At 42.5% G+C, this 130,771-nt stretch overlaps 3 protein-coding genes across 3 annotated transcripts; 1 reads left to right on the top strand and 2 right to left on the bottom strand.

The window, feature by feature from the left end:
• Positions 1–58,034: 58,034 nt before the first annotated feature.
• Positions 58,035–62,919, bottom strand: LOC311147426 (glucose-induced degradation protein 4 homolog). The gene is made up of 6 exons (XM_084184129.1): positions 62,544–62,919; positions 61,874–61,933; positions 60,266–60,373; positions 59,980–60,081; positions 59,509–59,639; positions 58,035–59,131 (listed from the first exon to the last, which is right to left on the bottom strand). Exons 1-6 carry the CDS (start codon positions 62,772–62,774, stop codon positions 59,068–59,070), a joined length of 696 nt encoding a protein of 231 aa, XP_084040255.1. The 5' UTR covers positions 62,775–62,919; the 3' UTR covers positions 58,035–59,067.
• Positions 62,920–63,596: 677 nt separating this feature from the next.
• LOC311150516 (dynein regulatory complex subunit 3-like) lies at positions 63,597–80,963 on the bottom strand (the record flags this gene model as incomplete). Its single annotated transcript, XM_084188003.1, has 12 exons — positions 63,597–63,704; positions 63,923–64,054; positions 69,003–69,116; positions 70,997–71,086; positions 74,534–74,665; positions 75,918–76,079; positions 76,290–76,430; positions 76,581–76,700; positions 77,923–78,069; positions 79,786–79,952; positions 80,203–80,319; positions 80,804–80,963. 12 exons carry the CDS (start codon positions 80,961–80,963, stop codon positions 63,597–63,599), a joined length of 1,590 nt encoding a protein of 529 aa, XP_084044129.1.
• A 1,291-nt stretch (positions 80,964–82,254) lies between these two features.
• LOC311103344 (TOM1-like protein 2) lies at positions 82,255–124,896 on the top strand. The gene is made up of 14 exons (XM_084144902.1): positions 82,255–82,325; positions 95,600–95,684; positions 100,996–101,074; positions 102,565–102,714; positions 103,162–103,296; positions 103,700–103,903; positions 104,174–104,290; positions 107,959–108,092; positions 108,464–108,506; positions 115,143–115,365; positions 116,678–116,795; positions 117,193–117,271; positions 123,201–123,243; positions 123,756–124,896. The coding sequence occupies exons 1-14, from the start codon at positions 82,274–82,276 to the stop codon at positions 123,899–123,901; spliced, it is 1,608 nt and encodes a 535-aa protein (XP_084001028.1). The 5' UTR covers positions 82,255–82,273; the 3' UTR covers positions 123,902–124,896.
• Positions 124,897–130,771: the final 5,875 nt, after the last annotated feature.

Genomic DNA, 130,771 nt, shown 5'->3' with positions numbered 1-130,771 from the left:
CCTGACGCCTGCACCGCTCCTACCACTGACCTCCTGAGACAGGGGACGATGCAAGCAGCACAACACATTAACAGCAAAAACACAATTACTAGGGTCAGAAATCCAGTAACCACCATAGAAGAGTACTCACCAAACCAGTCACTCAGCCAGGAAATAAGACAACATCCACAAAGAACAAGTATACCCATAGAAGCTATAACTTCACCCAGAATAGTCACAACAATAGTTTTCCATTTACCAAATATGTTATCAAACCAACCGTTTATGGAGCTATCAATACCAGAGTTCTCAACCAGTTCGTTCGCCAGCGTGGTGATGGTCACTCAAGCGCTTTGGTCACGGGCCCGTCCGGTGCTATATTGTTGGAGATGAAAGTACAGCACATATATCCAAACAGAACACAAACCCCGTCCCGCTCAGCCAAAAGCATATCTAAAGCTGTTCTATTCTGCCATGTCATTAAGCTAGTTACCGCTGTCTGCTCAGCTAATCCCTTTATTGCATCACGAGTGTGGTTTATAAATACTTTGCTGGTTATATTAAATATAATTTATCCAATCTACATTTTTATTAATTGTTGACCACCAGAAAATACTTGATTCAAACCCAGCTGCGATCTGATTGTGGATCCCATCAATATATATATATCCTTTCATCAAAGGCTCCCGGGAGGAGGTCCTACTTTCTATGTGACAACTCACCAGTCTCTGACACGTTTGATTGTTTGCGTATGTAGGTGAGTTCACAATCAGTTATCACCACACATCCATCAGATGTCAGCACGGGCCTGGTTTTGGCTCCTATAATCCTCTTGCTGCAACAAAGAGGAGAGATTAGACTCGAAAAACAATTTAGAATCCCCTGTGACTTCAAATTGAGGCAACCCAGGTCGGGACGACCCCGTTATCGGGCTTGCATGGAGGATAAACCTGACAGAGAGTCAAAGCCTGTCAAGGGGAACGGAGTAGTTGTCAACCCTGGTTTGGCTGTCCCACAGGCAAAACAGTCCTCTTTAGACATAGTTTTTTGCCGTATACTGAATCCATTCCAACCACAGGTTAAGATTTCTATACCCCGTTTCCACCTGTACTACTTCCTCCAGGTCTATAGTTTTGCACTATCTTTACCACAGCCCCGGTCTCACTACCTCCCTCAGAGAGGTTTACTCTAGAATTTCCCCTTTCCCTACGTCTAGCTGTCTCCTATGCCTTTTCAACTTGTGTTAGGTTAACTACTACTTCTGGCTGAAACAGGAGGGTCCGTGTGTGTTAGGAATATGGCCCCCACAATCAGACAGCTACCTACCGTCGGGAGACCTGTGAATCCCCACCCTTGCCCTGAGAACATGTCAGATGCCAGAGGCCAACCCATTGCTTTACCTTCTATCGAACTCACACAGGGATGATCAGACAGGGTAAGGGAATCTTCGTTAAGGAGGCAACCCCCGGACCATAGTGGTGATCGGATCTTTCTCCTAACTCTGTGTTTGTTCGTCAGGTGTAGCTGGTTTTGTACAGTGTGTGACATGCACCCAGATGGATCTCTCAGCTTTTCTGCTGGCAAAGGCAGTGCTTGGTAGGGCCCTTCCCGCCAGGCCTGATTCAGTCTCCTGGTTAGATAGAGTGGGTCACCTTCTCCTTTAGTTCACCTGTGGGGCACAAAACCTCTGACATACAGGTGTGGTTAATAAACTATCATACATGTTTTTTTTTTTTAAAGTATTTTGTCCTCTCCTTCGTATATATTTAATAAAGTATTTTGTCCTCTCCTTCGTATATATTTAATATTTAATCCAACCATCCCCCTCTTTGACACATGATTTGGCCATGTGTCAATATTACCACCTACCTAAACAATCACTTTAGTTAATATCGGTATTTCATTATCCAATTGCCATTCCTCCACTCTCTCTTCTGTTATTTATGGTTCAAATCAAATATATTATTACCAAATTATAATCTCCTTCACAATTTTCACAGTACTATAAATTACCCTCAACTTAGTAAAATAAACTATGCTAAAATCTTCCTCTCATGCCTTTAGAATGTACTAGTGTGGATGATTAATTAACACCAGAATGTTAAAACAGAGTTCAGAGGCCATTGAAATCATTTAACGAACTGTTTAATCCCATAGTATACTAAACAATTACCATTATTCTAAATATTTCATAAATGTTAGTTATCCCAAGTGTTCATTAAGTCCTCATGACATTCATTCTCATAAGAAATCATATATACCCCAAACTCAGCCAAAACTTTAAAAAATCCATAAAATTCACTGTGTGCACCTTTAAGACCTATAACCCTTGACCTGCTGAAAACCCTCCAAAATTGAAACAACAAGACTTTATTAACATCATACTAGGTGTGTTGTTTTCTATTTGAAAACCCCAATTAAAAAACAACAACCAAACAGCCAGGTCATGAGGACTCCTGATTTCCACTCCTAGGTGTTGACTAATAGTCTCACTGTCTCTAATTCAACACAAAACCCCATCATCCAATTAATTTTCATACCCATTACTGTCAATGCCAAATTAGGTTTCTCTGTTCCTGTTGAAGTGCTAAGTCAATAGTAGCCAATTCAAACACCTCACAATTTGGATCAAAGGGTTCCTTAGTCTTCCCCCCACTAGAGTCTACTATTTCTCCCTCAAGGACTAGTCACGCCTTATCTTCCTCTTTCTCACACTCAAAGCTGGGGGATGGACTCCTCTCTCCTGTCTGACTTTCTCTCATGATGGATTGCATGTCTCTCTGAGGCTATTACACAATTCAGTTATTTTCCCAACATACTCTCCGTAATCGGCCCATTGCAAAAGTGTCCTATGGACATCCCCTGAAACCCACTGCCCTCTAACGGCAGCCCAAACCTTACTATACCTGTTTTGGGGTGGGTCATTCTTTCTACCGCTCTGGCCACGTCCTGATGAGTTCATGGCCTGTCTGCTAAATGGCATATTATTATTATTACTGTATACATCTAAGGTTGCTTGGGCCCCTTTCATTCCCCTCCAATAGATTAGGTAAGGCTGTCAGTGGGTACTGGCCCCCTCAACTCTCTCTCTCTCTCTCTCTCTCACTGCTTATTTCTCCTTTACACACCTTATGTATCTGTTTAAGCATGGATTCGAGTTTATCTCCGTCCAGACGTCCCTCAAAACCATACCTCTCCCTCCACCTGGTTATATAATGGAGATTTGAAGCTATCCCTGGACTCCATTTTAATTACATCAAGCATTTCTCGTCCCCAGTAAATTCTGGGACCTCTTGTGAGGATTTGCCCCCCCCCATGGTTGGTACTGTTAAAAATCCCTTAGCCACCTCTTCTATATTATAAGTCAATTTAACAAGTAATTCTAAATAGCTTCACACAACACGGGGCGGCAGGTAGCTTAGTGGTCAAGAGCATTGTGCCAGTAACCGAAAGGTCGCCGGTTCTAATCCCCGAGCTGACCAGGTGAAAAATCTGCCGATGTGCCCTTGAGCAAGGCACTCAACCCCAATCGCTCCTACAAGTCGCTCTGGACAAGAGCGTCTGCCAAATCACCAAAAATGCAAATGTAAATATTCTCTACTTTCTCACCCATCTCATCCCTCGTCAGAAACCCACAGGCACCTCTCAAATAATCACCCCGTGGTGTTCCCAGCCAACTCCCAGTCTTTCCTCGCTCCAAAAGCCACAGTTTCGCTCTCTCCAGCCCCTCCCCTCGCAACTCTCTCTTCAGCTTTTGAGGAGAGCGGGCTTTTTGAAGAGCTGTTTTTCGTTTTAGTGTTCCAAATATTCTGCCGTTTTTTAAAGTATTTTAGTCTATTTATTTAAAACAAATCATTCTCACCTAATTAGTTAAAGTTGGTGCATATTTATATTTAAATAATAAACCAAATTGTTTCAACACAACTATTCAAAACCAGTTCAGTCACACAATTAATCACTTTAGCTTTATGTTCCCAATTGTTTTAACGGGTTATATGGTTTAAGCAACCACAAACCCAACAGTTATCCCCAAATTATACAGTTTGGACAGGCACAGACGTCTTTGAGCCCCAATTAGTTTTCTATCAAGGGATACTGGTTTATCATTCACACTCTCATTCATACGACCACACTCTCACTGTCTAACCTTTTATCATGCTTCCTATGATTTTTAAGTCATAAACCGTACTGTCACACCACTTGTGTAGAATAACTTCTATGGGAGTCAGACCCTCTAACCATAGGTCACACTGTTTATTTAAAATACATCCTATGGGAGTCACACCCTCTAACCATAGGTCACACTGTTTATTTAAAATACATCCTATGGGAGTCACACCCTCTAACCATAGGTCACACTGTTTATTTAAAATACATCCTATGGGAGTCACACCCTCTAACCATAGGTCACACTGTTTATTTAAAATACATCCTATGGGAGTCACACCCTCTAACCATAGGTCACACTGTTTAATTAAAATACATCCTATGGGAGTCACACCCTCTAACCATAGGTCACACTGTTTAATTAAAATACATCCTATGGGAGTCACACCCTCTAACCATAGGTCACAATGTTTATTTAAAATACATCCTATGGGAGTCACACCCTCTAACCATAGGTCACACTGTTTATTCGCTTTAAAGTGCCACCTATGAACTTCTAGTCATAGTTTGCACTCCCATGGGTTTAACCATCACAATTATCAAACATTTGCATAGTACATTATGAAATCGAAGTAGTATACTGTAATTGTTATTTATAGTAGAATAGGGTTCACTTACATCAAACAGGTGCTTCACAAAATTAATTTGGATAAAGCCAATGTGCAAAACTTCAGTTATATTACAATAGGTGTTTTGCTTACCTTTATAGAAGCCCGGGCAATTTGTGAAACACGGTTCGATGACAGTGATGTCCAATAGGCTGGGTGAATTCCAGCGAAGTGAAGTTCCGCTACCAGATCACGTCGGGGTCACCAATTGTTAATAATTGCGTAATTCAAATCTGGTATTGGAATAAGAATCAAGAGATCTTCAATCCAAGCTTAATTTATTATATGCAAAATGTATGTATGATAAGTATGAAGGTTCGTATACGGGCTCACTGACAAACCACGCAGGGCCGACAGAGAACTAGAATTATTGTTTACAGATTCTTTCTCAAATACTCTGACAGAAAGCCTTCACTTCTTCTGTTGGCCAACCAGAGCAAAGGACTGAGTGTGGTTCAGCCAATCCGTTGGCGCAGGGGTGGGCCCAACTCCTCGGCACTCCATTTGTTACTAGACATGGTTGCTATGATAACCTGCGAAAGTCAGCACCCAGAAATACATCATCCCACTGTACTCAATGTTCAAGGACAGTTTCACAGAATACAAAGAGAGAGTGTTCGCAACACAAGTCTTATCTGTCCTACCCCCAATGTTCCCCACCCTGTTATGTGAAACAATCCATATCAGTATATTGCTCCTCATTAGTGCATTCCTTCCAAGCTATCCATCACATACAGATCCAATTATGAGAAAAATAAAACCCAACACTATGTTGACTTATGACAACTTCATGGACTAGGGCCCTTTAAAATAGGCGTTGCGGACGGAATCCAGACATTAAACCGAAATTCAACAATATTCAAAAATGTATTGAACTTAGTAAGAAATCAACTAAATCTATTCAACTTGTTAGAAAATGCATTCATTTGCCTAAGTGAATCATAAGACATGAACAAAATGCATCAGGTGATTCGTATTTCCATAAAACTTTCTGAAACGGCACAGGAATGCCCCTGTCTGTGTGCCGTGCGCGCGTATGTCTACACTTTGTGTAGCCGTTAGCGATGATGCTAATGATAACCTTCTTCTGGTAGGGAAGGTATGGCTTTCCCCAAAACCTTCTCAAGTAAATGTGAACTTCAAAGTAGCCTATGCCTGCCTGGCAGAATTATACCGTGATAATTTGCATCAATCCAGTGGCTATTTGTTTGACAAACTCTACAATCACATGAGCGCTACAGCAACACCGCTTAACCAAACAAAAATATCTTCTTCTTCTTCTTCTTCTTCTTCAATGAGGTTTAACTAAGGTTGGCATCCAATGTGTTGCATTACCGCCACCTACTAGACTGGAGCACAACTCCCTTATCTTTTTCTTGAAAAATAAAATAACCTACCATCTAACACTACACTCACGAATTCAGAAATATTACTAATAATTAACCCCACCCTTCTCCACTATTTAAATATATTTACTATTACCTCATGCCCTCAACCTGAAATGATGGGACATCGCCACTTAACACTCCCTGTAACTCTTCTGATGTCAAGTCTCGCACACCCAAATACCTCTCTGCAGCTGCCACCACAACCTCAATTTTTCTTCGACTTGGGTTCCATCCCTGCAGTATAATTAATAACCATTGCTATAAACGCTAAAAATCCAATCTTACTGAAACATATATCACTTTTTTGCCTATCCCTCTGTACTGGTACATATCTCCTACTCTCACCACTCCCCCCCTTGACCCCTCTTCCTCTACTTTCTTCACTGCCTCCGCATATTAAAGGTCTCTTCCTGGTGCACGCTTGCATTTAAAGGTAACTACACCCCAAAATCTAAATGTCTTCAATTTTTCCAAGACCTCAAAAATGGTCTCCTGATAGAGTTGAAACATTGTTGTGGACATAGAACATCCAACTGTGCTGTTTTTTCTATTAAAAAGGTGTACTTTTGAGAGCGAAAACCTGCAAAAACAGGGACAAACGGTCAACAGGGAAATCTAAAAGAAGAAAAGGGATCTTGGGAAAAAACGGAATGAGGCAAAACATCCAAGGGATTTTATAGTGCCCTAATGGACTACAGACATTGACAGTCTCCTAGACTAAAAACAAAGGCTGAATGTACTGCCTACATTTTGAGGGAAACGCACTGTCCATTATTTAATTTGATCAGGGCAGGGCAGGCAGTGCAGCACATACAAACTGCATTTAGTCCAATAGAAATACATGATATGATTAGGGTGATAAATAAAAGGCAATTGCTCCATGACACAAGAGTACACCCTACTGGAACAAAATGCTTACAGCACCTGGTATTCCCAGGCGGTCTCCATCCAAGTACTAACCAGGCCCGACCCTGCTTAGCTTCCGAGATCGGACGAGATCGGGCGTATTCAGGCTGGTATGGCCGTAAGCGAGGAAACAATTCTTGGTACACTATATAAAGTCAATGTGTCACTCACTCTGAAAGGGACACGGACAAATATCCACTTGTGCTTACATTTCCAGGCTATGTTTATGAGTCATGTATGGGGTGGTAGGGGGGGGTTGGGAAAGAGGCCATATCCTATGTTGACTTATGACAACTTCATGGACTAGGGCCCTTTAAAATAGGCGTTGCGGACGGAATCCAGACATTAAACCGAAATTCAACAATATTCAAAAATGTATTGAACTTAGTAAGAAATCAACTAAATCTATTCAACTTGTTAGAAAATGCATTCATTTGCCTAAGTGAATCATAAGACATGAACAAAATGCATCAGGTGATTCGTATTTCCATAAAACTTTCTGAAACGGCACAGGAATGCCCCTGTCTGTGTGCCGTGCGCGCGTATGTCTACACTTTGTGTAGCCGTTAGCGATGATGCTAATGATAACCTTCTTCTGGTAGGGAAGGTATGGCTTTCCCCAAAACCTTCTCAAGTAAATGTGAACTTCAAAGTAGCCTATGCCTGCCTGGCAGAATTATACCGTGATAATTTGCATCAATCCAGTGGCTATTTGTTTGACAAACTCTACAATCACATGAGCGCTACAGCAACACCGCTTAACCAAACAAAAATATCTTCTTCTTCTTCTTCTTCTTCTTCTTCAATGAGGTTTAACTAAGGTTGGCATCCAATGTGTTGCATTACCGCCACCTACTAGACTGGAGCACAACTCCCTTATCTTTTTCTTGAAAAATAAAATAACCTACCATCTAACACTACACTCACGAATTCAGAAATATTACTAATAATTAACCCCACCCTTCTCCACTATTTAAATATATTTACTATTACCTCATGCCCTCAACCTGAAATGATGGGACATCGCCACTTAACACTCCCTGTAACTCTTCTGATGTCAAGTCTCGCACACCCAAATACCTCTCTGCAGCTGCCACCACAACCTCAATTTTTCTTCGACTTGGGTTCCATCCCTGCAGTATAATTAATAACCATTGCTATAAACGCTAAAAATCCAATCTTACTGAAACATATATCACTTTTTTGCCTATCCCTCTGTACTGGTACATATCTCCTACTCTCACCACTCCCCCCCTTGACCCCTCTTCCTCTACTTTCTTCACTGCCTCCGCATATTAAAGGTCTCTTCCTGGTGCACGCTTGCATTTAAAGGTAACTACACCCCAAAATCTAAATGTCTTCAATTTTTCCAAGACCTCAAAAATGGTCTCCTGATAGAGTTGAAACATTGTTGTGGACATAGAACATCCAACTGTGCTGTTTTTTCTATTAAAAAGGTGTACTTTTGAGAGCGAAAACCTGCAAAAACAGGGACAAACGGTCAACAGGGAAATCTAAAAGAAGAAAAGGGATCTTGGGAAAAAACGGAATGAGGCAAAACATCCAAGGGATTTTATAGTGCCCTAATGGACTACAGACATTGACAGTCTCCTAGACTAAAAACAAAGGCTGAATGTACTGCCTACATTTTGAGGGAAACGCACTGTCCATTATTTAATTTGATCAGGGCAGGGCAGGCAGTGCAGCACATACAAACTGCATTTAGTCCAATAGAAATACATGATATGATTAGGGTGATAAATAAAAGGCAATTGCTCCATGACACAAGAGTACACCCTACTGGAACAAAATGCTTACAGCACCTGGTATTCCCAGGCGGTCTCCCATCCAAGTACTAACCAGGCCCGACCCTGCTTAGCTTCCGAGATCGGACGAGATCGGGCGTATTCAGGCTGGTATGGCCGTAAGCGAGGAAACAATTCTTGGTACACTATATAAAGTCAATGTGTCACTCACTCTGAAAGGGACACGGACAAATATCCACTTGTGCTTACATTTCCAGGCTATGTTTATGAGTCATGTATGGGGTGGTAGGGGGGGGGTTGGGAAAGAGGCCATATCCTATGTTGACTTATGACAACTTCATGGACTAGGGCCCTTTAAAATAGGCGTTGCGGACGGAATCCAGACATTAAACCGAAATTCAACAATATTCAAAAATGTATTGAACTTAGTAAGAAATCAACTAAATCTATTCAACTTGTTAGAAAATGCATTCATTTGCCTAAGTGAATCATAAGACATGAACAAAATGCATCAGGTGATTCGTATTTCCATAAAACTTTCTGAAACGGCACAGGAATGCCCCTGTCTGTGTGCCGTGCGCGCGTATGTCTACACTTTGTGTAGCCGTTAGCGATGATGCTAATGATAACCTTCTTCTGGTAGGGAAGGTATGGCTTTCCCCAAAACCTTCTCAAGTAAATGTGAACTTCAAAGTAGCCTATGCCTGCCTGGCAGAATTATACCGTGATAATTTGCATCAATCCAGTGGCTATTTGTTTGACAAACTCTACAATCACATGAGCGCTACAGCAACACCGCTTAACCAAACAAAAATATCTTCTTCTTCTTCTTCTTCTTCTTCAATGAGGTTTAACTAAGGTTGGCATCCAATGTGTTGCATTACCGCCACCTACTAGACTGGAGCACAACTCCCTTATCTTTTTCTTGAAAAATAAAATAACCTACCATCTAACACTACACTCACGAATTCAGAAATATTACTAATAATTAACCCCACCCTTCTCCAATATTTAAATATATTTACTATTACCTCATGCCCTCAACCTGAAATGATGGGACATCGCCACTTAACACTCCCTGTAACTCTTCTGATGTCAAGTCTCGCACACCCAAATACCTCTCTGCAGCTGCCACCACAACCTCAATTTTTCTTCGACTTGGGTTCCATCCCTGCAGTATAATTAATAACCATTGCTATAAACGCTAAAAATCCAATCTTACTGAAACATATATCACTTTTTTGCCTATCCCTCTGTACTGGTACATATCTCCTACTCTCACCACTCCCCCCCTTGACCCCTCTTCCTCTACTTTCTTCACTGCCTCCGCATATTAAAGGTCTCTTCCTGGTGCACGCTTGCATTTAAAGGTAACTACACCCCAAAATCTAAATGTCTTCAATTTTTCCAAGACCTCAAAAATGGTCTCCTGATAGAGTTGAAACATTGTTGTGGACATAGAACATCCAACTGTGCTGTTTTTTCTATTAAAAAGGTGTACTTTTGAGAGCGAAAACCTGCAAAAACAGGGACAAACGGTCAACAGGGAAATCTAAAAGAAGAAAAGGGATCTTGGGAAAAAACGGAATGAGGCAAAACATCCAAGGGATTTTATAGTGCCCTAATGGACTACAGACATTGACAGTCTCCTAGACTAAAAACAAAGGCTGAATGTACTGCCTACATTTTGAGGGAAACGCACTGTCCATTATTTAATTTGATCAGGGCAGGGCAGGCAGTGCAGCACATACAAACTGCATTTAGTCCAATAGAAATACATGATATGATTAGGGTGATAAATAAAAGGCAATTGCTCCATGACACAAGAGTACACCCTACTGGAACAAAATGCTTACAGCACCTGGTATTCCCAGGCGGTCTCCCATCCAAGTACTAACCAGGCCCGACCCTGCTTAGCTTCCGAGATCGGACGAGATCGGGCGTATTCAGGCTGGTATGGCCGTAAGCGAGGAAACAATTCTTGGTACACTATATAAAGTCAATGTGTCACTCACTCTGAAAGGGACACGGACAAATATCCACTTGTGCTTACATTTCCAGGCTATGTTTATGAGTCATGTATGGGGTGGTAGGGGGGGGGGTTGGGAAATAGGCCATATCCTATGTTGACTTATGACAACTTCATGGACTAGGGCCCTTTAAAATAGGCGTTGCGGACGGAATCCAGACATTAAACCGAAATTCAACAATATTCAAAAATGTATTGAACTTAGTAAGAAATCAACTAAATCTATTCAACTTGTTAGAAAATGCATTCATTTGCCTAAGTGAATCATAAGACATGAACAAAATGCATCAGGTGATTCGTATTTCCATAAAACTTTCTGAAACGGCACAGGAATGCCCCTGTCTGTGTGCCGTGCGCGCGTATGTCTACACTTTGTGTAGCCGTTAGCGATGATGCTAATGATAACCTTCTTCTGGTAGGGAAGGTATGGCTTTCCCCAAAACCTTCTCAAGTAAATGTGAACTTCAAAGTAGCCTATGCCTGCCTGGCAGAATTATACCGTGATAATTTGCATCAATCCAGTGGCTATTTGTTTGACAAACTCTACAATCACATGAGCGCTACAGCAACACCGCTTAACCAAACAAAAATATCTTCTTCTCTTCTTCTTCTTCAATGAGGTTTAACTAAGGTTGGCATCCAATGTGTTGCATTACCGCCACCTACTAGACTGGAGCACAACTCCCTTATCTTTTTCTTGAAAAATAAAATAACCTACCATCTAACACTACACTCACGAATTCAGAAATATTACTAATAATTAACCCCACCCTTCTCCACTATTTAAATATATTTACTATTACCTCATGCCCTCAACCTGAAATGATGGGACATCGCCACTTAACACTCCCTGTAACTCTTCTGATGTCAAGTCTCGCACACCCAAATACCTCTCTGCAGCTGCCACCACAACCTCAATTTTTCTTCGACTTGGGTTCCATCCCTGCAGTATAATTAATAACCATTGCTATAAACGCTAAAAATCCAATCTTACTGAAACATATATCACTTTTTTGCCTATCCCTCTGTACTGGTACATATCTCCTACTCTCACCACTCCCCCCCTTGACCCCTCTTCCTCTACTTTCTTCACTGCCTCCGCATATTGAAGGTCTCTTCCTGGTGCACGCTTGCATTTAAAGGTAACTACACCCCAAAATCTAAATGTCTTCAATTTTTCCAAGACCTCAAAAATGGTCTCCTGATAGAGTTGAAACATTGTTGTGGACATAGAACATCCAACTGTGCTGTTTTTTCTATTAAAAAGGTGTACTTTTGAGAGCGAAAACCTGCAAAAACAGGGACAAACGGTCAACAGGGAAATCTAAAAGAAGAAAAGGGATCTTGGGAAAAAACGGAATGAGGCAAAACATCCAAGGGATTTTATAGTGCCCTAATGGACTACAGACATTGACAGTCTCCTAGACTAAAAACAAAGGCTGAATGTACTGCCTACATTTTGAGGGAAACGCACTGTCCATTATTTAATTTGATCAGGGCAGGGCAGGCAGTGCAGCACATACAAACTGCATTTAGTCCAATAGAAATACATGATATGATTAGGGTGATAAATAAAAGGCAATTGCTCCATGACACAAGAGTACACCCTACTGGAACAAAATGCTTACAGCACCTGGTATTCCCAGGCGGTCTCCCATCCAAGTACTAAGCAGGCCCGACCCTGCTTAGCTTCCGAGATCGGACGAGATCGGGCGTATTCAGGCTGGTATGGCCGTAAGCGAGGAAACAATTCTTGGTACACTATATAAAGTCAATGTGTCACTCACTCTGAAAGGGACACGGACAAATATCCACTTGTGCTTACATTTCCAGGCTATGTTTATGAGTCATGTATGGGGTGGTAGGGGGGGGGTTGGGAAAGAGGCCATATCCTATGTTGACTTATGACAACTTCATGGACTAGGGCCCTTTAAAATAGGCGTTGCGGACGGAATCCAGACATTAAACCGAAATTCAACAATATTCAAAAATGTATTGAACTTAGTAAGAAATCAACTAAATCTATTCAACTTGTTAGAAAATGCATTCATTTGCCTAAGTGAATCATAAGACATGAACAAAATGCATCAGGTGATTCGTATTTCCATAAAACTTTCTGAAACGGCACAGGAATGCCCCTGTCTGTGTGCCGTGCGCGCGTATGTCTACACTTTGTGTAGCCGTTAGCGATGATGCTAATGATAACCTTCTTCTGGTAGGGAAGGTATGGCTTACCCCAAAACCTTCTCAAGTAAATGTGAACTTCAAAGTAGGCTATGCCTGCCTGGCAGAATTATACCGTGATAATTTGCATCAATCCAGTGGCTATTTGTTTGACAAACTCTACAATCACATAAGCGCTACAGCAACACCGCTTAACCAAACAAAAATATCTTCTTCTTCTTCTTCTTCTTCAATGAGGTTTAACTAAGGTTGGCATCCAATGTGTTGCATTACCGCCACCTACTAGACTGGAGCACAACTCCCTTATCTTTTTCTTGAAAAATAAAATAACCTACCATCTAACACTACACTCACGAATTCAGAAATATTACTAATAATTAACCCCACCCTTCTCCACTATTTAAATATATTTACTATTACCTCATGCCCTCAACCTGAAATGATGGGACATCGCCACTTAACACTCCCTGTAACTCTTCTGATGTCAAGTCTCGCACACCCAAATACCTCTCTGCAGCTGCCACCACAACCTCAATTTTTCTTCGACTTGGGTTCCATCCCTGCAGTATAATTAATAACCATTGCTATAAACGCTAAAAATCCAATCTTACTGAAACATATATCACTTTTTTGCCTATCCCTCTGTACTGGTACATATCTCCTACTCTCACCACTCCCCCCCTTGACCCCTCTTCCTCTACTTTCTTCACTGCCTCCGCATATTAAAGGTCTCTTCCTGGTGCACGCTTGCATTTAAAGGTAACTACACCCCAAAATCTAAATGTCTTCAATTTTTCCAAGACCTCAAAAATGGTCTCCTGATAGAGTTGAAACATTGTTGTGGACATAGAACATCCAACTGTGCTGTTTTTTCTATTAAAAAGGTGTACTTTTGAGAGCGAAAACCTGCAAAAACAGGGACAAACGGTCAACAGGGAAATCTAAAAGAAGAAAAGGGATCTTGGGAAAAAACGGAATGAGGCAAAACATCCAAGGGATTTTATAGTGCCCTAATGGACTACAGACATTGACAGTCTCCTAGACTAAAAACAAAGGCTGAATGTACTGCCTACATTTTGAGGGAAACGCACTGTCCATTATTTAATTTGATCAGGGCAGGGCAGGCAGTGCAGCACATACAAACTGCATTTAGTCCAATAGAAATACATGATATGATTAGGGTGATAAATAAAAGGCAATTGCTCCATGACACAAGAGTACACCCTACTGGAACAAAATGCTTACAGCACCTGGTATTCCCAGGCGGTCTCCCATCCAAGTACTAACCAGGCCCGACCCTGCTTAGCTTCCGAGATCGGACGAGATCGGGCGTATTCAGGCTGGTATGGCCGTAAGCGAGGAAACAATTCTTGGTACACTATATAAAGTCAATGTGTCACTCACTCTGAAAGGGACACGGACAAATATCCACTTGTGCTTACATTTCCAGGCTATGTTTATGAGTCATGTATGGGGTGGTAGGGGGGGGTTGGGAAAGAGGCCATATCCTATGTTGACTTATGACAACTTCATGGACTAGGGCCCTTTAAAATAGGCGTTGCGGACGGAATCCAGACATTAAACCGAAATTCAACAATATTCAAAAATGTATTGAACTTAGTAAGAAATCAACTAAATCTATTCAACTTGTTAGAAAATGCATTCATTTGCCTAAGTGAATCATAAGACATGAACAAAATGCATCAGGTGATTCGTATTTCCATAAAACTTTCTGAAACGGCACAGGAATGCCCCTGTCTGTGTGCCGTGCGCGCGTATGTCTACACTTTGTGTAGCCGTTAGCGATGATGCTAATGATAACCTTCTTCTGGTAGGGAAGGTATGGCTTTCCCCAAAACCTTCTCAAGTAAATGTGAACTTCAAAGTAGCCTATGCCTGCCTGGCAGAATTATACCGTGATAATTTGCATCAATCCAGTGGCTATTTGTTTGACAAACTCTACAATCACATGAGCGCTACAGCAACACCGCTTAACCAAACAAAAATATCTTCTTCTTCTTCTTCTTCTTCTTCAATGAGGTTTAACTAAGGTTGGCATCCAATGTGTTGCATTACCGCCACCTACTAGACTGGAGCACAACTCCCTTATCTTTTTCTTGAAAAATAAAATAACCTACCATCTAACACTACACTCACGAATTCAGAAATATTACTAATAATTAACCCCACCCTTCTCCACTATTTAAATATATTTACTATTACCTCATGCCCTCAACCTGAAATGATGGGACATCGCCACTTAACACTCCCTGTAACTCTTCTGATGTCAAGTCTCGCACACCCAAATACCTCTCTGCAGCTGCCACCACAACCTCAATTTTTCTTCGACTTGGGTTCCATCCCTGCAGTATAATTAATAACCATTGCTATAAACGCTAAAAATCCAATCTTACTGAAACATATATCACTTTTTTGCCTATCCCTCTGTACTGGTACATATCTCCTACTCTCACCACTCCCCCCCTTGACCCCTCTTCCTCTACTTTCTTCACTGCCTCCGCATATTAAAGGTCTCTTCCTGGTGCACGCTTGCATTTAAAGGTAACTACACCCCAAAATCTAAATGTCTTCAATTTTTCCAAGACCTCAAAAATGGTCTCCTGATAGAGTTGAAACATTGTTGTGGACATAGAACATCCAACTGTGCTGTTTTTTCTATTAAAAAGGTGTACTTTTGAGAGCGAAAACCTGCAAAAACAGGGACAAACGGTCAACAGGGAAATCTAAAAGAAGAAAAGGGATCTTGGGAAAAAACGGAATGAGGCAAAACATCCAAGGGATTTTATAGTGCCCTAATGGACTACAGACATTGACAGTCTCCTAGACTAAAAACAAAGGCTGAATGTACTGCCTACATTTTGAGGGAAACGCACTGTCCATTATTTAATTTGATCAGGGCAGGGCAGGCAGTGCAGCACATACAAACTGCATTTAGTCCAATAGAAATACATGATATGATTAGGGTGATAAATAAAAGGCAATTGCTCCATGACACAAGAGTACACCCTACTGGAACAAAATGCTTACAGCACCTGGTATTCCCAGGCGGTCTCCCATCCAAGTACTAACCAGGCCCGACCCTGCTTAGCTTCCGAGATCGGACGAGATCGGGCGTATTCAGGCTGGTATGGCCGTAAGCGAGGAAACAATTCTTGGTACACTATATAAAGTCAATGTGTCACTCACTCTGAAAGGGACACGGACAAATATCCACTTGTGCTTACATTTCCAGGCTATGTTTATGAGTCATGTATGGGGTGGTAGGGGGGGGGTTGGGAAAGAGGCCATATCCTATGTTGACTTATGACAACTTCATGGACTAGGGCCCTTTAAAATAGGCGTTGCGGACGGAATCCAGACATTAAACCGAAATTCAACAATATTCAAAAATGTATTGAACTTAGTAAGAAATCAACTAAATCTATTCAACTTGTTAGAAAATGCATTCATTTGCCTAAGTGAATCATAAGACATGAACAAAATGCATCAGGTGATTCGTATTTCCATAAAACTTTCTGAAACGGCACAGGAATGCCCCTGTCTGTGTGCCGTGCGCGCGTATGTCTACACTTTGTGTAGCCGTTAGCGATGATGCTAATGATAACCTTCTTCTGGTAGGGAAGGTATGGCTTTCCCCAAAACCTTCTCAAGTAAATGTGAACTTCAAAGTAGCCTATGCCTGCCTGGCAGAATTATACCGTGATAATTTGCATCAATCCAGTGGCTATTTGTTTGACAAACTCTACAATCACATGAGCGCTACAGCAACACCGCTTAACCAAACAAAAATATCTTCTTCTTCTTCTTCTTCTTCTTCTTCAATGAGGTTTAACTAAGGTTGGCATCCAATGTGTTGCATTACCGCCACCTACTAGACTGGAGCACAACTCCCTTATCTTTTTCTTGAAAAATAAAATAACCTACCATCTAACACTACACTCACGAATTCAGAAATATTACTAATAATTAACCCCACCCTTCTCCACTATTTAAATATATTTACTATTACCTCATGCCCTCAACCTGAAATGATGGGACATCGCCACTTAACACTCCCTGTAACTCTTCTGATGTCAAGTCTCGCACACCCAAATACCTCTCTGCAGCTGCCACCACAACCTCAATTTTTCTTCGACTTGGGTTCCATCCCTGCAGTATAATTAATAACCATTGCTATAAACGCTAAAAATCCAATCTTACTGAAACATATATCACTTTTTTGCCTATCCCTCTGTACTGGTACATATCTCCTACTCTCACCACTCCCCCCCTTGACCCCTCTTCCTCTACTTTCTTCACTGCCTCCGCATATTAAAGGTCTCTTCCTGGTGCACGCTTGCATTTAAAGGTAACTACACCCCAAAATCTAAATGTCTTCAATTTTTCCAAGACCTCAAAAATGGTCTCCTGATAGAGTTGAAACATTGTTGTGGACATAGAACATCCAACTGTGCTGTTTTTTCTATTAAAAAGGTGTACTTTTGAGAGCGAAAACCTGCAAAAACAGGGACAAACGGTCAACAGGGAAATCTAAAAGAAGAAAAGGGATCTTGGGAAAAAACGGAATGAGGCAAAACATCCAAGGGATTTTATAGTGCCCTAATGGACTACAGACATTGACAGTCTCCTAGACTAAAAACAAAGGCTGAATGTACTGCCTACATTTTGAGGGAAACGCACTGTCCATTATTTAATTTGATCAGGGCAGGGCAGGCAGTGCAGCACATACAAACTGCATTTAGTCCAATAGAAATACATGATATGATTAGGGTGATAAATAAAAGGCAATTGCTCCATGACACAAGAGTACACCCTACTGGAACAAAATGCTTACAGCACCTGGTATTCCCAGGCGGTCTCCCATCCAAGTACTAACCAGGCCCGACCCTGCTTAGCTTCCGAGATCGGACGAGATCGGGCGTATTCAGGCTGGTATGGCCGTAAGCGAGGAAACAATTCTTGGTACACTATATAAAGTCAATGTGTCACTCACTCTGAAAGGGACACGGACAAATATCCACTTGTGCTTACATTTCCAGGCTATGTTTATGAGTCATGTATGGGGTGGTAGGGGGGGGGTTGGGAAAGAGGCCATATCCTATGTTGACTTATGACAACTTCATGGACTAGGGCCCTTTAAAATAGGCGTTGCGGACGGAATCCAGACATTAAACCGAAATTCAACAATATTCAAAAATGTATTGAACTTAGTAAGAAATCAACTAAATCTATTCAACTTGTTAGAAAATGCATTCATTTGCCTAAGTGAATCATAAGACATGAACAAAATGCATCAGGTGATTCGTATTTCCATAAAACTTTCTGAAACGGCACAGGAATGCCCCTGTCTGTGTGCCGTGCGCGCGTATGTCTACACTTTGTGTAGCCGTTAGCGATGATGCTAATGATAACCTTCTTCTGGTAGGGAAGGTATGGCTTTCCCCAAAACCTTCTCAAGTAAATGTGAACTTCAAAGTAGCCTATGCCTGCCTGGCAGAATTATACCGTGATAATTTGCATCAATCCAGTGGCTATTTGTTTGACAAACTCTACAATCACATGAGCGCTACAGCAACACCGCTTAACCAAACAAAAATATCTTCTTCTTCTTCTTCTTCTTCTTCAATGAGGTTTAACTAAGGTTGGCATCCAATGTGTTGCATTACCGCCACCTACTAGACTGGAGCACAACTCCCTTATCTTTTTCTTGAAAAATAAAATAACCTACCATCTAACACTACACTCACGAATTCAGAAATATTACTAATAATTAACCCCACCCTTCTCCACTATTTAAATATATTTACTATTACCTCATGCCCTCAACCTGAAATGATGGGACATCGCCACTTAACACTCCCTGTAACTCTTCTGATGTCAAGTCTCGCACACCCAAATACCTCTCTGCAGCTGCCACCACAACCTCAATTTTTCTTCGACTTGGGTTCCATCCCTGCAGTATAATTAATAACCATTGCTATAAACGCTAAAAATCCAATCTTACTGAAACATATATCACTTTTTTGCCTATCCCTCTGTACTGGTACATATCTCCTACTCTCACCACTCCCCCCCTTGACCCCTCTTCCTCTACTTTCTTCACTGCCTCCGCATATTAAAGGTCTCTTCCTGGTGCACGCTTGCATTTAAAGGTAACTACACCCCAAAATCTAAATGTCTTCAATTTTTCCAAGACCTCAAAAATGGTCTCCTGATAGAGTTGAAACATTGTTGTGGACATAGAACATCCAACTGTGCTGTTTTTTCTATTAAAAAGGTGTACTTTTGAGAGCGAAAACCTGCAAAAACAGGGACAAACGGTCAACAGGGAAATCTAAAAGAAGAAAAGGGATCTTGGGAAAAAACGGAATGAGGCAAAACATCCAAGGGATTTTATAGTGCCCTAATGGACTACAGACATTGACAGTCTCCTAGACTAAAAACAAAGGCTGAATGTACTGCCTACATTTTGAGGGAAACGCACTGTCCATTATTTAATTTGATCAGGGCAGGGCAGGCAGTGCAGCACATACAAACTGCATTTAGTCCAATAGAAATACATGATATGATTAGGGTGATAAATAAAAGGCAATTGCTCCATGACACAAGAGTACACCCTACTGGAACAAAATGCTTACAGCACCTGGTATTCCCAGGCGGTCTCCCATCCAAGTACTAACCAGGCCCGACCCTGCTTAGCTTCCGAGATCGGACGAGATCGGGCGTATTCAGGCTGGTATGGCCGTAAGCGAGGAAACAATTCTTGGTACACTATATAAAGTCAATGTGTCACTCACTCTGAAAGGGACACGGACAAATATCCACTTGTGCTTACATTTCCAGGCTATGTTTATGAGTCATGTATGGGGTGGTAGGGGGGGGGTTGGGAAAGAGGCCATATCCTATGTTGACTTATGACAACTTCATGGACTAGGGCCCTTTAAAATAGGCGTTGCGGACGGAATCCAGACATTAAACCGAAATTCAACAATATTCAAAAATGTATTGAACTTAGTAAGAAATCAACTAAATCTATTCAACTTGTTAGAAAATGCATTCATTTGCCTAAGTGAATCATAAGACATGAACAAAATGCATCAGGTGATTCGTATTTCCATAAAACTTTCTGAAACGGCACAGGAATGCCCCTGTCTGTGTGCCGTGCGCGCGTATGTCTACACTTTGTGTAGCCGTTAGCGATGATGCTAATGATAACCTTCTTCTGGTAGGGAAGGTATGGCTTTCCCCAAAACCTTCTCAAGTAAATGTGAACTTCAAAGTAGCCTATGCCTGCCTGGCAGAATTATACCGTGATAATTTGCATCAATCCAGTGGCTATTTGTTTGACAAACTCTACAATCACATGAGCGCTACAGCAACACCGCTTAACCAAACAAAAATATCTTCTTCTTCTTCTTCTTCTTCTTCAATGAGGTTTAACTAAGGTTGGCATCCAATGTGTTGCATTACCGCCACCTACTAGACTGGAGCACAACTCCCTTATCTTTTTCTTGAAAAATAAAATAACCTACCATCTAACACTACACTCACGAATTCAGAAATATTACTAATAATTAACCCCACCCTTCTCCACTATTTAAATATATTTACTATTACCTCATGCCCTCAACCTGAAATGATGGGACATCGCCACTTAACACTCCCTGTAACTCTTCTGATGTCAAGTCTCGCACACCCAAATACCTCTCTGCAGCTGCCACCACAACCTCAATTTTTCTTCGACTTGGGTTCCATCCCTGCAGTATAATTAATAACCATTGCTATAAACGCTAAAAATCCAATCTTACTGAAACATATATCACTTTTTTGCCTATCCCTCTGTACTGGTACATATCTCCTACTCTCACCACTCCCCCCCTTGACCCCTCTTCCTCTACTTTCTTCACTGCCTCCGCATATTAAAGGTCTCTTCCTGGTGCACGCTTGCATTTAAAGGTAACTACACCCCAAAATCTAAATGTCTTCAATTTTTCCAAGACCTCAAAAATGGTCTCCTGATAGAGTTGAAACATTGTTGTGGACATAGAACATCCAACTGTGCTGTTTTTTCTATTAAAAAGGTGTACTTTTGAGAGCGAAAACCTGCAAAAACAGGGACAAACGGTCAACAGGGAAATCTAAAAGAAGAAAAGGGATCTTGGGAAAAAACGGAATGAGGCAAAACATCCAAGGGATTTTATAGTGCCCTAATGGACTACAGACATTGACAGTCTCCTAGACTAAAAACAAAGGCTGAATGTACTGCCTACATTTTGAGGGAAACGCACTGTCCATTATTTAATTTGATCAGGGCAGGGCAGGCAGTGCAGCACATACAAACTGCATTTAGTCCAATAGAAATACATGATATGATTAGGGTGATAAATAAAAGGCAATTGCTCCATGACACAAGAGTACACCCTACTGGAACAAAATGCTTACAGCACCTGGTATTCCCAGGCGGTCTCCCATCCAAGTACTAACCAGGCCCGACCCTGCTTAGCTTCCGAGATCGGACGAGATCAGGCGTATTCAGGCTGGTATGGCCGTAAGCGAGGAAACAATTCTTGGTACACTATATAAAGTCAATGTGTCACTCACTCTGAAAGGGACACGGACAAATATCCACTTGTGCTTACATTTCCAGGCTATGTTTATGAGTCATGTATGGGGTGGTAGGGGGGGGGTTGGGAAAGAGGCCATATCCTATGTTGACTTATGACAACTTCATGGACTAGGGCCCTTTAAAATAGGCGTTGCGGACGGAATCCAGACATTAAACCGAAATTCAACAATATTCAAAAATGTATTGAACTTAGTAAGAAATCAACTAAATCTATTCAACTTGTTAGAAAATGCATTCATTTGCCTAAGTGAATCATAAGACATGAACAAAATGCATCAGGTGATTCGTATTTCCATAAAACTTTCTGAAACGGCACAGGAATGCCCCTGTCTGTGTGCCGTGCGCGCGTATGTCTACACTTTGTGTAGCCGTTAGCGATGATGCTAATGATAACCTTCTTCTGGTAGGGAAGGTATGGCTTTCCCCAAAACCTTCTCAAGTAAATGTGAACTTCAAAGTAGCCTATGCCTGCCTGGCAGAATTATACCGTGATAATTTGCATCAATCCAGTGGCTATTTGTTTGACAAACTCTACAATCACATGAGCGCTACAGCAACACCGCTTAACCAAACAAAAATATCTTCTTCTTCTTCTTCTTCTTCTTCAATGAGGTTTAACTAAGGTTGGCATCCAATGTGTTGCATTACCGCCACCTACTCACCTACTAGACTGGAGCACAACTCCCTTATCTTTTTCTTGAAAAATAAAATAACCTACCATCTAACACTACACTCACGAATTCAGAAATATTACTAATAATTAACCCCACCCTTCTCCACTATTTAAATATATTTACTATTACCTCATGCCCTCAACCTGAAATGATGGGACATCGCCACTTAACACTCCCTGTAACTCTTCTGATGTCAAGTCTCGCACACCCAAATACCTCTCTGCAGCTGCCACCACAACCTCAATTTTTCTTCGACTTGGGTTCCATCCCTGCAGTATAATTAATAACCATTGCTATAAACGCTAAAAATCCAATCTTACTGAAACATATATCACTTTTTTGCCTATCCCTCTGTACTGGTACATATCTCCTACTCTCACCACTCCCCCCCTTGACCCCTCTTCCTCTACTTTCTTCACTGCCTCCGCATATTAAAGGTCTCTTCCTGGTGCACGCTTGCATTTAAAGGTAACTACACCCCAAAATCTAAATGTCTTCAATTTTTCCAAGACCTCAAAAATGGTCTCCTGATAGAGTTGAAACATTGTTGTGGACATAGAACATCCAACTGTGCTGTTTTTTCTATTAAAAAGGTGTACTTTTGAGAGCGAAAACCTGCAAAAACAGGGACAAACGGTCAACAGGGAAATCTAAAAGAAGAAAAGGGATCTTGGGAAAAAACGGAATGAGGCAAAACATCCAAGGGATTTTATAGTGCCCTAATGGACTACAGACATTGACAGTCTCCTAGACTAAAAACAAAGGCTGAATGTACTGCCTACATTTTGAGGGAAACGCACTGTCCATTATTTAATTTGATCAGGGCAGGGCAGGCAGTGCAGCACATACAAACTGCATTTAGTCCAATAGAAATACATGATATGATTAGGGTGATAAATAAAAGGCAATTGCTCCATGACACAAGAGTACACCCTACTGGAACAAAATGCTTACAGCACCTGGTATTCCCAGGCGGTCTCCCATCCAAGTACTAACCAGGCCCGACCCTGCTTAGCTTCCGAGATCGGACGAGATCGGGCTTATTCAGGCTGGTATGGCCATAAGCGAGGAAACAATTCTTGGTACACTATATAAAGTCAATGTGTCACTCACTCTGAAAGGGACACGGACAAATATCCACTTGTGCTTACATTTCCAGGCTATGTTTATGAGTCATGTATGGGGTGGTAGGGGGGGGGGTTGGGAAAGAGGCCATATCCTATGTTGACTTATGACAACTTCATGGACTAGGGCCCTTTAAAATAGGCGTTGCGGACGGAATCCAGACATTAAACCGAAATTCAACAATATTCAAAAATGTATTGAACTTAGTAAGAAATCAACTAAATCTATTCAACTTGTTAGAAAATGCATTCATTTGCCTAAGTGAATCATAAGACATGAACAAAATGCATCAGGTGATTCGTATTTCCATAAAACTTTCTGAAACGGCACAGGAATGCCCCTGTCTGTGTGCCGTGCGCGCGTATGTCTACACTTTGTGTAGCCGTTAGCGATGATGCTAATGATAACCTTCTTCTGGTAGGGAAGGTATGGCTTTCCCCAAAACCTTCTCAAGTAAATGTGAACTTCAAAGTAGCCTATGCCTGCCTGGCAGAATTATACCGTGATAATTTGCATCAATCCAGTGGCTATTTGTTTGACAAACTCTACAATCACATGAGCGCTACAGCAACACCGCTTAACCAAACAAAAATATCTTCTTCTCTTCTTCTTCTTCAATGAGGTTTAACTAAGGTTGGCATCCAATGTGTTGCATTACCGCCACCTACTAGACTGGAGCACAACTCCCTTATCTTTTTCTTGAAAAATAAAATAACCTACCATCTAACACTACACTCACGAATTCAGAAATATTACTAATAATTAACCCCACCCTTCTCCACTATTTAAATATATTTACTATTACCTCATGCCCTCAACCTGAAATGATGGGACATCGCCACTTAACACTCCCTGTAACTCTTCTGATGTCAAGTCTCGCACACCCAAATACCTCTCTGCAGCTGCCACCACAACCTCAATTTTTCTTCGACTTGGGTTCCATCCCTGCAGTATAATTAATAACCATTGCTATAAACGCTAAAAATCCAATCTTACTGAAACATATATCACTTTTTTGCCTATCCCTCTGTACTGGTACATATCTCCTACTCTCACCACTCCCCCCCTTGACCCCTCTTCCTCTACTTTCTTCACTGCCTCCGCATATTAAAGGTCTCTTCCTGGTGCACGCTTGCATTTAAAGGTAACTACACCCCAAAATCTAAATGTCTTCAATTTTTCCAAGACCTCAAAAATGGTCTCCTGATAGAGTTGAAACATTGTTGTGGACATAGAACATCCAACTGTGCTGTTTTTTCTATTAAAAAGGTGTACTTTTGAGAGCGAAAACCTGCAAAAACAGGGACAAACGGTCAACAGGGAAATCTAAAAGAAGAAAAGGGATCTTGGGAAAAAACGGAATGAGGCAAAACATCCAAGGGATTTTATAGTGCCCTAATGGACTACAGACATTGACAGTCTCCTAGACTAAAAACAAAGGCTGAATGTACTGCCTACATTTTGAGGGAAACGCACTGTCCATTATTTAATTTGATCAGGGCAGGGCAGGCAGTGCAGCACATACAAACTGCATTTAGTCCAATAGAAATACATGATATGATTAGGGTGATAAATAAAAGGCAATTGCTCCATGACACAAGAGTACACCCTACTGGAACAAAATGCTTACAGCACCTGGTATTCCCAGGCGGTCTCCCATCCAAGTACTAACCAGGCCCGACCCTGCTTAGCTTCCGAGATCGGACGAGATCGGGCGTATTCAGGCTGGTATGGCCGTAAGCGAGGAAACAACTCTTGGTACACTATATAAAGTCAATGTGTCACTCACTCTGAAAGGGACACGGACAAATATCCACTTGTGCTTACATTTCCAGGCTATGTTTATGAGTCTTGTATGGGGTGGTAGGGGGGGGGTTGGGAAAGAGGCCATATCCTATGTTGACTTATGACAACTTCATGGACTAGGGCCCTTTAAAATAGGCGTTGCGGACGGAATCCAGACATTAAACCGAAATTCAACAATATTCAAAAATGTATTGAACTTAGTAAGAAATCAACTAAATCTATTCAACTTGTTAGAAAATGCATTCATTTGCCTAAGTGAATCATAAGACATGAACAAAATGCATCAGGTGATTCGTATTTCCATAAAACTTTCTGAAACGGCACAGGAATGCCCCTGTCTGTGTGCCGTGCGCGCGTATGTCTACACTTTGTGTAGCCGTTAGCGATGATGCTAATGATAACCTTCTTCTGGTAGGGAAGGTATGGCTTTCCCCAAAACCTTCTCAAGTAAATGTGAACTTCAAAGTAGCCTATGCCTGCCTGGCAGAATTATACCGTGATAATTTGCATCAATCCAGTGGCTATTTGTTTGACAAACTCTACAATCACATGAGCGCTACAGCAACACCGCTTAACCAAACAAAAATATCTTCTTCTTCTTCTTCTTCTTCAATGAGGTTTAACTAAGGTTGGCATCCAATGTGTTGCATTACCGCCACCTACTAGACTGGAGCACAACTCCCTTATCTTTTTCTTGAAAAATAAAATAACCTACCATCTAACACTACACTCACGAATTCAGAAATATTACTAATAATTAACCCCACCCTTCTCCACTATTTAAATATATTTACTATTACCTCATGCCCTCAACCTGAAATGATGGGACATCGCCACTTAACACTCCCTGTAACTCTTCTGATGTCAAGTCTCGCACACCCAAATACCTCTCTGCAGCTGCCACCACAACCTCAATTTTTCTTCGACTTGGGTTCCATCCCTGCAGTATAATTAACAGAGGTGTGGACTCGAGTCATGTGACTTGGACTCGAGTCAGACTCGAGTCATGAATTTGATGACTTCAGACTCGACTCGACAAAATGTACAAAGACTTGCAACTCGACTTGGACTTTAACATCAATGACTCGTGACTTCACTTGGACTTGCGCCTTATGACTCGAGAAGACTTGCTACTTCCCATGAAAACTGGGGAAAAATTTTTTCACACGGCCGCGCCGCTCTCCGTTTATCTGCATCTGTGAAAAAAATGTGCACCATCCACCTGTATGCATACAGAGAGCGCGCGCTGCCTGCACGTTATCCAATCACTGTAGTCCCACGTTGTTTTGATTCGACAGCATCTAAGCAGGCACATTGCAAGACAACCAATGAAGCACATCAAGCAACAACGCGCCAGTTGTCAAAATGATACCGAAGATAGTTTGGTTTGGCTATAAAAATTACGAGGTAGTCGACAAAAAACGAGTTGCAATCTGCAAAACATGCGGATCGAAGATTACAGACGGAGCTGCCACAACGTCCAACTTTGTTCGACACCTGAAGTTGCACAAAGAAAGGTAAGTTTTGAACGAATGCTACGCACCTTATCGGATGTACCGTAACTTACTAGCTAGCTGCTGCATATTTACTGTATCAACGAGACAAACGCACGTCTCCCTTGCTGGTTCATGCTTACAAAAATATGGATTTTTGAACTGCTATTATATGGACATTCTAAAACGCTTTCGTGAAAAACGTTTAACGTTCTTTAATGTACTAAGACAGTGTTATTAAAAGACCAAACTCTGTAAATATCATATTAATAAAGTATACTATGTACAAAACATCAGATGAGCCCAGAATATGAACGCAAACACGTTTAATAACACGTTGCGTTTTCCTCCCATAGAAAACTATTATAAGAAAAGGCTTAACGTGTCTTAATATACTGAGACAGTAATATTAAAAGACCAAACTATAAATATCATATTAATAAAGTATACTAAATGTACAAAACATCAGATGAGGCCAGAATATGAACGCAAACACGTTTAACAACACGTTAAGTGTTTTCCTCCCATAGAAAACCATTATAAGAAAAGGCTTAACATGTCTTATGTAGGCTACTATGTATTCTGGGCTCATCTGATGTTTTGTACATAGTATGCTTTATTAATATGATATTTGCAGAGTTTGGTCTTATAATATTACTGTCTTAGTATATTAAGCATTAAGCAACGTTAAGCGTTTTTCACGTTAAGCGTTTTAGAATTCAGTTTCAGAGTTGCTGGTGTGCTGCCTCATTGAGGTCGTTTATGTAATTTTGGTTAATCACAACTAAGCTGAACTGTCGCTGAAGACAAAATATCACAATTAAACAATGAATGCACCCCCTTTCACAACTCGGATGTAGTTGGTGCATCCCTAAACCCATCCAAGTACAACAGGAAACATAGTAAGACGTATACATTGTAAAGAGGAAAATGATAACACAGTCACAGTAGATCCACCATTAGCCTTCCCTTTTCATATCATGCCCAAACAGCAGACAGCGCATGGACAGAGTGCTACCGTAGTCTACAGTAGGTCTGTGAGGCAGCGCACCACTGGGATATATACAGTATATAATAAAATAATAACGATTATAGTAGTAATGTTCAGAGATGCAATAGATTATTATAGTGCAGTTCTTAACTAATGGGAATATTGTTTAGCTTATTTTTGGTTTAATTTGGTTTACTTTAGTTATTTAATTTATTCAATTATTTTGTTTTTCTATACTTTTCATGCCAACTTGCCATGGCCCCCCTAGAACCCCCTCGCGGCACCCAAGGGTCCCCGTCCCCACTTTGAAAACCACTGCTATAAAGCATATGACTTCAGTTTCTTGAGGGAAAGGGCTTTCTTATGAATTTTGAAGCAGTGAAAATATTCTTAATATTGCATACACTGACACTGAAATGTATTATCGTAAACCGTAGTGTACAATAGGCAATGAATATTAACACAACAACATTGATATGAGTAAAGAGTAGTTTCAAATACAACATGTGTGGCTGTAAAGGATTTTCTGACATCTGTTTCATATTCTTCTCTGTTACAGGTATGAAGAATACCAGATGAACAAAATCATCGTAGATGAACCACAACAGCCTTCAATCTCACAATTCCTTGACACTCGTGTAGGGCGTTACAGCCTGACCCACCCACAGCAGAAGGCCATCTCCAATGCGATACTGTCTGACTTGATTATTGATTGCAATTTCCCTCTGTCTATTGTGGAAAATAAGAGCTTTCGTCACTTTCTGGCTGTGCTGGACAGCAAGTATACCCCAGTATGTCGCCGAACGCTGACCACAAAAACAGAGAGCCTTGCTGAGGAGAGACGGTCAAAGTTAAAAACTCAATTGAGCAACACTGACCATGTTTCAGTCACTGTGGACATTTGGTCTGATCGAAAGATGAGGGGATTCCTTGGTGTCACTGTGCACTGGATGGAGCGAGATGCAGAGAGGGTACAGCTAAAGACTAATCTCTTGGCCTGCAACCGCTTCAAAGGCTCTCACACAGCAGAGCGAATCTGTGACCAATTTGAGGCAATATGTGATGAATACAACATCAAAGCTAAATTGGACTATATAATTAGTGACAATGCTGCTAACATGCGCAAGGCATTTACAGTCTGCTTCCCCAGCGAACAGGAGGAAGATGAAGATGCTGGAGATAATCTTGATGATCCTGAGCTATGGCATGACTTAACCCAAGAAGACCAGCAAACCGTCGATGCTGCTATGGCAAAGAAACAGCGCCTGCAGTGTTTTGCACACACATTGCAGCTGGTTGTGGGAGACGGTTTGAAAGAAACAAAAGCGGCATGTCCTTCTCTCTCCAAGTTATCAAAACTTAGCTCCCTGCTCCACACAAGCACAACGTTTAAAGACATCTTCGATGGTGAATTTGGGGAGCACAGAGGCATCCCTGCTGCAGTGAGCACGAGGTGGAATTCCACACTGCGGCAGGTAAAAGCAGTCCTTCATTGTGATCAGCAAAAGCTCTGCGCAGTTCTTGAGAAGGCCGGGCATAAAGAACTGTCATTCACACCACGAGAGTGGAATCTGCTGAAGGAGTTGGTGGACATCTTAAAACCGTTCGGAGAAGCAACTGATTTGACACAGGGGGAGAAAGTCATTACAATCAGTGCAGTTGTTCCATCCATCTTGTCCCTCAATCACCATCTTGAGAAGCTGAAGCCTCAAGTTCGTTTCCTGAGTGGCCTGGTCAGAGGTCTGCAGGCATCCCTGAAAAAAAGATTTCTTGGGATCTTCATTAATGTAAAAATGGCCCAGTCTCAAGAAGGGATCACTGCCCCCTTTTCAGACACAGTCTACCTGAAAGCAGCTGCCTTGGATCCAGCCTTTTGTCTGCTGTGGATTGAGCCCCATGTGCTGGTCAACCGTGACATCAAGGCAGAGGTGGCACAACGAGTTAAAGGTAAATATTATTGACTTGCAATGCAACTTAAATGCAACGTACAATAATTTGATCTTAATCTGATATAGGATCTAATGTGATATTAATCTGACTTTAACAATAATAAAACATTTCAGTCTTGAACAGTATCATCAACATCAGAAATAAGGGCTCTTTTGTTTCTGCTGTTGTGACACGTTTTTATTTTTATTTTTAGAATTGATCCTGCAAGATGCTGCAGAGACAGAGCAGCCTGTGCCGGTGCCTGCTGAAGAAGAACTAGAGGACATGGAAGGAGAAGGGCTGTTTGCTGCATACCATAAGAGGCAGAAAAGGGATGTTGGGACCCCACCAGCAGTACAGCTAAGTCACTACATTGACATGGCAGAAGGACAGAATGCCCTTTTGTTCTGGGCACTGAACAGTAAGACTCTTCCTTCACTCTTTCAAGTAGCCATCCGAGTCTTGGCAGTGCCTGCTTCTAGTGCTCCAGTGGAGCGAGTTTTCAGCCATGGTGGCATCATTCTGCGTCCCCATCGTGCACAAATGACTGACAGACTTTTGGCCAATTTGATCTTTTGCAAATGCAATGCAGTATAGGGGCCTCCCTCCACCTGTCCACAGCACGCATGCGCGCACACACACTCACTCTCTGCTCATCACCTGTCCACACAGCTCTCTCTCTCCTGTGGTAGGAGTTTCACATGGAGTAAGATCTGTTCATTTGCAGTGCAGGTTCCCACACTGTTTTTACTTCCAGAGCTTTGGTGTTTGTCCTTCCCCGTAAACCATTTTCTCTCTCTCTCTCTCTCTCTCTCTCTCTCTCTCTCTCTCTCTCTCTCTCTCTCTCTCTCTCTCTCTCTCTCTCTCTCTCTCTCTCTCTCTCTCTCTCTCTCTCTCTCTCTCTCTCTCTCTCTCTCTCTCTCTCTCTCTCTCTCTCTCTCTCTCTCTCTCTCTCTCTCTCTCTCTCTCTCTCTCTCTCTGCATTGTTCTAGTGCAATATGCTGTTCAAATACAAGCATTTTTTTTGTGAAAATTAAATGTTATGTTTTTTGCTGTATTTGATTAATGTTATTGTATAAAAAGGTTTAAATAAATACAAATCTTACAGACATACATGATTTGTATACATTTTATTTCTGTGGTAAGAGGACTTGAAATGACTCGAAACTAAAATGGTAGGACTTTGGACTCGACTTGAGACTTGATGGCTTTGACTTTTGACTCGACTTGGGACTTGCCTCATCTTTGACTCGACTTGACTCGGGACTCGAGGGCAAAGACTTGAGACTTACTTGTGACTTGCATAACAATGACTTTGTCCCACCTCTGATAATTAATAACCATTGCTATAAACGCTAAAAATCCAATCTTACTGAAACATATATCACTTTTTTGCCTATCCCTCTGTACTGCTACATATCTCCTACTCTCACCACTCCCCCCCTTGACCCCTCTTCCTCTACTTTCTTCACTGCCTCCGCATATTAAAGGTCTCTTCCTGGTGCACGCTTGCATTTAAAGGTAACTACACCCCAAAATCTAAATGTCTTCAATTTTTCCAAGACCTCAAAAATGGTCTCCTGATAGAGTTGAAACATTGTTGTGGACATAGAACATCCAACTGTGCTGTTTTTTCTATTAAAAAGGTGTACTTTTGAGAGCGAAAACCTGCAAAAACAGGGACAAACGGTCAACAGGGAAATCTAAAAGAAGAAAAGGGATCTTGGGAAAAAACGGAATGAGGCAAAACATCCAAGGGATTTTATAGTGCCCTAATGGACTACAGACATTGACAGTCTCCTAGACTAAAAACAAAGGCTGAATGTACTGCCTACATTTTGAGGGAAACGCACTGTCCATTATTTAATTTGATCAGGGCAGGGCAGGCAGTGCAGCACATACAAACTGCATTTAGTCCAATAGAAATACATGATATGATTAGGGTGATAAATAAAAGGCAATTGCTCCATGACACAAGAGTACACCCTACTGGAACAAAATGCTTACAGCACCTGGTATTCCCAGGCGGTCTCCCATCCAAGTACTAACCAGGCCCGACCCTGCTTAGCTTCCGAGATCGGACGAGATCGGGCGTATTCAGGCTGGTATGGCCGTAAGCGAGGAAACAATTCTTGGTACACTATATAAAGTCAATGTGTCACTCACTCTGAAAGGGACACGGACAAATATCCACTTGTGCTTACATTTCCAGGCTATGTTTATGAGTCTTGTATGGGGTGGTAGGGGGGGGGGTTGGGAAAGAGGCCATATCCTATGTTGACTTATGACAACTTCATGGACTAGGGCCCTTTAAAATAGGCGTTGCGGACGGAATCCAGACATTAAACCGAAATTCAACAATATTCAAAAATGTATTGAACTTAGTAAGAAATCAACTAAATCTATTAAACTTGTTAGAAAATGCATTCATTTGCCTAAGTGAATCATAAGACATGAACAAAATGCATCAGGTGATTCGTATTTCCATAAAACTTTCTGAAACGGCACAGGAATGCCCCTGTCTGTGTGCCGTGCGCGCGTATGTCTACACTTTGTGTAGCCGTTAGCGATGATGCTAATGATAACCTTCTTCTGGTAGGGAAGGTATGGCTTTCCCCAAAACCTTCTCAAGTAAATGTGAACTTCAAAGTAGCCTATGCCTGCCTGGCAGAATTATACCGTGATAATTTGCATCAATCCAGTGGCTATTTGTTTGACAAACTCTACAATCACATGAGCGCTACAGCAACACCGCTTAACCAAACAAAAATATCTTCTTCTTCTTCTTCTTCTTCAATGAGGTTTAACTAAGGTTGGCATCCAATGTGTTGCATTACCGCCACCTACTAGACTGGAGCACAACTCCCTTATCTTTTTCTTGAAAAATAAAATAACCTACCATCTAACACTACACTCACGAATTCAGAAATATTACTAATAATTAACCCCACCCTTCTCCACTATTTAAATATATTTACTATTACCTCATGCCCTCAACCTGAAATGATGGGACATCGCCACTTAACACTCCCTGTAACTCTTCTGATGTCAAGTCTCGCACACCCAAATACCTCTCTGCAGCTGCCACCACAACCTCAATTTTTCTTCGACTTGGGTTCCATCCCTGCAGTATAATTAATAACCATTGCTATAAACGCTAAAAATCCAATCTTACTGAAACATATATCACTTTTTTGCCTATCCCTCTGTACTGGTACATATCTCCTACTCTCACCACTCCCCCCCTTGACCCCTCTTCCTCTACTTTCTTCACTGCCTCCGCATATTAAAGGTCTCTTCCTGGTGCACGCTTGCATTTAAACGTAACTACACCCCAAAATCTAAATGTCTTCAATTTTTCCAAGACCTCAAAAATGGTCACCTGATAGAGTTGAAACATTGTTGTGGACATAGAACATCCAACTGTGCTGTTTTTTCTATTAAAAAGGTGTACTTTTGAGAGCGAAAACCTGCAAAAACAGGGACAAACGGTCAACAGGGAAATCTAAAAGAAGAAAAGGGATCTTGGGAAAAAACGGAATGAGGCAAAACATCCAAGGGATTTTATAGTGCCCTAATGGACTACAGACATTGACAGTCTTCTAGACTAAAAACAAAGGCTGAATGTACTGCCTACATTTTGAGGGAAACACACTGTCCATTATTTAATTTGATCAGGGCAGGGCAGGCAGTGCAGCACATACAAACTGCATTTAGTCCAATAGAAATACATGATATTATTAGGGTGATAAATAAAAGGCAGTTGCTCCATGACACCAGAGTACACCCTACTGGAAGAAAATGCTTACAGCACCTGGTATTCCCAGGCGGTCTCCCATCCAAGTACTAACCAGGCCCGACCCTGCTTAGCTTCCGAGATCGGACGAGATCGGGCGTATTCAGGCTGGTATGGCAGTAAGCGAGGAAACAACTCTTGGTACACTATATAAAGGCAATGTGTCACTCACTCTGAAAGGGACACGGACAAATATCCACTTGTGCTTACATTTCCAGGCTATGTTTATGAGTCTTGTATGGGGGGTTGGGAAAGAGGCCATATCCTATGTTGACTTATGACAACTTCATGGACTAGGGACCTTTAAAATAGGCGTTGCGGACGGAATTCAGACATTAAACCGAAATTCAACAATATTCAAAAATGTATTGAACTTAGTAAGAAATCAACTAAATCTATTCAACTTGTTAGAAAATGCATTCATTTGCCTAAGTGAATCATAAGACATGAACAAAATGCATCAGTGATTCGCAGAGCTGCCAACTCTCACGCTTTCGCCGTGTGACACACGTTTTGGCCTGTTTTCACACGTACTCACGCCACACATCAAATTTCTCACGCAAAAAAAATCTGCCGAGACTCGTTCGTTCCTTTTTTCAAACTCCCCGATGGTAGATGGCGCTGATGAGCGCCACTGAACCATATGCGCTGCACCCCGAAGTTAGCGACAGAAGAAGAGATACTATTGCCGCGAAAGACAACAGGAGAAGAAATGGTCACTACCTCAAGAAGTCTGATAAGAAGCTGAGCTGAGACTAGGTATGTAACAATGAAATGTCGTCCAATTGAGTACTCACTCTCTTAAACTTTAAATCTTGAAATAAATTATTTGTTTGTGCGTGCGTGTGAACATGATTTAGTGTGGTGAATGTATTCCAAAGAATTTAACATAAATACAGGAAATGTGTGCAATAGAAGTGTACCTGCTGTTCTTCTAAGCCACCGTACCAACTTTCACTTCTTTCAACTTGCTGCTTCAGAGAGAGCAGTCATCAATATTTTTGTTACATGATGAGGTGGGATTGGATTTTGCAGTTTTTTTTCCATTCTGTGTTTCTTGCTGATATCTGCAGGGATCCTCTAAAACAGGTTTCACCTACTATTTTTGTAAATGTCTGTTATAGATGGTGAAATTCGAACGCAAGCTATGTTCCAAGTTTATGGTTCCAGCAGCTCTGCAGTGCCATGAGGAGCCTTGTGAAATTGCCTTTAAAGAAAAGGCAAACCATTTACCAGGTTAGTATTTGACTATTATTATGATCAAACACTGTGATATGTGATATTTAGCCTTGTACCTTATACCGATATGCTGTATCTGTGACAGGAAGAAAGTTGAACATTGGGTTCACAACCAGGGCTAAACTTAACAGATTACTCGACGAGGGTGACATCACACCACAGCAGGTGGATTCATTCCATGAAGCTGTGTTGTGTTTCCTGACAAGTGCTGTGGACTATGCACTTAAGAAGCTGCCACTGGAAGAGCCACTGATCAAGCACGCACAATTTGTAGATGTACGGCAGAGGGCTGAAAGTGACATCGAAGATGTCCTGTACTTTGTTGAAAGGTTAGTTTTTTTTCTCTAATTATTGTCTATCATCTTAGCTAAAATACCCTGTGTTTTATGATGAGGTGTGTTCACTCCTAAACTGCACATGAGATATTCTTATGTGGCTTCTCCTCAAAGATGTGTATGAACTGCTGCTGGTTGATGACTATATACCTAAAACGTAACAACTTGTAACTCTACTTTCATAAATAGGTTTCCCCATCTCCTCCCATACCATGGGCCAGAGGAGCATGACCTTCTGGGTGAGGAGTTTCTAAATTATCAGACCATGCCAATGATATCCCTGCAGGACCAAACTGAAATGGAAAGCTTCTGGGCTGAAATGGCAACCCGGAAGTATAAGGTAAACATTTTTTCATTTGTTGTCTTTCCTTTTGGCAGGTGTGGCTTGGCTACATCTGTTGCTTAAAATTGTTGCATGCATATGTGTCATGCATGTTGCAAATTATGCATGTTTTTATCTGAACTTTGTTAATGGATCAACCTACAGTATACTTACAGTATTAATCAATCAAAAATCAAGGTATGTTTTTCCATTGTGTTTTGGTGCATTTTCCATAGGTGACAGGAGCCAAAGAATTCAAGAGGCTTGCTGCCGTCGCCAAGCTTGTCCTGCTGTTGCCCCATGCAAATGCAGATGCTGAGAGGGTGTTTTCAGTTGTGGGACTGAACAAAACCAAGAGAAGAAACAGCCTAGCATTGGATGGCACCCTGTCCTCAATAATGACCATAAAGATGGCCAATCTGGAGCCCTGCTTCAAATGGGAGCCCCCCTCCGATATCATCAAGGCCTCCAAGAAGGCCACAGGCCAGTATAACCATGCCGACAGATCATAGACAAGAGGCTCATTTGAGATGAGCCCGGTCTGCGCAGAATCGATCACCGGCGATCACCGCCCAATGCATGCTGGTTAGATTTGTGTCCGACTTGATCCCGACTTTCTCTGACGTCATGCACACGTGGGCAACGATAACCTCATGAGATCAAGGCGGCCGCAGTTCTGAGACGCAGGCAGTGCAATTGCTTTTCACCGACTGCAGGACCCAGGCGGACCCAGGACAAAATCTCACTACAAGGTTTTTTGAAAAGTTGGCAGGTATGGATTCGTATTTCCATAAAACTTTCTGAAACGGCACAGGAATGCCCCTGTCTGTGTGCCGTGCGCGCGTATGTCTACACTTTGTGTAGCCGTTAGCGATGTTGCTAATGATAACCTTCTTCTGGTAGGGAAGGTATGGCTTTCCCCAAAACCTTCTCAAGTAAATGTGAACTTCAAAGTAGCCTATGCCTGCCTGGCAGAATTATACCGTGATAATTTGCATCAATCCAGTGGCTATTTGTTTGACAAACTCTACAATCACATGAGCGCTATAGCAACACCGCTTAACCAAACAAAAATATCTTATTCTTCAATGAGGTTTAACTGCGGTTGGCATCCAATGTGTTGCATTACCGCCACCTACTAGACTGGAGCACAACTCCCTTATCTTTTTCTTGAAAAATAAAATAACCTACCATCTAACACTACACTCACGAATTCAGAAATATTACTAATAATTAACCCCACACTTCTCCACTATTTAAATATATTTACTATTACCTCATGCCCTCAACCTGAAATGATGGGACATCGCCACTTAACACTCCCTGTAACTCTTCTGATGTCAAGTCTCGCACACCCAAATACCTCTCTGCAGCTGCCACCACAACCTCAATTTTTCTTCGACTTGGGTTCCATCCCTGCAGTATAATTAATAACCATTGCTATAAACGCTAAAAATCCAATCTTACTGAAACATATATCACTTTTTTGCCTATCCCTCTGTACTGGTACATATCTCCTACTCTCACCACTCCCCCCCTTGACCCCTCTTCCTCTACTTTCTTCACTGCCTCCGCATATTAAAGGTCTCTTCCTGGTGCACGCTTGCATTTAAAGGTAACTACACCCCAAAATCTAAATGTCTTCAATTTTTCCAAGACCTCAAAAATGGTCTCCTGATAGAGTTGAAACATTGTTGTGGACATATAACATCCAATTGTGCTGTTTTTTCTATTAAAAAGGTGTACTTTTGAGAGCGAAAACCTGCAAAAACAGGGACAAACGGTCAACAGGGAAATCTAAAAGGAGAAAAGGGAACTTGGGAAAAAACGGAATGAGGCAAAACATCCAAGGGATTTTATAGTGCCCTAATGGACTACAGACATTGACAGTCTCCTAGACTAAAAACAAAGGCTGAATGTACTGCGTACATTTTGAGGGAAACGCACTGTCCATTATTTAATTTGATCAGGGCAGGGCAGGCAGTGCAGCACATACAAACTGCATTTAGTCCAATATAAATACATGATATTATTAGGGTGATAAATAAAAGGCAGTTGCTCCATGACACAAGAGTACACCCTACTGGAACAAAATGCTTACAGCACCTGGTATTCCCAGGCGGTCTCCCATCCAAGTACTAACCAGGCCCGACCCTGCTTAGCTTCCGAGATTGGGCGTATTTTTTTAAAAATATTTTATTATGAAAACCAGACAATTTTACATCATTTCAATCATCATTAAAGGGTGAACAATTCACCCTTTTACAAAATCAGAAAGAAAATACAATAAATTAACAATTAAAACACTCACCTAATCCAATTAATAATTAAACACACATTTTCCATTTGATGAAATTCTAATAAATGTACTCCCCCACACAAATTCTTTTTCAAAGTTGCCCCCACCATATCTCTGCATTATCTCTATATTTTTCTCCAACATACTCTTAAAAAGTACCTCCACACTCACACATTTCCCTTCATAATGCCCCAAGTTCCTTCTTAGTCTTACAGCATATCGAGCATGATTTAAAACATAATTAACCAAATTAAAATTCAAAACTTTACTTTTCCCATTAATACCAAAAAGAAAAAATCTCCTCCATTCCACCCCATTAAAAATCTCCTCCCCCCCAATGTTTTCCTAAAAGCTCCTTTAAAAACATGAAAACCTCTTATTCTACTGCATTCAATGAAAAAGTGCATAAAGTTTTCCACCTCTATATGACAAATGTCACATTCTCTATTAATATTTCTGTTGATTTGATGTAAAACCACATTAGTAAAAATCCTATTATGTTTTATTTTAAAATCATTGTCTTCACATTCTATGGAATTCCCCTTTACATTAACATTCCTCCATATTGACTTCACATCCAAATCTACAAAAACCTCCGACCACACTTTCTCCGAAGCAGGCACTCTTATCTCTTTTAAAATACATTTACTATAGACTGTTTTAACTTTCAAGCCTGACAAATCACGTTTCACTCCACCACTTTCAGAAAATAAAACCGGTAAACCCTGGCTCTCTTAACCGCCCCTGTATTTATTAAAACACCCCACTCCTCCGGAATGCACCCTAAAATTCTCTTATACATATTTTCTACTGTAGTTTTGCTTATTTCATCATCGACCTCAACAACATTGTCATAAATAGCTTGTACCGGTAGAAACCCCGGCCTGACCTCATATAGAATATCACCAATCTGTCTCATCCCAGCTCTCATAAAATATTTACAATACAACATTGTATTGTTATATTTGATCTTTGGATTCAAAAAGATTGGCTGATTTACAATATTTTCCAAAATGTTACATTCATAAGAAATGTGTGGTAAAACCTGCCCCCAAGCCTCGAAAACTTCCTTATAAAACAAAGGTATATTTCCCAACATTTCTTGTTTTACACTCATTAATAAACCATTATCCCCTATCCTCCCAACCTCCTGCAAATACTCTGCAAAAAACTTTTTCCACCCGTAATCTAATTCCCCATATAAATACTTCCGAACCATTTTCACTCTTATTGCTATTTTCCTCACCCTTAGATCCACTAACTTCAAGCCCCCCTCCTCATAACCCGCAATCAATGTTTTAAAAGCGATTTTCGCCCCCTTCCCATCCCATAAAAATTCAACTAAAATCTTATTCATTTCAGTTAAAACCCATTCTGGCACATCTAAGACATTCATGACGTGAATAAAAATTGACATCAGTAAAGAATTTATAACAATAACCTTCCCCTTTTAATTTTAACAACCTCCCCTTCCACATATTTACAACCTTTCTGACTTTATTTATCACCCCACTCCATGCCAAATCCCTAGCTTCTTTTTCTTTTACACCTAAAAAAACTCCTAACACCTTAAAATATTATTTGACCTCATTAAAAGGTAAATTCCCCTCATTTACCTTCCCAATATACATTACAACAGACTTTTCCATATTAACTTTAGCTCCTGATGCTCTTCCATATACTTTAAAACCTTCTATTACCCTTTTTACACTGTCCTCATCTCTAACTGTTATAGTTGTGTCATCTGCATATTGGTGAATCAAACTAAATCCCCCCTGTGGAGTCTGTACACAATTAATAAAATTATCCTTCTTAAGAAAAGCCGCTAAAGGTTCAGCTGATAAAACATACAATAAAGCAGTTAAAGGACATCCCTGTCTCACAGATCTCTCCAGAGTAAAAGAATCAGTTAAAACCCCATTGCATTTCACCCTACTTTTTGCATTTCTATATAATAATTTAATCCACCCTATTATTTTATTACCAAAGCCAAATCTTTCCAAGACCCTAAACATAAAATCATGTTCTACTCTATCAAAAGCCTTATTTAAATCTATGCTTAAAACAATACCTCCTATCTTATCCCCATTCATTTTGTGTAACACGTCTCTAATCCATATTAATTGTGTCAGCTATATCTCTCCCAGGAACACTATAATTCTGTGTTGGTGCTATAATATCATGTAAAACTCTCTTCATCCTATTCGCTAAAATCTTGTAATCCACATTTAATAAACTAATTGGCCTATAATTTTCCAATTTCACCTTACTCCCTTTGTTTTTATATAAAATAGTTATCATTCCTGTCACCATAGATTCTGATACACAATCATTCTCCTCCATATAGTGATAAACCTCCAATAAAATAGGTGCTAAAAGACTTTCATACATTTTATAAAACTCTGCAATGATACCATCTACACCAGGGCTCTTATTCACCTGTAAACCCTTTATCGCATCCATAACTTCATTTACTGTAATCTTCCCATCACACATTAACTTATCTTCTCCATTAATTTTCACCTCCACACTACCTAAAATCTCCTGTACACACCCCTCATCCACCTCCCCTTTTTTAAATAAGTCCTAATAAAAAATCTGCACTGTCTCTAAAATCTCTAGATAATCATCTACCACTTCCCCCTTTACATTTTCAATCTGTCTAAGATATGTTCTTCTTTGAGTACTCTTCTCTAATCCAAGAAAAAAAGAAGTGCATTTCTCCCCCTCCAAAAAATAGTTTGCTTTGCTTCTTATAATGGCCCCCATACAATTATCCATGTCATATTTACTCAATTTTGCTTTCAACTCTAAAAACTTTTCTATATTATAATTAGGTTCACTGTCACACTTCCCCATTTCCTCATCCAATTTGGCTCTCAACTCATTTTCTTTTCATCCTGCCTCTCTTTTTCCTTGCATATCTTATACTAAAAACTTTAATTTTTTCCTTAACCTTGTCCCACCATAAACACTTATCCTCCCCTTTCAGCTTATCCTCCATTTCACATGTTATCAAAGATTTAAGTTGTTTACAATAATCCTCATCCCCCAAATAACTCGCATTCATACACCATGTACCACCTCCTATTCTTTCCTTGTCTAAACCCACCGAGAAATGTAAACATGCATGATCACTGACTGTTGTAAAAACATACTTAACATCTTTCATACAATCCCTTAAATCTTCTTTAACTAAAATCAAATCTATTCTGGGTTGTTTTAATTCCCCTAAAACCACCTGCCTTCTAGAAAATTCTCGTTTATCGGGATTGTCATCTCTCCATATGTCAATAAGTTTTTTCTCAACCATCATTTTCTTTAAAACCCCTCTAGATGCATCATTTCTAAAAGCAGCTCCCCTTGTCATATCTAATCTGTCCAATTTCACATTAAAATCCCCCACCACGATGCAATTTCCCACACTCCATCGTCCCACTTCAACATATAAAACCTTGCGCTCTATTTCGTTATTTGGCGCATAAACATTTATAATTCTAAACTTCATATCCATATACTCAAAATCTAAAATCCTCCCATTATTATCATCATGTACATGTACCACTTTATCCACCACATCCTTTCTCACTAGAATAGCAACCCCACTAGAATTCCCTCTACCATTATTAACAAAAATAAAATCCCTCCATATTTGTTTTACTTTCAATACACAATCATTGTCCCAATGCGTCTCTTGTAGACATAAGATATCCACATCCTTCATTTGAACTATATTTTGAAATGTATCCATTGTCCTTAAACCATTTACATTTAGGGACACAAACTTAACCATTTCAAAAAATAATAAAATGAAAAGAAATACCTTCATTGTCCTCTACTTTTTGTCCTGTTTCTTTCCTCTTCTATCCTTCTTCTCCCCCCCCCCCCCCCCCCCGTTGCTTTCCTCTTCCTTTAGCTTTCCCTTAGTTTTTCTACCTTTACCCCTTCGTCCGTATCAGATATCTCCTCCAAGTCCATTTCGTCCAACCAACTAAAATTCTTTACTCCCACATCCGTTGTGCTCCCCGTATCTCTCTCCGTCTCTGGTATTGTCGTCAAAATCAAACTCCCTTCCATATCTTCACGCCCTGAGGTACTCGCAGGGCCTGAGCTTTCCCCCAAAATCTGCGCGTCCCCAGTGCCTCCACCCAGCCCGATCCCCCCCCTCCTCCTGTAAACTCCCTCTTCTCATCTCTGAGTCCAAGCTGCTCCCTATTTCGTCTGCCTTTTGCTCTATCTTCTCCCCTCTTTCTTTCTCCATCTCTCCACCTTCCTCTTTCCCATCCTCTTCTTCTCCTCCCGGTGATACATCAGCTTCCATTAAGAGGTCCTGGCTCTCCTCCTCACTTACGACCTCTCCACAAATGCACTCATCGGTTCTCTTCCGACATCCTGCGCAAACTGCCCTATCCCTCGCTCCAGCACATTCCCTCGCATAGTGTCCCTGGTTTCCGCACTTAAAACACCTAAAGTCAGGGCAGTCCTTTAAAATATGTCCAGGTTGAATACACAGGCGGCATACCCTAACCTGCTTGTCATGAATCACCCTGAAATATTCACCACCCTCCATTGTCTCGAACTTAGTGGAATACGGCAAGGACTGCACGGTGTCCGTGAACTTTACCTTACAGTATCTCGTCCCATCCACGATTTCCGTCCCCGGCCAGACTCTCCTTCTGATTTCTGAGACGGCAGCTACACCCCAGCTCCACAGTTTTTCCAGTATAGCTCCGTCCTCGATATAAAATGGCAAATTCATAAACGAGACTATGAGTTCGTTTGCCATCATGTCTCTCGCCATTACCTTCGTGTTCTTAATCATGACCCATCCATTAAACACTCTTTTCCATTTTCATCCCCCATCGTGACTTCATATTTCCTTTCTCCTTTTATTCTGCACCCCACCACCTGTCCGCACACATCTTTAATTGATCTTAGTAATTCCATCGTCGTTATCTTGTCTTCTCCCATCAATTCCACTGCCACTGTTCGTTCCTTGACGTATTTTGAGCCACCTTCAGGTCCATGTTTTGTCCGTTGTGCATTGCCTTTGTCTTTATCCGTGGGGAAGAGGCCATATCCTATGTTGACTTATGACAACTTCATGGACTAGGGCCCTTTAAAATAGGCGTTGCGGACGGAATCCAGACATTAAACCGAAATTCAACAATATTCAAAAATGTATTGAACTTAGTAGGAAATCAACTAAATCTATTCAACTTGTTAGAAAACGCATTCATTTGCCTAAGTGAATCATAAGACATGAACAAAATGCATCAGTGATTTGTATTTCCATAAAACTTTCTGAAACGGCACAGGAATGCCCCTGTCTGTGTGCCTTGCGCGCGTATGTATACACTTTGTGTAGCCGTTAGCGATGATGCTAATGATAACCTTCTTCTGGTAGGGAAGGTATGGCTTTCCCCAAAACCTTCTCAAGTAAATGTGAACTTCAAAGTAGCCTATGCCTGCCTGGCAGAATTATACCGTGATAATTTGCATCAATCCAGTGGCCATTTGTTTGGCAAACTCTGCAATCACATGAGGGCTACAGCAACACCGCTTAACCAAACAAAGGTCTCTTCCTGGTACACGTTTGAATTTAAGGGTAACTACACCCCAGACCTGAAAAATGATCTCCCGATAGGGTTTAACATTGTTGTGGACATAGAACATCCAATTGTGCTGTTTTTCTATGAAAAGGAAACAAACAACAGCCAACAAAGTGTGAAATATATGTTTTTTTCACAGTAAAGACACCTCAAAGAATATATCATATATTTTCATATATTTTATTGGATTTTTTTTTTTTTCAGTGCAAGACAGAACAGAACATGCCACCTGTTGGCAGACAAGTGTTGGGATCTATTTTCTTATAATTAGATGTGATGCCTAGCTTAAAAATAATTAATTAATGATTAAACATAATAGGTTTGTGCTGTACTGATATAGATTGTTTAACATAACAAGCTGTGACTAATGTGAGGAACCGTTAGGGGGGAGGCTGAGATAGACTTGTGACACACACATACACACTGCCTCTTTGTTAAACCGCTCAAGGACATGTGTACTGCAACAATGAAGAAGAGGAAACTATGTCTGAGGTTGCTGACTCTCGAGACAAGTTGCAAAAACAACTAATGCCCGGCAACAGTGAAGCGCCAAGGGGCTGGGACCAGCCTGTGCGCCAACGATAGGCTGAGTAAGTTTAAACCACGCTCAGCCTCTACTCTGACAGGCCCGCTTTGAACGGGAACTATCTCTGTCAGAGTATTAAAATAATAACTTTGGGTTGGGACAGTTCGTTCTCTGTTTTGCCCTGCGAGGTGTTACAGTGAACCCGTATATACGAAAATTGCATTTACCATTTATTCGCTTGACTAATTATATTAATAAAAAAGCTGAGAATATATTCAGTGACTTAGTGTTAAATTCTGTTCTGATACCAGATTCGAATTACGCAACTTATCAATTATTTTAATACTCTGACAGAGATAGTTCCCGTTCAAAGCGGGCTTGTCGGAGTAGAGGCTGAGTGTGGTTTAAACTTACTCAGTTTTTTTTCCCAGGATTGAGGGAAATCCCCTACAGTATCAGGAAGATAGGAGCAATAAAGAAGCAAGGGACAGTCTCAAACATAAATAAGGGATGGCAATTGGATGATAAATTACCAATATTACCTAAGTGATTTTTTATTTTTTTCCCCCAGGATTGAGGGAAATCCCCTACAGTATCAGGAAGATAGGAGCAATAAAGAAGCAAGGGACAGTCTCAAACATAAATAAGGGATGGCAATTGGATGATACATTTCCAATATTACCTAAGTGATTGTTTAGGTAGGTGGTAATATTGACACATGGGCAAAACATGTGTCAAGAGGGGGATGATAGTAGATTAGGGTTAGGGACATAGCCAACGGGTGGGGTACATGTCAATAAGAAAATTGGGATTATAAAATCCCATTATATTCGTGTTCGGCCCCCACGGTGGATTGTTCCTAGACTCAAGTGTTTAAACACACTTGGGGACGGGGATATGAGACCGGGCAGGACTGAACATCCAGATGGGGGGTAAAGAGAAACAAAGACATCACCAATTATCAATTGGAGATAGTAGTAATGTGACAGACTTAAGTTCGGAAGCACAGGAGAGAATTCTAAACCTTACAGCCCCTGTAACCGATGTGTGGTGGGCGTGTGCCAGTAAAGACAGTATAAGGCAGAGAATTCCAAAAGGGTGGCTAGATACCTGCGCCCTGGTTCTACTGGTTCAGCTAGTTAGAATTAGTCATCAGGAACCAAGGATTAAACAGATGTAGGAGGAGTTTTAACAAGAAGGAGAATAGCCCTATTTAGATGGATGCGATTGGGATACCAAGGGGGGTATCGGATGGATACCGAGCTATGAAACAATTAGGGGAAGGGTTTACTACCACGTTCTTTTGGTGGGTGACAAACAAAATAGTGGATTGGATTAATTATATCTATGACGACCAACAACGATTTATTGGCTAGACTAGGGATGCAGCAAAAGGGATCTCTGAACAATTATCCGCCATCTCACATGACTTAGTAAAAGAGGTTGGCTCTAGATCAGGCAGAAAGGGGCGGTGTCTATAGAATGGTAAGCCATTGTTGCACATTTATCCCTAACAATACCAGTCCTGACGGGAGTATCTCTAAAGCCCTAGTTGGTTTAGATAAACTATCAGCTGAAATGAAGAGCATGGCTGGAGTGGAGGAAACTGGACTGTTTTCTTGGTTGGGTGAGTGGTTTGGTAAGTATGCTGCACTGGTAATTACTGGATTTCCGATCCTAATCGTTATGTTTTTAATTTTGATGTGCTGTGCTGCCTGTATTATCCCTTGTCTGAGAAAGTCTGTTACAGATGTCGTGCATACGGCTGGTATGATGCCTTTGCTGGAGGCTCAAGAAGGAGATGCAGACACTGAGTCTAGCTTTCGGAGGAAAATGTGGTTGACAAAGGATGACCCTTGTTTGTGTTTTTATGTTTTATAAATTCATTTTAACTATTGTGAATGTTTGTCTTTCCTTATGTGAAGGTTTGAAGTTCCTGGGTGGCTGGTAGCCAACCTAGTACAAGTTAGGTGTAGATGGAAGGACTGAAGGCCTTTTTATTATCATTATTGCCTATTAATAAAAGTGTGATTCTTTTTGTTTGTATTGTATTTTAATGAGTGACACCCTAGTGGGTGTCAAAAGGGGGAATCCTAAATTTCCCTGAAATGTCTTATTTTGGGTTCACACCCAGCGGGTGTGAAAAGGGGGTTTGTTGGGATCTATTTTCTTATAACTAGATGTGATGCCTAGCTTAAAAATAATACATTAATGATTAAACATAATAGGTTTGTGCTGTACTGATATAGATTGTTTAACATAACAAGCTGTGACTAATGTGAGGAACCGTTAGGGGGGAGACTGAGATAGACTTGTGACACACACATACACACTGCCTCTTTGTTAAACCGCTCAAGGACATGTGTACTGCAACAATGAAGAAGAGGAAACTATGTCTGAGGTTGCTGACTCTCGAGTCAAGTTGCAAAAACAACTAATGCCCGGCAACAGTGAAGCGCCAAGGGGCTGGGACCAGCCTGTGCGCCAACGATAGGCTGAGTAAGTTTAAACCACGCTCAGCCTCTACTCTGACAGGCCCGCTTTGAACGGGAATACACGATCTAGAAAATAACACATAGAAAACAAAACATAGACACTAACACCCTGGCTCAACATATAAGAGTCCCCAGAGCCAGGGTGTGACAGTACCCCCCCCCCCCCCCCCCAAAGGCGCGGACTGCGACCGCACCAACTAAACCCAACAGGGAGCAGGAACGGGCCGGACCGGGCTGACGACGCGCACCACTGGCTTGGTGCGGGGAGCAGGAACGGGCCGGACCGGGCTGGCGACGCGCACCACTGGCTTGGTGCGGGGAGCAGGAACAGGCCGGACCGGGCTGGTGACGTGCACCACTGGCTTGGTGCGAGGGGCAGGAACAGGCCGGGCCGGGCTGGCGACGCGCACCACAGGCCTGGTGCGAGGGACAGGAACAGGCCGGACCGGGCTGGCGACGCGCACCACTGGCTTGGTGCGAGGGGCAGGAACAGGCCGGGCCGGGCTGGCGACGCGCACCACTGGCTTGGTGCGAGGGGCAGGAACAGGCCGGGCCAGGCTGGCGACGCGCACCACAGGCTTGGTGCGAGGGGCAGGAACAGGCCGGGACGGACTGGGAACACGCACCACTAACTTAGTGCGGGGAGCAGGAACGGGTTGGGCCGTACTGGGAACACGCACCACTAACCTAGTGCGGGGAGCAGGAACGGGTTGGGCCGTACTGGGAACACGCATCACTAACTTAGTGCGGGGAGCAGGAACGGGTCGGGCCGGACTGGGAACACGCACCACTACCTTAGTGCGGGGAGCGTGAACGGGTCGGCCGGACTGGGAACACGCACCACTAACTTAGTGCGGGGAGCAGGAACGGGTTGGGCCGTACTGGGAACATGCACCACTAACTTAGTGCGGGGAGCAGGAATGAGCCTGACCGTACTGGGAACACACACCACTGGCCTTGTGCGGGAATCAGGAACGGGCCGGACCGGACTGGTGACACACACCACTTGCTTGGTGCAAGGAGCGGGACTGGGTTTCCTCATAAACCTCCGCTCCCTCTGCTGCCCACTCAGTTCCTCTCGGCGTGCCTCCGCACTCTCCCTCTCCCTCCTGACCATTGGCCCCCGTAACCTGGCGGCCTCCTCTCCTAGTCCACAAACTCGCCCTGTAGCTGCCTCCAGCAGCCCCGTCGTCCATGCCATGTGCCCCCCCAAAAAATGTATTGGGGTTGCCTCTCGCCTGTCCGACGACGACACTGTTGGCGCCGTACCTCCTCTCTCGCCAGGGCTTTAACTTTAGCCCATGGCCCTTTGCCCGCGAACATTTCCTCCCAGGACCACCATTGGCCCAACTGGGCCATCGCCAACCTCTCCAGCTCCTTACCCGGCGTTTGCTCCTGCACACGCTGCTTGGTCCTTGTATGGTGGGATCTTCTGTCACGATCGTCGTAAAAAGTGGACCAAGGCGCAGCGTGAAATGCGTACATCTTTTATTGAGTACTATTAACAATAACAAAACGAAACGTGAAGTCCTCGGTCATAAACACAAACCTACACGGAACAAGATCCCACAAATGACAAGTGCACAACAGGCTGCCTAAGTATGGTTCCCAATCAGAGACAACAAGACACAGCTGCCTCCGATTGGGACCACCCCGGCCAACACAGAAATACACAATCTAGAAAAGAACACATAGAAAACAAAACATAGACACTACACATATAAACTAACACCCTGGCTCAACATATAAGAGTCCCCAGAGCCAGGGCGTGACAATTGTTTAACGTCGATTAAGGTAGCTCCCCGCACCTCTCTGATTCAGAGTGGTTGGGTTAATTGAGGAAGACACATTTCGGTTGAATGCATTAGTTATAAATATCTTTGATTCAGTTGTGCAACTGATTAGATATCCTCTTTCCCTCTGACTCTGAACTCTGCACTTGGTTTATTTCTTCGCTCAGGGACCTCCCTGGTCGTCACTAGTTACCACAGCCACAACGTCATAATTATGGCTAAACCTATTTCTACAATTGCTCTTCTTAAAATCTGACCCTAACCACACTGCTAACCTAATTCCTAACCTTAAATGAAGACAAAAAAAGCACATTTTTGTTATTATGAATTTTTACGATAGCCAGTTTGTACTTTGTGACTGTGGTAACTAGTTACAACCCTCATCTCCTGATTGCCTGCCTCATGAGAGAGCAAACACATTTTCATGGAAAACAAGGTATGTGTTCATGAAATCAGTTTAGTTGTCCTCTAAAACTAGCTAGAATGATCCAATCTATAGCTAGCTAACAAAACTACTAACGTTAGCTGTAGTAGCCTAGCTAGCTAACGTTAATAATTTAGACTCACTGAATAAATATGTTTGGCACAGGATAAAGATTAAACGATCTGTTGAGGCTACGGGAGGCCAAGTAATGTTGGCATATTATTTTAATCCACTGCTGGTGATTATTCACAAATGTTTGTGGAGCAAATGTCATGGTCTCAAAGGCCCAGTGCAATCAAACTTGATTTATGTGTTTTATATATACAGTATTTACACTACCAGTCAAAAGTTTGGACACACCTACTCATCCAAGGGTTTTTCTTTATTTTTTAAAATTTTGAGATTCTTCAAATAGCCACCCTTTGCCTCACCTGGAATGCATTTCCGCCGTGTCTTTGCAGCGATACGCCATCCTATCTTAGTGGGACTATCATTTGTTTTTCAACAGGACAATGACCCAACACACCTCCAGGCTGTGTAAGAGCTATTTTACCAAGAAGGAGAGTGATGGTGTGCTGCATCAGATGACCTGGCCTCCACAATACCCCGACCTCAACCCAATTGAGATGGTTTGGGATGAGTCGGACGGCAGAGTGAAGGAAAAGCAGCCAACAAGTGCTCAGCATATGTGGGAACTCCTTCAAGACTGTTGGAAAAGCATTCCAGGTGAAGCTGGTTGAGAGAATGCCAAGAGTGTGCAAAGCTGTCATCAAGGCAAAGGGTGGCTATTTGAAGAATCTCAAATCTCAAATATATTTAGATATGTTTAACACTTTTTTGGTTACTACATGATTCCATATGTGTTATTTCATAGTTTTGATGTCTTCACTATTATTCTACAATGTAAAAATAAAGAATAACCCTTGAATAAGTAGGTGTGTCCAAACTTGTGACTGGTAGTGTATATTTCCACACTATGAGTTTGGAATAATATTGTGAAAATTATGATAATGCCCTTTTAGTGTAAGAGCTGTTTGAAAAGGCCTGAAATTTCAGCCTTTTCTTCTTCTTCTTCTGTCTCTCTCGCTGTCTCTCTCTCTGGGTTGGCGGATCGCATCCAACCTTTAGGTGCATACACCGCCACCTACTGTACTGGTGTGTGAGGCCATTCACGGCCTACCTACATTACATAATTTGATACGATACCAGTCTAAATTCTAACGTAACCTCTTCCCACATCTCAAGTCTAAACTCTAACATAATCTCTACCCACATCAGTTACCTGCTTCTCGTTAATCTAATTGATCAGCTCAAACAGCACCATTAGCCTTGTGATCACCTTCCTTTCACCAATCGTGTGAGGTCATTCATGGCATACCTACATTACATACTTTGATAGTCTAAATTCCAACATTACCTCTACCCATATCTCAACATTCTAAACTCTAATGCAGGGCTGCCCAACCCTCTTCCTGGAGATCTACCGTCCTGTGGGTTTTCAGTCCAACCCTAATTTAACACACCTGATTCTACATATTAGCTGCTCAACAAGACCTTAACTAGCTGAATCAGATATGCTAAATCTGTCAAACAAACAACAGCCAACAAAGTGTGAAATATATGTTTTTCTCACAGTAAAGACACCTCAAATAATATATCAGCTAACAGTAATCATGTTTTCATATATTTTATTGGAGTTTTTTCTTTTTCAGTGCAAGACAGAACAAAACATGACATCTGGTGGCATACAAGCCACACAACATTCATAAACAACAAATTCATACACTTAAGAGAATGAACAACACTTACAAAACAAAGACCAATAATAGTGCTACAGTTAGTCAGGGTCTTTTACCACACCAGCTAGGTTGTGATCGGGAGCATGGAAAACTAAATTAAAGGGGTGCATCGTTCCGGACCTATACAGGTTGTCAGAGATACACCCAGAAAAACAAAATATAAAAATAATAATTCACCCACTCACACCTAAGTGGCCCTGTTTGAATATCTGATTTTGTGATGGAATATGCCGAATATGACCATTTCCATAGAATACATTTCCTTGCCAACCAAAGCCATTTTTACAGTGTTTCCAGTTGTTGTTCATTCCTATCCAACACGGATGGATCACGCTGTAATTTGAGTAAAAATAATCCTGCCTCTTTGAGAATTCTTGAATTGAACATAGTGCTTCATTCAATACCATGTGTACCATGTGGAGTCACAACGGTCAACACAGATTTTGTTCACTTGACCCCTGGTGGCCATTTCCTGGTCGTCTTGCTACACATTGGCTCTTGGTCAAATGGGATAGTTATGACCACTCTAAGAATACAGACCCTTGCACAGTATATTGTGAAGATAGCAATGTGTTTTAAAATATATATACAGTATATTTAAGGGATTTCAGATTTTATTGAACAGATAATGAGAGAATATGACAGCAGTGAAATATAGAAAGATTTTGTGTCAAAGGGGAATTTGCCAGAATCGAACCTATGCCACTGTTGATGTGAGTGCCGAAGGCTGCACCATTACCGTTAGACCAACCAGGCCACATGTTCATAGTGTTTGTGACTGATCCCTTATAATGAAAGCTAACAACTAATACAATTCTAAATCAGCACTTCTACTCTGAGATGCTTTATGTTTACGGGCCCTGGTCTGACCTTTATAAACTGTGTTCTGGACATGTCCTTTGATTATGAGTCAAGATCATTTGTCAATGGAAATGATGGTGGGCAAAAACTGGTTGAATCAACGTTGTTTCCATGTAATTTCAATCAAAAAAATCTATGCGATATTGTCGAATCAACGTGGAAAACTGATTGGATTTGCAAAAAGTCATCAACATAAGGGAATTTAGTATTTTCTTCACCCAACTTTTAACCTAAATCCAATGACGTGGTGACATTTTTTGTTGATTTCACGTTTGTTGATAACTCAACCAAATGTAAATCACAGCTAGACGTTGAAGGAGGACTGCTTTCAGCTGTCCACCCCTTAGGATCAGAGTGTGAATTAATCATAAATTGGTGGGTGCTTGTATTTGTCCTGTTTCAAGTGTGCATTATACGCATGTGTGAATTGGAAATGTGTTTCTTTGCATATTCCAACTCCCCCTGAGAGTGGGGTCATGGACAGAATCAGCCATTATCGACGGTGACCCTGGATCAATTAGGGTTAAGTGCCTTAATCAAGGGCACATTGGCAGACTTTTCACCTTTTCGGGATTCAAACTAGCAACCTTTCGATTACTGGCCCAATGCTCTAACTGCTAGACTTTCTGCAGCCCGGAAAGGAGTCAAAGGGACCACAGTTAAAAATGAGCTGCAGTGCATTCGGAAAGCATTCAGACCCCTTGACTTTTTCCACATTTTGTTACGTTAAAGCCTTATTCGAAAATGCATTACATTATTTTTTCCCCTCATCATTCTACACACAATACCACATAATGACAAAGTGAAAACAGGTTTTTAGACATTTTTGCAAATGTATTACAAATAAAAAACGGAAATACCTTATTTACATAAGTATTCAGACACTTTGCTATGAGACTCGAAATTGAGCTCAGGTGCATCCTGTTTCCATTGATCATCCTTGAGATGTTTCTACAACTTGATTGGAGTCCACCTGTGGTAAATTCAATTGATTGGACATGATTTGGAAAGGCACACACCTGTCTATATAAGGTCCCATAGTTGACAATGCATGTCAGAGCAAAAAACCAAGCCATGAGGTCGAAGGAATTGTCCGTAGAGCTCAGAGACAGGATTGTGTCGAGGCACAGATCTGGGGAAGGGTACCAAAACATTTCTGCAGCATTGAAGGTCCCCAAGAACACAGTGGTCTCAATCATTCTTAAATGGAAGAAGTTTGGAACCACCAAGACTCTTCCTAGAGCTGGCCACCCAGACAAACTGAGCAATCGGGGGAGAAGGGCCTTGGTCAGGGAGATGACCAAGAACCCGATGGTCACTCTGACAGAGCTCCAGAGTTCCTCTGGGGAGATGGGAGAACCTTCCAGAAGGACAACCATCTCTGCAGCACTCCACCAATCAGGCCTTTATGGTAGAGTGGCCAGACAGAAGCCACTCCTCAGTAAAAGGCACGACAGCCCGCTTGGAGTTTGCCAAAAGGCACCTAAATACTCTCAGACCATGAGAAACAAGATTCTATGGTCTGATGAAACCAATATTGAGCTCTTTGGCCTGAATGCCAAGCGTCACGTCAGGAGGAAACCTGGCACCATTCCTACAGTGAAGCATGGTGGTGGCAGCATCATGCTGTGGGGATGTTTTTCAGTGGCAGGGACTGGGAGACTAGTCAGGATCGAGGGAAAGATGAACGGAGCAAAGTACAGAGAGATCCTTGATGATCTGCAGAGCTTGAGTGGATCTGCAGAGAAGAATGGGAGAAACTCCCCAAATACAGATGTGCCAAGCTTGTAGCGTCATACCCAAGAAGACTCAAGGCTGTAATCGCTGCCAAAGGTGCTTCAACAAAGTACTGGGTAAAGGGTCGGAATACTTATGTAAATGTAATATGTCTGTTTATTTTATTTTTTTCAAAACTGTTTTTGTTTTGTCATTATGGGGTAGTTTTTGTTTTGTCATTATGGGGTATTATGTGTAAAAAACCTAATCAATTTTAGAATAAGTTAGTAACGTAACAAAATGTGGAAAAAGTCCAGGGGTCTGAAAACTTTCCGAATGTACACGTTTTCAGACCCCTTGACTCTTCCCACATTTTGTTACATTTACATCATTTAGCAGACGCTCTTATCCAGAGCGACTTACAGTTAGTGTTACGTTACAAGCTTATTCTAAAATTGATTACGTTTTTTCCCTCATCAATCTGGTGCAGTATTTGTTGCGCATGGTCCCTGACAAATGAATTAATAAAATAAGGAAAGGAGAGGAAACCATTTTGGACTACGGACATTCCCCTTAGTTGATGTAGTACTCCAGGGTGAAGTTTCCCCTAAGTACAGACATAGGATCAGTGTCCCTACCCCAAATCCTAATCTTAACCATTAGTGGGGGAAATTCAAAACAGACCCAAGATCAGCATCTAGAGTTAATGTCACCCTACACCTGATTGTAGTATGTGGGGCCAAAAAGGGCATGGGGTCAGAAGGGAAAGATGAACGTCTCAGCAGTCCGAGTCCATCCCCTCCGGGCGTGCCGACTTGCAGCTGCTGGGTGGCGTGAACACTTCCTGGTCGCTGATGGCCAGCTGGAGGTCAAAGCAGTGGGTAGAGGTAGTGACGCTTCTGTTCCTGGTGGAGGTCTCCTGGAGGGGGTAGCAGTCCTTCACCGTGTACACGCCCACCCACACCTCATCTGGTGTAGCGGGGAGTGGCAGAGGTAGGATTAGGATTTACTTTGTCCCCCAGGGGAAATTCGTACATTCAAAAGTGCTTCCCTTCCACATAACATATTAAAGGTTATAAACATACACTCCCCTATGTATTTATTTGGACAGTGAAGCTAAAACATTTAATTTGGCTCTATACTCCAGTATTTTGGATTTAAGATAAAATGTTTTATGAGGCGTATAGAATCTCACCTTTTATTTGAGGGTGTTTTCATAAATATCTGTTTTACCATTTAGAAATGAAAGTACTTTATGTATCTAGTCCCCCCATTTGAAGGTGTCATAAGTATTTGGACAAATTCACTTGGTGTATTAAAGTAGTGAAGTTTAGTATTTAGTCCCATGTTCCTAGCACGCAATGACTACATCAAGCTTGTGACTCTACAAACTTGTCGGATTCATTCGCAGTTTGTTTTGGTTGTGTTTTGGATTATGTTGGGCCCAATAGAAATTAATCGTAAATAATGTATTGTGTCATTTTGGAGTCACTTTTATTGTAAATAAAAATAGAATATGTTTCTGAACACTTCTACATTAATGTGGATGCTCCCATGATTACGGATAATCATGAATGAATTGTGAATAATGATGAGTGCGAATGTTGCAGAGGCACACTTACAGTGGGGAAAAAAGTATTTAGTCAGCCACCAATTGTGCAAGTTCTCCCACTTAAAAAGATGAGAGAGGCCTGTAATTTTCATCATAGGTACACGTCAACTATGACAGACCAATTGAGATTTTTTTTCTCCAGAAAATCACATTGTAGAATTTTTAATGAATGTATTTGCAAATTATGGTGGAAAATAAGTATTTGGTCACCTACAAACAAGCAAGATTTCTGGCTCTCACAGACCTGTAACTTCTTCTTTAAGAGGCTCCTCTGTCCTCCACTCGTTACCTGTATTAATGGCACCTGTTTGAACTTGTTATCAGCATAAAAGACACCTGTCCACAACCTCAAACAGTCACACTCCAAACTCCACTATGGCCAAGACCAAAGAGCTGTCAAAGGACACCAGAAACAAAATTGTAGACCTGCACCAGGCTGGGAAGACTGAATCTACAATAGGTAAGCAGCTTGGTTTGAAGAAATCAACTGTGGGAGCAATTATTAGGAAATGGAAGACATACAAGACCACTGATAATCTCCCTCGATCTGGGGCTCCACGCAAGATCTCACCCCGTGGGGTCAAAATGATCACAAGAATGGTGAGCAAAAATCCCAGAACCACACGGGGGGACCTAGTGAATGACCTGCAGAGAGCTGGGACCAAAGTAACAAAGCCTACCATCAGTAACACACTACGCCGCCAGGGACTCAAATCCTGCAGTGTCAGACGTGTCCCCCTGCTTAAGCCAGTACATGTCCAGGCCCGTCTGAAGTTTGCTAGAGTGCGGGAGAGAATGTCAGATGATACCAAAATATAATTTTTGGGTGAAAACTCAACTCGTCGTGTTTGGCGGACAAAGAATGCTGAGTTGCATCCAAAGAACACCATACCTACTGTGAAGCATGGGGGAGGAAACATCATGCTTTGGGGCTGTTTTTCTGCAAAGGGACCAGGACGACTGATCCGTGTAAAGGAAAGAATGAATGGGGCCATGTATCGTGAGATTTTTAGTGAAAACCTCCTTCCATCAGCAAGGGCATTGAAGATGAAACGTGGCTGGGTCTTTCAGCATGACAATGATCCCAAACACACCGCCCGGGCAACGAAGGAGTGGCTTCGTAACAAGCATTTCAAGGTCCTGGAGTGGCCTAGCCAGTCTCCAGATCTCAACCCCATAGAAAATCTTTGGAGGGAGTTGAAAGTCCGTGTTGCCCAGCGACAGCCCCAAAACATCACTGCTCTAGGGAGATCTGCATGGAGGAATGGGCCAAAATACCAGCAACAGTGTGTGAAAACCTTGTGAAGACTTACAGAAAACGTTTGACCTGTGTCATTGCCAACAAAGGCTATATAACAAAGTATTGAGAAACTTTTGTTATTGACCGAATACTTATTTTCCACCATAACTTGCAAATAAATTCATTAAAAATCCTACAATGTGATTTTCTGGATTTTTTTTCCTAATTTTGTCTGTCATAGTTGACGTGTACCTATGATGAAAATTACAGGCCTCTCTCATCTTTTTAAGTGGGAGAACTTGCACAATTGGTGGCTGACTAAATACTTTTTTCCCCCAGTGTATCTATGTAGAGGTGCCATGCTTTCAAAGACTGTTTCAATCACCAGTAAAAACAGCCACCATAGTGAACAACACACCAAGTCTTCCTCCTGTATCATACAATCCAATGCATTTATTGACTCAGGTCTTACACTTTAAATTCAAACTCAACTGACACTTGTAACTTATCAATCAAAGCTTAATTTGCACTTTCAACTAGCTTCTTGTGTCCATTTTTGTAGCTCAATCATTTACAAAGGAAATAATGTTTTCATTATTTTAGTCTGTCACACTCTTTCATACCTGGAGAATGGAGCTGGAGCATGGACACGGAAACACAACTCAGTTCATAGTGCAGTCCAGACAGCAACTCCTAACACATTTTGAAATCAGATGTCATTTGTGAGAAGAAACTTCCGTAGAGCAATGTCTTGAAAGCAGCCTTTTTAATGTCTTGAAAGTAGACTTCTCAATGTCTTTGAGAACATTCCTATATAGCATATTCCTTTCAAATCTTATCCACTTGCCATTCTTTATATCCAAACCGGCTTTTTAGTGTAGTAATGTTATTTATGCTGGCTCGAGCAACATTAAACTGACCAATGAGGTAGGCTAAGTAGTTTCACTTCCTGGTTGACACCTGTCATGTGATGTCACCCAATTCAGGGTCATATTCATTAGCTCACACCATAGTGAAATGTTATAAAACATTTAACAGAAATTGAAAACAAGTGGCTCTTATTGGACAAGTCCAGGTAGTCCCTTCGCGTTTCAGTCTGTTTTCTCCCATTTGGTGTCTAATGACCATGACCCAGGAGACTCACTGGAGTTCAAAGATCTTTTGAAATTGCACAAATGACAACATGCTTTAACAATTCACACTCTTACGATTCAACTCCAATGTTGATATAAAACTGTGCTCTGTACAAACATCTTACATTTAAGGCAGAAGGTTTTTTCCAAAGCTTTGACGAGGGTTGTTCTTGTCCCAAAAAACACTAATCTCTTCACACGTCAAGGTTTTTTAACAACCACCACTATCTCATTCCGAAGGTCTTCTTTCCGTGAATGGAAAAGACATCAAAATGTTACGGGCGACATGAGTGACACCGGTTGTGCGTTGGTATAATTAGGGGCTAAGTAAAGAATGCAGAGGAGACAGCTCAGTTAGCTCCCTGCCACATTCAATACATCAGAAATGTAGAAATAAAAAGAACAGAATGGGCGACCTTGTTAAAAGGAATCGTTGACTGTCAGCAATACTGTTACGGTACCAACGCAAAACCCATATCTAGTTGGGTCATCAACGCCTTAAGAAATACTTACATGTGCCCATTCTAATCATTGTATTTCTACGCCTTACATCCTTTTTTCCTCCAGCCAAAACTCTCTATACTAGCTCCATCTCTCGGTCTGTACCATGGCATTTAGTACACTGCACAAACTTTGATTTGTAGTGCTCTAGCATTAGCATTCTTCCAGCTTCACAGAGCCACCACACAGACAACTCATTGACTGCGTTTAGACAGACAGCCCAATTCTGATCTTTTTTTTCACTAAATGTGTCTTTTGACCAATCAGATCAGCTCTGAAAAAGATCTGATGTGGAAAGATCTGATGTGATTGATCAAAAGGGCAATTAGTGAAAAACGCAGCCCAGGTGCAATCTGTGCAACACCCTCTCCTCCACCACTACTTCAGAGCCACCACACAGAACTCTAGACACCAGAGCATTACACTCAAATAGCTGTGTCAAATCAGAGTTTAAAAGCCTGGTGAATAAAAACAACTCTTTATTATATATCTATACATATATATAAATTAACAATATACATTTTCAATAAATACTCTGGTGGCTGTGTGATCACTCACATACGTCATCATAATACTTTTTTAAAGTCCTTTCTGAAAATGAAATTGAAAGTAGGTAAGTGCCAGATAAGATTTTTTTTTGTAACTTGCATAGAAAAATGAGTGAAGCGTAAAACGTTTGATCAGTTCACTTGATTGAGGCAGGGAGCGGTAGGAGAGGCTTTTCAAAAAGCAGCAGTAGCAGCCTGGAAATATGTCCGCCAATATGAACTAGGACATGGTGACTCCCTCTATAGGTCGGACGATGCCGGCTCCACCATCTCAGAGAGATAGAGGACAGATTTGTAAGTCGCTCTGGATAAGAGCGTCTGCTAAATGATGTAAATGGTATTATGTGTTTCAATAGCCCACAACACACATCTGATTATACCCTGCCTTCAAATATCAACCTTCACCAAGACGTCATCCGACTAAGCTGTCAGATCTTGCATCATGGCAGATCATTGACCATCAATCTTCTGTTGAGCACACGCTTAATGATGTCACACCTCAAGACCTTCTTATGGAGATCTATCTTTTCAGGATCGCTTGCTCACTCTGTAGCTCGGTCAATCTCAATCAGGCCTCAACTCATCGAGACAAATTTAAAATGCAATATCAAACTGTACTTAAATCTTCCAGACAGCTGAGAACCCAACCCAGAAGCACAAGGCAAAAAACAAAAAAAACACTTTCGTGATTGGTGGAGTCTCCATTTTCGGAGGGGGGGGGGGGGGAAATAAAGAAACAAACAAGGATTCTAGATCCCCAACTGAAAAGGGGAGAGTGTTTTCAACATGGAGGAAAAGGAGGAAAAGTAGCTTCAAAAACAAGATGCTGAAAGGAGAAAGAGCGGGGAAGAGAAACCAAAAACAGTGCTGCTGATCGAAACTGATGCAAAGTCTAGAAAGGCAGGCTGGGAAGAACTGTACGTATGTCGGTCGGTCGGTGGCCTTGTTCTTTGTCTATCCCTCCCTCCATCCATCTAGTCTTTCCATCGTTCTCTCCCTTTCGGCAGAGACGACTGGTAGGTACATCCTTGGCTTGATTGGTCAGTTCATCTCCCCCTCCATGAGTGTCTAGGGCAGTGCCAATCAATGTCCCCTGCTCTGCCAGCGATGCCAGGGGGCGGGTATCACCGGAACTCGTAGATGGGCATACTGTGTTCCTGGACATGGGTGAGGTTTAACGACTGGTACCTGGAAGAGAACAAGGGGACCAAGAATGAGAAGCTAGCCAGTAGCCGAGCAGCTAACCAAGCTAGCCAGTAGCCAAGCAGCTAACCAGTAGCCAAGCAGCTAACCAAGCTAGCCAGTAGCCAAGCAGCTAACCAAGCTAGCCAGTAGCAAAGCAGCTAACCAAGCTAGCCAGTAGCAAAGCAGCTAACCAAGCTAGCCAGGAGCAAAGCAGCTAACCAGTAGCAACATCCCTGTATGTTCAGATCAGCATGCAAAACAACAACTGGTAAATATTTACACTTCAGTGTGCTTGCCTCCCAAACGACACCCTCTTCCCTATATAGTGCACTACTTTGACCAGGGCCCATAGGGTGTCATTTGGGACGCAGCCTACGTACCATTCAGAGCTTCTGTGGTAGTAGTAGCCCTCGATGGTGGCTGTGGACTTCTGGAAGCAGATATAGTAGAAACCAGCGAAGGACGCCCCGCTGATGTCTTTAATGGTATGGTCCGGGACCAGGAACTGCTCCTGTAAGGGAGAGGACAAGAAACAAACGCTAGTCACTATATGGCCATGTTAGAAAGGACAAACGTGGCACGCTACGGCCAGACAGAGATTTTTCCCCCAAAAAATATAGATTGAGCCTCCCCCCAAAATTGGATGAACAAAACTAGACAATGATAAATGCGTATGAAATGTAATGTTTTCATACATCTGTGTGGCCAGAGGCAATATCAGAAAACGTCCATCCATACTAAGATAAGAACAAGTGTAGAGACACAGAGGAAGGGTTAAAGGTTAAAGTTCAAAGTTCACACAGGGAGAGAGAATGAGCGATCAATGGAACATCAGGTGATATTGGCCTCACCTTCCACCTCATAAAGACAAAATCACTGTTCTTCAGCTCTTCGTAATCGAAGTCGTCCAAGTTGAAGCTCTTTGCGTACTGATAAAAAGCCTGAAACTTCCCCTGGAAAGAAACAAAACAAAAATGTGTTGTTTTAGTTGTACTTTTTCTCAAAGACAATTAAAAACTGAAGTATTACCCTGCATCCAAGAAGTGTTTGTTAAAAAGAAGAAAACACCACACAGACAAATGACTATGCTTCAAAGGGAATATGAAATGAAAGACATTGAGAGCTTCAAATGAATACCCAGTGCTTGCGGTCCACATCTTCGTCGGCGTCCCACTTCCTGGTTAAAAAGGGCCTCTTTCTACTGATGATCTCTCCTGTGAAGAACGTGGTAAGAGTGGGATACTCCTGCGAGGATCAGAAACAGAACGTGGTGAGAGTGGGATACTCCTGCGAGGATCAGAAACACAACGTGGTGAGAGTGGGATACTCCTGTAAGGAACAGAAACAGAACATGGTGAGAGTGGGATACTCCTGTGAGGACCAGAAACGCAGATTAAGAGCGAGTGAGAGCTGGGTTCATTAGTGAACACCATAGCAAACTGTATCTAATCTTTTTGCAATGGAAAATCTATTGCAATGAAAACAAGAGTTTATTGGACAAGTTCAGGTAGTCCCTCCCCGTTTGCTTTGGTTTTGTTCCTAGAGAATACAACCCTGTTTCCTTCTCCGTAAGGACTTTCACTGACAAAAGAGATGGTTTTAATTATACATGACATACTCAATCTTTCTTAGTCACACACATCATAACGGTTGTCTCCAACAAAGTAGGTACATATTCCCAATGCTTTTCTGTTTATAGACCTGAATACATGGATCTAGCTGTGCTCCCACTTTTACTATTCCCTTAATCTGACTCTACAGTTATGGTTACCAAGGTTCCTTTAGGAAGGGTTCCTGGCTGGAACACATGCCCTTTGCAGTGATGAATGATGTGTCACACACAGGACTGCCATCAATAACGAACAGCAATGCCTGTTTAATGCAGGGTCATATTCATTAGGCAACAAACAGAAGAACTGAAAAACTAAAACTGGGAGGGACGACCTCAATGTGTTTTCTTTTTCCGTTGCAAAACAATTTGCTGCGGTGTGTCCGAATGAATACGACCCAGCTCACTTTAACACTATGCAAAGGTGCCAGAGCAGTGGTAGGTAGCACCTTGTTAAGTAAACAGTGCACCCTTTCCCTGAGCACTCCCTTTGAGTCAATCACAACTCATTCTCTAGGAGAAGAGGTGAACAGTAGGGCGAGAGAAGAAGGGATCTGTGTAATTTATGAGGAGAGGAGAGTGGGAAGGGACCTGATATTTAGTGTTGCCAGTGAGAGAAAGTGCACAGCAATCACATTCTGTACCACACACCCTCTGAATTGTAGACCTCGCTGTAAACAGACAATGCAGGCAGAAAGCTGCAGCACACAGGCCTGTTCTATGACTGTCTGTACCATATTAGAGGCAGTCAGTCAGTTAGTCAGTCAATCCATTTAAGACTAAACATCCAAATACGGTATACAGTGCTCTGACAAGACCTACATCTGTAGCCTACACTTTTGCAACGTAACAGATAGGCCTTCATACTGGTGTTGCAAATTGGTCAATAGATGGCTCTGGCTTGTTGTTTAGCATGTTGTCATCATAATGTATGCCAGTTTCACATTGGTTGGTTGGTTGTACCAGTATACATTTAAATTGGGGCTGGTGAGCTGCATTGCACTTAGCTTACACTGACCCCTGCCATGATAAGTTCCCAAAAGGGGCTTAAAGACCCATTACACCATCATCTCTCATTCCATGTGAGCGGTAAGGTAGAAGTACACTGTATCTGACCCAGTTCTGCTCCACTTTACCTCGGTTAGGCCTTTGATCTTCAGGTAACCACACAGATAAGAGTCCTCCATGGTCACATGCTACAGGAGACAAACAATCGCACAATGAGTGGTATTCAAGTACAGTGGTCACAATGTCCTTGTGTGTGTGTGTGTACACAACAACAACCCATCATGTGCCTTCACAGAATGACAACCAGGCTGTTCACAAATGTTATTCTTAGGTATTTTCAGAAGTTCTCAAATGAATGAACAGGCCTATTCAATAGTCAGCTGTCAGTCAATCTGAGCGAGCACCAACGAAAATGCTGAAGGCTAGCTACCTTTTGTCATTTAACAACTAGGCCATTTGTTTACATAAATCATGCATGTGAATGCCAGTATTCATCTATCCAAATATTTGCATAACTGGCTGTTATCTCTCGAGAACCCTAGGGGGGCCAAGGGAGCTTACTAACATTTACCGTTTATTTGAATGGGCTAGCTAACTGCAAGCTACAGATTGCTTGCTGTCAAGCTTCCTAAACTAGTTTGTTTGCTAACTAACTAGTTCAGCTGGCTAGCTTGCTAAATCGGTTGCGTGACAGTGGTGGTTGACAGTCACTAGCAGCAGTGACAAGACAACCTTACATGGTCAACTTGCAAGCATGCTATCCATCATATCAAGCTTCTTAAAAGCAAGATAATTTACCTGCAAAACGACCTCAACGTCATACGAGTTTCCTTTGCTCTTCTGATGCCCTCGAAACTGTGAACCGCTGTACAGCAGCGTAGTAGCTACCCCGGGCTGGTGCGTGTTGATCGGCGGGGGAGGGATAAGAGAGTCCGAGGATGTACGGGCCGCAGCGGTGCTGCTGCAGCGCTCAGCTCGAACCGGCATGATGAGCGCTAATGCGTGCGTGTCCCCGACTGCAACAGTCATGAACCACAGACGGAGGAAGCTCGTAATAGGGAGAGGGGCTACTGACGAGCAGTATCTCTAAGCTTGCAAGTTGACTATCGTCCTCCCCGGCCCTAGGATAGCTCACGCTGGACGTGCACTGGGTTTAAGAGAACTTCAACGTTGCATTAGACAATTCAGAATCACCTTATTTGATTGGCTGGACAAGTGCACTCCTCATTTGAACGGAAACGTAATTGGATAGTATTCGGAAATGCATTGTGGGACATGTAGTTGCACTTTTGTACATTAGTTTCCACTGGAAAAATCCATATGAATGATCAGCGTTCTTGCAGTTTTGTACTAAGGTTGAAAACGTATATATTTGGGCCTTACTTTCTATTAGTTCTGAAATGTATTGTAGAATACAATGATTATAATCAAAACATAAAAAATGTTTAGTTGAATGGTTTTGGTTGGGTGTTGATAGTTATGCACGCCATAGTGCATCTCTCTCTCTCTCTCTCTCTCTCTCTCACTCTCACACACACACACACACACACGCACACACACACACAAACAACAGTAGATGGCAGAGTTGTCCCAGAGAGTTGAAATATGAACCATTTAGGAATACACAACAAACATTTCAGCCTGTTTCTGGAAATGAACAAAAGGGAAAAAACACAGAGGATTCATTAAAATAATGGACTTTATTTTGACACAATTCAATTTTCTTATAACACAGGTTCATGAAAATAAGTAAGTATGAAAAGAAGGGCATTTGCTGTATGCCTGAGGCTTGTGAATCTGTGTTGGGACTGTTTATTCTGCTATATTTCCTTTCCCCTCCTCTCTTCTTAATCAATGGTGCTCATGTTGCATCTCATCTAGCTGATCCCTCACGTAGTCAATGTAGTTGTGAATCTCTGAGATGCGCTTGCGATTCCGCTTCACCTCTTCATCTTGTACCTGCATTGACAGGCGAATAAGATACAAAACAACAACAAATTTAAACACCCCAAGGTTAGAGCATTCTTCATGGTGGAAAACTGGAAACTGTCATACTGAGTGTTTGTGGCAATGCCTTGCCTTCCCCATAGAAATACAATCTATGTCATCCTATTTCCATGCATTCCCCATAGAAATACAATCTATGTCATCATATTTGCATGCATTCCCCTGCCTACCGATTTCATCAGAGCGCTCATCCAGCTGTTGCTGCGCGTCACCAGTTCGTCCTCACGGTTGTCGATCTTCAGCAGGTGGGTGTCGTGGGAGGTGCTGACTGCATTGATCACTGTGTCCTTGTCTACAAACAGCTGCATGGGGGGACAAACAGACACTGTGTAACACAGAGGGCTGATGCAGGGTGAAGTTGCCCCTAGACACTGATCTTGGGTCAGTTTTGCATTCTCAACATAATGTTTAAGGTTAGGATTGGGGGTAGGAAAACTGATCTGAAATCTGTACCTAGGGGAAGCTTCACCTAGGTGCCAGTTGGATCAAGATACTGCTGAGTGCCACTGGGGAAAGTGCTGCTGAGGTGCTAAGGATCTTAATTTCTCACAGCAGGAAAATAATCCTGTAGCAACAGGAAATATGAATTTTTATGTGGATTATAATTAATGGACATTTTCTGTAGTGGTTAACATATTTTTCGTTAGGCCAAATCAAGTATGACATGTTAATGTGGAAATTACAAACTTTAGAAGCCTTTTTAAACCTTGAATACACTACAATTTGCATTTCCTGCTGGGCAGGAATATTCTCTGTGACAACAGACTGATCAAATTAAGATAGCAGATCTGTAGTTTCAATAGCAGTGACAGTGGCAATGTTGTCAGAGATGTGAGGCAGTAAGAACAGAATACAGTTGGACAGTGTGCAGTGTGTCTGAGTGCAATATGGACGAGCATGTACACATACAATATCAAATCAAATTGTAATTGTCACATGCTTCGTAAACAACAGCGAAATGCTTCCCAACAATGCAGAATACAATAAATATAATTTGTATAATAATAATGGAAAAATAATTGTAACATGAGGAATAAATACACAATGAGCAATGATAGCTTGGCTATATACATAGGTACAAGTACCGTGTGGATGTGTAGGGGTACGAGGTCATTGAGGTAGATACACTACCAGTCAAAAGTCTGGACACACCTACTCATTCAAGGGTTTTTCTTCATTTTTACTATTTTTTACATTGTAGAATAATAGTGAAATAACACATATGGAATCATGTAGTAACAAAAAAGTGTTAAACAAATCAAAATATATTTTATATTTGAGATTCTTCAAATAGCCACCCTTTGCCTTGATGACAGCTTTGCACACTCTTGACATTCTCTCAACCAGCTTCATGAGGTAGTCACCTGGAATGCATTTCAATTAACAAGTGTGCCTTCTGAAAAGTTAATTAGTGGAATTTCTTTCCTTCTTAATGCGTTTGAGCCAATCAGTTGTGTTGTGACAAGGTAGGGGGGTATACAGAAGATAGCCCTATTTGGTAAAAGACTAAGTTCATATTATGGCAAGAACAGCTCAAATAAGCAAAGAGAAACAACAGTCCATCATTACTTTAAGACATGAAGGTCAGTCAATACGGAACATTTCAAGAACTTTGAAAGTTTCTTCAAGTGCAGTCGCAAAAACCATCAAGCGCTATGATGAAACTGGCTCTCATGAGGACCGCCACAGGAATGGAAGACCCAGAGTTACCTCTGCTGCAGAGGATAAGTTCATTAGAGTTACCAGCCTCAGAAATTGCAGCCCAAATAAATGCTTCACAGAGTTCAAGTAACAGACACATCTCAACATCAACTGTTCAGAGGAGACAGTGTGAATCAGGCCTTCATGGTTGAATTGCAGCACAGAAACCACTACTAAAGGACACCAATAAGAAGAAGAGACTTGCTTGGGCCAAGAAACACGAGCAATGGACATTATACCGGTGGAAATGTATCCTTTGGTCTGGAGTCCAAATTTGAGATTTTGGGTTCTAACCGCCGTGTCTTTGTGAGACGCAGAGCAGGTGAACGGATGATCTCCGTATGTGTATTTCCCACCGTAAAGCATGGAGGAGAAGGTGTTACGGTGTGGGGGTGCTTTGCTGGTGACACTGTCTGTGATTTATTTAGAATTCAAGGCACACTTAACCAGCATGGCTACCACAGCATTCTGCAGCGATATGCTATCCCATCTGGTTTGGGCTTAGTGGGACTATCATTTGTTTTTCAACAGGACAATGACCCAACACACCTCCAGGCTGTGTAAGGGCTATTTTACCAAGAAGGAGAGTGATGGAGTGCTGCATCAGATGACCTGGCCTCCACAATCCCCCGACCTCAACCCAATTGAGATGGTTTGGGAGGAGTCAGACCGCAGACTGAAGGAAAAGCAGCCAACAAGTGCTCAGCATATGTGGGAACTTCTTCAAGACTGTTGGAAAAGCATTCCAGGTGAAGCTGGTTGAGAGAATGCCAAGAGTGTGCAAAGCTGTCATCAAGGCAAAGGGTGGCTAGTCGAAGAATCTCAAATATAAAATATATTTTGATTTTTGTAACACTTTTTTGGTTACTACATGATTCCATATGTGTTCTTTCATAGTTTTGATGTCTTCACTATTATTCTACAATGTAGAAAATAGTAAAAATAAAGAAAAACCCTTGAATGAGTAGGTGTGTCCAAACTTTTGACTGGTAGTGCATTCGGAAAGTATTCAGACACCTTGACTTTTTCCATATTTTGTTACATTACAGCCTTATTCTAAAATGGATTACATTGTTTTTTCTCCCCTCATCAATCTACACACAATACCCCGTAATGACAAAGCAAAAACAGGTTTTTAGAATTTTTTGAAATATTACATTTACATGACCCTTTACTCAGTACTTTGTTGAAGCACCTTTGGCAGCGATTACAGCATCGAGTCTTCTTGAGTATGACGCTACAAGCTTGGCACACCTGTATTTTGGGAGTTTCTCCCATTCTTCTCTGTAGATCCTCTCAAGCTCTGTCAGGTTGGATGGGGAGCGTCACTGCACAGCTATTTCAGGTCTCTCCAGAGATGTTCGATCGGGTTCAAGTACGGGCTCTGGGTGGGCCACTCAAGGACATTCAGATACTTTTCCTGAAGCCACTCCAGCGTTGTCTTGGCTGTGTGCTTAGGGTCATTGTCCTGTTGGAAGGTGAACCTTTGCCCCAGACTGAGGTCCTGAGCGCTCTGGAGCAGGTATTTATCAAGGATCTCTCTGTACTTTGCTCCATTCATCTTTCCCTCGATCCTGACTAGTCTCCCAGTCCCTGCCACTGAAAAACATCCCCACAGCATGATGCTGTCACCACCATGCTTCACCGTAGGGATGGTGCCAGGTTTCCTCCAGACGTGACGCTTGGCATTCAGGCCAAAGAGTTCAATCTTGGTTTCATCAAACCAGGGAATCTTGTTTCTCATGGTCTGAGAGTCCTTTAGGTGCCTTTTGGCAAACTACAAGCGGTTGTCATGTACCTTTTACTGAGGAGTGGCTTCCGTCTGACCACTCTACCATAAAGGCCTGATTGGTTTAGTGCTGCAGAAATGGTTGTCCTTCTGGAAGGTTTTCCCATCTCCGCATAGGAACTCTGGAGCTCTGTCAGAGTGACCATCGGGTTCTTGGTCACCTCCCTGACCAAGGCCTTTCTCCCCCGATTGCTCAGTTTGGCCGGGCGGCCAGCTCTAGGAAGAGTCTTGGTGGTTCCAAACTTCTTCCATTTAAGAATGATGGAGGCCACTGTGTTCTTGGGGACCTTCAATCTGTTTCCCCCAGATCTGTGCCTCGTCACAATCCTGTCTTGGACCTCTACAGACAATTCCTTCGACCTCATGGCTTGGTCTCTGCTCTGACATGCACTGTCAACTGTGGGACTTTAAATAGACAGGTGTGTGCCTTTCCAAATCATATCCAATCAATTGAATTTACCACAGGTGGACTCCAATCAAGTTGTAGAAACATCTCAAGGATGATCAATGGAAACAGGATGCACCTGAGCTCAATTTCGAGGCTCATAGCAAAGGGTCTGAATACTTATTTAAATAAGGTATTTCTGTTTTTTTATTTTGTATGAATCTGCAAATAATAAAAACCTGTTTTCGCTTTGTCATTATGGGGTATTGTGTGTAGATTGATGAGGCAAAAAATATATTTAATCAATTTTAGAATAAGGCTGTAACGTAACAAAATGTGGAAAAGTCAAGGGGTCTGAATACTTTCCGAATGCGGTGTACATACACACTACATGACAAAGATATGTGGACACCTGCTCGTCAAACATCTCATTCCAAAATCCTGGGCATTAATATGGAGTTGGTCCCCCTGTGCTGCTATAACAGCCTCCACTCTTCTGGGAAGGCTTTCCACTAGATGTTGAAACACTGCTGTGGGTACTTGCTTCCATCCTGCCACAATAGCATTAGTGAGGTTGGGCACTGATTTTGGGCGATTAGGCCTGGCTCGCAGTCAGGGTTCCAATTCATCCCAAAGGTGTTCGATGGGGTTGAGGTCAGGGCTCTGTGCAGGCCAGTCAAGTTTTTCCACACCGAGCTCAACAAACCATTTTGTGCACGGGGGCATTGTCATGCTGAAACAGGAAAGGGCCTTCCCCAAACTGTTGCCACAAAGTTGGAAGCACAGAATCCTCTAGAATGTCATTGTATTCTGTAGCGTTAAGATTTCCCTTCACTGGAACTAAGTGGCCTAGCCCGAACCATGAAAAACTCTAGCAGGGCAGAAATTTGACAAACTGACTTGTTGGAAAGGTGGCTTCCTATGACGGTGCCACGTTGAAAGTCACTGAGCTTTTCAGTAAGGCCATTCTACTGCCAATGTTTGTCTATGGAGATCGCATGGCTGTGTGCTCGATTTTATAAACCTGTCTGCTATGGGTGTGGCTGAAATAGCCGAATCCACTAATTTGAAGGGGTGTCCACATACTTTTGTATATATAGTGTAGGTAGGGGTAAAGTGACTAGGCCTTTTGATCCCAGATCCGGTACTGTTTGCCGTGAGGTAGCAGAGAGAAGAGTCTATGACTTGGGTTGCAGGAGTCTGACAATTTTTGTCAATTTTTGTGTAGATAAGCGACAGGGTTGAGAGAGGGGTAGGGAAACACTATTTAGGCTGCGTCTCAAATAGCACCCTATTCCCTATTTAGTATACTACTTTTGACCAGGGCCTTTAGGATTTGCTGTAGGTACAGGGACTTTCTGACTCTGACACTGACCATTCGGATATCATCAGGCATATCCTCCTCCAGCTCATTCTTGGCCACTCGCTCCAGGGTTGCCATGGCGATTTCCAGTAGCTTCTCGTGGTGGTGGTTCTCTAAGTCTCGGCACTGGGCGAATGTGGGTCTGTGTCAAGGACACTTTGTCTGGGGCTGTATACTGTATATCAAGCGTCTCAGAGTAGGCGTGCTGATCTAGGATCAGGTCCTCCCTGTCCATGTAATCTTATTAATTACGATCTAAAAGGCTAAACTGATCCTAAATCAGCAAATCAGCACTCTTACTCTGAGATGCTTGATACATACAGACCCCTGATTTTAATAACTGCATCAGTGCACTGTAACACCATTATAATACACATGCAACTTGCAGTTATATTGAAATACAGTGGGGAAAAAAAGTATTTAGTCAGCCACCAATTGTGCAAGTTCTCCCACTTAAAAAGATGAGAGAGGCCTGTAATTTTCATCATAGGTACACGTCAACTATGACAGACAAATTGAGAAAAAAAATTCCAGAAAATCACATTGTAGGATTTTTTATGAATTTATTTGCAAATTATGGTGGAAAATAAGTATTTGGTCACCTACAAACAAGCAAGATTTCTGGCTCTCACAGACCTGTAACTTCTTCTTTAAGAGGCTCCTCTGTCCTCCACTCATTACCTGTATTAATGGCACCTGTTTGAACTTGTTATCAGTATAAAAGACACCTGTCCACAACCTCAAACAGTCACACTCCAAACTCCACTATGGCCAAGACCAAAGAGCTGTCAAAGGACACCAGAAACAAAATTGTAGACCTGCACCAGGCTGGGAAGACCGAATCTGCAATAGGTAAGCAGCTTGGTTTGAAGAAATCAACTGTGGGAGCAATTATTAAAATGGAAAGACATACAAGACCACTGATAATCTCCCTCGATCTGGGGCTCCACGCAAGATCTCACCCCGTGGGGTCAAAATGATCACAAGAACGGTGAGCAAAAATCCCAGAACCACACGGGGGGACCTAGTGAATGACCTGCAGAGAGCTGGGACCAAAGTAACAAAGCCTACCATCAGTAACACACTACGCCGCCTGGGACTCAAATCCTGCAGTGCCAGACTTGTCCCCCTGCTTAAGCCAGTACATGTCCAGGCCCGTCTGAAGTTTGCTAGAGTGCATTTGGATGATCCAGAAGAGGATTGGGAGAATGTCATATGGTCAGATGAAACCAAAATATAACTTTTTGGTAAAAACTCAACTCGTCGTGTTTGGAGGACAAAGAATGCTGAGTTGCATCCAAAGAACACCATACCTACTGTGAAGCATGAGGGTGGAAACATCATGCTTTGGGGCAGTTTTTCTGCAAAGGGACCAGGACGACTGATCAGTGTAAAGGAAAGAATGAATGGGGCCATGTATCGTGAGATTTTGAGTGAAAACCTCCTTCCATCAGCAAGGGCATTGAAGATGAAACGTGGCTGGGTCTTTCAGCATGACAATGATCCCAAACACACCGCCCGGGCAACGAAGGAGTGGCTTCGTAAGAAGCATTTCAAGGTCCTGGAGTGGCCTAGCCAGTCTCCAGATCTCAACCCCATAGAAAATCTTTGGAGGGAGTTGAAAGTCCGTGTTGCCCAGCGACAGCCCCAAAACATCACTGCTCTAGAGGAGATCTGCATGGAGGAATGGGCCAAAATACCAGCAACAGTGTGTGAAAACCTTGTGAAGACTTACAGAAAACGTTTGACCTGTGTCATTGCCAACAAAGTGTATATAACAAAGTATTGAGAAACTTTTGTTATTGACCAAATACTTATTTTCCACCATAATTTGCAAATAAATTCATTAAAAATCCTACAATGTGATTTTCTGGATTTTTTTTTCTCATTTTGTCTGTCATAGTTGATGTGTACCCATGATGAAAATTACAGGCCTCTCTCATGTTTTTAAGTGGGAGAACTTGCACAATTGGTGGCTGACTAAATACTTTTTTCCCCCACTGTACATGAGGTAGTAAAGGATATATTCCTTGAACAACTTCAATGAGTCCGGCAACCATGTCTGAAATGTTCCTCTCAAAATCTTTGATTATATCCTATGGAAAAAAAAGGAGAATAGTTATTATGAATAACATATCTCTAATCGAAATGTGTGTTTTGATATCAAACAGAAAATAAAAAATAAATTAATCTAATGCCTGTATTTACTCTACTGTCCTTTGCAGCTGGACCTAGTGTCTGACAGCACACAGACTATACAAGCTATCATATAGGTTTGTTGTGCCTAAAAATTCTATACACTTGAATTAATTAACCACTTCAAACATTCCTCTATGAATGAGATAGTTTCCATATGAACTCTTGCACGTGTACTATAATATACATCAGCCGCACACACACACACACACACACACACACACACACACACACACACACACACACACACACACACACACACAGTCGGGAAAAATTTATTTGCTCAAGGTGTGGAAAATGCTGTACCCATAAGGAGAACGACTTCTACATTTATATTTAAAGGTTTAATAGACAAACAATAAACAGACATATGCATATGGGGAGACAGACACATTCCTCTAAGACGTTTGTAGCAATCTTCTAACCTCCTCAAGGGCAGGCAGGCACACATAAATACTCTTGCTTATCTGTTTGTTCTCCAAGTGTTCTGGGCCCCTGGTCACAACATTAATCAAGGTTATCGAGACCACTTGGGTCAGAGTGAGCTCTATATTAGATGTCTCTATCATTTGAAACTCCAGATGGCTGAATTTACAGCCATTGGCACTTGGCCTCAGGGAGGTCACCTAGAGGTCACCTAGGTTACCAGGTACTGCTTTATGATGACTCCTAACTACAGGTCTTCACGGGCCCAAAAAGGTTGGACCTGTTCCGAAATGAACCTGGGGCTTTCCCACCCAGACCCGATATGCATACATTTATTTTTTAAATACAGAGACCCATTCCGAACGGACCTGAGGAGAACTAGACCCGTTCCGTATAGACCTGGTTCAGATCTAGACCTGGTCAGATCGACACAGAGTGAGGGAAGCAGCAGAAAAGTCATTTTTTAAGCGACTTTATTAACCGGAGCAGATAAAGCGTGAGAGGAGGGAGAGAAAGGTGCCGCTCTAGCAGGCGGTGGAGGGTCCGTACTGTGAGGGAGTGACACAGGGATGAGAGACAGCAACCAACCAACTAGCCGACATGCACTATAGTAGACTAATAGCTGCTAATAGCTAGGTTATTTATCATCCAATATGATTACGTAGTTACCTGTCTTGACTGCATCGAACCGGGAGAAGCTAGCTAATTAAGCTATCTTACGTTAATTGAGGAAGCAGTGCATGCGCTTTCTCACCGTAACAACAACTCCATTCAGAATATTAAGTAGCAATCTACCTGTTGGCTCTTGGTCATTGTAGCCTATGCTTCTCCTTTAACTTTTAATTCCGTCATTTTAATTCCATCGATTAGATATCTCCTAACTTTTGCCACACACAGATGCTATATGACTGTAGCCTATTGCCGCTTTGATGACTTACAGTGGGGAAAAAAAGTATTTAGTCAGCCACCAATTGTGCAAGTTCTCCCACTTAAAAAGATGAGAGAGGCCTGTAATTTTCATCATAGGTACACGTCAACTATGACAGACCAATTGAGATTTTTTTTCTCCAGAAAATCACATTGTAGGATTTTTAATGAATTTATTTGCAAATTATGGTGGAAAATAAGTATTTGGTCAATAACAAAAGCTTCTCAATACTTTGTTATATACCCTTTGTTGGCAATGACACAGGTCAAACGTTTTCTGTAAGTCTTCACAAGGTTTTCACACACTGTTGCTGGTATTTTGGCCCATTCCTCCATGCAGATCTCCTCTAGAGCAGTGATGTTTTGGGGCTGTCGCTGGGCAACATGGACTTTCAACTCCCTCCAAAGATTTTCTATGGGGTTGAGATCTGGAGACTGGCTAGACCACTCCAGGACCTTGAAATGCTTCTTACGAAGCCACTCCTTCGTTGCCCGGGTGGTGTGTTTGGGATCATTGTCATGCTGAAAGACCCAGCCACGTTTCATCTTCAATGCCCTTGCTGATGGAAGGAGGTTTTCACTCAAAATCTCACGATACATGGCCCCATTCATTCTTTCCTTTACACGGATCAGTCGTCCTGGTCCCTTTGCAGAAAAACAGCCCCAAAGCATGATGTTTCCACCCCCATGCTTCACAGTAGGTATGGTGTTCTTTGGATGCAACTCAGCATTCTTTGTCCTCCAAACACGACGAGTTGAGTTTTTACCAAAAAGTTCTATTTTGGTTTCATCTGACCATATGACATTCTCCCAATCCTCTTCTGGATCATCCAAATGCACTCTAGCAAACTTCAGACGGGCCTGGACATGTACTGGCTTAAGCAGGGGGACACGTCTGGCACTGCAGGATTTGAGTCCCTGGCGGCGTAGTGTGTTACTGATGGTAGGCTTTGTTACTTTGGTCCCAGCTCTCTGCCGGTCATTCACTAGGTCCCCCCGTGTGGTTCTGGGATTTTTGCTCACCGTTCTTGTGATCATTTTGACCCCACGGGGTGAGATCTTGTGTGGAGCCCCAGATCGAGGGAGATTATCAGTGGTCTTGTATGTCTTCCATTTCCTAATAATTGCTCCAACAGTTGATTTTTTCAAACCAAGCTGCTTACCTATTGCAGATTCAGTCTTCCCAGCCTGGTGCAGGTCTACAATTTTGTTTCTGGTGTCCTTTGACAGCTCTTTAGTCTTGGCCATAGTGGAGTTTGGAGTGTGACTGTTTGAGGTTGTGGACAGGTGTCTTTTATACTGATAACAAGTTCAAACAGGTGCCATTAATACAGGTAACGAGTGGAGGACAGAGGAGCTTCTTAAAGAAGAAGTTACAGGTCTGTGAGAGCCAGAAATCTTGCTTGTTTGTAGGTGACCAAATACTTATTTTCCACCATAATTTGCAAATAAATTCATTAAAAATCCTACAATGTGATTTTCTGAATTTTTTTTCTCAATTTGTCTGTCATAGTTGACGTGTACCTATGATGAAAATTACAGGCCTCTCTCATCTTTTTAAGTAGGAGAACTTGCACAATTGGTGGCTGACTAAATACTTTTTTTCCCCACTGTATGACTGGTCAACAACAACAACAAGCTACCACCCCTTGAAAAGCAGCAGCATAAATTATACAATTTTTCTCTCTCTCTACTGCAGCAGTTTGGCTCTGTACGGGTCCTTCCGGACAAGTCAGTTAAAATGACACAGACCTGAGACTCGTGACAATCATATGAGATCCGACCCAGACCCGTGACATTAATTAGAATTCTGGATCCGGACCCGCTCGGATCCCAGATCAGGTATCTGGTATGGGTACAGGTGGATCCGTGAAAACCTATACTCCTAACCTCTTGGAAGTGACTCAGTTCAGATTTAAAGGCAATAATTTAGATCTTAAACAGACAGACAGACAGACACACACACACACACACACACACACACACACACACACCTCCAGCTGGTCAACCAGCTGTAGCTCCTGGGTCATGAGGCTGTCACAGAGCTGCTTGATCTCCTCGCTGCAGTGGTTCAGCTGGGCCTCCAGGAGACGTGTGTCTGTGGCCTGCTGCATCTCAAACATCACCTGTGTGTGTGTGGCAACGTGGAGATACACAACATTTATGTATGATTTCCATGATGTTTTTGTTATTTGTATGATTTTTTGTAAGATTTATGTACAGTGGATTTGATACGATAAAAATAGCACCTTTTTTGTTAAACTGTTGCTATCGTGTTTTTATTATAGCAGTTTGTTATACCATTATCCTGAGCCATATATTTAGAGAGTTGGGCCAACTTTTTGAATTTGTAATATTGTTCTTATTATAGACATTCAGTTACATAGCATTATTTAAATATTCCCCATGTAATATTAATGGGGTGCTAACATGGCTGCCATATAATTTTAACGTTTTATGTAAATGCATCCCAATGCTCATTCTAGATATTATATTCCCCATGTAATGTTAATGGAGCACTAACATGGCTGCCATATAATGTTGTAGTGTCATGCAAATGCATCATAATGCAGAAACCTCAATGGCCCAACTTTCTAAATAACATGGCTGTGACATTATCTATGTGTGGCCAAGAAGATATTCAGTGCAAATACATTAAATATGTAATATTTGTTCCAAAATAATTCATATTAAATGTATTTTGACACTTACAGTATATCCCTCCATAGAGATGGGGCAGATAGGAGTCAGTTGAATTCCATGGGCCATATTCATATTTAGCCTCTGTTGAAGACCATTGTCCAGCCCAAGAACTACATGTACTTTTGTTTTTGTTTAGTTTTTTAGCATCTTTAAGATTATCTGTATAATGAAAAGCGCTAAATAAATAAAATATATTATTATTATTAATAAAGCATCTCAGAGTAGGAGTGCTAATTTAGGATTTTTTAATTATCTTTTAGATAATTAAAAAGGTTACATGGGCAGGGAAGAGCTGTAATTAATTGGGGGAAAATCAAACAGTTTCCAATTAAACTTGCCAATTGGTCTACTCATTAAGATTTGTAGATCTGTCAGTCTGCGCTGAATTGAAGCTCTCAAACGTGACCATTTCACTGTCAGTGCAAGTGAAAGCCGGTTTTGACTAGATGGGATGCCGCTAATATCAGAAGTGACTTTTCGTAGCAGGTTAGGAGAACTTACGCAGCAGGTTAGGATAATTAACGTAGCAGGTTAGGAGAATTAGGTTAAGGTTAGGAAAAGCGTTAGGGTTAGCTAAAATGCCCCCGACGCGACTCGGATATGTACGTTTTGACATCTGACATTAGCGGCATCCCTTCTTTGCGTGACCGTAAAAGCTACAGTCCCATGACTCACCTGTCTCCTGGCTTTCTCGAAGTCTGCAGTGATCTGTGCTGCTCTCTGCTGGTTGTAGTCCACGGCTTCTCTGGAACAGTCAAAGAACGACTTGACCTCGTCTTCCCTCCGGCCGCGCTGTGTCAAGCCAATCTCAAACACCTGCACACACAGCGCCACCAGCTGGCTCTTGTATGTAGGAACAGAGTCAAGGAAGGAGCCTTCGATGCAATAGTATAATATTTTCCCCCCAGTTTTTTCTCTCCGTTAAATCACTATCTTACAACAAGATATATAATTATATTATTATTTCACCTGCCTCTGCATTTAGCCATCCAATAAATCAAGAGCCAATTGTGGAAGGGAGAAGGCATGCTCCAAATAGACTGACACTGAGGGAACAGAGTATGGAGAAGGATATGTCTCTAGTAGTACAGACACTCCGGGGAGGTAGGCCAGCTTGGCTGCCTCTGCATCATCTGCGTACATGCTGTCAAACAGATATGGGCCATTCAAGAGCTCCACAAAGGCATCCTGTAGGTAGGGAAGCACACTTACACAAACACACACACAAACATACACACACAACAGTAGATGGCAGAATTGTCCAATGATTTCAAGCTCAACGCACACATGGATGTAGAATGTATACTTTGCTCTGAATGTATGTTTTTCGTATGTTACCCTGTGCAACTGGAGCTCGTCCTCTTGCTCTTGCCTAGCGTCCATCGTCCTTCTCTCTTGGGCCTCATTGTGGCGCATCTCCTCAATGGCATACTGGTATTTCCCAAACGCCTGCTCTCGCTACATAAGGAGATACTTAATGTTCAATGCTCGCCCGAATGGTTGGTAGAGTATGAAAAAAGCAAGGTATTCATGTATTCATACAAGCTAATGGTATATCCAGTGCAGCGCTTGAATAATCATTTATAAAATAGACCTTTGGAAGTGTTTTCTTTAAATCTGTGGTTACAATATGGATGGGATGTGTAAAGGTATGGCAGTTCAGCAGTTTTAGACCGCTTTTAGTGTGGCGCTTATTCAGTTGGCTGATTCCCAGGGGAAACGTTTGTAATCCATGACTAACCATTTTGTAATGCTCTCGTTTACATAAATGCTTTAATTCATCAGGACAGGAATGTCCCTGAGCCTAGGCATAAATCTCTTATTTTGTAAGACTTGTGTTTTGTAAGACTTCTGATATGTTGGTGTGGATACAAGCACATATATATATATATATATATATATATATATATATATATATATATATATATAACCTTGCCATCCCATTGGTTCTCCTGTACTTGTCGCTCTAGCGCCAGGGATGTGTTTCTAATGCTTTAATTCCCAAAGCCAACACCTCCTTTGGCCGCCATTCCTTCCAGTTCTCTGCTGCAAATGACTGGAACAAACTGCAAAAATCTCTGAAGCTGGAGACACTTATCTCCCTCACTAACTTTAAGCATCAGTTGTCAGAGCAGCTTACCGATCACTGCACCTGTACACAGCCCATCTGTAATTAGCCCACCCAACTACCTCATCCCCATATTGTTATTTACATTGTTATTTATTTTGCTCATTTGCACCCCAGTATCTCTATTTGCACATCATCTTCTGCACATCTATCACTCCAGTGTTAATACTAAATTGTAATTATTTTGCACTATGGCCTATTTATTGCCTTACCTCCACAACTTACTACATTTGCACACACTGTATATAGATTTTCTATTGTGTTATTGACTGTACATTTTGTTTATTCCATATGTAACTCTGTGTTGTTGTTGTTTTTATCGCACTGCTTTGCTTTATCTTGGCCAGGTCGCAGTTGTAAATGAGAACTTGTTCTCAACTGGCTTACCTGGTTAAATAAAGGTTAAATAAAAAATAAAATAAATAAATAATAAGTACAGATCTAGGATCAGCTTCCCTTCCCCCAATCCTAACCTTAACCATTAGTAGGGGGATTGCAAGACTGACCCAAGATCAGTGTCTAGGGGCAATTTCACCCTATTCCATCACTCACTGTTTGTTCATCCAATAGTCTGAAGTCCAAGTAAACCAACTCTGGAAGATAGGCAGCAACAAAGATATTGTAGTGGTCCTCTTTGCAGATGGGGTTTCCAGCTAGGTTGAGAGTGCGCATGTTCTTGAACTTTCGGAGGTAGATCACCTGGGAATCAGAGGATCTTGTTGATTGCAATTCCTACAGTGTCCAGCAAACATACAATACCAGCCCATGCCATGAAAATAACATACACTACCAGTCAAAAGTTTGGACACACCAACTCATTCAAGGGTTTTTCTTAATTTTTACTATCTTTTACATTGTAGAATAATAGTGAAGACATCAAAACTATGAAATAACACATATGGAATCATGTAGTAACCAATAAAGTGTTCAACAAAGATTGAGATTCTTCAAATAGCCACCCTTTGCCTTGATGACAGCTTCGCACACTCTTGGCATTCTCTCAACCAGCTTCACCTGAAATGCATTTCAATTAACGGAAGGTGTGCCTTCTTAAAAGTTAATTTTTTGAATTTCTTTCCTTCTTAATGCGTTTGAGCCAATCAGTTGTGTTGTGACAAGGTGGGGGGGAGGGGTATACAGAAGATAGCCCTATTTGGTAAAACACCAAGTCCATATTATGGCAAGAACAGCTCAAATAAGCAAAGAGAAATGACAGTCCATCATTACTTTAAGACATGAAGGTCAGTCAATACGGAACGTTTCAAGAACTTTGAACGTTTCTTCAAGTGCAGTCGCAAAAACCATCAAGTGCTATGATGAAACTGTCTCTCATGAGGACCGCCACAGGAATGGAAGACCCAGAGTTACCTCTGTTGCAGAGGATAAGTTCATTAGAGTTACCAGCCTCAGAAATTGCAGCCCAAATAAATGCTTCACAGAGTTCAAGTCACAGACACATCTCAACATCAACTGTTCAGAGGGGACTGTGTGAATCAGGCCTTCATGGTCGAATTGCTGCAAAGAAACCACTACTAAAGGACACTAATAATAAGAAGAGACCTGCTTGGGCCAAGAAACACGAGCAATGGACATTAGACCGGTGGAAATGTGTCTGCCGTGTCTTTGTGAGACGCAGTGTGTGTGAACTGATGATCTCCGCATGTGTAGTTCCCACCGTAAAGCATGGAGGAGGTGGGGTTATGGTGTGGAGGTGCTTTGCAGGTGACATTGTCTGTGATTTCTTTAGAATTCAAGGCACACTTAACCTGCATGGCTACCACAGCATTCTGCAGCGATACGCCATCCCATCTGGTTTGGGCTTAGTGGGACTATAATTTGTTTTTCAATAGGACAATGGCTCAATACACTCCAGGCTGTGTAAGGGCTATTTGACCAAGAAGGAGAGTGATGGAGTGCTGCATCAGATGACCTGGCCTCTACAATCCCCCGATCTCAACCCAATTGAGATGGTTTGGGATGAGTCGGACAGCAGGGTGAAGGAAAAGCAGCTAACAAGTGGTCAGCATATGTGGGAACTCCTTCAAGACTGTTGTAAAAGCATTCCAGGTGAAGCTTGTTGAGAGAATGCCAAGAGTGTGCAAAGCTGTCATCAAGGCAAAGGGTGGCTATTTGAAGAATCTCAAATATAAAATATATTTAGATTTGTTTAACACTTTTTTGGTTACTACATGATTCCATATGTGTTATTTAATAGTTTTGATATCTTCACTATTATTCTACAATGTAGAAAATAGTAAAAATAAAGAAAAACCCTTGAATGAGTAGGTGTGTCCAAACTTTTGACTGGTACTGTATATTTTGGGCACTAATATACTACAGTATACAATTTAAGAGTTTACATTCAGAATTTGAAACATAAACAATAAATGTATGTAGTGTATGAGAGTTACTCACATTTTCCAACTGAGCCAGGAAGTTGTTCCCAATAGAGAGAACGTGTAGGTTTAGGAGTGTGTCCATGTTCTCAATGACAGAGATTCTGTTGTTGTACAGACTCAAGTCTTCCAACTTCACCAGAGAATCCAACCCCTCGATCCCCTCAATGTTATTGAATGACAAATCTAGAGGAGAAGAGGAGAGAGAGAGAGAGAGAGAGAGAGAGAGAGAGAGAGAGAGAGAGAGAGAGAGAGAGAGAGAGAGAGAATATTGATCATTAGGCCATAGTTGCCTTGTATCAGTGAAGGGCTTGTCTTTTAGTGAAAAACAATACAGTCATCTTGATCTAGCTATATACAGTTTAACACATACATTATGTCTAATATTTACTGTATGTGGAACATATTCAGGGTCTGTGAGAGACGCCTTTCATACCTAGCCACTTCAGATTAGTGAGGCGCCCCAGTCCTTCAATCTTCTCAATGATGTTATTGTCCAGTTGTAGCTTGGTCAGAGACGTGAACTGCCATAGGTGGTCAATCTTCAGGATGTCTATGGACAAAAATGTCAAATAATATGGACATAGGAATAAAAAGTAAGGAATAAAAATTATTTCCACTGCAACTATTGCCCTTCTCTCTGTGGACAACAGACATTACATTTAAGTCATTTAGCAGACGCTCTTATCCAGAGCGACTTACAGTTAGTGATTACATATATTTGTTATACTGGCCCCCCATGGGAATCGAACCCACAACCCTGGCGTTGCAAACACCATGCTCTATCAACTGAGCTACATCCCTGCCGGCCATTCCCTCCCCTACCCTAGACGACGCTGGGCCAATTGTGCGCCGCCCATGAGTCTCCCAGTCGCGGCCGGCTGCGACAGAGCCTGGATTCCAACCAGGATCTCTAGTGGCACAGTTAGCACTGCGATGCAGTGCCTTAGACCACTGCGCCACTCAGGAGTATGACATGCCTGCATCAAAAAGTATGCAGATGATTGAAGAACATCAACATCTGTCAAATGTCTTACTCCTGTAGTCTAGGCGCAATTGGCAGACTTCGTCATACTGGATGCCCTCCTCCTTGGCAATCCGCCCAGCCTGGTCTTGAGGGCCTTGCTCCTCCACTGCCATCTGCAGCAGCTCCTCGTCCACCAAACTGGGCTCCGCGGTATCATATAGCCTGCTCATCCTGCTAATGTCTCTGGATCCCCTGACTCTGTACCCTGTACTGTTACTGTGGAGAGAAGGGCAGGTCAATATCAAATGCTGCATTCAATGCCACTGTCTGACGGTGGTTGTAGGTTTAAACAAAGGTTCTTCTGATTGATAAACAGGGAGTCTCAGTGTCATCACAATCCTGCCAGGTAGCTTTGTAGAGTTGAGTGGCTGTTTTGCAATAACAAATAAACACAAACTGTATCTAATGCATTTATGCATTTATGCTAGGTTAACTCGCTAACGTTAGCTACAGTAGCTAGCTATAACTGTTGTAAACAAACGTTTATGTAGCTACAGTACCTAGCCAGCTAGCACTTCTTCAGCAGCAGCACAACTAAGCCAGAGCTGAGTAACCTAATTTCTGCTAAATGAAAAAGGTATCAGATTGCTTTCTCTCACAAGCTGCTGTTTTGAGAGACCACAAGAAAACCAAACAACAAAGTAATTTGAAAATAAATGTATGTTATCAGCCTCGTACTTTTCAAACCCACGTCTGCTGCTCAAAGATGTATACTGTTGCTTAGCAACTAGGCAGCAGGACAAGGCTATATTCAACACCGAAATGTTTATAGCTGGCTGAACAGTTTTAAACAGTTTCACAGAGGATACAGTTGCTATATGCGATATGCACTATGCACTATGCACTATGCAAACCAATGTAAGCATAAAGCATTATTATGAGGTTTCTTTGTGAATATTATGTACTTAATTACAATTATTAGAATCAAGGGTATCATAAATGTTTATCTCTTTTAGTCAGGATCAGAGCTGTATTGGTCAGGATTTCCTGAATGATGCCATGTAATCCCACAGTTTATCTAGCTAGTTTATCCCATCAACTGCAGTATGTTAGAAATGATCATGATATTCAGAATCAATTCATTTACATTTACGTCTTTTAGCAGACGCTCTTATCCAGAGCGACTTACAAATTCACTCAAACATCAACAATAGTTTGATAGTACAGATTGTAGGGAAAGGTTTAAAGTAATTTTCCCAAACAATAATACTTTATTTTTAACATTAAATAACATGAACAGTAACGTTAAAATAGATCACATCCAGCAGAAGCTTGGATATTGTGCATAGATAGCTATCTCAAGTGTTGGTGGTGAACATACCCTGAATAGCTGCTAATTTTGATCGACAATAAACACAGCCATACAGATTGATATCTCAGTTTTATCTTCCAATGTGGTTGCTCAGTGGGAGGGACTTGCAGATAATGCGCCTCTCTTCCAGCCGCTGTCATTCGGTTCGTATTGTTTGTTGTCATAAAGATGGAGTTCTTACTGGGCAATCCGTACAGCACTCCTGTGGGACAGTGCATTGGTAAGTTAGCAGCTATGGATGCTGTTTAATCAGGTTTTATAAAGTCATAATGTAAGGTTTGAATGTTGACTTATTGTACGGCATTCAGAAGCACCAGTGACGAGCTAAGCTAGCTAGCCACCTAGCTGTAGCATCATCGGCCAGCTACACAGAACGTTATAAATATATCGGTTCGCGGCTACCCATGCATAAAAATAAAGTATTATTGTTTGGGGAAATGACTTTAAACCTTTCCCTACAATCTGTACTATCAAACTGTTGTTGTTTGAGTGAATTGATTCTGAATATCCAGATCATTGATGGGATAAACTAGCTAGATAAAGTGTGGATTACAGTTCGCTAAGCTAACTGGAATCAGGGCAGCACATTTCCTGAAAGTAATCATTTGTTCCAAATGAAGCGAAATGATTTCACGAGGGTGTTTTCTACTGGATTCTCCTTTGTTTTGAAACGCAATGATACAACAGCTGGGTAACAGTTTTTCAATTGAAATTGTTCATCAATGTGCTGTCTCATTTGCCAATTAGGGTTTTTCTTACATGACACTGACTAGTGTTTTTAAACGAATTAATTAATTCACATTCGAACAGTTGGTCTGTATTGTGTAAACTCGTAAACGCACTCAGTGGTACAGTCATGAAATTGATTATGGAAGGGAATAAACGGGAAGATACGTCATTTGACCTTTGACTATGCTGGAAAGTGCAGACAAATCACAATGGGCTTTCTCACAAATACTGATGACACATTAGCAAAACACCCTTCAAAGATGATTCATTGTCAGTAACACTGCAGCTTCACAGTTCACGTAGGGCCTTACTTCTATTACGAGAAGATAGACTTGCATTGTCAAAACCACAGGCCAGGTGGCTATGTTTGCCAGCTTTTCTGCGATTACACAAACACAGCTTACCTTGATTATGCCAATAAACACTAAATAGTGCCCTAGGTTCATACTTAGGCCTTATAGGGCATGCAAAACATATGCGTAGTGAATGCCTGATTTGATAGGCTTGGTCCACTGTGTAGTGTGCATAGATATTCTACCTACTCTACTAATAACCAGCTTTACGAACAACTCTAAGGCTTTTATAATCATAGTCATAATATCTTAAGGCTCAGTTAGCCTAGTTTGTTTACCCCTGCAACAGGTGTAACTGGCTCAGTCTGTGGACATTTCCCCAGGCCCTGCTCCCGGCCTGTGATTTGGGAGATAACAGAATGATAATAACTGAGTGATCCCTGCGGTTGGGATTGGTCTAGATGTGGTAAAGCAGGAATAGTTTTTCACTTCTAGGTCAGGAGGGTCTATTATAAACCCTCTGCTAGCGTCATTATAGGCTAGCTGCTTTTGAGGACTGTTTAACAAGTGTGGACTTCTAAGTTCTGTGGCTATATACTCAGCCTTGCGTTTTATCACTGGTGATAATTTCCATAAGCATCATTGTCTCTTACATAGTTGGTTGGGAGTCTCTGACTACCAGAAGGAGCCAACATTGGCTATTATTCAGATATAAAGCACTTTTCCAGAAACTCCCATACTACCTCACCTCAGTTCTACATTGGAAATCTAGTAACTATAAGACTCTAGACTAGTTGGTACTAGAGGTTCCGCAGGTCTCCTCTGAGTTAGGGAAGACTGCTTTCAGTTACTATGCCCTTCTGGTCTGGAATGACCTACAGGTCACTCTAAAATGTGATTATTTGGTCCCAAAAGGTGAATTTGTTGTTCTCAGGGCACCATTGCAAATGAGACCCTGGTCTCAATGGGTTCCCCTGGTTAAATAAAGGTTAATAATAAAAAAATACAATGGACTGTTGCCAACCCCAGGTGGTGCAGACTGTGTGATAAAGTCTAGTCTGGCCAGAAAGAGAGTGAAGCTGAGGCTGGGCTGAGATATGATGTGGTTGTGATGAGTGGATGGGACTGGGCTGAGGCTAGGTAGGGCTGTACTGGGCCTATGTACCCTCAGGCAGGGACAGTGTGCTTCATTGATAGTCACTGATTATCTAACAGCACGTCTACATCCACAGCAAAACTATTGAATTGGCGATTGCACGAACAATGGAACATGTCAGAATGCTAACCAGGGCTCAGTGGATAGAATAGTTAGGCTATAAACGTTTTATAAAGGCCTTAGCTACAGCTATATAAATATCCTATGTTATAAAGGTCTTTGTACTTTATCATTACAGCTCAAGGCCTTAGCTACAACCATAATTATCCTATGTTATGTTATAGGACTGTACAGGGCATAAAATTCACTTTTTGGTCCACCAGCCACTGTGGCAGGTAGATTAAAAAAATCTATCATCCACTCAGATTTTTTACCAGTTGAATAAAAAAAAAAAAAACTGCTAAAAGTACACGAACAAAACACAAAAAACAGATGAGCATGCTTTGTAAAACAATACTTTAAAAAAATGAATATTTCACTCAGCTCTTCACGTGTGCACAGCCCCCAGCCAGGCAGTGTTGCAGCGCGAGGTGGAATAGGCTATATAGGATTCGTAGTTCATTGATTTTGTGCAATTAATTTACCAGCTATGAAACAAAACGGCAGAAATACTTTTACAACTTTGAAAAAAACTACTGGAGCATTTATTTTACTATAAATGTGATCATACTTGACTTGCGACTGCGAGTGAAATGCTCGCACTGTGGAGCCCTGACCACCCGCCAATGTGGCTGGTGAAATAGACATCTTACCCACCAATGCCAAAATCTACCCACATTTGACAGGTGGCAGGTGTTAATTTTAGGCCCTGATACTGTATCCTTACAGTTCAAGGCCTTAGCTACAACCATAACTGTCCTATGTTATAAAGGTCTTAGTACTGTATCCTTACAGCTCAGTTGAGATCTTGTATAGCCTAGCCTAACAAACTAGATATAAGACAAGGTGGGGGGTAAGCTGTCCTCTCTGCATTGTCTCTGAGAGAACTGCCTAGGAATTCACCCAGGCAGATTGCACAAACAGTTTCTCATGCATTCAGTCCAGTTTCTCATGGTTAGGCCTAGCCTATTTCCGAAGATGAGATATCGATGTCTGAAGCTGATAATATCCACAGGTTATTAGCCCCTAGTCATGCATCTGTGTGAAATCGAATGGGAACAGGTCATGGGTCTACTCTTGAGGAAGGAAGTTAGCCTGGTTCCAGATATGTTTGTGCTGTCTTGCCAACTCCATTGGTCATGGTCACAATCTGGGACCAAGCTAGAAGGAAGTTGGTCTGAAGAGGTGCAGAAGAAGGGTCTTTCATTGCTGTGAGTGTAGCCTACAGGCCAGGGTGTGGCCCCTTGCCCTGCTTCCCTGGCCAGCTTGGTGCCAAGTCATCCAAGATGGGCGCCGCTGAACACCACCACACCAGCTAGGCTAAGTCACTACTACCATCATCGTTGTCAGCTCCGAGAGAGGTCTGCTCAGGTCACTGCCCACTGTGCCCAGCAAGCAGCAGACTGGATCTTTAATTTCTTTAGGAACTACTAGCTTTAAATAATAATCCCCAGTGTGTTATCTCTCTGGTTGAGTGCTCACTGTGCTGTCCATATAGCCGTCTGTCTGTTCATATAGCCTGTCTGTCTGTGTGGATGCAGAGCTGGTAGTGAGAGTGGTACCCAACACCACAGTACAGCAGCAGCAGGACAGGGGAAAGGGATCAGGTTCACTTCTCACAGAGGAAATGGGAGAGCACTCAGAGACAGGGGGCAACAGAACAGGCAGCAGCCCTACTGATGAGGTTTGCATTGTGAATCACTTAATTCTCCTTTCTCATTACCTTAAGTGGCCTGACAGGCAGGGGGTGGATGGGATGAGAGAGAGAGGGTGGGTGGATGGTGTGTGTATATGTTTGCGGTGTGTGTGCATGTTTATGTTGGTGTGGGTGGTTGGATGGTGTGTGTGTTTAATGTTAGTGTGTGTGTGTGTGGCTTGAGGTTTGATACTAGTGAAACTACTCTGTCTCAGAGTACAGTTAGCCTAGATGTTGTGACTCTATCTCTTTCCCTTTAGCTGCTGAGGAGACAGAGACCATCATAGAGGAAAGCAGCTAGACACATCCTGGAGGAAACAGAGCATTCTGCCTGCCATCCCCATCTCCATTAGTGGAAGGGTTAGTGTAGCTAGCAGGCCCATGGATTTGTCCCTAATGGGTTGGAGCACTGTCTGGTAATAAGCCCTTTATGACGAGATGTTGAAAAGAAGACAATAAGACACAGGGATGGTTCAGTAACCATGGATACACGTTTGGGTTATATAATGAGCCAATTTCAAATGTCTATCTCAGAGCTATGCATTAGTGGATTAAGGAATAACAAATAGCCGAACATAACCTATTTTCTATCTGGGAGTAGGCTACAGCAGGGTTTCTCAAACTCGGCCTGGGGCCCCCCCTGGGTGCACGTTTTGGTTTTTGCCCTAGCACTACACAGCTGATTCAAGTAACCAACTCATCATCAAGCTTTGATGATTTGAATCAGGGCCTAAAATTAACACCCGCCACCTGTTAAATGCGGGTAGAATTTGGCATTGGCGGTAAGATGTCTATTTCACCAGCCACGTTGGCGGGTGGTCAGGGTTCCACAGTGCGAGCATTTCACTGGCATTTGTGAATAAAAAAATATTCAAGTACGATCACATTTATAGTAAAATAAATGCTCCAGTAGCTGTTTTCAAAGTATTTCCGCCGTTTTGTTTCATAGCTGGTAAATTAATCGCTCAAAGTTGAAGAACTACAATCCTATATAGCCTATTCCACCTTGCAGCACTGCCTGGCTGGGGGCTGTGCGCAGGTGAAGAGTGAAAGATAAATGTTTTAAAGCGCTGCGCACAGGCATAAAAGTTGGTCTAATTTACTTGAAACGAAAGTCTACTGAAGTGAGACTTTGTCCTTGTTTATTGCCTATTTACATTGTTTTGTTCACAAGCTAGGTTGTTTTTCTATGTTTGAGTTTCAACTGCTAGGGAAGAGAAGACAATGCTTCTACTAGTCAGACTAAATCTCACAGGCACACATTACTCTAGTCGCATTTGTTCATCTGTGATATTTTGGTTAAAAGACTCAGGTCACAAAAAAAATTAATTAAACAATATACCACATGAGTTACTTCTTACTAGTAATACATGTATTATTTTAGAAACATTACAAAGCATGTTCTTCAGTTTTTTTGTGTTTTGTTGGTGTAATTTTCTTGGCCCAAAAATATTTTGGCTGGTAAAAATGTAGGGAGGGAGGGAGAGTGAGGGGGATGAAGACAGACAAAAGGGGAAAAGATGGAGAGAAAAGATGGAGACAATAGGAGATAGTGGGACGGAGAAAGGAAGAGGAAGAGAGGGAGAGAGAACAGACAGTGAGCAAAGAGGGATTTGAAACAGAGATCTGTGGCATTGGCAGTGGATGGCACAGCCTGCCGCCTGTGTGGTCACGTGACTGGTTGTACTGGTTTCACTCCATGGCACTGGGACACTGTCTGGGGGTGGGGCCTTGGTTGAACTCGAACCCAATCAGTCTCTCTTCTATTTGGAAAAGCTCTGGTTGCAATGTCTATCCTGTTCCATGAATAGGCCTCAAAAAGGATGACTGTATAGGGCTGTTACGGTGACCATATTACCGCCACACCGGCAGTCACGAGTCATGAGGGCAGTCAAATTCCACGTGACCGTTTTAGTCACGGTAATTAGCCTTCTCCAAGCTCTGATGCTGCTGATGGTCATTAGTATCCTACCAAACTTGCTAACTACCTGGTACTCAGCACTCTATTGTCCCTCTAATCACTCTGACATCAATGCAAATGTAATCAAAAATCTTATCAAACACTTAATGAGAGCTCATGTTGCGCAACATTTCTATAGGCTATGCAATTGCGTGAGAAAACAGAGTTTTGATGGCCTCTATTAAAAAGAGTAGGATCCCATCAGCTTTCTATAGGCAAGGCCTACTATATTTATTTCTCAACTTTCCTAATATTAAGCACATTGATTCTCTTTACAACAGGAGTATAGGCTACCTGGCTGGCATGAAAATGAACCACGGGAAAAGCGTCCTACATTTGCTATTTAAGTGCATAGATGACATTTATTTTTCCTGTGCCCCTGTTTCGAGATAGGTGCATGATAATGGTCCATTCTAAATCAAAACAAATTTCACTCATATATTATTTAGTATATGTAAAGACAAGATTAAATCAAGAATAGTCTGATGGGTGACAATATTAGTCTATCACTTGTGAATTATATATTATCACTTCTCAAATCACATTTTATTGGTCACATACACATATTTATTTAGCAGATGTGATTGCGGGTGTAGTGAAATCACTTGTAAATGATACAAGAAACAGCGCATGCCTTTTTTTGGTGACTTTTTCTAATCATAGTCGCACACCTCATGTAGCGTAGCCCATAGGCATAAATGTTTTGATAAGGTTTGTATCACAACTAAAGTGGCCAAATAACTTCTTAAAATGAAGCACATTCATCCACTTTACAACGGGTGTAGAGCCTAATTGGCATACACACGCAGCGCGTGATTTTCAAGTTTGAGGAAGATTATTTTTCACCATAAAAATGCACCTTTATAATAAAAGCATTACATGCATAATCACATTGCGGTCACTTTTGAGAACGGTGTTTTATTGCATTTTGGAACATGCGCGCTTATAGCCAACTGCCGTGTGCGCATTGCTGCGCTTATAATGTGAAGAAATAAACTATTAGGCTATCAACATTTTAAGCTAAACGTTCTGATCATCCTCATTGCTTAAAACAGGTTTTTTGATGCTAGTGGTTGTATTAATTTGGGATCTATCGCATCCCACAACTGTCCCAGACTATGTTTGGAATATTTATTTCTCGCACAGGATAGAATAGGTCAATTTTTGTACCATGGGGGATAGTAGATTGACATAGGCTAGTGCTTTTGCTGTTTGTTAGGCCTACTCATCTTGTTGGCTGACAAAAAGTAAATGTGGACAGTTCTTCCAACATCTTTAATATGCGCCACGGAATTGGATAAGGACGCGCGCAGTTGCGTCCCCGATGTGTCTGTCTTCACTTGTAGCCTGTGAGAAGGACCTGATCACGTGACGGGCATTGGCTCAACAATAATTGAGCTATCTGAGAGAGCCATGTGAGTGAGAGGTGCTTCGGAACACGCAGCCGGGAAAAGGGAATTGTAATTATTATATTCAGCCCAAGGGCACAACTGCCACTGGCCACAAAAAGCATTAATTATTTTAGGGGGCATTACGGCCACACAAAGGGGATGCCGTTGGGAAGTTCCAGGCATTATCAAGTGCTTGTCAAATTGTGAATGAGAGACTGATGAAGTGTGTACAGCCTGAGCAAAAAACAAAGCAGAGCTCATGCCTTTCATGTGACTTTTTTCAAATCATCATTAGAGTCGTATCATGCAGCCTTAGAATGTATTAAAAATCAAAACATATAGCCCAACGTTTGTATCACAACTAAAGTTGCATAAATAACTCTAAATTAAGCATATAGGAGTACCTATTTCATTGTTAACCGCTCAACACAGAAGAGCTGCATGTGCGTCTCCCTCAAGTCATTTGGAGAAAATATCCTTTCTGTTTTATTCAGCGATGTTCAATTGTGTTCTTCATACTATAAAATAATATAAAATAATGCCACGGAATTCGAAGCAATTGTCTGCTAAATGAACTAGTGTAGCCCACAGCCATATGGCATTGCCAGATCAGGACCTAACATAAGGACAACTCAGTATGGTATTATGTTCTTCAGAAATAGATTACATTTTCTTCATATCATGTTTCTTTAGACCTGACTGAAATAAATAATGGATTTATTGTTAAGGTGTAGGCTATATTACACAGATTTATTGGACTAAAATGTAGACGTTCCAATGGTCTGCATCAGTGGCTTGTAGGCTATGCGTGGAAGCCAGGAGATGCTAAATGTGTTTATGTTAATTAACGGTCAATTACCGTGAGACCGGCAGTTATTTGCTTGCCAATCAACGGCTGACAACATTTCATGACCGCAACAGACCAAGCTCTGTGTTACTTTTTGTCATGAAAAATAAGGGATGAATAGGTCTGGTCCTTTCCTTCTCCCTTCCATTTTCCTCCTCTTTCTCACTCTCCGTCTTTTCCTCTCTCTCCCTGTCTGTCCGCTTTCCAATCCACTTGAGGAGATTACGTGGGGCGTCCCAGTGGAGATAGCAGTGGTTAAGACTTAACAACACTTAATGCTCTGCTGTTCACACACTGGGCCTGAGCAGCTAAAAACAGTGTCTTGCTGTTTACCTTGGCTTCTCATGTTCTGACATGTTGTCAACAGGTTAGCAGAATACTGTCTTTGTGTGCACAGGAAATACTTTATTTGAGTAATATTTAGATTAGAGGCGGCGTGTGTATGTTCGCATACTGTGTGTGGGTGTGATTGAAATGAGAGAAACAGACACCAAAAGCATCAAAGTCCTTCACATACAGTGGCCTCTCAGTGGTAGACAGTGTGATCTGACGGGTTGGAAGGAGAGGGACGGTAGAGATCATGAACCACCAGTGCCTCCAGGCTGACCAGGCCAGAACAGGACACAGCCCCAGAGAGAGGCCCCTGGCCTGGGCATACCACTCTGCTCTGCGCCTCTGGGCTGGAGGTAGAAAAGCTCTGACTGACTGAGCCATGAGCTAACCTAGAGCTAGCCTAGTCATCATGACTAACTTTTAAACATTTTAACTCTTAGCTTTGTGTTTTGACTCTAAAAACCTCTAGCTGGCTCAGTTTCCTTGTTTTCTGCCAGCCAATACCAGGAGGGAGACTAGGCCTGCATCCCAAATTTCATCCCATTCTATATGTAGTGCACTACTTTTGACCAGGGCTCATAGGGCTCTGATCAAAAGTAGTGGACTATATAGGGAATAGGGTTCCATGTGGGACACACACAGTTCTTTAATCCTGTTTCATAGAGGGATGAATTCAGCACGGTAATTGGTCGACACCAGTGGTAGTAGACTTCTAGACGTCAGCTCAATTATGTCATTATAAAACTTCACTGTTACTGACTGTGTTGAAAAGCCAATAGCCCAAATCCTGTCTGTCACATGTTTCCCTTTATTACATTTCCTCTCTCTAAGACAATGCAGAGATAACACCCATGGTCCTGTTTGAATAGGCTTAAAATGCATCCTTCCATGACGTTAAAATGCATCACACATGACGTGATTGGTGAAATCAACACCAGTAGAAGCCTTGCTCACACCTGTCTAAGCAGGTTAGATCATCAGACTACTTCTAGGAAGGAAGCAGGAATGCATTTTTAACATCCGAAAAGGCCTAGGCCTATGCTACAGTTATCAAACGAGACACATCAATAGCGAGAGATTGGCATGCTACAGGAAACGTGTTACTGTTATCACATGTTTACGTGCTTGGCTACACAACTTTTCTCATGCCCACAGTAATTTTACATAAGCCATGGAGTTTAGGTTAATTAGTGCGGCTTGTTGAGGTAAGGGGACAGGTCACAGCGCAGTCGGACTGAAATATAACCCAAGGCTTAGTGGACAGTGGGTTGGCAGAGTACTGACTCTAGGTCAGTTATAAAACCTGTTTTACATCTCCCATCTAGTTAATCAATCAATTAGGCCTAATTTCTTTTATTAAGCTATTTCAAATCAAAATCAAATCAAATCAAATTTTATTGGTCACATGCGCCGAATACAACAGGTGCAGACATTACAGTGAAATGCTTACTTACAGCCCTTAACCAACAGTGCATTTATTTTAAACAAAAAAAGTAAAAAATAAAACAACAACAACAAAAAAAAGTGTTGAGAAAAAAAAGAGCAGAAGTAAAATAAAGTGACAGTAGGGAGGCTATATATACAGGGGGGTACCGTTGCAGAGTCAATGTGCGGGGGCACCGGCTAGTTGAGGTAATATGTACATGTGGGTAGAGTTAAAGTGACTATGCATAAATACTTAACAGAGTAGCAGCAGCGTAAAAAGGATGGGGTGGGGGGGCAGTGCAAATAGTCTGGGTAGCCATGATTAGCTGTTCAGGAGTCTTATGGCTTGGGGGTAGAAGCTGTTGAGAAGTCTTTTGGACCTAGACTTGGCACTCCGGTACCGCTTGCCGTGCGGTAGCAGAGAGAACAGGGTGGCTGGAGTCTTTGACAATTTTGAGGGCCTTCCTCTGACACCGCCTGGTATAGAGGTCCTGGATGGCAGGAAGCTTTGCCCCAGTGATGTACTGGGCCGTACGCACTACCCTCTGTAGTGCCTTGCGGTCGGAGGCCAAGCAGTTGCCATACCAGGCGGTGATGCAACCACTCAGGATGCTCTCGATGGTGCAGCTGTAGAATTTTTTGAGGATCTGAGGACCCATGCCAAATCTTTTTAGTCTCCTGAGGGGGAATAGGCTTTGTCGTGCCCTCTTCACGACTGTCTTGGTGTGTTTGGACCATGATAGTTCGTTAGTGATGTGGACACCAAGGAACTTGAAGCTCTCAACCTGTTCCACTACAGCCCCGTCGATAAGAATGGGGGCGTGCTCAGTCCTCTTTTTTTTTTTCCTGTAGTCCACAATCATCTCCTTTGTCTTGGTCACGTTGAGGGAGAGGTTGTTGTCCTGGCACCACACTGCCAGATCTCTGACCTCCTCCCTATAGGCTGTCTCATCGTTGTCGGTGATCAGGCCTACCACTGTTGTGTCGTCGGCAAACTTAATGATGGTGTTGGAGTCGTGCCTGGCCATGCAGTCATGGATGAACAGAGAGTACAGGAGGGGACTGAGCACGCACCCCTGAGGGGCCCCCGTGTTGAGGATCAGTGTGGCAGATGTGTTGTTACCTACCCTTACCACCTGGGGGCGGCCCGTCAGGAAGTCCAGGATCCAGTTGCAGAGGGAGGTGTTTAGTCCCAGGATCCTTAGCTTAGTGATGAGCTTAGAGGGCACTATGGTGTTGAATGCTGAGCTGTAGTCAATGAATAGCATTCTCACGTAGGTGTTCCTCTTGTCCAGGTGGGAAAGGGCAGTGTGGAGTGCAATAGAGATTGCATCATCTGTGGATCTGTTGGGGCGGTATGCAAATTGGAGTGGGTCTAGGGTTTCTGGGATAATGCTGTTGATGTGAGCCATGACCAGCCTTTCAAAGCACTTCATGGCTACAGACGTCAGTGCTACGGGTCGGTAGTCATTTAGGCAGGTTATCTTAGAGTCCTTGGGCACGGGGACTATGGTGGTCTGCTTGAAACATGTTGGTATTACAGACTCAGTCAGGGACATGTTGAAAATGTCAGTGAAGACACTTGCCAGTTGGTCAGCACATGCTCGGAGTACACGTCCTGGTAATCCGTCTGGCCCTGCGGCCTTGTGAATGTTGACCTGCTTAAAAGTCTTACTCACATCGGCTACGGAGAGCGTGATCACATAGTCATCCGGAACAGCTGGTGCTCTCATGCATGCTTCAGTGTTGCTTGCCTCGAAGCGAGCATAGAAGTGGTTTAGCTCGTCTGGTAGGCTTGTGTCACTGGGCAGCTCGCGGCTGTGCTTCCCTTTGTAGTCTGTAATAGTTTTCAAGCCCTGCCACATCCGACGAGCGTCAGAGCCAGTGTAGTACGATTCAATCTTAGACCTGTATTGACTCTTTGCCTGTTTGATGGTTCGTCGGAGGTCATAGCGGGATTTCTTATAAGCGTCCGGGTTAGAGTCCCGTTCCTTGAAAGCGGCAGCTCTACCCTTTAGCTCAGTGCGGATGTTTCCTGTAATCCATGGCTTCTGGTTGGGGTATGTACGTACGGTCACTGTGGGGACGACATCATCGATGCACTTATTGATGAAGCCAGTGACTGATGTGGTGTACTCCTCAATGCTGTCTGAAGAATCCCGGAACATGTTCCAGTCTGTGCTAGCAAAACAGTCCTGTAGCTTAGCATCTGCGTCATCTGACCACTTTTTTATTAACCGAGTCACTGGTGCTTCCTGCTTTAGTTTTTGCTTATAAGCAGGAATCAGGAGGATAGAGTTATGGTCAGATTTGCCAAATGGAGGGCGAGGGAGAGCTTTGTATGCGTCTCTGTGTGTGGAGTAAAGGTGGTCTAGAGTTTTTTTCCCTCTGGTTGCACATTTAACATGCTGGTAGAAATTAGGTAAAACGGATTTAAGTTTCCCTGCATTAAAGTCCCCGGCCACTAGGAGCGCTGCATCTGGATGAGCGTTTTCCTGTTGATTAATGGCCTTGTACAACTCATTCAGTGCAATCTTAATGCCAGCATTGGTTTGTGGTGGTAAATAGACAGCTATGAAAAATATAGATGAAAACTCTCTTGGTAAATAGTGTGGTCTACAGCTTATCATAAGATACTCTACCTCAGGCAAGCAAAACCTCGAGACTTCCTTAGTATTTGATTTTGTGCACCAGCTGTTGTTTACAAATATACACAGACCGCCACCCCTTGTCTTACCGGAGTCAGCCGTTCTGTCCTGCCGATGTAGCGTGTAGCCTGCTAGCTGAATGTTATCATTGTCGTCGTTCAGCCACGACTCGGTGAAACATAATATATTACAGTTTTTAATGTCCCGTTGGTAGGATAACCGTAATCTTAAGTCGTCCACTTTATTTTCAAAAGATTGAACGTTGGCTAATAGGATTGATGGAAGAGGCAGTTTACTCGCTCGCCGTCGTATCCTTACAAGGCACCCCGATCGCCGTCCACGATATCTCCGTCTCTTCCTCACGCGAATTACGGGGATTTGGGCCTTGTCGGGTGTCTGTATGATATCCTTCGCGGCCGCCTCGTTGAAGAAAAAATCTTCGTCCAATACGAGGTGAGTAATCGCTGTCCTGATATCCAGAAGCTGTTTTTGGTTATAAGAGACGATGGCAGAAACATTATGTACAAAATAAATTACAAATAACGCGGAAAAACACACATAATAGTACAATTGGTTAGAGGGCTGTAAAACGGCAGCCATCTTCTCCGGCGCTGTTTTTGTGTGTTGTCACAAGGTGCCCAGCCTAGACCCAAAAGAGCAAGAAAAGCAGAAGTGAAAGCACCAGGAAAGACTCCCTAGAAGGAATAAACCTAGGAAGAAACCTAGATAGGATCCAGGCCCAAAGGGGTGGTTCATCCTTTTCGGGCTGTACTGGTTATTCCAATGGGGTTAGGTGTTGCTCACTGCTCTAGGGGCAACTTCCTACTACTTAGGGTCTTCCTTGGTCCAATGAGCAGGCTTGTTTACTTCCTGTTGTTGTTGACTTCCTATTGTTGACTTCCTGTTGTCTTTTCCAGAGAATGCCACGGATGGCGGCCTGCAGGCTGAGGACTGGACCCTCAACATGGAGATCTGTGACATCATCAACGAGACGGAGGAAGGGTGAGCTACTGACTACATCACATACACCAACACTTTCCCCTGACTGATTGACTAACTGGCTGAAAGACGGACTAACGGATTGACTAACTGGCTGAAAGATGGACTAACTGACTGAAAGACGGACTAACTGATTGACTAACTGGCTGAAAGATGGACTAACTGATTGACTAACTGGCTGAAAGACGGACTTACTGGCTGAAAGACGGACTTACTGGCTGAAAGACGGACTTACTGGCTGAAAGACGGACTGACTGGCTGAAAGACGGACTGACTGGCTGAAAGACGGACTGACTGGCTGAAAGACGGACTAACTGACTGAAAGACGGGCTAACTGATTGACTAACTGGCTGAAAGACGGACTAACTGATTGACTAACTGGCTGAAAGATGGACTAACTGATTGACTAACTGGCTGAAAAACAGACTTACTGGCTGAAAGATGGACTTACTGGCTGAAAGACGGACTTACTGGCTGAAAGTGCAGAAGTACCTGATGGCCATCGTTTCGGCGGCAGGTAGCCGAGCAGTTAGAGAGGCGAGCCAGCAACTGTAGGGTTGCCAGTTCCAGTCCCTACACCCAAACGAGGGCATTGCGTTCATCCACCTCTGGCCTGCTGGCCCCCCTACCTCTGCGGAAGCACAGTTCCCGCTCAGCCCAGTCAAAACTGTTCGCTGCTCTGGCACCCCAATGGTGGAACAAGCTCCCTTACGACGCCAGGACAGCGGAGTCACTCACCACCTTCCGGAGACACTTGAAACCCCACCTCTTTAAGGAATACCTGGGATAGGATAAAGTAATCATTTTACCCCCCCTTACCCCCCCCCCAAAAAAAAAAAGACATATTGTAAAGTGGTTATCCCACTGGCTATAAGGTGAATGCACCAATTTGTAAGTCGCTCTGGATAAGAGCGTCTGCTAAATGACGTAAATGTAAAGACGGACTGACTGGCTGAAAGACGGACTAACTGACTGAAAGACGGGCTAACTGATTGACTAACTGGCTGAAAAACAGACTAATTGGCTGAAAGACGGACTTACTGGCTGAAAGACGGACTTACTGGCTGAAAGACGGACTAACTGACTGAAAGACGGACTAACTGATTGACTAACTGGCTGAAAGACGGACTAACTGATTGACTAACTGGCTGAAAGATGGACTAACTGACTGAAAGACGGACTAACTGATTGACTAACTGACTGAAAGATGGACTAACTGATTGACTAACTGGCTGAAAGACGGACTTACTGGCTGAAAGACGGACTTACTGGCTGAAAGACGGACTTACTGGCTGAAAGACGGACTTACTGGCTGAAAGACGGACTTACTGGCTGAAAGACGGACTGACTCACTGCTTGCCTTACTGACTGACTGAACAAGTCACTTGCACAAACACAAACCACTTATTACACTCAAAAATAACATACAAATAGTGTGCACAAATACAATACAACTTTATTGTCCATTAGTTACAGCGAACAACAGACATTTGTCTTCTGCTCTGCTCTCAAACGCCCTACACGGCACACATCACACATACAGTCGAGACAAGCACAGGGTCAAGCTGCAGTGCAGACAGAAGGGAACGGGAAAATGCAATTTTTTTAGCTTAATGAGATGAAAGTTGTTGTTGACCCTCCTGAAATCGGTTGAGTCTGTTGCTGTGGCCTTTAGGAACAACTGGAGGGATTCAAACCCTCTACAATTCTTTCCTCTTCCCCGAATCATTCTTCTTCCCCTTTCTCTCTTTTTTCTCTCCCTTTCTGTCTCTCACATTCCTCATGCCCACGTGCGCTCAAGCTTTGGCACACACACACACACACACACACACACACACACACACACACACACTCACTCACTCACTCGCAGCCCCAGTCAGTCTATTCTGCTTGACTGAACACTGGACTGTCTTGTGTTCCAGTCACAGTGGTTAACAGGTCAGGTCTGACTGTCTACTGGCTAGCTGTCTGAAGACCTGGAAGAACACAAGACTTCAGTACAATTCAGGGAAAAAAATGACCCATGTCTATAAATCAGGTTGAGAGAATGCCAAGAGTGTGCAAAGCTGTCATCAAGGCAAAGGGTGGCTATTTGAAGAATCTCAAATATAAAATATATTTTGATTTGTTTAACACTTTTTTGGCTACTAAATGAGTCAATGTGTGTTATTTCATAGTTTTGATGTCTTCACTATTATTCTACAATGTAATTTTTTTTTACAAATAATGAAAAGCCCTGAGTAGGTGTGTCCAAACGTTTGACTGGTAGTGTACATTTGGAAGGAATGCCAGATAGCAGCAAGACTAACTTTTGAGGTAAATTATTATATAGTCCCCCGCTCACTCTTTCCACTAATGCTGCTTATCAGACAGATAAACAGACTGCCTATGTGAAACTTCTGGAAGTGGAACTTTTGACATGAGGTAGCACACACCAGTATTCCCTAAGTTCCTCTCTTTCTATAGTCTTTTCGTGTCTGAAGTCTGAAGGCCTCAACTCCCTCCCATAGGAGCCACTAGTGTCAGTGAGAAAGCATATCAGTGAGAGACTGACTGTCAGTGAGACTACTGCCTGAGCACCACTCCGTTAATGTTTTATGCACTGCATACACTCAGCCATGGCTGTCACAGACAGTGATATACACACTCTCATCTCTCCTCTGAAACATCACAGAGCTCCAGAGTTCGTTAAGAGGTTCATGGAAGCTCATTACCTCAACTGTAGCACAGAGAGAGAGAGGGAGAGCTTTCTCTATTAAGATTAGCTTTGATATTTCTATAGGGCAGGCAGACAGGCAGGCAAACAGACAGGCAGGCAGAAACAGGCAGGCAGGCAGAAAGACCGATATACAGGCTCAGATCTATGTGATGCTTTTTTTTAAGGCCAATGCATCTGATTTTATCTCAATGTCAAATCATTTCTGGGTAAAATTAAGTACAGTGGCTTGCGAAAGTATTCACCCCCCTTGACATTTCTCCTATTTTGTTGCCTTACAACCTGGAATTAATATGGATTTTTGGGGGGTTTGTATAATTTAACATGCCTAACACTTTGAAGATGCAAAATATTTTTTATTGTGAAACAAATAAAACAGAACTTGAGCGTGCATAACTATTCACCCCCCCAAAGTCAAAGCTTTGTAGAGCCACCTTTTACAGCAATTACAGCTGCAAGTCTCTTGGGGTATGTCTCTATAAGCTTGGCACATCTAGCCACTGGGATTTTTGCCCATTCTTCAAGGCAAAACTGCTCCAGCTCCTTCAAGTTGGATGGGTTCCACTGGTGTACAGCAATCTTTAAGTCATACCACAGATTCTCAATTGGATTGAAGTCTGGGCTTTGACTAGGCCATTCCAAGACATTTAAATGTTTCCCCTTAAACCACTCGAGTGTTGCTTTAGCAGTATGCTTAGGGTCATTGTCCTGCTGGAAGGTGAACCTCCGTCCCAGTCTCAAATCTCTGGAAGACTGAAACAGGTTTCCCTCAAGAATTTCCCTGTATTTAGTGCCATCCATCATTCCTTCAATTCTGACCAGTTTCCCAGTCCCTGCCGATGAAAAACATCCCCACAGCATGATGCTGCCACCACCATGCTTCACTGTGGGGATGGTGTTCTCGGGGTGATGAGAGGTGTTGGGTTTGCGCCAGACATAGCGTTTTCCTTGATGGCCAAAAAGCTACATTTTAGTCTCATCTGACCAGAGTACCTTCTTCCATATGTTTGGGGAGTCTCCCACATGCCTTTTGGTGAACACCAAACGTGTTTGCTTATTTTTTTCTTTAAGCAATGGCTTTTTTCTGGCCACTCTTCCGTAAAGCCCAGCTCTGTGGAGTGTACGGCTTAAAGTGGTCCTATGGACAGATACTCCAATCTCCGCTGTGGAGCTTGGCAGCTCCTTCAGGGTTATCTTTGGTGTCTTTGTTGCCTCTCTGATTAATGCCCTCCTTGCCTAGTCTGTGAGTTTTGGTGGGCGGCCCTCTCTTGGCAGGTTTGTTGTGGTGCCATATTCTTTCAATTTTTTTATAATGGATTTAATGGTGCTCCGTGGGATGTTCAAAGTTTCGGATATTTTTTTATAATCCAGCCCTGATCTGTACTTCTCCACAACTTTGTCCCTGACCTGTTTGGAGAGCTCCTTGGTCTTCATGGTGCTTGGTGGTGCCCCTTGCTTAGTGGTGTTGCAGACTCTGGGGCCTTTCAGAACAGGTGTATATATACTGAGATCATGTGACACTTAGATTGCACACAGGTGGACTTTATTTAACTAATTATGTGACTTCTGAAGGTAATTGGTTGCACCAGATCTTATTTAGGGGCTTCATAGCAAAGGGGGTGAATACATATGCACGCACCACTTTTCCGTTATTTATTTTTTGGAATTATTTGAAACAAGTTATATATTACACCAATTTGGACTATTTTGTGTATGTCCATTACATGAAATCCAAATAAAAATCCATTTAAATTACAGGTTGTAATGCAACAAAATAGGAAAAACGCCAAGGGGGATGAATACTTTTGCAAGGCCCTGTACATTACTGTAGTAATAGTTGTTAATTAAAATGGTAAGAAAGAACCAAAAATTGCTTTTTAGCAAAAAAATATTTCTCAAGCAAGACTTTTGCTAGGACCTTATGAGAGCTGGTCTGAGAAAGGGCCTAATGGGGGGGATATGTAACCTGAAAACTAGCTGTTATTGGTTTGGAACTCTTTGTTATTGGTCTATTAACTTATACTGCTTAGTGATCTCACCAGCCAAGCCAAAACTCCAAACATGCAAAACCTGCTGATTTTAGAAGGTTAAAAATAGAAATTTACACAGGACCAACAACTATAAGGACATAACACTGATCACATTATTTCAAACTTTTACAGTGTTAGTTTTATCAGCTGTTGTAAAATATGAAAAAAAAAAAAACGGAGTTTTGACTGCACTGGGCCTTTGAAGTGTGTGTGTGTGTGTGTTTTAGACTGTCAGGTAGTAAACAATGTGTGGTTGTTGCCCCACGGAGGCAAGATATTTACTGCTAGTTGCCGGAGGCAAGATATTTACTGCTAGTTGCCTTGTGACGTCCCACCTGCACACGGCTTCATACAAAATCAACAACACCACAGCTAAGATGGTTTAGGTCAATAAAAACAACGGTGTGAGTTGAGTTGATAGCATGACCAAAGTCCTATGCTAATCCAAGAATGCCATGCATACTTTTACTTTACATTAAGATTAGCTGCTTAACCATATAATTACTTACAGGATGCTATTTAACAGGATCTCTGTGCTTCGCTAAGTTTCTGTGTTGTGTTCCTGCAGACCTAAAGACGCCATCCGAGCGCTGAAGAAGAGACTAAGTGGGAACAGGAACTACCGGGAGGTGATGCTAGGATTGACGGTGAGACAGGCTCTACTGGGGTTCCCAACTTGACCCACCTAAATCTTTTCAGATGATAAAGAGGGTGTGTGGTGTTGAAAAGCCAAAAACATGCAGGTTAAATCACTGATCATGTGTGCAAGTGCATCTGGAGATGTTTTTATTTTATTTATTGAGCCCACGACCCGCTACCCACCGGTAGAACCTGACCCCAGACCAATCAAATCAAGCAATCAAATGTAAATTATAAAGCCCTTCTTACAGCGGCAGTTGTCACAAAGCACTCAAGACCCACCATTTGGAAAACACTGGATGGGCACACCAGCAGGGACAGAGAGAGAATACGTCCAGAGCTAGGCCTAGATCCAAACGATGCTTATTGCCTGAACTTTTACCCTCAACAACAACCGAGTCTAGGGGAAGCGAAACAAACAAATAGACTTTTCACATTTAGAGCACACTTACCACATTTGCAAACACGCCTGCATGCTTAACTAGGACAGTGCTATTATCTGTTACACTTGTTCTTCAATCCTGAGCTTCAAAAAGCCACCTATACAGACACACACACGTTCATGAATTAGCTGGGGGGTATGGGGTAGCACTCGTAATACTTGATCTGTCGAGTATTGTCTGCTGTGTCTTCTCCCTCAGGCGATTTCTCATCTGTTATGTTTTTTTCTCTCTTCCTATTTTATTTTGTTTATGTGTTTCTTGCTTTTTTAGCTACATCCATCCAGCCCTTTGATCTGTGTGCTAGTTAAAAGCTCCTGTATTCCGTGTCAGATGAAAGAAGTCAGATCTTTGTGAATACAGGGAGATTCTCTCTATCATTCTGTCTTTCTCTCATCCTAATGTTTTACCTCTCTCTCTCTCTCTGCATGTACTGCAGTTTTATGTCTGTGTGTTTCTTGGTTTCTCTGTGTTGTGGTCAGCTAATGGAGGCAAGTATGACAGCACTCCATTCTATCCCAGCTCTTTCTTGAGATGAATAGAGTCAATGAGTAGAATGTTGAAACATGTCTTACTACAGTAACATATGGACCTTCTTTTTGGACCATATGACATGTTCACATGGAACCTTTATAAAGTGATGTTGTTCCAGAGAACTAGAATATGAATATCTTTTTTCATTTATTTTCTTTTTTAAAATCTTTCTTTCTTTCTTTCTTTCTTTCTTTCTTTCTTTCTTTCTTTCTTTCTTTCTTTCTTTCTTTCTTTCTTTCTTTCTTTCTTTCTTTCTTTCTTTCTTTCTTTCTTTCTTTCTTTCTTTCTTTCTTTCTTTCTTTCTTTCTTTCTTTCTTTCTTTCTTTCTTTCTTTCTTTCTTTCTTTCTTTCTTTCTTTCTTTCTTTCTTTCTTTCTTTCTTTCTTTCTTTCTTTCTTTCTTTCTTTCTTTCTTTCTTTCTTTCTTTCTTTCTTTCTTTCTTTCTTTCTTTCTTTCTTTCTTTCTTTCTTTCTTTCTTTCTTTCTTTCTTTCTTTCTTTCTTTCTTTCTTTCTTTCTTTCTCCAGGTGTTGGAGACGTGTGTAAAGAACTGCGGCCACCGGTTTCACGTCTTCGTGGCTAACCGGGATTTCATTGATGGTGTCCTCGTCAAAATCATCTCCCCCAAAACCAACCCCCCCACCATCGTACAGGAAAAAGTCCTGGCTCTGATCCAGGTACAGCACATAATATCTATCTAAGAAACCCCTAGGTACTTTTCCATCTGAGAGGAGTGGATAGGTATAAGTAACATGTTGAACATTTCACCAAGCCCATCAGAAAGCAAGGTGGAGCTACAACCTCCCATCTCTCACGCATTAGACAGAGCTATAAGAGGCCAGGCTGCAGCAGTTATGAAAACCCTACATCCAAAATTAGTCCAGACACCTCAAACAAACCCCTCTAAATACAGTGAGAGGAGGAGAGAGGACACCTTCTACCTGAGCAGCTCCAGGCAGGTAACCAGAGACCGAACACACAAACACACAGGACTGATGTCAGCAACACAACACCTGGGCCTTCATCTAGCCACTCCTCTCAGATGTCCACCAGTGCCTAGGATGTAGCGGCTAGGGGTTGTTTCCGGACACGGCCTTATTCTGTGTTTGTCTGTGTGTTGCCAGGCCTGGGCAGATGCCTTCAGGAGTAGCCCTGACCTGACGGGGGTGGTCCATATTTATGAGGAGCTGAAGAGGAAAGGCATCGAGTTCCCCATGGCTGACCTGGATGCTCTGTCACCCATCCACACACCACATAGGGTGAGACCCAACACACACACATCACACCACAGAGGGTGAGACCCAACACACACACACACACATCACACCACAGAGGGTGAGACACAACACACACACACATCACACCACAGAGGGTGAGACCCAACACACACACACACACATCACACCACAGAGGGTGAGACCCAACACACACACACACATCACACCACAGAGGGTGAGACCCAACACACACACACACATCACACCACAGAGGGGGAGACCCAACACGCACACGCATATATGAATGCATGCTACAGAGGGTGCCACAAACACACACAAGCGTGCACGCACCCACGCTACAGAGATAAAATAATCTGAAGCAGTGACCATACTGCCATAGTAGCAGCGCTGTACTAACTAACTTCATGTTGTGTTCTCCCTACAGGGTCTACCAGAGGTGGACCCGGCTGTACTAAAGTACAAAGCCCCCGTCCAGCCCCACGCTGCAGCCACAGCCACAGCTACAGCCACCCTACCCAAGCCTGCAGCCGCCCCGGCTCCAGCCCCAGCCCCCGCTGCTCTCACCCCCGTCCTACAGATACCACACATCCCCAACGTACAGGGCCCCATCACCGCCAACCCTGAACAGGTGAGGATAAAGATGGCCTCTGAAGGCTAATGATATTAGAAGATGAAGAAGCCACTTTAGACAATTGAGACGCATCCTGTAGGCCTTTATGCACAATCTTGGGCCCTGTTTGAAAACTGTCAACATACTGCCTTCCTTCCTCCCCTCCTTGGAGTTATCACTGATGTAACATACTGAGATAGGCGAAAGCAAGGGTGCCTCCACTTAGCTTTGATCAGATCAGGGAAGACTTTCTCTCTCTGACCCTTGACCCCTGTGTGTCCTCCTCAGATCGCCCGGCTGCGCAGTGAACTGGACATTGTGAGGGGAAACACCAAAGTGATGTCAGAGATGCTGACGGAGATGGTGCCTGGACAGGAGGACTCCTCGGACCTGGAACTCCTTCAGGTCAGAAAATATACTACACTCAGCATAGAAATACAATTACAGAACATTGACTTGAATGGGGATGCCCGTTCTAGTAATTATATTTCTAAAACTCCAGGTCAGATACTACATCCCCCATAGAAATAGAATTACACAACATTGACTTGAATGGGGATGTCCATTCTAGTAATTATATTTATCTGACGCCCTTATACTACAAAAAATATATCTCTGTATTGGTCCAAACTGTGGAAGCTTTTCATCATGGAGAATCTGAGACAGATGTGTACTGCACGCAAAAAATTAATAAAAGGAATTCACCAGTAGCGCTCCATCTGTTTTTAGTTTTTATTTTACCCCTAAATACAAGTATAAACCTTCCCTGCCGTAGTCACCCTGCTGCTCAACTGAAATGTGTTGGAACTCATTTATCCCACTAGGGGGAGTCATTCCACCATAGTACCACCACTCTACATTTTACATTTACATTTTAGTTATTTAGCAGACGCTCTTATCCAGAGCGACTTACAGTTAGTGAGTGCATACATTTTTCATACTGGCCCCCCGTGGGAAACGAACCCACAACCCTGGCGTGGCATGCGCCATGCTCTACCAACTGAGCTACAGGGGACTCTAGGGGGAGTAGTACCACCATAGTACCACCACTCTAGAGGGAGTAGTACCACCATAGTACCACCACTCTAGAGGGAGTAGTACCACTATAGTACCACCACTCTAGGGGAAGTAGTACCACCATAGTACCACCACTCTAGAGGGAGTAGTACCACCATAGTACCACCACTCTAGAGGGAGTAGTACCACCATAGTACCACCACTCTAGAGGGAGTAGTACCACCATAGTACCACCACTCTAGGGGGAGTAGTACCACCATAGTACCACCACTCTAGGGGGAGTACTACCACCATAGTACCACCACTCTAGGGGGAGTACTACCACCATAGTACCACCACTCTAGAGGGAGTAGTACCACCATAGTACCACCACTCTAGAGGGAGTAGTACCACCATAGTACCACCACTCTAGGGGGAGTACTACCACCATAGTACCACCACTCTAGAGGGAGTAGTACCACCATAGTACCACCACTCTAGAGGGAGTAGTACCACCATAGTACCACCACTCTAGAGGGAGTAGTACCACCATAGTACCACCACTCTAGAGGGAGTACTACCACCATAGTACCACCACTCTAGAGGGAGTAGTACCACCATAGTACCACCACTCTAGAGGGAGTAGTACCACCATGTACCACCACTCTAGAGGGAGTAGTACCACCATAGTACCACCACTCTAGGGAGAGTAGTACCACCATAGTACCACCACTCTAGGGGGAGTAGTACCACCATAGTACCACCACTCTAGAGGGAGTAGTACCACCATAGTACCACCACTCTAGAGGGAGTACTACCACCATAGGACCACTACTCTAGAGGGTGTAGTACCACCATAGTACCACCACCCTAGGGGGAGTACTACCACCATAGTACCACCACTCTAGGGGGAGTAGTACCACCATAGTACCACCACTCTAGGGGAAGTAGTACCACCATAGTACCACCACTCTAGGGGGAGTACTACCACCATAGTACCACCACTCTAGAGGGAGTACTACCACCATAGTACCACCACTCTAGAGGGAGTACTACCACCATAGTACCACCACTCTAGAGGGAGTAGTACCACCATAGTACCACCACTCTAGGGGGAGTAGTACCACCATAGTACCACCACTCTAGGGGGAGTAGTACCACCATAGTACCACCACTCTAGAGGGAGTACTACCACCATAGTACCACCACTCTAGAGGGAGTACTACCACCATAGGACCACTACTCTAGAGGGTGTAGTACCACCATAGGACCACCACTCTAGGGGGAGTAGTACCACCACTCTAAGGGTGAGGAGGAATGAATGCTAAATATTACTGTACTGTACTTGCTTAAGTGACAGTTGGTGTAGGGTGAAGTTGCCCCTAGATGCTGATCTTGGGTCAGTTTTGCATTTAATTGGTTGAGGTGAAGCTGATCCTAGATCTGTACCTAGGGCTCGATTCAAACCGCATCACCGAAGTTCCACACTATTTTTTTTTAATTTTTTTTATTTTACCTTTATTTAACTAGGCAAGTCAGTTAAGAACAAATTCTTATTTACAATGACGACCTACACCGGCCAAACCCGGACGACGCTGGGCCAATTGTGCGCCGCCCTATGGAACTCCCAATCACGGCCGGTTGTGATACAGCCTGGAATCGAACCAGGGGGTCTGTAGTGACGCCTCAAGCACTGAGATGCAGTGCCTTAGACCACTGCGCCACTCGGGAGCCCAAGCGTGCTTGAAATTTTAAAGGTAGTTTCCGATTGAGCCGACATGCAGCGTTTACCGTGAATGCAGTCTCCGTGAACGCAGTAACATTGCCTTGAAATTTCAATCGTGCTGTAGCTCTGAACTTTCGGCGATACGGATTGAATCGAGCCCCTATAGGGGAAACTTCACTCCGCAGCCTGACAGACCACTGCCTGTGGTCAAATTCCAAGAACTTTTTTTTTTTTGTCATTTAGCAGACGCTCTTATCCAGAGCGACTTACAGTTAGTGAGTGCATACATTATTTATTTTTTCATACTGGCCCCCCGTGGGAATCGAACCCACAACCCTGCCGTTGCAAACGCCATGCTCTACATCCCTGCCGGCCATTCCCTCCCCTACCCTGGACGACGCTGGGCCAATTGTGCGCCGCCCCATGGGTCTCACGGTCGCGGCCGGCTATGACAGAGCCTGGATTCGAACCAGGATCTCTAGTGGCACAGCTAGCACTGCGATGCAGTGCCTTAGACCACTGCGCCACTCGGGAGATGTGGCGCAGAACTAACCACTAAGCACGCTCTCAGAACCTCAAAGAGAATGTAAGCCTCAGTGTTTTAATTAAATCCCCTACAGAATCCGGGTCTTGTGACACATACCACATAACCACTAGGCTTGATAAAGCAGAGCTGGCTGAGCTGTAGCGTTTCAGTATTGCTCCAAGCACTGAACCAATAGACTAGAATCAATGTGGTTCTCGATTAAGCAAAGGTGGGTCGTATTCATTAGGCACCAACGGAAGAAAACAACCTATTGAAACAGGGAGGGACTACCTGAACTTGTTCAATAAGAAGTGTGTAACGCTAAGGTAGTGGGTTCGATCCCCGGGACCACCCATACACAAAAAAATAAAAATAAAAATGTATGCACGCATGACTGTAAGTCGCTTTGGATAAAAGCGTCTGCTAAATGGCATATTATTATTATTATTATTAAGAAACACACATTTTTGCTACGTTGTGCCCCAATGAATACGACACTGGATACCATTTGTAGTTCAGACTGAGGGTGTGATAGATAGGTATTTGAATCAGGTGACCTTTCCACTGTTTTGTGAGCTGACTTTAGGTAATACAGTTAAACTGTGATTCAAAAAATAAAATGTAAGTGTTGTGATTTCTCTTACTCAGTAACACAACTGAGTCTAATTATGGACATTTATGGCTATTGGCTAGCTAGAGACCTGTTTTAGGGAATTCTAGTCATCGACCTTCTGAGTGACAGACAGACTCTCACCTTTCCATCAGTGATTCCCTGTCCTCACCCCGTGTGTGTGTGTGTGTGTGTGTGTGTGTGTGTGTGTGTAGGAGCTGAACAGGACGTGCAGGGCCATGCAGCAGCGGGTGGTGGAGCTGATCTCCCGGGTCTCCAACGAGGAGGTGACAGAGGAGCTGCTGCACGTCAACGACGACCTCAACAACATCTTCCTACGATACGAGAGGTAACACACACGGGCATGACAATACACACACACACACACATACACACACAATTTAGCTTACCTGACTTCTTACGCTTACAGCTACGCAAAGCCCACTGGTGAACGAGGATATCAATCTGTGACATAATGTTGGCATGTAGAGCACATAGTTCCAGCAGGCCCTACCTACAAGAACAGAGTTAAACATCTTAGGCCTTGGGGACCTATCTGGAGCACACACTTCTATTAAACATTTGATGGCCTCAAAAAGACAAAGCGTTCCTTTCATGTTTGTTTTTTAGAGATTAAAGAAATGTAAATGTGTGATTCATGACGATGCCTACGTGTTCGTTACGTTGAACTCAGAGGACTTGTCTTGTTGTGTGTTGCAGGTATGAGAGGTACCGGTCGGGTAGAGCGGCTCAGAATAACGGGGTGAGTTATCTTACTAACGAAATTTAAAAAATAAGTTGTTTAAAAAAATCCTAAAAAATAAATAACGGAAAAGTGGTGCGTGCATATGTATTCACCCCCTTTGCTATGAAGCCCCTAAATAAGATCTGGTGCAACCAATTACCTTCAGAAGTCACATAATTAGTTCAATAAAGTCCACCTGTGTGCAATCTAAGTGTCACATGATCTGCCACATGATCTCAGTATATATACACCTGTTCTGAAAGGCCCCAGAGTCTGCAACACCATTAAGCAAGGGGCACCACCAAGCAAGCGGCACCATGAAGACCAAGGAGCTCTCCAAACAGGTCAGGGACAAAGTTGTGGAGAAGTACAGATCAGGGTTGGGTTATAAAAAAATATCCGAAACTTTGAACATCCCACGGAGCACCATTTTAAATCCAATATAAAAAAATGGAACGAATATGGCACCACATCAAACCTGCCAAGAGAGGGCCGCCCACCAAAACTCACAGACCAGGCAAGGAGGGTATTAATCAGAGAGGCAACAAAGACACCAAAGATAACCCTGAAGGAGCTGCAAATTTCCACAGCGGAGATTGGAGTATCTGTCCATAGGACCACTTTAAGCCGTACACTCCACAGAGCTGGGCTTTTATGGAAGAGTGGCCAGAAAAAAGCCATTGCTTAAAGAAAAAAAGAAGCAAACACGTTTGGTGTTTGCCAAAAGTCATGTGGGAGACTCCCCAAACATATGGAAGAAGGTACTCTGGTCAGATTAGACTAAAATTGAGCTTTTTGGCCATCAAGGAAAACGCTAGGTCTGGCGCAAACCCAACACCCCGAGAACACCATCCCCACAGTGAATCATGGTGGTGGCAGCATCATGCTGTGGGGATGTTTTTCATCGGCAGGGACTGGGAAAACTGGTCAGAATTGAAGGAATGATGGATGGCGCTAAATACAGGGAAATTCTTGAGGGAAACCTGTTTCAGTCTTCCAGAGATTTGAGACTGGGACGGAGGTTCACCTTCCAGCAGGACAAAGACGCTAAGCATACTGCTAAAGCAACACTCGAGTGGTTTAAGGGGAAACATTTAAATGTCTTGGAATGGCCTAGTCAAAGCCCAGACCTCAATCCAATTGAGAATCTGTGGTATGACTTAAAGATTGCTGTACACCAGTGGAACCCATCCAACTTGAAGGAGCTGGAGCAGTTTTGCCTTGAAGAATGGGCAAAAATCCAGTGGCTAGATGTGCCAAGCTTATAGAGACATACCCTGTAATTGCTGCAAAAGGTGGCTCTACAAAGTATTGACTTTGGGGGGTGGTGAATATTTATGCACGCTCAAGTTTTCTATTTTTTTGTTTTATTTCTTGTTTGTTTCACAATAAAAAAATATTTTGCATCTTCAAAGTGGTAAGCATGTTGTGTAAATCAAATGATACAAACCCCCCAAAAATCAATTTTAATTCCAGGTTGTAAGGCAACAAAATAGGAAAAATGCCAAGGGGGGTGAATACTTTCGCAAGTTTGTTGTGATTACCACAATGCTCTACCCACACACTCACACATGCTTACTTTACACACTCACTCACAACACACTCACACACTTCAACACACACACACTTCCACATTTCCACACTCATCACATACGCTGCTGTTACTGTCTATTATCTATCCTGTTGCCTAGTCACTTTATCCCTACATACAGTGGGGGAAAAAAGTATTTAGTCAGCCACCAATTGTGCAAGTTCTCCCACTTAAAAAGATGAGAGAGGCCTGTAATTTTCATCATAGGTACACGTCAACTATGACAGACAAAATGAGGAAAAAAATCCAGAAAATCACATTGTAGGATTTTTAATGAATTTATTTGCAAATTATGGTGGAAAATAAGTATTTGGTCAATAACAAAAGTTTCTCTACTTTGTTATATACCCTTTGTTGGCAATGACACAGGTCAAACGTTTTCTGTAAGTCTTCACAAGGTTTTCACACACTGTTGCTGGTATTTTGGCCCATTCCTCCATGCAGATCTCCTCTAGAGCAGTGATGTTTTGGGGCTGTCGCTGGGCAACACAGACTTTCAACTCCCTCCAAAGATTTTCTATGGGGTTGAGATCTGGAGACTGGCTAGGCCACTCCAGGACCTTGAAATGCTTCTTACGGAGCCACTCCTTCGTTGCCCGGGCGGTGTGTTTGGGATCATTGTCATGCTGAAAGACCCAGCCACGTTTCATCTTCAATGCCCTTGCTAATGGAAGGAGGTTTTCACTCAAAATCTCACGATACATGGCCCCATTCATTCTTTCCTTTACACGGATCAGTCGTCCTGGTCCCTTTGCAGAAAAACAGCCCCAAAGCATGATGTTTCCACCCCCATGCTTCACAGTAGGTATGGTGTTCTTTGGATGCAACTCAGCATTCTTTGTCCTCCAAACATGACGAGTTGAGTTTTTACCAAAAAGTTCTATTTTGGTTTCATATGACATTCTACCAATCCTCTTCTGGATCATCCAAATGCACTCTAGCAAACTTCAGACGGGCCTGGACATGTACTGGCTTAAGCAGGGGGACACGTCTGGCACTGCAGGATTTGAGTCCCTGGCGGCGTAGTGTGTTACTGATGGTAGGCTTTGTTACTTTGGTCCCAGCTCTCTGCAGGTCATTCACTAGGTCCCCCCGTGTGGTTCTGGGATTTTTGCTCACCGTTCTTGTGATCATTTTGACCCCACGGGGTGAGATCTTGTGTGGAGCCCCAGATCGAGGGAGATTATCAGTGGTCTTGTATGTCTTCCATTTCCTAATAATTGCTCCCACAGTTGATTTCTTCAAACCAAGCTGCTTACCTATTGCAGATTCAGTCTTCCCAGCCTGGTGCAGGTCTACAATTTTGTTTCTGGTGTCCTTTGACAGCTCTTTGGTCTTGGCCATAGTGGAGTTTGGAGTGTGACTGTTTGAGGTTGTGGACAGGTGTATTTTATACTGATAACAAGTTCAAACAGGTGCCATTAATACAGGTAACGAGTGGAGGACAGAGGAGCCTCTTAAAGAAGAAGTTACAGGTCTGTGAGAGCCAGAAATCTTGCTTGTTTGTAGGTGACCAAATACTTATTTTCCACCATAATTTGCAAATAAATTCATTAAAAATCCTACAATGTGATTTTCTGGAGAAAAGAAATCTCAATTTGTCTGTCATAGTTGACGTGTACCTATGATGAAAATTACAGGCCTCTCATCTTTTTAAGTGGGAGAACTTGCACAATTGGTGGCTGACTAAATACTTTTTTCCCCCCACTGTATATGTACATATCTACCTCAATTACCTCGTACCCCTGCACATTGACTGGGTACTGCTACCCCATGTAAATAGCCAAGCTGTCATTACTCATTGTGGATTTATTCCTTGTGCCATCATTTTTAAATATTATTATTATAATTATTTTTTTGTATTCTGCATTGTTGGGAAGGGGCCGTAAGTAAGCATTTCACTGTTAGTCTACACATGTTTACGAAGCATGTGACAAATAACATTTGATTTGATTATGTCTGATTTGTTTCAGTGCATTTTCAATGTGATATGATTTAGATTGTCAAAGTTTGTGACTGACTGATTTGCTGCATGTATAGCAGTTTTATGTCTCTGTGTGTTTCTCTGTTTCTTTGTGTCGTGGTCAGCTAATGGAGGCAAGTATGACATCACTCCATTCTATCCCAGCTCTGTCTTGAGATGAATAGAGTCAATGAGGAAAATGTTGAAACATGTCTTACTACAGTAAGACCAAATTACATTTTATATAGTGGTGTTGTTCCAGAGAACTAGAATATGAAGTAATTCCCTCCCTCTCTCTCTCTCCTCTCTTCTCTCTTCCTCTCTCTCTCTCTCATATATACACTACCGTTCAAAAGTTTGGGGTCACCTAGAAATGTCCTTGTTTTTGAAAGAAAAAAAAAAAATGTAGTCCATTAAAATAACATCAAATTGATCAGAAATACAGTGTAGACATTGTTAATGTTGTAAATGGCTATTGTAGCTGGAAACTGCTGATTTTTTTATGGAATATCTACATAGGCGTACAGAGGCCCATTATCAGCAACCATCAGTCCTGTGTTCCAGTGGCACGTTGTGTTTGCTATTCCAAGTTTATCATTTAAAAAGGCTAATTGATCATTAGAAAACCCTTTTGCAATTATGTTAGCACAGCTGAAAACTGTTGTGCTGATTAAAGAAGCAATACAACTGGCCTTCTTGAGACTAGTTGAGTATCTGGAGCATCAGCAATTGTGGGTTCGATTACAGGCTCAAAATGGCCAGAAACAAATAACTTTCTTCTGAAAATCGTCAGTCTATTCTTGTTCTGAGAAATGAAGGCTATTCCATGCAAGAAATTGCCAAGAAACTGAAGATCTCGTACAACGCTGTGTACTACTCCCTTCACAGAACAGCACAAACTGGCTCTAACCAGAATAGAAAGAGGAATAGTTAAATTAAATAGTACCCGCAATACACCAGTCTCAACGTCAACAGTGAAGAGGCGACTCCGGGATGCTGACCTTCTAGGCAGAGTTGCAAAGAAAAAGCCATGTCTCAGACTGGGCAATAAAAAGAAAAGAAAACTTTTGAACGGTAGTGTGTGTGTATATGTGTGTATATACAGTGGGGAGAACAAGTATTTGATACACTGCCGATTTTGCAGGTTTTCCTACTTACAAAGCATGTAGAGGTCTGTAGTTTTTTATCATAGGTACACTTCAACTGTGAGAGATGGAATCTAAAACAAAAATCCAGAAAATCACATTTGTATGATTTTTAAGTAATTAATTTGCGTTTTATAGCATGACATAAGTATTAGATCACCTACCAACCAGCAAGAATTCCGGCTCTCACAGACCTGTTAGTTTTTCTTTAAGAAGCCCTCCTGTTCTCCACTCATTACCTGTATTAACTGCACCTGTTTGAACTCGTTACCTGTATAAAAGACACCTGTCCACACACTCAATCAAACAGACTCCAACCTATCCACAATGGCCAAGACCAGAGAGCTGTGTAAGGACATCAGGGATAAAATTGTAGACCTGCACAAGGCTGGGATGGGCTACAGGACAATAGGCAAGCAGCTTGGTGAGAAGGCATCAACTGTTGGCGCAATTATTAGAAAATGGAAGAAGTTCAAGATGACGGTCAATCACCCTCAGTCTGGGGCTCCATGCAAGATCTCACCTCGTGGGGCATCAATGATCATGAGGAAGGTGAGGGATCAGCCCAGAACTACACGGCAGGACCTGGTCAATGACCTGAAGAGAGCTGGGACCACAGTCTCAAAGAAAACCATTAGTAACACACTACGCCGTCATGGATTAAAATCCTGCAGCGCACGCAAGGTTCCCCTGCTCAAGCCAGCGCATGTCCAGGCCCGTCTGAAGTTTGCCAATGACCATCTGGATGATCCAGAGGAGGAATGGGAGAAGGTCATGTGGTCTGATGAGACAAAAATAGAGCTTTTTGGTCTAAACTCCACTCGCCGTGTTTGGAGGAAGAAGAAGGATGAGTACAACCCCAAGAACACCATCCCAACCGTGAAGCATGGAAGTGGAAACATCATTCTTTGGGGATGCTTTTCTGCAAAGGGGACAGGACGACTGCACCGTATTGAGGGGAGGATGGAAGGGGCCATGTATCACGAGATCTTGGCCAACAACCTCCTTCCCTCAGTAAGGGCATTGAAGATGGGTCGTGGCTGGGTCTTCCAGCATGACAACGACCTGAAACACACAGCCAGGGCAACTAAGGAGTGGCTCCGTAAGAAGCATCTCAAGGTCCTGGAGTGGCCTAGCCAGTCTCCAAACCTGAACCCAATAGAAAATCTTTGGAGGGAGCTGAAAGTCCGTATTGCCCAGCGACAGCCCCGAAACCTGAAGGATCTGGAGAAGGTCTGTATGGAGGAGTGGGCCAAAATCCCTGCTGCAGTGTGTGCAAACCTGGTCAAGACCTACAGGAAACATATGATCTCTGTAATTGCAAACAAAGGTTTCTGTACCAAATATTAAGTTCTGCTTTTCTGATGTATCAAATACTTATATCACGCAATAAAATGCAAATTAGTTACTTAAAAATCATACAATGTGATTTTCTGGATTTTTGTTTTAGATTCCGTCTCTCACAGTTGAAGTGTACCTATGATAAAAATGACAGACCTCTACATGCTTTGTAAGCAGGAAAACCTGCAAAATCGGCAGTGTATCAAATACTTGTTCTCCCCACTGTGTGTGCATATATATATATATATATATATATATATATATATAAGGCAGGTAGCTTAGTGGGTAAGAGCGTTGTGCCAGTAACCGAAAGGTCGCTGGTTCTAATCCCCGAGCCGACTAGGTGAAAAATCTGCCGATGTGCCCTTGAGCAAGGCACTTAACCCTAATTGCTCCTGTAAGTCGCTCTGGATAAGAGCGTCTGCTAAATGACCAAAAAAAATAAAAAATAAAATAAAATAAAAGCAAACCCCTCTGATGTCCATAGACTAACATAGAGGACAGTGAGGTGTTGGACCAGTAGACATCTCCAGTACCTCCTACCTCTGTTAATCTTCTCTACAAGAGCCACCGCTGTATGTGTGTTGACTGTGTTCTGTTGTGTCTCCCTCCAGATGCTGAGTGAAGCCACAGAGGACAACCTGATAGACCTAACACCAGGCTCGCCCGCTGTGGTCAGCCTCCGAGCCACCCCCACACCACCATCCAGCGTCCCCCCCGTGGCCGCCCCCAGGGCTGGGGCTACAGGGGCTGCAGCCTCCCCTGCCCGGACCCCGGCCCTGATCCAAGACCCTACCTCTGGCCCCTCAACTCTGTCCACTCAGCTCGCTGGCATGGGTAAGGATGGGGAAGGGTTCATTAGGAACATAAATGGTACACTGTGTACTGTATACAAATGCAGTGGAGTGGAGTGTAAGAAGGTTTATAATCAGAGCTCTAATGGGAAATAAGCCCTGCTCCATAACTCTCATAACGCACTGTAAATGACTCCCCTGTTAGCCTAGATGATGTTGCTGCACTCTGTGGCACTATGCTCTGGCTGAGGCCTTAGATAGAGAAAAATGCCTTAGCAGGCAGGGGGAGAACATGGTAGAATATGCTCCTTTGATCTATAGTGCTTGCGTCTCAAATGGCACCCTATTGTCTATGTAGTGTACTACTTTTGACCAGGGCCCATCGGGAATAGGGTGCCATTTGGGACGCACACAGTGAGTGGAGTAAGAGAGGTGCTTCTGAATTATGAGGGATTCTAGAGGACTGGTGAAGGATGATGACTGTCATTGATTCTAGAGAATTGGTGCAGCATGATGACTGTCATTGATTCTAGAGGACTGGTGAAGGATGATGACTGTCATTGATTCCAGAGGACTGGTGCAGGATGTTGACTCATTCATTCTAGAGGACTGGTGCAGGATGATGACTGTTATTGATTCTAGAGGACTGGCGCAGGATGATGACTGTCATTGATTCTAGAGGACTGGCGCAGGATGATGACTGTCATTGATTCCAGAGGACTGGTGCAGGATGATGACTGTCATTGATTCTAGAGGTCCTCTGTAGCTCAGCTGGTAGAGCACGGCGCTTGTAACGCCAAGGTAGTGGGTTCGATCCCCGGGACCACCCATACACAAAAATGTATGCACGCATGACTGTAAGTCACTTTGGATAAAAGTGTCTGCTAAATGGCATATTATCTTTATTATTATAGAGGACTGGTGCAGGATGATGACTGTTATTGATTCTAGAGGACTGGTGCAGGATGATGACTGTCATTGATTCCAGAAGACTGGTGCAGGATGATGACTGTTATTGTGGACATTTAGATCTCATCTCTCTTTCTTTTACTCTCTTCCCTACACCCCTTTTACACCCTCTCTCAACTCTTTCTCTCTTCCTTTCTTTCTCTTCCCTCCTCTCTCTCTCTCTGCCTCTCGCTCTGCCTCTCTCTCTCTCTCTCTCTCTCTCTCTCTCTCTCTCTCTCTCTCTCTCTCTCTCTCTCTCTCTCTCTATGCCTCTCTCTCTCTCTCTGCCTCTCTCCCTCTCTCTCTGCCTCTCTGCCTCTCTGCCTCTCTGCCTCTCTCTCTCTCTCTCTCTCTCTCTCTCTCTCTCTCTCTCTCTCTCTCTCTCTCTCTCTCTCTCTCCCCCTCAGATGTGGGTGGGGACAGTGTCAGTGGTACCCTGTCCTCTCTGTCGGGCCACAACCCTGGAGACGACTTTGACATGTTCGCTCAGACCAGAACCAGCTCTCTGGCCGACCAACGCAAAAAGTATGGCTTCTTCAAGCTTAGCTCTCCCTTTTGCTTCTAGAACCCATTCCAAACTTCTAGAACCCTGTTACAATGGATTTGCAGCTTTGATCCTGTCGGACTCGGACTGCAGTGTGTGCAGGCTTTTGGTCACAGTCCAGCAATAGCACACCTGATTAATATAATCAATTTATCATAGTCTTCTAGTTAGGCTAATATAAATGTAATCTGGTGTGTTAGAGCTGGGCTGGAACAAAAGCCTGCAATTTGCTGTCCCCCAGGACCAGAGTTGTGAATGTGTTTTTGTCCACTCCTGTTCTAGAGCCACTCTCAGCCTTCCAGAACAATCTCCATGCCACACAGTGGGACTGGCTCTAACTTGTTCTCTGTTTGTGTTTTTGTGTGTGTTTGTTGTCAGTGTGAAGTACGAGGACCCTCGGGCCCTGGGCGGGCTTGCCTCGGCTCTGGATGTCAGACAACAGAACACCACTGGAGGGGTGAGTGCACCAAAGCATGCTGGGGGATGTAGTTTAGATTCACATCCCCCCCACATTGAAGTGTAGAGTGTGGTTGACGTGCTGTTAAAATGGCTGACAAGGTTCATCTCTCAGCCCCTGGTCTCCTCTCTCTGCATGTGATTGACCTCGGCTCTCTGTACCACAAATGGCACCCTATTCCCTATATAGTGCACTGGTCAAAAGTACTAAACTATATAGGGAATAGGGTGCCATTGGACGCAGCCTCTGACTGACTTTACCAGAGTAATACCGGATGAATACAGTAGTAGACCATGGCTAGCCAGCTTTGAATGGTGAACTACACTCTTGTAGTGTTGTAGTAACAAACACAGACAATAAGCATGGCTTGTAGTCTAGTATAACTAGGTACTCTAAAGAGGTACATGTAAACTCTCTCTAAACATTTTAAACTATAAACTCCCATTACTTGGTCATTCTGTCATTCCTCAGTATAGTTTTTTTTTGGGGTGTTCTTTTCTTCCTCTTGTCTTGTTCATTGCACTCTGTAAGACAGTATTTTGTCACGTTATGGGTGTCAAAGGTCATAGGAAACCATGCTATTGAATTCCACTTTTTGCATGTCACCTTTTGTCCTTCAAATTGTCAAAACTATTTTTTGGATGAGTTTTTTTTCTAGTACCACAGTAAGTCAGTACTAACAAGGCACTTTGTAATTATCAGGTTTTACACTACTAAACTAGATGTAGATTATGCACATGTAAGGCCAGACACAAAGTATTATGAAATCTACACTCTCTCTCTCACACACGCCGATTACACAAACCCTTCACCCTCCAGTGCCAGTTGAGATTGCCTCAGATGGAATGTAACTGCCAGTCTGGGGCTTAGTGATCAGCTGAGGGCTCAAAGTTCAAACTCCTTATTTCCTTCCTCCTTTCCCCATGCGTTCACCTTTTTATTGGAATGATTCTGTATTTTTCCTCTCGTCTGTTCCCCCCCATCCTTTCCTTCTCCCTATCTTTTCTTCAGTCTGGGTTGTTGCGTTGCATTTGATTTCTCTGTTTCTCTCTGTGCTCTGTTGCTCTGGTCTGGGGCTTCCTCTATCTTCAATCTTGTGTAAGGTCTTGTTCTGTTGTTGATTCAGCTGAGGGTGATAGGGGATGATAACCCAGAGTTGGAACTGCCCATAGACAGCTGGCTTATTACCCAAGGAATGGTGAGGACTCCATCCTCAGTGTCCTCCCCCCTATGTCCAGTCACCCCATCACCCATATCCCCCCTCCACCCCTGGCCCCCTCGTCACCATCCATCCATCCCCCTGACCATCCATATCCCAGCACTGCTAAACCAGCTAGCACCAACAGTAGAATGGAGACACGTTAGAAAAAGCTTGACGACTCCTCCAATTGTACAATACCCACACAATGATGAATAAATAAGCTGTTAGAATCTTAATTTGTCCTTGTGTGCTCTGAAAGGAGTCAAGACTCCTAGGACCTCTGAGATGGTGAATCTGAGTCATTATGCATATTTTGGATACACACACACACACACACACACACACACACACACACACACCTACTGTTACACATGTGGACTCCCTTCACTCTGTCCCTCCTACTGTTGGTCCTGGTCCTCTCATCCCTCCATCCTCTCCTCCTGCCCTCATGGATGAAGTGAAAGGTCTGCTTGGTCCCCAGGACCAGGTGTGGGTTTTCATCAGTCACAAACAGTACATGTCTAACAGTAACACACTAAACCCAGGAGAGGTACAGATACTTTACTGCTGCACAACAGGTGTTAAGTTGACAAGGCTGTTGACATCATAGAAATAGAATCCCTAGAATGGGAATCCCCATTCAAGTCAGTGGGTCTATAATGGGTAGACCGGCGGCCATTTTCAAAGTGATTCTATTTCTATGGTTGACATCAGATTTGTTGTCAATAGTATCATTATTGCTGATTGGACCTGGTTCAAACGTCTGTGTAGTAGAAAGTATCATCTCTGTCACATTCATTGTCAAGCTAACAGTCTATAGAGAAATTTGATTGAAGTATACTGAACAAAAATATAAACGCAACATGTAACAATTTCTAAGATTTTACTGAGTTACAGTTCATATGAGGAAATTAGTCAATTAAAATAAATTCATTAGGCCCTAATCTATGGATTTCACATGACTGGGAATACAGAATGCGTCTGTTGGTCACAGATACCTTTTTAAAAGATGGGCCTCAAAATGGCCCTCAGGATCTCATCACAGTATTTCTGTGCATTCAAATTGCCATCGATAAAATGCAATTTGGTTCGTTGTCCATAGCTTATTCCTGCCCATACCATAACCCCACCACCACCATGGGGCACTCTGTTCACAATGTTGACATCAGCAAACCACTCGCAACACGACGCCATACACGTGGTCTGCGATTGTGAGGCCGGTTGGACGTACTGTCAAATTCTCTAAAACAGCATTAAGGAGGCTTATGGTAAACAAATTAACATTAAATTATCTGGCAACAGCTCTGGTGGACATTCCTACAATCAGCATGCCAATTGCACGCTCCCTCAAAACTTGAGACATCTGTGGCATTGTGTTGTGTGACAAAACTGCACATTTTAGAGTGGCCTTTTATTGTCCCCAGCACAAGGTGCACCTGGGTAATGCTAATGCTATTTAACAACACTTTACATGTTGCGTTTATATTTTTGTTCAGTGTAGATAATATACTATACATATTAAAGACAACTAGTATAGTAGTTCCATTTTAACACTGGAAGACTAGTGCATTAACTGATTTAACATATTAAACCTATTAGCTACAATACTGTTGATGTGATGCATTGATTGCTCCTATGATTGGTATAAAACTGTTCCATATTGTACCATACTTATACCAGCTCAGCTGGTAGAGCACGGTGCTTGTAACGCCAGGGTAGTGGGTTCGATCCCCGGGACCACCCATACACAAAAATGTATGCACGCATGACTGTAAGTCGCTTTGGATAAAAGCGTCTGCTAAGTGGCATATTATTATTATTATTATTATTATTATTATTATTATTATTATTATTATTTCTTTCAATTATGGTCCTTCTTCTATGTCAACCCTGTTGACCATGGTATGTCAACCCTGTTGACCATGGTATGTTGACCTTGGTATGTCAACCCTATTGACCATGGTATGTTGACCTTGCTATGTCAACCCTATTGACCATGGTATGTTGACCATGGTATGTCAACCCTGTTGACGATGGTAAGTCAACCCTGTTGACCTGGGTATGTCAACCCTGTTGACCATGGTATATGTCGACCATGGTATGTCGACCCTGTTGGCTTTGAAAAGTTGGCATTGCATAATGTTCAACACCCGGAATCTGTGAATAAGGCTTAACAACAATACATTGTGAAGTTGCTCGAAAGGAGTGTAGCTAGCTAGACAGCCAAAGTCCAAATGATCTGACTTGCGTATCATTATGCAAATCACGTGACTCTGTGGGGAATTCCCTTACAGTAACTCACCCTCTGTTTTACCTTTGAGTGAGTTTTATATCTACCGCTAGTGACCTAGTGTATGGAGCATCCTACACAACAGTACATTTTGATGTTTTCCTTTTTTGATTCCTCAATAGACTGGTGGAGACTGAAAAAACCCACCACTACTTCACATAGTGATTGTTTCAACATCTCTCATCAATGTCCCAAAAGATCTATCAGAATCTTTAAGAGCATTATACATTTATGTCCTTCTCATATCGGTACACAACAGTGGAATTTGATCTGTTAGAGAATCTAGATTCTAAAGACTAGATTGTAGATATGACGTCAGTGAATGCAGATGCCTGGCAGCTTGAGCATGATCTCTTCTCTATCTTATTCTTCTGCTCAAAGCATGACTAGTCTGTGTACTTCTGAGTAACTGCTCAGTATCTCATTCTCTTGGATCTTTGTGATCAGCAACTAAAAGGAGCTTGGAAGAGATCGGCTATGATTCAGTTGCATCATGACACTGATGTTTAATAAATGGTTCAGGTTAGGATCTGGGGAAGGTAAGCTGATCCTAGACCTGTGCATATAGGCATACTTCTGCCCAGAACCATTAAACCAGGAGGGTAAGCTGATCCTAGATCTGTGCATACAGGCAACTGTTAGGGCAGCCTTCATGACTATTGACCCCTCTCCTATCAGACCTGATTGCTGGTACTGTACCCTGAGTCACTCCGACCTCTACACACACACACCATGGCATCCACCCTCTCACATTCTCCTTTCCATTCTCACTGTCACTGCATGTCATGCAGCCAGCATTGCTTATGCTCTGTGTGTGCGTGTGTCATTATGACATTAGTCCTCATTCCCAGTCTTCGGTGGTCCCTGTGTTTTGCAGGTTGTCCTTCCAACAAATGATTGAATAATGTTAATTGGCTGATCTGTTAATTGACTAATGATGTGGACTAATTAACACAGTGTTACATAACTGTAGCTGGCAGCTGGTAGTTCCATGCCTACTCATTTAGAACCAATGAGGACAAAATAATTACCTGGGAAGTGGTCTGGGACTGGAGTTTTCCCTGAATACTGACCATGTGATTTGACCCAGGTACAACTCTGGACATTGCCTATGACCTGGTTATTGCCTATGCCCAGTCAGGAAAAAATCCTGTCCATAATAAATCAATGTGTTGAACATGATAAAGGAAACCTGCACACATAGGGACTCCTCAGGGCTGTGTCTGAGGACCACTGTGATGTGTCTGGTTGTTATCTTCCTCTGCTCTTGGTTTTGGTTTGATGGCGTTGTTTTTGTTATTTGTCATTTTCCTCTCAGAGCCTCCGGTGAATCTATTCTTGTTGTTTTTCTTTTGTTTTTGTTGTTTCTTTGTTTTGTTTCTGTTGTCGGGTGGGTGTGGCGGTGGGGTTTATTATTTTGTGTGGCTTTGTGCCGTCCCCTGGGTTTGTCCATGGCTTTGCTCCATAGATCCCCGTATCGCAGTCCTCTGTCATGGATGACATAGAGGAGTGGCTCTGTGCTGATGTGGTGAGACTTCTTTACCTTGATTTCTCTCTCTCTCTTCTCTCTCGTTTCTTTTTCTTTTATCACATGACATTTCTATCCATCTCACGTAACCAGGTAGATCACATGTAGTGTTCTTAACTTTAGTTGACCATCTTCCATCGATACATTATCTGACTAATGGTTTTCCACCAATGATGAGAGTGAAATAACAATATAAAAGTGATCTATGATGCGCATCTCTCACATGCGACCGTAATGCTAATCTAGAAAATAAAACCTGCCAGTCTAAAGATGACATTGGTACTGTATCACATCACACCAGGTGATGCTACAGTGGTTATTCCTGATGAATGTGAAAGGTAGACACAGGTCCTGTTGTTAAAGGGATATAGCAGAGTAAACATGTTCCTGAAAGGTTGGATGGACGAGTGGATGGATCTATTGAAGTATGATGGAAGCATGGGTCCAACACAGTGGTGGAAAGTACATGTTCTTGAAGTACCTCAATGTCAGTACAAAAGCACTGGGTGGGAGTGACCTCCCTGAGTTGTGAATGGTGTCCTGTAGGAGTTAGGAAGGTAAGTAGCCTAGTCAACTTGTACGTAGGGGTTGCAAAATTCCCGTAACTTTCCCAAAATACCCTGGTTTTCAAGAAATCCCAGTTGGAAGATTCCTGGAATCAAGAGGGAATAAGCAGGAAATCTGTGAATTCTACACTGGGATTTCTGGAATACAAGGGGATTTTGGGAAATAATTTTGCAACCCATACTTTTACAATACCTAAGGGAAGACCAATGTTTTGACTTTGTCTCCTAACAATGTCAATTTACTGTAAGGCATCTTGGTGAGTCAATGGTTGTGTGATCCTCCTGGCAGAATTGACCACAAATGTTATGGATTGACTGATTTCTGTTTCTTCTCCTCTGAATAGAAAGGCGATGGTTTAGATGGTGAGGAAGGGGTGACGAGTGAAGGTATGGATGGATTCAGGGCACTAACACTTGATACTGCTACTGTGCATGTGTAGAAGCTCTCATTAAATGTGGCATAGATTCTGCTTCTTACTTTGTGTGTCAAAATTCTCTGATCAGCTCTTTAGTGCTTGATATATTAGGCTGCGTTTACACAGGCAGCCTAATTCTGATCTTTTGCAACTTAATTGGTCTTTTGACCAATCCGATCAGATCAGAATTGGGCTGCCCGTGTAAATGCAGCCTTTGTGCTCTTATTCTCAATCCTGCTCCTGGAGAGCCGCAGTGCTGCAGGCTTTTGTCTCAGCTAATACCATCACACCTGATTCAACCAATCTACTGATCTTCAACACATTGATTGCATGAATGAGGTGTTTCACTGCTGATGTGGGGCAAAAAACATGCAGGACTGTGCCTCTCCAGAAGGTGCAGCAATGATGATCACTACGCAAAAAGTCAACAACTGACGAACCATGTCCTGCTGTTAACAGGGGTTTTCTCTCCTCTTCCTGTAGAGTTTGATAAGTTTCTGGAGGATCGAGCGAAGGTGGTCGATTCCTTACCATCGCTCCCTAGTGATGAGCCTGGTCCCCCTATCAGCGCCCCCAGCGGCACCCGCAAGAAGGCCGAACGGACGGAGGATGCCCTCTTTGCCTTGTAGAGTCTACCCCAGGAAACCCCTCTCTCTGAGGCATCTACAGCACCTAGGTACCCCCGGCCCACTTGCTCCATCCGGCACTCCTGCCAAGCAGCAGTGTAGCTACTGAACTGAACACCAATCCTCCTCCTGCAGAGGACCATGCTTGCTGTCCGCCTGCGCAGCCGCGTTGCATCATATATTACTATTGAGGTTTTGATCTGTCTGTCAGTGTGGGATATGTCTGTAGTCTTGTATCTCATCTGCAGCTAGCTACCCGAAGGAGGATATAACCTAACATTGTGAGGATAGCAAACATTACTGACCTGTGTCTGTCTGTTTTCACATTTCAAAAGGGAAAACCAAAAAATATATAGCTGCAAGCAGCCGTGGCAGGGTTCAAGCACTATGGCACCACAGCAAATATCTGTTACACAGCTTTTATATTTGCTTTCCTCTTTGAAAAGCTTTTGTCAGCTTCCCTCCATGTTATCTTGTGTGGTGTGTACATAGGGGAAGGAAAGGGTCCAACATAATATTTTCAATCAGAACCTAAGAAACACCAAATATTTGCGATAGGTGTTATTAATACTACCTGTACAATTGTAAAACAACCGGATCAGTTGCAACAGTGACGCTTAGCTCTGGTAGTACCTGTACACTATGTAAGTGTAGCAAGTAAATAAGACTAAGAGGCTTTAATGACAAAAACTATTACTAAATGTGTCTATCACAGGAGGTTGGTGGCACCTTAATTGGGAAGTCCGGGCATGTGGTATTGAATGGAGCAGAATTAGTGGAAAGGTATCAACAACATCAAACACATGGTGCCATGTGTTTAATGCCATTCCATTGGCTTCGTTCCAGCCATTATTATGAGCCATCCTACCCTCAGCAGCCTCCACAGGTGTCTTCTAATATTGGGCTATTCGTCAACATTTTCCTTCCCCTTTACTATGATGAGACCAATTTAATGAGCTTTATGCACTTTTGGACCCTTGAACATTTCAGTATGTACAGTGGGGGAAAAAAGTATTTAGTCAGCCACCAATTGTGCAAGTTCTCCCAATTAAAAAGATGAGAGAAGCCTGTAATTTTCATCATAGGTACACGTCAACTATGACAGACAAAATGAGAAAGAAAATCCAGAAAATCACATTGTAGGATTTTTAATGAATTTATTTCCAAATTATGGTGGAAAATAAGTATTTGGTCAATAACAAAAGTTTCTCAATACTTTGTTATATACCCTTTGTTGGCAATGACACAGGTCAAACGTTTTCTGTAAGTCTTCACAAGGTTTTCACACACTGTTGCTGGTATTTTGGCCCATTCCTCCATGCAGATCTCCTCTAGAGCAGTGATGTTTTGGGGCTGTCGCTGGGCAACACGGACTTTCAACTCCCTCCAAAGATTTTCTATGGGGTTGAGATCTGGAGACTGGCTAGGCCACTCCAGGACCTTGAAATGCTTCTTACGAAGCCACTCCTTCGTTGCCCGGGCGGTGTGTTTGGGATCATTGTCATGCTGAAAGACCCAGCCACGTTTCATCTTCAATGCCCTTGCTGATGGAAGGAGGTTTTCACTCAAAATCTCACGATACATGGCCCCATTCATTCTTTCCTTTACACAGATCAGTCGTCCTGGTCCCTTTGCAGAAAAACAGCCCCAAAGCATGATGTTTCCACCCCAATGCTTCACAGTAGGTATGGTGTTCTTTGGATGCAACTCAGCATTCTTTGTCCTCCAAACACGACGAGTTGAGTTTTTACCAAAAAGTTCTATTTTGGTTTCATCTGACCATATGACATTCTCCCAATCCTCTTCTGGATCATCCAAATGCACTCTAGCAAACTTCAGACGGGCCTGGACATGTACTGGCTTAAGCAGGGGGACACGCCTTGCACTGCAGGATTTGAGTCCCTGGCGGCGTAGTGTGTTACTGATGGTAGGCTTTGTTACTTTGGTCCCAGCTTTCTGCTGGTCATTCACTAGGTCCCCCCGTGTGGTTCTGGGATTTTTGCTCACCGTTCTTGTGATCATTTTGACCCCACGGGGTGAGATCTTGTGTGGAGCCCCAGATCGAGGGAGATTATCAGTGGTCTTGTATGTCTTCCATTTCCTAATAATTGCTCCCACAGTTGATTTCTTCAAACCAAGCTGCTTACCTATTGCAGATTCAGTCTTCCCAGCCTGGTGCAGGTCTACAATTTTGTTTCTGGTGTCCTTTGACAGCTCTTTGGTCTTGGCCATAGTGGAGTTTGGAGTGTGACTGTTTGAGGTTGTGGACAGGTGTATTTTATACTGATAACAAGTTCAAACAGGTGCCATTAATACAGGTAACGAGTGGAGGACAGAGGAGCCTCTTAAAGAAGAAGTTACAGGTCTGTGAGAGCCAGAAATCTTGCTTGTTTGTAGGTGACCAAATACTTATTTTCCACCATAATTTGCAAATAAATTCATTAAAAATCCTACAATGTGATTTTCTGGATTTTCTTTTCTCAATTTGTCTGTCATAGTTGACGTGTACCTATGATGAAAATTACAGGCCTCTCTCATCTTTTTAAGTGGGAGAACTTGCACAATTGGTGGCTGACTAAATACTTTTTTCCCCCACTGTATATCCTTGTGTTAATAAGATGGTAACTCTTTTTTTTTTATAGGAAACAATACATTTTCTTCTTAGACTAATTGCAAATGAATCTTTTATGAAATTTCAGCCCTTTTCTGCCCTACAAAGCACACTTTTACAGGAAGTCGTAAATATAAAAATTGACACTTTTTCCTGACATGGAAATTAAAGGAAAAGAACAGGTGAAATATGGCACTGAAAATCTAATCAAATTTCAATTTCATGATAGCGTATTGGTAGCATACTTGACAGAAAATAATTATTGCAAACGCTTATACATGTAGTTATTGTAAAAAAAAAAAGTGTCCATATGTTTACATAAATATATGTATATACATCAGAAATATGTGAGTATTACCTGCAGTACATGTTTAAAAGTCAAACCGAATTATTAGCTTTTATGTACGTTGCTAAGCCGAAAGGCTAACTCATTCATGTATTGTTTGGTCTCCTGGTTGTATATGTACAGTAATGTCATGCAGGAAAATGAATTCCTCACAAATCCTTTCTACTTTGGGGAAAGCGCCCCTGCTCTCCTCTCCTTACTCATACATGTGTGGGACAGAAAGAGGTTCGGATGTGCTTCAGAAGGATGATCAAAAACGTTATTTTACCATGTTTTATGTATTTTTACTGTGGTTTGAATTGTTTGGTAAAGCTTCCTGTCTTTATTTTTGAGGATTACATTTGGTGGTAGCTGTGGGCTGTGACTCTGCTAGTGGGACTGCCCCTTTAACCTATTTTAACATTCTATTTGAGTTTGCTTACCTACAATAGGTAATGCAGTTAGATGAGGGCATAACATTCATTTCCTGTTGTCAGGAAAACAACATGGGCTATAGACCACACTTTGAGGCAAAAGAGGATATTTCTTAATTCCAACGCTTTTGCCAGTACTTTTCAAAGTTAATGCCTATAAAGCTTCAACAAGGAACACCAAATTAATAACGACAAAACGCCATGACGTTTCACGTCAATAGGAACTATTTGTGTTTACTCGCAAGTATCCTTATATACTTAACAAAGTTACGTGTATTATACTGTAAATGAGACTCATTTAAATAAAATGTCATATTTGTCCGAAAATACCTTACTGTATCTGTTATTTAAAAAGATCAATTTCCAGATAAAACATTATTTGTAACAATCATTTATAAATGTTAGAGGGTGACATTACAAACAAGAAAAGTATTTGTCGTAGGCATTAATGTTTGAATGTGTTTTAGAGTACTGTAACAGAATAAACTGTTATTAATTAGCTTTTACTCCGTTTAATTTTTGTCCTATTTGGTCTTATATTGCTTTAATTATACCTCTTAGGAGGCTGTATGAAATAGTAGCATACGTTTTACAATCAAGAATTGCTGTTCCTCTTATGTCTTAAGAATGGACAAAAGCATAGAGATGTTTGAACTAAGATTCTTTGTTACCGAAATGTAACATCTCACTTGATCAATTACAGAGTTGATTTCTATGTGTGTGCATTACTTTTTGTTTTTTCTTTTGTTTTTTTTACCAGAAAGAGTTCTGTGTATATGCTTTATGTCAGTGATTAATGTGATGATGCAAAGCCCTGACTGCAACCTTACTCTTTTACGGCTGTCCTCCGATCAGATGGTTGTGTGAACCTGTTGAGTTGCTATGGAACGTGAATCTGTTGCCGTTGCTATCGAATGTGAACTTGTTGGGTTGCAATGGAACGTGAACCTGTCGGGTTGCTATGGGACATGTGAACCTGTTGGGTTGCTATGGATCATGTGAATCTGTTGGGTCGCAATGGAACATGTGAACCTGTTGGGTTGCTATGGATCATGTGAATCTGTTGGGTTGCTATGGAACGTGAACCTGTTGGGTTGCAACAGGAATAAGCTACTGGACATTGTAACCATTGTAACCCACTGTATCTCTTCACTACCCGTAAAACTGGTTGAAAATACGTAATTTCAACAGCAAAACTAGTTGAAATTATGTATTTTCAACCTGTTTTGCTCACTGGGTATGGACAGGGTGGAGTTGGAAATTGTGTCCTCCGGTGTTCTGTTTAGGAACAGTTGTTTTTCCTGACCAGGAAATGTTCCGGTCTAGACAAAATGGTCAGGTCACATGGTCAGGAGAACTCCTGTCCCTCCTTCTGTATGTTGGTGTGGGTGTTCTATGGCTGTTCTGCCATTCATTACTTTGGATTCAGCTTTCTATTGTGTGACCTGATGATGCACGTATTAACCAATAAAACACTAGCAACGTGTGACCTCTACCAACACTTATTATTTTCTCGTGTTTGTGTGTATTACATTTGTCCTTGCAATGGAGTTACGATATGAAATACGATAGTGAACACACATGGTAAATTCAGGCAGAGACAAGCTCATGGTTCAACCTGGGATAGTGGCCCACTGAGTGATGCAACGGACTCACTTCTTGCACCGTGTTATTCATAGCACTGCATGTTTCCCCTGCGCTGACCCTTTCCCCTTATAGTTATACCTACCCTCCCATGCCAAGGTAATTGTTTCCTATTGATGTCCATGCAGACACTCCAGATGTATTAATGCAACAATTTCAAAGATTTTACTGAGTTACAGTTCATATAAGGAAATCAGTCAATTAAAATAAATTGACACGACGCTGTCTGCCATCTGCCTGGTACAGTTGAAACCAGGATTCATCCGTGAAGAGCGCACTTCTCCAGCGGGCCAGTGGCCATCGAAGGTGAGCATTTGCCCACTGAAGTCGGTTACAATGTCGAGCTGGAGTCAGGTCAAGAACCTGGTGAGGACGACGAGCACGCAGATGAGCTTCCCTGAGACGTTTCTGACAGTTTGTGCAGAAATTCTTTGGTTGTGCAAACCCAGTTTCATCAGCTGTCCAGGTGGTTAGTCTCAGACCATCCCGCAGGTGAAGAAGCCGGATGTGGAGGTCCTGGGCTGGCGTGGTTACACTTGGTCTGCGGTTTTGAGGCTGGTTGGACGTACTGCCAAATTCTCTAAAACGACGTTAAGGCGGCTTATGGTAGAGAAATATCTGACAACAGCTCTGGTGGACATTCCTGCAGTCAACATGCCAATGCACGCACCCTCACAACTTGAGACATCTGTGGCATTGTGTTGTGTGACAAAACTGCACATTTTGGAGTGGCCTTTTATTGCCCCCAGCATAAGGTGCACCTGTGTAATGATCATGCTGTTTAATATTGATATGCCACACCTGTCAGGTGGATGGATTATCTTGGCAAAGGAGAAATGCTCACTAACAGGGATATAAACAAATTTGTGCACAATTTGAGAGAAATAAGCTTTTTGTATGGACATTTTCTGGGATCTTTTCTTTCAGCTCATGAAACATGGGACCAACACTTTACATGTTGCTTTTATATTTTTGTTCAGTATATATCCGCCTGGATCTCCCTGACTGAATACATTATACACCCATAGAACTCTCTATTGGATCTATGCGGATAACTGACTGATCCTTTGGCTGCCTGTTGAGCATCACACTGATCTCCTGGCGTGTTGCAAGATTCAAATGAGCAGCATGTTAGTCAGGACAACTATCAACAAAGGCAGTCCTGCTGACAGCAGGCCAGGCCCCTATATACTATATATTTCCTGCTCCACTGCTTGCTATTCAACAACTAGTTTGCTGCTGTGCTACTGTCGGTCGTTGAACCATTTCTTTCCCCTACCACGCCTTTGTTGTGCCCCCTTTGTGTGTGCTTGTGTTTCGGGTGAGCTCACACATGGCTCACATGTCCTACTACAATCCACATATCTGTGTTCTCTAGGATGGAGATGTTTTTGATAATTAACTCAAGGTGATTATTCAATGGACATTCTAGAGAGCCATTACTTGTGTTAATTGCTTAATTGCCATGGTTTGAATAATACATTTTGTGTTATTTATTGTTTGAAGATAACACTGTTTGCTTTGACTTTATGCTACATCTCGTTGTCCAACCAAATGGGACTTCCATGAGCTTTGGTAAGTCAACCCTGTTAATCTTGTTTTACCCTAAAAGTTTTGAAGCAGCACTGTACATAAGTCCCTCTATATATATTTAGTCTGCTCCCCCTTCCCCTCCACTACTCCAGGAGAAATACATGATGTAACCACGTGAGCCAAAGTCGTGATGTCAGATCACCCCACTCTGTTTCCGAGTTCCCCATTGGTCGATTTCTCTGGTTCTACAGGCTGAGTCATCACTACGGGCCACACAAGCTGGACAGTGGTTAGCCCACCCCTGCTTGGCGTTGATTGGCTGCTAA

This window comes from Coregonus lavaretus (genome assembly GCF_964263955.1).
Source record: "Coregonus lavaretus genome assembly, chromosome: 2".
Classification (NCBI taxonomy): Eukaryota; Metazoa; Chordata; class Actinopteri; order Salmoniformes; family Salmonidae; genus Coregonus; species Coregonus lavaretus.
This window is presented reverse-complemented; position numbering and strand designations above follow the sequence as displayed.

What these genes read in the sequence shown, in the direction of transcription:
- LOC311147426 (XM_084184129.1), bottom strand. Translation starts at nt 62,774, where the DNA reads ATGACTGTTGCAGTCGGGGACACGCACGCATTAGCGCTCATCATGCCG. An exon ending in ACGTTGAGGTCGTTTTGCAG is followed by an intron (nt 61,934 to 62,543) that starts GTAAATTATCTT and finishes TGTCTCCTGTAG; the next exon opens with CATGTGACCATGGAGGACTC. An exon ending in TACCACAGAAGCTCTGAATG is followed by an intron (nt 59,132 to 59,508) that starts GTACGTAGGCTG and finishes GTTCTCTTCCAG; the next exon opens with GTACCAGTCGTTAAACCTCA.
- LOC311103344 (XM_084144902.1), top strand. Translation starts at nt 82,274, where the DNA reads ATGGAGTTCTTACTGGGCAATCCGTACAGCACTCCTGTGGGACAGTGC. An exon ending in AAGTCCTGGCTCTGATCCAG is followed by an intron (nt 102,715 to 103,161) that starts GTACAGCACATA and finishes GTGTGTTGCCAG; the next exon opens with GCCTGGGCAGATGCCTTCAG. An exon ending in ATCTTCCTACGATACGAGAG is followed by an intron (nt 108,093 to 108,463) that starts GTAACACACACG and finishes TGTGTGTTGCAG; the next exon opens with GTATGAGAGGTACCGGTCGG.